Source organism: Beta vulgaris, chromosome 4 (assembly GCF_026745355.1).
Source record: "Beta vulgaris subsp. vulgaris cultivar EL10 chromosome 4, EL10.2, whole genome shotgun sequence".
Lineage (NCBI taxonomy): Eukaryota > Viridiplantae > Streptophyta > Magnoliopsida > Caryophyllales > Amaranthaceae > Beta > Beta vulgaris.
Genome location: NC_079205.1, coordinates 44,191,060 through 44,335,238, shown reverse-complemented (window position 1 = coordinate 44,335,238; position 144,179 = coordinate 44,191,060). Strand labels below are relative to the sequence as shown.

Below are 144,179 nucleotides of genomic sequence, written 5' to 3'. Positions count from 1 at the left end.
CAAGCAATGCAAGGACATTTGGTTCATTATACAAAGGACCAACTCAGTTATTTTAAAAGATAAGCTTACAAGGTAATCACTACATTTCTACTTCACATTTTCTTAACAAACACTGCAATTATCAACCCTAACACTACAATAAACACTCTCATTTTCTTAATCTTTCTTTTCAGTTCTTGCACTTCATCCTCAAGCTGCATCCTCTTCCTCATATATGCCACCATTTCGTTGCTCAATTCAATATGGTGAGGACTGTCTATCCATTCAAAGAAATCACACCCATGTCTTGTTCTAAAATTCCCACAAATATAAAACCTCATGAATGAATTTCTGAGTGTTTTTGACACCCTTTTTTTGGCAACCTTAGCACAGTAGCATAATACTTGACTGTGATTCATCTTCTACACTGCAGGACTGCCAATACTAATTAAGAGATGCTGCAATGGAGTTCCTAAACTGAATTGTCGTTTTTTTTTTTGGGTTATAGATTATACAGTGTTTTTGGGAAGAATTGACATGGTGTTTTTGCTTTTTTTGGATGAAGAAAACTGGTCCATTTGTTCCATGTTCCATGGAACCCAAGTATTTATGCATTGAATGAAGTAACGTTTACTTTTTTGGATTTTACTGAATATTTAATGCTTTTGTTTTTTTTTTAATTATTATACCTCCGGCGTGGTTAAAGTCTGGTTAAGTCACCGGATTTCCTAACCCAGGTCCCAAATGGTGCATAAAAAAAGGATAGGTCCCAAAGGGTGAAAAAATGCAAACTTGGGGTCCTTATTGTTTGCTTAACTCGATTTTCTAGCACAATTGCTTTCACTTTGTTTTGCTATATTCACGTAGGTCGGACCATCTAAGACGATTACATGTTAAAGAGTAAGCAAAGGAAGCAATGAAAATAGAGCCTAAGTTGAAAAATAGTGTGTTCACACCATTCCTCATGTTCCACACACAAAGAAACACATAACATAATACAATCTCGTAAGGAGAACATCAAATGCACATATCTTCCAAACTAGTAATGAAATGCATGTAATTCAAGTTTCAAGTGAAAGCTCATTTTGATACATATTCAACGATTGGTCATAATCTTGATATGGATCTAAAACGAAGGAGATATGTGCCTTTTAAGTTGAGCTAAACATCCTAAAGGCAGTAAGCTAGGTGCGCCTGCAACTATCATTTTTCCGGAACTTTTGCAAGGCTTCGAGTCGTTCTCAAAAACAATACTTAAGACTTCTTTTTTTAGATGTTTTTATTCTAGTTTTATTCGATAACTATTAGGGTTATACTAATTAAGAGAGAGAAAAAAAACATTGAAAACTCTTAGACCTTAGATTTCTAGATTGAATATTATTGTTGATTTCTACATCTTCGAGGTACCTTTGATTAATTTCATTATAAAATTTCAGTTTTTATCCATTCTTCTATTTGTTATTCTTTCTTCTTCCATGATTATAAATCTTACAACTTATAGATTATAATTATTTATTGTTATTCTACTAATCAACCTTTATTCATGTTTTGCGCTAGTTTACTATGGAATTTTAGATTTTTATGCCTAGATTCCATGATCAGTGAGCAGTCTTTTATCTAGAGTTTGGGTGAAAGTATGAATTAGGGCTTAACTTGATTGTTAAAGTAACTGTGGTTACCTAATAATAATTATACATTGATCTTGATATTTTGAGGCCTCAGGATAGATATTGACCATATCTTTGCTCTGTATTTTGGTTACAACCATTATTAGTCGAATGTTGAACTCGGTTCTCATCCTGATGAAGCAACTTAATTTCTAGGTCAAGATATTTGATGGCAAAATTAAGGAAATTCTTCTATTAGGGGTTTTCCATGCTTATTTGATATCTTAATTAATTAACCAAAGACCATTCGATCGAGAGAGGATTTAATTAATTGATTAAGTGTTTAATCATGAGGGCAATTCGAGATATGACTTGAGTATTTTAGAGGAAAGCTAAATAACCTTGCATAATTGTCGCTTTTTAATCTGTAATTGCATTAATAATCATTCTTCCGGTTTGATCCATACTAGTAGCATTGACCCTAATGTTTTCCTTATTCATACTTTCACTTACATTTCATTTGCTAGTTTTATTTGATCTTACTTAGCTCATACTTTACAAAACCCCTAATTACCCTTCAATTAGATAATTTAAACTTGTTAGACTTTGATTAAATCGTGTTTTCCTGTGGATCGACCCTTGACTTGCCTTTACTAGATTCTTAGCGATTGTTTGTTAGGAGTATAAATATAGTTTGAAAAACGATATTTAATTTGGTGCCTTAACGACACACTAAAAACCACTCATAAAATTCTCGACGCCTTTGGTAGGGGTGCCATGTACAAATCTATGGCCTCCTTAAAGCGCCAAATTCTGATGCCTTTTTTTTCGACCATACATATCTTGGATACTTTTGATACGAGGAAAGAAAAGTTAGTTGGAAAATTTCATATTTATTTAGCAAAATTTCTTGACATGAAAAAGGGTATAGAATTTTATAGTATTGTGCAAAGATTCGTCCAATCCTATTTCCTCTCAAGGTTCTATCAGGGCCAAACTTAATCCCCTCCTCCCATCCTAAAAATTGCTTATGCCATTGATTAAACCTTGGTTTAACCTATAGAAGGTACAACACATAGCATTGAGTATCCAAGATTCTGACCAATCGTTGAAAATCTCTCATCCAATGGTCTGCTCCGCCTCCTTCCACTCAAAAAATGAATGTGGACGTGTCTCATAACCCTGTATTATCCCGTTCTGCAATTGGAGGTGTTTTTCGAAATGCAAGAGGTGAATTTTTATGTATGTTCTCATGCCCAATTCCGCCGATGGAAATAAACTTAGCCGAAGTTCTTGCAATCCATAGTGCCATCCATATTTCTCTCGAATGTGATAAATTTTGTAACCAACCCATTGTGATAGAATCCGAGTCTTGCAATGTTGTCAATTGGTGCTCTAGTTCAAGTGGAGGGCCTTGGAATCTCAATTTCATTATGAATTTCATCAGGTTTGCTCCCAGAAGAGGCCTCTCAATCTCAATCTCAATCTCTCATCAAAAAATAATCTTAAACATTGTAGCAGACGCTTTTGCGAAGCATGGTTTCTTTCGCACTTTTGATTTTGTGGCTTGGATTTAATTTGATGTTTGATGGATGATGTAATGACTGTTAGTTTGCTTAATCTCCCACACTAACTCGTGTCTATGGTGTGTGGTTCCATTATTAAGTTGTGCTCCTCGAATGGAGTTTGATGAAAAATAAAAAGATAAAAAAAAACACATAGCATTGAGTTAAAGTTCACTTGTCTTGGTTACACGTAAATAGAAAAAGGAGAAAGGGATAATTTTCAGTTGGTTATAATGAATATGATTATATAATCGAATAATTTAGAATAATTATGGAGCTACATCTTTAAATATCAAAATCATTCCAAATCATAAGACCTTAACAGTGTGTTTGGTTTATTTTTAGTAAAGGAAAGGAGAGAAGAGAAAGGAAGGGAAGAGAAAAGAAAAGAATGGAAGAGAAAGGAAAAAAACCTTTAACTTCCCATGTTTGGTATAAATTTTTTATTTCTTCCCAAATTCCCCCACTTTTGGGAGGAAAGGAAAGTGAAATTTTATTAAAGAGTCTTTCCTTCCAATTCCTCCCATTTCCTTTCACTTATTTTTTTTTAATGAACCAAACATTGAAAAGTAACAAATTTCCTTCCGCTTCCTTTCTTTTCCTTCCAAATTCTTTCTACCAAATAAGTTGTAAGAGAAAGAAGGTATTTGTGCTTTTCAATAAACTTCTCCTAGTTATAATAGGTCATTATGCTTGACTTCTTGACAATTGCTAAAGGAAAGCAGAGTACTATTCACATAGTATATCATGAGAGAGCCTAAACATAATGTCGAACCAACTAACAAATGACAAGAAGTTAGCTGCCATAGAATAGGAGTTAAATTTTGGCCTATCCAAATGTGCCAATGTTATTAAAAAAAAAGTGCTAATGTTAGGTACACATACACAGTAATTAATCACTAGTCCCTAATGCGACTTATTTTTTTTTTTGGGGGGGGGGGGGGGGGGGATGCTGCTATCACTTTTGAAGTGCCACATCTATCGTCATATGCAATGAGGGCCAGCAGTTCATCTGTTCAATGTTCATGTATGTGATTTGTCTAATCTGCGGACAATCGCTAAAGGTAATTAATATGATTTGCAACAAATTATAATTATATATGTGATTACAATCTTCATGTATGTGATTTGTCTAATCTTCGGACAATGAGGGCCAACAGTTCATCTGTTCATGTATGTGATTTGTCTTCTTTTCATGGATAGTTGTAACTTGTAATAGCCAACACCGTAATTTATTTGTAAAAAATTATTTAGATCTTGTCCACACTAATTTTAGTCTAGTACTAATATAGGGTCACTATGTTAAAAATAATAGATATAAAAGACAGGGGCTGATTTACTATAGGCTCAAACTGAACCCAATAATTTTTGGAAAAAATACCCATTTTTTTTCAAAAAAAATAAAAATATTTTATATATTAGATATACACAATTTGCGTGCAAAGTGAAACAAGAATGAAGCGGGTGTCAGAGTGATTTTGTCTCTCCATAAACTTCTATGTGGTGTTCGTGGGTTTGAGGTTTGAGTCCTAGTAAAAGCAAAACACCCCTTTTTTTTCCTTCTATTTTCTTTTATCCATAGCCAATTCCAAATACAAAACTGAAGCCTAAATGCCCAATTACTCTCCAAAATCGATATTTTTTCTCCAAAACCCTAACTCCCTATTCCCTAAGCAACGAAGAACACCTACTTCACTACCAACTGACTGCCGGAATCCGGATCTTCACCGTCTCACCACCGCGGCTGTGCAGCACGATTGAACTAACAAGTGTCGACAACCTCACAGCGACCGTGCGACACAACAATTAGTAACTGCTTTCTTGTCTTCTTCAATTCTAAATATGAATTTCAGAATTAATTTATTAGATTAGAATATGTATTGAATATTCATGATAATTAGACATTAGAATTTCTGAATATGTATTGTTTAAATTTGTTTAGGATTTCTTTTAATAGTTTGTAGTAATTGTAATTCTTCTTTAATTTTGTTAATTATTTAAATGTTGAATGAATGAATGTGAATTGTGCCAATTGTGGAGTGAATTGTGGTATGTGGAGTTGCTTGTTTAAAATATGCATTGAAATGACTGAATTGGTGATCGAATGAATGAATGTAGTCTTGTGGATTGTGGAATTGTTACTTGTTAGTTACTTTGGTTGAACTTTGAAGGATCATGAAGTTGAAATTTCTTGCTTGAATTGTGTAGATTATGAAAGGTTTAGAATTCTTTGGAAAGATCGTGAGGGAAACAAGTCACAAAAATCATCCACTTGCTCTTCCCCTAGTTCAAGAGAACATCTAAACCCAATACAAGAAGGTGAAATTCGTGATAATGAGCCCCCAACATCTAAGTAAATGGATGTATTTTTTTACCGGCTCCGAACCCATAGGATTGGAATCGTAGATACGCCACTGATAAAAGAGAAGTTTCAAACATAAAAAACCATAGTTTTTTTTAACACCAAACATGAAAATTAATATGGCTAAAACTAATAAATTTGCAATAATTTTTAAACCAATAAGTTATAATAATAGGTCCAATATTAACTAGGTCCAAATCCAGTTTCAAAAAAAAAAAAAAAAAAAAAAACAATTGATTCCCTATATGACTACAGTCTACATCATATAATCCAAATAGAATCCGATACCAAAAATTCTATTTGCCACATCTACTCATAAGCACTTGCTTTTTACATCAATTTCTACCATTTGCTAGACTTTTGCCTTTCTTTCTCTCACTCAATCAAGGTAAGGAAAAGAAATTAAAGTTAATTTGAACTCTATCTAGTATGATTTCCTACTATATGCTTATTTTGATTAATAATCTTAACAACGTCTTAGGAAAACACTTGGGCCCTCTTCACATGGATTCACGTGTCAGTGTTCATTTAATTATCCCCTATTTTGCATTACCTAATCAAAGCCTCAAAGGCAAGTCTTAGCATCCTAATATTGATTTATGTTGGGGTAGATATCATTCATGGCCCACAAAATTTTCACGAAATGCTAATATATCATGCCCTATGCTTACGACTAAACAACAAATAAAAATAAGCTTTTACTTTCGTGCAATAGTATATTAATAATCCTTGTTTGTCATTATTGAAAGGCTTGTTGAAAAGGAATCCGTAAAACTTGCATTAAGAAAATGTGGACCACAAGCTTAAAAGCAAAATATACAATAATTCTCACTATTAAGTAAAGTACAAAAGTTGGTTCCTAATTTAATTAATTAATATTACTGACATTATTAGTGGTGGGGGAATCATTTCACCAGCCATAGAAATTTTGAGGTGCATGTTCGCTTTCAAAGTCATCCTTCAATAGTTGAATTGATGTGAAGCCTTTTCCCAATTGGCTTTGTGTATGTTGGTCCGTGGAATACACGTTGTCTGAAGTAGTAGAGTTAGTGTTAATAAACTTATCAATAATCTTAGTTATATTTATATTACTATTATGTACGGATCTTAAGTTAGAAAGCTTACAATATATTGTATTTTTTTACCTGGAAGATAAACTTTGAGATTCGAGTACGTTTTCTTTACTTTATAACACAAAGTTTTAAAATAAAGAATTTAAATACAATAAACTTTAATAAGTTCATATTTTAATAATTTATAAAAAAGACATTCAAATAAGTTAGATAAATTCTTTTAAATTCAGGAAAATTTTATTGAGCAAAATTTTGGTGAATAGAAGTCCTAATTTTAATTTGGGTATTGTAGACTTGATCATTGAACTGGTCAGAATTTATAGTCAAGAGAAATTAAAGTTAATTAGTCCTTTTTTATAATTCTTCTTTAATTTATTTGATGTAATCTATAAAAGATGTCCAAAATTTCAATCTGTTCATCATTGGGTGACATGAAGTCAAATTTTAATGTTAATTAAGAGACTTAGAGTTCCATTATGGAAAAATGAAAAGAAAAGATTATGGGTGAAAGCAAGCTGTGAAGACAAGAACGTGATAAATGAGAGCGGAAGTTGGCTAAGAGAAATCAAAACTTGTTATCATGCTTTAGCAACCTTAAAACATCATAACACCATCAAGATTTAATCTCATATTAGATCATATGGAGAGTATCTTAGATAAATTTCAAATTTTTATCTCTCAATGGCTTAAAAAAAATTTAATCGACTATTAAATATTAAATAAAAAAATACTAAAAAGCACTTTTTAGGCACCTTTATATTTTGATCATATTAATATATAACAATAGTTACTAACTACGTACTAGCCCCTTAAAATTAACTAGTCAATTATCACATACAATTAACTTATAAAATTAAAGCTCATTATTTTAATTCATTTATGACTTAAATATAAAATTAATCACCATTAATTAATCAATTTGAAATATTGGAATGTACTAAAAAAAATTAGGGTTCATATCAATTTTCGTTTAACAAAAACAAAAAAAAAAATTGATACAAATTCTTGAGTCTAAGACACAAAATCTGAAATATTATGATTTGAGGTTTTAATTTTGAGTATAACATATATACATAAAATCTAATTTTTATGTTTTCAATCCAATAATATCATAATATTAATCATGCAAATAAACTCATATATAAATCACTCCTTTAATCGAATTAAAATAATAAAAAAAAATCAAACAAAAGATCATATTAATCTATGTAATAGGCCAACTTAGCATTGTAGGACTTTAGATGCTTAGTGCGAAAAAAGAGTATCATATACCCAAACATCTAATCCAAGAAAAATTTGCATAAACTAACATGAATCAAATAATATAACATATTATATACCTTTGATGCGTGAATCCTCAAAGGTACTGACTTCCAAGTGAGATCTTATGAGAACGTCAAGCGTCGTTCCTCTAGTATTGGTCCACGAACAATGGTTAAATTACCACATATGCTAGTACAGAAAGAGGAAATTTTTCACTCCTTATTTTGTATGGTGTTAGAGCAAAAAAGAGGAAGAAGAGGAGTCTAAGTGTTCATCGTAAATCATAATTTTTAGCAAAAAGATGATGATCAAATTCATTTGTAACCTCTACATCAATTTAGAGTTGTTACAGTGTTGGTTTCATGAGGCTTAATGCCATTCATTAAGAGGCTTAATTAAAGCCACCCATTATAAATCATTTAACAACAAGAGTTACAATTCTCCTCCTACCATCCACATGACACTAGTGGAAAAAAGTGCATCTATCACAAAGTAACTGATGCAGTATGGCCCAAACCGCATCAATTAAAAATATCAGATGCGATTGTGGCCCAAAATCGCATCTGATTTTCGACCGGCCTCATTCCCTCAGTTTGGCCCAACAAAAAACGCGCCTAAACCCTTATAATTTAATTCGAACCCTAATCCCCCCTCCCCTCCCAAATCGCACCTCTCATTTCCTCTCACCAACCCCAACCCTCATTTCCTCTCATCCACCCTGCCGTTTCTCTCATATCCTCAACCTTCTCTTCTCTCTTCTCTCACCTCCTCAGATCCTCAACCCTAATTTCCCTCTAACCCACCATTTCTCTCTCTTCTCTCACCCCTCTACCCCTGATTCTCCTCTAATTTCGTCACTGTTCGTCCCAAATTTCTTGATTGCGAAGAAGGAATTTATTGTTTGCGAAGATTGAAGCGAAGAAGCGAAAATGAAGATGCGAAGAGGAAACCCCAAGTCCGTTAGTCGTTCGTCGCCTGATAGGCTGTCGTACACCCGTCAAAAATAATTCTTGCAAAACCTTCTAACAATGTAGTAGGGTAAGTAGGATCGAATCCACAGAGAGATGGTTGTTTTAATCTAACTTTAATATATGGAGAAACTAAACAAGATCAGAAATATGTGAATTAAGGTTCTAAATTAATAAATAAAGAAAATCAAACTAAAAAGGATCTAGGGAAATGGTTCACCATGTTTATACTTATAAACTATTAAAACATTATCACAGTTCAATTAACCATATATCTAGAGCACAGGTTAATCCTTGGTCAGGCACTAACGCTCTCAAATCAACATATGCTAGTACGGTCGCTCAACATAATCAGATTTGCTAATTGTAGGTAGCCTCTAAAGAGTACTATCTCTCGATCGTATGACTCAATATTAGCAATATTTAATCAGACAATGATTCAGATTGCAAGATAACAATAAAACACTAATCAATTAGAGAAATCAATAACTAATCAAACCACAAATAAATTTCAATCAAATCATAGTATATAAACATGGATTCCCAAAACCCTAGATATAAAAACTACTCTATCATGAAATAAACAATGAAATCTAAAACTATAAAAGAAAACATAATCAAAGAAATCAATGAAAGAAACTAAAAGAAATCATGAATTAATGAAGGATAAAAATTAGGGTTTAGAACTAAAACTAGAGAGAGAAAAGAGGAGAGAAAACTAAAACCTAAAGATGAAAAATAACGTGAGAAGGGAGAGGAGAGAGATAGAATGAAAACTAATCTAAATAATATCTTTTAACCTAATATGACTAGGAAAGTCATTTACAAGATAAGGAAAGTCTTAATTAAATCATTAATGGGCGGATTACTCATCCGCGCGTACGCGTGGCAGATTCCAGCAGAAACAATGCAATCTTCCGAAAGACATAACTCCTTGACTAAAAGTCTCCTCGGGGCGTGCCACCTATCGTTGGAAAGCTCTTCAAGTCTAGTTTCCAAATCTGCTGGAATTACTCAATTACAAGAAGCACATCAAAAGTTATGATCAGAAGAGTAGACATGACTCCTTTTTCACATTTCTTCTAATGATTTTCCGCTTCGTTTTTTGCTCAAATTCGTACTATGACATATCCATACGGTCCTTATTCATTGTAGCTTATTTCCAAGTGCTCCTAATCCTCAAGCTTAGCTAATCATACTCCAAATACGTTATCAATGCCTGAAATTCACCAAAAACAAGAAAATATACCGAATAGGAGTAGAAAATCATAACTTAAGAATATAATGCAATAATGAACCTAAAATGAAACTAAATGCTCTAAAATGCAACCTAAATGCACCTAAAAACTATATATAAATATGACTTATCATCGCCATCTTCTAGGTTATTCAAATTTTAGGGTTCAATATTTTGTTTTGTTTATAATTAGTTTCAAATTTCAGCCGCTTGTCTTTTGTAATTAGTTTTTTGTAATTTTTTTTTGAAATATTAGGGTGTAATTTGTGTGTTTTTTATAATTAGTTTCCGATTTATTTTCGATTGGTTGTCATATGTAATAGATTTGTTGTAATATATTATATCTCAATTTTTTTTGTTTTCCATTGTTGTTTCGTTGTGGTTGATATTTCGTTGAGTTTGATACGTTGTTGTTGTTGTTGCTGATATTTCGTTGGTCTTTATTGGGATTTTTTTTTTAAAAAAAATTTCGCATAATTTTTGGTGCTGTCCTGTTCAAAACCGTATCAGATCTGACAAATCTAACGCGGTTTTGAACTGCATCAGATTACTCCTCATAGCTGCTGCGAGCCCACCTGATGCGGTCCAAAATCGCATCAGTAAGCCCGATTTTGACCGCATATGTGGGCTTTTTTCCACTAGTGTGACCATCAAACCTTTTTCAAAATGAATTTGGATAATTATCTAGCCTTTGTTACAATATACGACCTTATAGAACCCAATCAATATTAGTAGTCGAACCAATCTCATTAATCCAACAAACCATAATTTAGCTTCTAGCAAAACGTTACGGTCACCAAATTTATTGAATATATTATCTCTATAAACTTGTCCAAATATACTTAGATTCTTGCACTTGATCGAAGATAAAAATCCTTCATAAGGTAATATGATTGTTTGAGGGGATGTTTTATCTAAAGTAATTAGACTTATTTGAAATTATCTTAAGTAATCTAAATTTGAATTTATTAACTGGAATAATACAAACTTTTGCCCTTTCTCATAATAATACATACTTTTGTTTATTTTTTAATAATACAAACTTTAGGCCAAAATTCCTCAGATAGGTCATGACCGATTATGAACTTGTTGGTTCAAGTAAACTAGTGACGTGACACTTATCGTTGGAGGGGACCTTGTAACATTAACTTTTGGCTTTCTTTTTTTCGTTATTTTCCCCGTCTTCTTCTTTCTTTCTTCTGGTTTCTTTTTCCTCCATTTTTTTTCTTCTTCCTCCCTCAAATTCTTCCAATGGTTTTCTAAATTTCTTCCTCAAAAAATTAAAATCCCAATTGCAATTTTAGAACCTGAAGCACAAATGGCTACGAGAAGACAAACATCAGTGGGTTCTTCCTCTTATTCAAGGGGAAATTCGAATGGTTCCACGAAATGTTCTTGTGGAAGAGATCCTGTTGTTCGCACTGTGAAGCATGACGCAAATGTTGGACAAAAGTTTTATGGCTGCCCTTTATGCTGTGAGCTTATAATTTTGTTTTAATTGATTTTTTTTACAAATATTGGGAAATGTAGGGTTTTTTTACGACTAATTGACTGTTGTTGTATTGTAGGATACTAAGTGTGATTTTTAAGTGGTTTAATGAGCAAGGGGGTGAAGTTGATGATCTTAGATTTCAGATATTTGAAAAGGAGAATACCTTAGCTGAGATGGATTACCAGAACAATTAAATGACTGAAAAAATCAAAAAATTGCAGGTTAAAAAGGACAACTTGGAAGAAGATGTGCAAGAGATGAAATTTGAGCTTTCACAATTGCATATTGAGGTGCTGAATATGTCACGCAATGAGAAGAACTTGACCTTAGCTTTGTTTGTTTCATGGCTTGTTTTTGCCATTTTCTTGTATTACTTAAGTTACTTTAAGGTTTTTATGGGTGGTTGTAACAAATATGATGCTTTGTTGTTATAATACGAAAAAAATTGTTGCAACCCTTCAAGTTGTTGTCATGTTATTTTGCATTTGGTGAAATGAAAAATAAATATTTGGATATGATGACATGATCTAATGCTTAACAATACATTAACTGGAGTAAAAAACATCATGAAATTTCACATATAACAACTGTTTAAACAAGATCCTAAGGAGAGTCAAATGCTCATCCAAACGACAGTAAAAATTGGGTCACATGTCATAAACTTAGGAACTAATTAATAACCTTAATGTACCAAAAAAACCACAACCCTAATTACTCTATCTAAAATCAGTTCCTAACTAAAAAATCACATACCTAATCTACTGAGTTACTTGATGAAGAGTGGAGCATTCGCTGGACTATGAGCCTTGAAAGTGTTGGTGAGTAAGCATACTTGGAGCATCAGATCTTGGTGGCTCCACAAAATGGTCAAAAAGTAAGGTACAAGTTGAACAAATGTTGAAACAAAAAAAGTCACAATGACTTACATTGAAAATGGATGAACCATCATCCCCAATCAACACACCACACCAACTAGGACCCTCCCCCTCCCCCTCCCCATTTCCCCTTCCGCTACCTCTTCTTCCACTTCCCCTGGAGCCAACTCCACCTCTGACCATTCTTCCTCCTCTGCCCAGCTGAGAGGGTTGTGCAGTTGCATTGTGATTGAGTTGATGATGATGCAATAGGTCGAGCTCTGGCTTGTGGTGGTTGGCCATCCTTCTTAGGTCTCCCCTAGGTTTTTTTCGTGCAGGCTCAGACACAGTTATGGTGTCCCTGTTTGGGCACCTTCTTTTATTATGGCCCTTCACCTTGCATAAGCTGCAATTCATCTCAGATCCAGTTCTCTTCAAGGTCCTAAGCTTCTTAGGGTCTTCCTCAGGGTCCCTCCTCTTATTCTTTCTAGGTCTACATGGACCTATTTTGATAGGAAGGGGTTGTACTTCACATGGCACCCTTGGCCAATGTCTTTCCCCTTCTAATGGTAGAATGGAACCTGCACATTTAACAATAAAACACTTAGAGCTTATAGACAGTGGGAAAAAAATATAAAAGTAGAAATTCAAGTAGAAATGATTTACTTGCATATATTGCTAAGTATATATCCTTCCTGTAACAAGGATCAACAAAATCTTCACCTTCCTTATGCTGAAAATATATGCATGCAATGGCTTGACAGCAAGGGAAAACCTTCATCTCCCACTTCCTACACGTGCATGTCCTTGCATTAAGATCCATAACCAACTGGTCCAAATAGTAGATGACATTGAATAAGTTGTCTATGGATGGAAGCACATCACACTTTGCAGCATTTTCTTTCTCTTTCTCCAACATAGCTTATATTCTTGGACACAATGCAGATGTCACCTTCCTCATTTCCTGCCTTTTGAGCACACGTCTCTGCATCAGAGCTGCTCTGATGTCTTCCATCAAGTATAAAAGGTGCTTTGTCCTTGCATTAATAATGTAGGCATTGAAGGTCTCTCCCATGTTGTTGGTAATGGCATCAGTCCTCATCTTATAGTCCAAGAATGCCCTGCAGAATAAATTGGGGTTGTATGCTTTGGAAGCATTTGTGGCATCTTCACTTATTACCCCCAATTCTTGAAGAGCCTCATTATAATCAGCTTGATTGTCAGCTTTTGCCATTTTCTGAAATTGCAATTTGACCTCATCACCCTTGAAAGACTTGTGCCATAGGGCAAATATATGCCAGGCACAATGTCTGTGTTTTGCTTTGGGTAGAATAATAGACACAACATTGAGTATAACCTACAGTTGATTACAAAAGCTAGTTAATGTTCATAACACAACAACCACACAATTAAAATTAACAAAATGAAAAAAAAAACAAGTAAAAGGGAGTGGTTTAGGATACCTGATGTTCATCAAAAATGATGGAAACTCCTTCACCATCTCCAAGTTGTAGGTAAGCTTCAATGTACTAAAAAATACCACTACTATAACTCATTATTGTCACTCTTTACAACAGCCCATGCTATGGGATACATCTTCCTATTCCCATCTCTCCCCACAACTAATAAGAGTTGTTCACCCAAGAAAGTTTTAAGGAAACATGCATCAACACATATACCTTTCTACATCCCTCCATAAACCTTTTTTGTAGCACTTCAAAGCATGTAAATAACGTCTGAAAAATAGGTGCACCCCTTTACCAGCTGTTGTAACCAACTCCATAGATTTACCATGACTAGATGTTTTAAGAACCTCCAAGTATGGCATAACCTTCCTATAATGATATGTCATGCTCTCATGTAATAACTTATGTGCAGCATAATTTGCTTTGTATGCGAAACCCCTTGTGACCATAATTTTATAAGCCCTCATAGTTTCAAGTATTTCCTTATCTGGCCAGTTGAGCCTGGCTTTAAAAACATCCAGCAACTGCTTAATAACCCAACTACTCTTAAGTTGTATGTTCTTTTTCATGTTTCAATGGCAGGTTTGTTGTGCTATAACTCTCCTAACAACGAGTGTAGCTCTCATTCACTAGTAGAATAATTGCTTATTGTTGCGGTGATATTGCTGAGGTTTTACCCATACGCAGCAATATTTCACGTCTAAAGAAAAGAGTAAACATAAAATAACCATATTGCTGCAATTTCGGCCGATAACCGCAGCAATATTGTTTCAATAGAAATTTTTTGAATATTTGACCAAACATATTGCTGCAGTTTCTGGCAAAAACCGCAGCAATATATTGAAATAAAATTTAAAAAATATTATTTGAACCTATTGTTGCGGTTCCTAAAAAACCGCATCAATAGGGTTTTAAAATTAATATTAAAAGGAAAGATTTTGCTTATGTTATGGTATGAGAGATCTAAGTCTTTAAAATGTTGAAACAAGTCAGCTCATTTTATCTACTAATAGTGGCCAAATTGGCGTATTACCAAATCATGCCCCGATTGCCCAGCTAGGGTTTCACGCATCTTCTCTCTCTTCCTCTCATTAGTTTCACTCATTTTCTCTCTCTCCTCTTTCAGACTCTCTCTCTCTCACCCTCTCTCCTCTTTGAAACTCCCGACCCCTCCAGTCGACACACTCTCTCTCTCGTAGACCCCTCCCATTGACCCCCCCCCTCTCTCTCTCTCACCGGTCAACATATTTCTTTCGCCTCACTAAGACACCACGGCGCACCAGATCTTTTGCACCTCTCCACCAACACCCGTCATCTTTCTCTCTGACCCTCGACCCCTCTCTCTCTCCCTCACCGGTCAACCTCTTTCTTTTGTCCTCACCGGGACACCATGTCGCACCGTTCGTCGTTCGCAGATGGCTTCAATCAACCATGGCCAAACCACCGTGACATTAACTGCTCGAATTTTGCGTTTTCTTTTTTTTTTTTTCCTTTTTTTCCTTTTCTTTTTTTAGATCTAGATTTTTTGCTTTAGGATTTTTTTGATTTTCAGTTTCTTAACTTTTTAATATATTATTAGGTTTTAATATATTTTTTCAAAATAATTATTTCTTTTCACAGTCCGATGACCGTTCGTTAGATAGCAGGCTGCTGCATCGTCGTTTTCATTTGAGGATGAGAATTTGAGTCAGTTTTTGTTTTGATGAAGGGTTAAGATTTGAGAATTTCAGTGTGTGGGTATTAGATTCAGTCCATAACAGTGGGCAATTTTTCGATTGATCGATTGGAATTAGTTACTTTTCATTCGATTTTTGTACTAGTTGTTATTTTGGTTATTGTTGTTATAATATTTTCAGATTTAGTATTTTGTGGTATTATCATACTTCCTCCGTTTCTTTTTACTTGCAACAGTTTGACTTTTACACTATTCACCAACTCTACTTAGTTTATGTTTGGTGATTTATAGTTAAGGAAAAACATATTCATGTGGGATCTTGTTAGATTCGTGTGAATGTATATTTTCCGAATATATACTTTATATAATTTTTATTTATCGGCAATTAAACTTATTGATGGTTAAAATTATGCATTGGCAAGCGTGAAAGTCAAACTGTTGCAAGTAAAAAGAAACAGAGGAAGTATTATAGTTGTAGTATAAATTTTTTCTTATATTTTTTTTTTTGGAGTTACATTATTGTTCTTATGTTGGGTGATTTTTAAGATAATTGTTATAATTTCTTTTCAGATCTGCTGTTTTTTTTGGTACTATAATTTTTATTTTATTTATAATCTGCCTTAAATATATTGTAATAATATATACTTCAATCTGTTTTGTTTTGTATTTTTTTATCTTTTTGAATTTTGTATTATAATTTTTGTCATTAGTTTAAATCAGTAGTGTTTTATTTTCTTTCCGCCTTTTTGTCTTTCAAATTTGATGGCAAAATCCAACAAAAAAAAAATTACTTGTACTAGTACCTATTGCTGCGGTTTTTGCTAGGAACCGCAACAATAGGTATAATATATTGCTGCGGTTTTGGCCAGGAACCGCAGCAATATGCTTTATAAATCTGTTATGAAATAAATATATTGTTGCGGTTTTACCTAGAAACCGCAGCAATATGTTCAAATATTGCTGCGGTTTAAAATTGCAGCAATATATTAATTACATATTGTTGCCCCCTTAATTGATGCGCAACCAAAACCACAGCAATAGACCACTTAATGACCGCAACAATAAGCATTTATTCTACTAGTACTTGTGTCCCAAGCTGCAATGCTGCATACAAGTACAAAGGGCATCCATTTATGCACTTAATCCCAATTTGTTGCTGTTTGTTGTTGTTGTTGTGACTAATCTTCACCTTCCTGCCCTGTAATATAGCCTACTTTGCTACAACTTCTTTGAATGCCTCCCTTGCACTAGTGGAAAAAACCCCACCTGATGCGGTCAAAACTGGCCTTTCTGATGCAGTTTTGGTCCGCATCAGGTGGGTTTGCAACAGCTTACAAACATTTTCTGATGTGGTCCAAAATCGCATCAGAAAATGATTTACTGATGCGATTTTACCATAAAACTGCATCAGTTAATCATATTGACTGATGCGATTTTAAGATAAAACCGCGTCACTAAATTTACATACCGATGCGGTTTTACATAAGAACCGCATCAGTATGTGGAAAATAGTGGTAAAAAAAAGTTGCAGACCCGCAGCGGCAGGTCTGCAGCTTTAACATTCCGCTCAATTGAGACTCAACTCAATTGGCGCAATATTATTACCAACATATTACCAAACATATATAAATAAGAATCTGGGCACAACATTTATTTTATTACCAAACATATAAATAAGAATATTATATATATACAGAAAATTACGAACTAAATTCCAAAATAACGACAATAATTATCCAGTCACTAAGAACTATACCGAAATAAACGACAAAAATTAAGAACTATACCAAAATAAACGACAAAAATTCGATCTAAAAACTTATTTTACGAAAATTGCAATATACAAATTATACGAAACGAAACGAAAATTAGATTTAAAATTTCAATATATACGAAAAAATCAAACTTAGAAAATGGAGGAAAATTAAGAGTTCGAACAAAAAAAATTTCGAAAATGGAAGCCTAAAAAAACGAAATAAAAACCTAAATCCAAAACCAGATCTAAAAACAAAATCTCAAAATAAACGAAAAAAAAACACCTAATCGATTTCTTGTGTACATATCTTCAATTCTTCGTTCTTCGTTTCGCTCTTCATTTCGTTCTTCATTTTCGATCTTCCATTTTCGCTCTCTTTTTCGATCTTTTTCGATGTTCTTTTTAATTCGACGAGAAAGAGAGAGGTGAGTGAGAATTTGGGGAGTTAGGGTTTAAGGAGAGTCAGAGGGGTAGAGAGGAGGAGTTAGGGTTTGAGGAGAGAGAGGGGCCGCGTGTGAGGAGAGAGGAGGGAGTTAGGTTTTGTAAGGAGAGAGAAGGGAGTTAGGAGAGAGAGAGGCCGCGTGTGAGGAGAGAGGAAGGAGTTAGGTTTTGTGAGGAGAGATGAGGGAGTTAGGAGAGAGGGGGGCCGCGTGTGAGGAGAGAGGGTTATAAACAACATGATGCTTATACAAATATATTAAAAGGCGTGCATAAACAAGAAAATGTGCCACATGGCGCTCCCCCTAGGGAGTTTTACTTCATGTAATCCATGTACAATAAAAAAATTTAGAAATTGCATAGTATAGGATTTGATCCCGATACCTCATGTACATATACTAAAGTCTTAACCACTAGACTAAAGTTGTATTTAGTGTTATTATCATAAAGTATTATATTAATAAATGAAATTTTTTCTTGCCCGGGGCATAGCCCGGGCCTAATAATGCTTTCATCCATTATTCTTAAAAAACCGTGTTGGGCTGAGTATGGGATTTTACAGTTTGGGTTGTTTATGTTTCATGCGCCGCGGTTTTTTGTGCTGGCCAAATTGAAAAAAAATCTTACAAATTTGATGCAGTCCACCAAACCGCATCAGATTTTAAAAAAACCGCATCGATTTTTTAATCTGATGCGGTTTTTTGAGGACCGCATCAGATTTTTTTTGGCCAAATATCCTTCCCATTTTTTGGTTTATTTTCGGATGCGATTTTACAAAAAAAAGCATCTGATACTAAGTGACATATAAGGTTTTTTCCACTAGTGTTGTAGGGAACCTTTACCCAACACACCACTTAAACTTAACAATTACACCCACCCTTTTCCTTTATCTAACAGGCAAATAACCCTCCTCTTCACTCTTAGGGCGTGTGTTTGAAAGGGTCAAATAATTGCTCAAGGCTCCATTCCATTGACTATATCCTACCATACGCTTGCACATCTTCTCACTCTCCACTGCCACGGGACTACGTTATATGTAAAGAATCATGAGGGATTTATATGGGCTGTAATGAATGCTGAAGGTATGGGTGTGAGAAGTTCTAGAAAAGTGGTGCTCATAAGGAAAAGTGAAGCTTTTTTTTTCAAACACCTTTAACAATAATTACCAAACCTGGAACATCCACACTTTAATTTCACTTTATTTTCTTTTTGTTGTATAATATGAGCACTATAAGAGGGGGGGGGGTGTATTATAGTGAGAGAATAAGCTATACTTTTTGCGGAATTAAAAGTAAACATGGGAACAAACAATGGGAACACGAGAGATTTTCGAGGAAAAACTTCCTAGGCCTAGTAGGAAGAAACAACCTCGACCACAAGGGATTTTAAACAACTTTCCACTATAATAGGCCAAAACAACTCTGATTACAACTATTACTTTCTCTCGATTCTCAACTTAAGTCACTCAACTCAAGTTCCCAACGACAGTTCCCACAACTGACGTTTCTCTCAAACTTCACTCGAAGTTCCTTTCTCTTTCTCTTTCTCTTTCTGCTTCACTCAAAGCTTTCTACACTTACAAGAGTTCACTCAAACCCTTTTTTCAAAAATACACTTTGTAAAAAATGGAAGAGTAATAAACTCGATTAATGTAAGTATGAATTCTCTTAAGGAAAGGCACTGACACTTTAGATAACTTAAGACAAATTAACTAAGTCAGACACATTTTCTCAAATGAATTAGGCGCCTATTTATAGACATTAAGACAAGACATGTATCTCCACTAATTAACCATTATCACATGTCTCCATGATTTAATTAATTAATTAAATTAAATTAATTATTCCATGTCATGTAAAGCATCCACTAATCCACTACTTCACTTCATAAGAGAACATAATACATTACGTGGTTTTCAAAACTTGGAGAATAATTAACTTATTTAATTTAATTAAATACTTGGAGGATAATTAACTATAGCCACTAAATCCACTAACTACATAAACGTGTAGCAGTAATTTAGGCGTGTCAATCAATTTTAGGAAATAAATAAATAAAATACTTTAGCTAGTTTTTAGGAAAAATATCTTTTTCAAATATCTTTTATAAAAGGAAAAATTTTATATTTTAAAAATCCGAAACATTTAAAAACCGGAAATATATATTTTCGAAAACAAATCTTTTAAATAAAATATAAAAGATAAAAATAAAATATAAAAGATAAGATTTGAAAATCAGTTAATTTAAAATCAGAAAATCTTTTAAAATCTTTTCCTAACAAACTTAAACTAATTCCTAAAATATGGATCTTAGTCAAAATATCCCTAAAAACTCTAACAACTATATTGGGCACAATTTAACTTAGGCGCACATATTAGTCTCTTAGAGTTCCTAAATTAGTTTTAAGTCTGTTCCCTATACTTGATTTCCTATAGTGCCAGGTCTGTTCCTTTCATGGGAACAGAACCAAGTTCCTTTGAGAATTCACCACGAACTTAATAAAGCTTTACTCAACCTTAACAGAAGATTAATACCCTAATGTATTCTAATCTTCATTCCATGCTTGATTCTTCATCTTCGAACATCTTTACTTCGATCTTGATTAATTCTCCGTTTAATCTTCAATCAAGTATTCTCTTAGCTCGAGCATGAATTACCTTGCAACAACATAAATAAAATATACTATGTCTTTTGTGGTTAGGTCATCTTCAAAACTCAAGGGTCAACAATTTCCCCCTTTTTGAAGATGCAACAAAAGGCATATACTAAAAATAATACACATAAGTCATATAAAATAATTTTAACAAAGTATGTAACCAAGTTAAATTAAGTATTATAGACTCGTTATTTTATTTTGTAAAGAAGACATATGAGAACATAATCCATGACAAAAAAAATTTACTCTGATTTGCCTTATCTTTCCCCCTTTGGCATCTTCAAAAACATAGTCCACGATTTCAAAAAGATGAATATTATTACTAAACACATCACACCACCAAACTTGTAAGAAATAATTGGTTAGTATAAGCAAATAAAGCATTCAACTCTCAAAAACCGCAATCCAAGAATATTAGCCATTCATTTAGACGCACACATGCAAAAAGATCAAACTTAGAATTAGCAAATAAAAGTTCCATTGTAGCATGATTAAAGGAGAAGATAGAAAAGACAAAATTAAAAAGTTCATGTTCCCACACAAAACAAACTAAACTAGAAAAGTTTATGGTTTAGGAGAGGGAGGTTGCTCACTTCTTCCACCACATCATGAAGCTTTGCCATCACTTCTTGATGATTTTCGGCCAATGTCATTCCCTTGAGCACAATTCTTCCAACTTCAACAACTAGAGTTCATTGCTTGAATGGAGGAAGAAAGTTCACCAAGCCGAGCCATATCTTGTTGTCCATCCAAGGCTTTGTCAACTTTGTGCATAACCCCTTTTACAACCATCATTAAATCCTTAGCTTCCGTAGCAAACTCCATCATTGCTTCCGAATGACCCATAACCAAGAGAAACAAAAATCCAACTTCTAGCATGAGCTAGAGTATATGTAGAACCAATGGTAGGATTTTGAGAAGAGAGGGAGCTTTGAGAAGGATTGGGTGCGGTGTTTGTTCCTTAGGTTTGGGAACAGCAGGTTGTTCCTCTAGAATGGGAACAACATGTTTCCTTAGCTTTAGGAACAGAACAGGAGGGTTTTGAGGTAGAGGGAGGGATAGTCATTTTGTGGTGCTAGGTAGAGGTGAGGCAGATTTTTGTGGAGATGGAGGAAAAGGAGGATTGGTTTCCATGGAACAGGAGTCGGTTCCCTAGAAGGAGGTAGGTTAGATTCATAATCTTCCCTATCAATCACCTACTTCATCTTCCTCAAAACTTTCTCGCATCAAGCAAAGGAAAATTAAGCACTTTCATTTTTGAACCTTTGACTAGCTCTAGTGCTTTTGCAATCGGTTTCACCACCTTCTTCCCTTTCTTCTTAGCTTCCTTTTTCTTTTTCATTTTCTTTTCTTTTCTTTTTCCTTTTCTTTTTCTTCTCTTCAATTCTTTTTTCTTCTTCTTCTTCCACTTCATCATACCATCATCATCCTCATCATCATCAAGTTAGCACCTCCCTTATAACTTCTCCATTCACAACACAAACATTCAAGTTATTCAAGGCACGCACATTCAACATATTTCCCGTGGATACACCAATGGATGAGTTCCCGAAATTTTCACATTAATTACTAAGTAGAATTTCGGTTACTAACTCCATAGCCAACAACAAACCATTTTAATCAATGACTCAATGTGTTGAATCATTAAGAGGAAAGTTTATGTGTTGAGAGGCTAAACAATGAATAAAAATAATCCAACATGCTAACTTGAGCACGTTTGGAAAGACGAGGCAATAAAGCTTTCTTAGGATGTGAAAAAATTTTGTGTAAGGGAAAGAAGATTATGATCAAGAAATGTTTTTCCCTTTTGACCACCATACTTAACAATCAATTGATCAAAAGAAATCGCGAAAATGGATAGGACCACGTTGTTTCTTGAAATAAACATCGTGTCCTCTCACGGGAACACCAAGCAATTTACCCAAATTTTAGCATTAAAATCAATTTGAGTTCCTTTACCAAGTGGAACAATTTCCTTCTTCATCCATGGAAAAGTTTTCACAAAATTCATCCATATTTAGGAATCAAACTATTTCCATAACATTTCACAAAAGATTTCCCAACCTTGAAACTTAATCATATTAAGCAATTGACGAAATTTACTCTTTTCACCAAGAAACATCAATAAAAAGTCCATGACATACCTAGATGCCGTGGAATTTTTTCGAGCAACTCTTGTGTTCCTCTCTCGGAACATCTGATTCCCCCTCACTTGTTGCATGATGTTCTTCAACCTCCATTTCAACGTTTCTCATTTTCTTCCTTTTCCTTAGAATTCTGATGAAGAATTGGGAGTATCCATGGGGTGGTGATTCAATTTAATAGAGAAGGAGAGGGTTTTTCGGCTTTGTGGGAGGAGAGAGAGTGAGAAGTGTTTTTGGGTCATATTTTGTGGAGTATTTTCGGTTTTATGAGAAGGAAAAAAAATTAATTTGTTTTGTTTAAGGAAAGAAAAATATAAACCGGTATATACACGTTTTTGAAGAAAAAAATCTTCTATATAAAAAATATCTTCAACTAACTTGAGAGATATAGAGAAAAATCAGATTTTTAGGAATAAAAATTTGAACAGAATATTTTTGGATTTTTTGAATTTTGAAAGAAAAAAATCTAAACTTAATACGCTGGGAACAGCGTTTGGGAACAATGAATGGAAACAAAGAAATTTTGCTACTTTGGAACACCATTAATTCTTTTAATCCTTTGTCATCACTTAAGGCATAGAATTGTCTATGAACAATAAGGGGAATATTATTGGACATTGGTGAGCAGTTTTCAGACATTTTTACTTATACATATGAAATAATCATATAAGAATTGTGATGTATTTAAGCAAATAAAAACATCGAAAATGCACATCCAAACATAATGCCAAAGAATTAACACAAAGGGGAATATTGTAGCAATCATTTCAATTTAATTAAGCCAAGTTCAAGTCTCAATTTCTCAAACCTATCCCTATTTAAGGGTTTGTCAAATGTCTGCAATTTGACGTTCAGTCTCACAGAATTCCATTTTAATAAGACCCTTTTCAACATTATCTTTCAGAAAGTGATGCCTAATATGGATGTGTTTGACTCTTGAATGATGCAGGGATCTTTAGAAATACTAATAGCACTAGTATTATCACAATAGATGGGAACACATTCAAAGTAATTCCATAGTCACGTAGTTGTTGTTTTATCCATAGCATTTGGGAACAACATGCTGCTGCTGCAACATATTCAGCCTCGCTGTAGATAAAGCAACTGTGTTTTGCTTCTTGGTGCTCCAAGAAACTAAACTATGACTAAGGAACTGAACCATACCTGATGTACTCTTCTATTGACCAGATCTCCTACATAGTCAGCATCCGCAAATCTCTTTAATTCAAAGGTATCACTTCTCGAATAGAATAGGCTTAAATCATCTGTTCCCTTGAGGTATCTTAGGATTCTCTTCACAGCTATGAGGTGAGATTCCTTTGGATTGGCTTGAAACCTTGCACATAACCTACACTGAAAGCAATATCAGGACGACTTGCAGTTAGATATAGTAATGAGCCAATCATACCTCGATACTTGGTTTGATCCACACTTGTTCCTATAGAATCTTCATCCAATCTGGTTGAATTCCCATAGGTGTATGATTACTTTGGATGCTTCCAAACCATACTTTTTCAATAGTTCCTTTATGTACTTTTTTGATGGATGTAGATTCCTTCTTCTGTTTGCTTGATTTGCAACCCCAAGAAGAAGTTGAGCTCACCCATCATACTCATTTCAAATTCTTTACTCATGAGATTAGCAAAGTCCTTGCACAAAGATTCATTAGTGGCACCAAATATAATATCATCAACATATATTTGAACAACTAATAAATGTTTTCCTTTTGATTTTAAAAACAAGGTTCGATCCAATTTTCCTCTTTTAAACTCATTTTCAAGAAGGAACTTAGAAAGTCTTTCATACCATGCTCTTGGAGCTTGCTTTAACCCATAAAGAGCTTTGTCAAGCTTAAAGACATGATTAGGAAATTCTTTATTTTCAAAACCTGGAGGTTGTTCTACAAATACCTCCTCATTAAGATAACCATTTAGAAAAGCACATTTTACATCCATTTGATACAATTTAAAACCCATGAAGGCAGCAAAAGCTATGAAGATTCTAATTGCTTCCAATCTTGCAACTGGAGCAAAAGTTTCTTCATAATCAATGCCTTCCTGTTGATTGTATCCTTTCACAACTAACCTGGCCTTGTTTCTTATTATGGTTCCGAACTCATCTAATTTGTTTCGAAACACCCACTTTAAACCAATAACCTTGTTATGTTTAGTTTAGGTTCGAGGTGCCAAACTTTGTTCCTTTCAAATTGATGAAGTTCATCCTGCATATCTATGATCCAATCAGCATCAGTGAGAGCTTCTTCATGATTCCTAGGTTCCAACATAGAAAGAAAAGCATGAAAAGCACAAAAGTTTTTCAATTGAGATCTCGTTTGAGTTCCCTTATTTATGTCACTGATTATTAGTTCCACAGGATGGGAACGATGAGTTTTCCAAGGCTTTGGTTGGAAATCCTGGATGGAAACTTGGTTTCCTTGATCATCTTCATTTCCCTGTACTTGGGAACCAGGTTCAACAAAGTGGATTCATTCACTGTGTTCATCACTTAGTTTCTTCTTCTCTCATTGGGAACAGGAACAGGATGTTGTTCCCTTGGCTTTGTTCCCATGACTTCGTCTTCCAAAGTCTCATCAATAAGACTTAGATCTTTTGCAATCCTATTTCGAAGTCATCTTCAACCTGTGTGCTTGCATCAAATTTATCTGTTTCATCAAAAATAACATGCACACTTTCTTCTACACACATAGACCTTTTATTATAACTCTATAAGCCTTGCTACTAGAAGAATATCCTAAGAATACATTTACTTCTAGCATCAAATTTTCCAATATTTTGTTTCCCATTATTATGAACAAAACATTTACATCCAAATGTTCTGAAATATGTAATATTGGGCTTTTTACCAAAATACAGCTCATAGGTTTTATTTAATAAAGGTCTTACCATGGCTCGATTTATAATATGACAAGCAGTATTCACAGCTTCTGCCCAAAAGTTTTTAGGAAGTCCACTAGCTATCAACATAGTCCTAGCCATCTCTTCTAGTGTTCTATTCTTCCTTTCAACAACACCATTTTGTTGAGGTGTTCTAGGGGCTGAGAAATTGTGATCTAATCCATTGTCTCTCTAAAGTCATCGAACTTAAATTTTCAAATCTTTCCATGGTCGGATCTAAGGTGAAGTAATTTTGACCACTCAAATTTTGTACTTTCTTTGCAAAGACAAGGAACTCATCATAAGTCTCGTCCTTGCTAGAAAGAAAAATAACCCAAGTAAATCTAGAGAAGTCATCTACAATTACAACACATATTTCTTCCATCCTCTACTTTGTATCCTCATAGGTCCACATAAATCCATATGTATTAACTCTAAAGGTCTTGTGGTACTTACCACATTCTTGGACTTGAAAGAGGACCTAACATGCTTACCTTTTGCGCATGCATCACACACATGATCTAAATGAAACTTAGTAGAGGGTAAACCTAAAACTAGTTCTTTAGAACGCAGTTTGTCAAGCAAGAAAAAGCTAGCATGACCTAGACGCTTGTGCCATAAAATGAATCATCATCAATAACACTAAGGCATGTGAATTGTTTTTGGGAACAAGGTTGAGATCCACAACATATGTGTTCCCTTTCCTTGTTCCTTCCAAAATGATATCCTTTGTGCTATTGTTGACAATAAACATTTTTCACTATTAAACTTCACACAGTTCCCTTTCACAGAATTGGGAAATACTTAACAAGTTATGCTTTAATCCATCAACTAGAAAACATATTCTATGGAATGTGACGATGACTTACCAACTTTGCCCATGGCAACTATGTTACCTTTCTTGTTGTCACCAAAAGTCACACTTCCACCATTATAGGCTGAGAGTGAGAGAAATCTTGATTTATCTCCAGTCATATGCTTAGAACAACCACTGTCTAGGTACCATGTGTTGTTCCCCTCACTCCAACCTGCAAGAAAACTAATTGTTAGAGTTAGGAACCCAATCTTTCTTGGGTTCCTTTCCTTCAGGAACAATAGATTTCTTTTTCCAAATTACTTACTTGTTTCCAAGTTCTCATTATGCGACCAAGTCTTTTAGGACAAGAGTTCCTAAAATGACCAGTGTTCCCACAAAACATACAAACTTTATCACTTGGTAAATCAACTCTCTTTTTAGGTTTTTCAAATTTCTTTTTGTGATTAAAACCAAGACCTTCAGTTCGTTTTGTTTGAGGGTTCTTAATCCAGTTTGGAATAGGTAGCATTTTCTTTTCATTTCTCATTTGATTTCCCTTCTACAAGTTCTTATTTTCAATTTCCAAAAATGAAACATGATTTTTCAATTCGTTTATTTCAGATTTGAAACTTTGCAAGGGAACTGACTTAATGTCAAATGAACTTACTTCAGGAACAAACTCTTTTAGTTGTGATAACTCAAGACTTAACAAGTAGTTCTCATTTTTAAGATTTTCGAAATCCTCTTTTAATTTAAGATTTTTGTCAAACAATCGAAAAATCTTTTCTCAATATCAATTCGAACACTTTTAAGCCAAGAGGTATGTTCCTTTGCTAACTTAAAGCATGTTGACATTGTTTTAGTTTAATGGTTCATCTTTGCAATCATTTACAGCGTCAACAATAAACTCAAATAATTTTTCTTTACTTAAAGAATTAAGACGAGTTTTGATGGTGTCTAGACTTGCCTCAAGAGATTCAATCTCTTCATCAGATTCGGAATTGTCAAGAGCCATAAGACAGAAGTTTGCAGTCTCCTCATTTGGTTGAGGATCATCTTCTTCTCGAGTCAGAGTCTCCCCATGCAGCAACCATAGCTTTCTTCATGTCAGATCGAGTATAGGAGTTTTTGTATTCTTGTTCCTATCTCTGCTTTGTTCCCTTCCTTTGCCTTTTTCTTGTTCCCATTGGGGACAATCCTTGATGAAGTGCTCAGAACTGCCACACTTATGACAAACAAGTTTGTTAGAATATTTCTTATTCTTACCTTTGTAATCTCCATTCTTCATGTTCCTAAACATTCTTTTGAATTTTCGGACCATGAGAGCGATTCTTCTTCATCGTTTCTGAGTCTTCACTTTCATCAGCTTTTAAGGCAATCGATTTTGCTTGGACATGTCTCCATTCTCATTGTCCAATTGCAACTCATGAGTCATAGGGAACCAGCAAGTTGTTCCAAATTGAACTTAGTAAAGTCCTTAGTTTCCTGTAAGGCAGTTACCTTAGCCTCCGATCCCTAGGAAGGCTCCTTAGGACCTTTCGTACCTGTTCCTCAGATGTAATCACTTTACCAAGAGATGTTAGCTCATTAATAATTTAGTAAAGCGTGTAAACATGTCTTGGATAGACTCTTTTGATTTCATTTGAAAAAGTTCATATTGGTTCATCAAAAGATCTATTTTTGATCTCTTAACTTCACTCGTACCTTCATGAGTGACTTCAAGAAGATCCCAAATTTGTTTTGCGGTTTTCATCCCATGACACGATTGTGTTCATGAGGTCCAAGACCACAATGAAGCAGTTTTATAGCAAGAGCATTAATTTCCATCTTTTCGAAATCAGCTTTATCAAAATCAGATATAGATTTAGGAATTACCTCATTCTTGTCATTAGTGGTAGTGACTTCAAAATCACCTACCTCTATGACTCTCCATACCTGGTAATTGTCGGCTTTGATAAAGATCTCCATTCTGTTCTTCCAGTAAGTGTAAAACTTACCATTGAACATTGGTGGCCTCTGCGTAGAGTACCCTTCTTCCAGTTTCTCTCTAGTATTCATATTTTTCAAGATCTTGAACTCAACAGGGTTTCCTGAATATTAGAGTTCCCCTCTGATACCAATTGTTGTATAATATGAGCACTATAAGAGGGGGGGTGAATTATAGTGAGAGAATAAGCTATACTTTTTGCGGAATTAAAAGTAAACTTGGGAACAAACAATGGGAACACGAGAGATTTTACGAGGAAAAACTTCCTAGGCCTAGTAGGAAGAAACAACCTCGACCACAAGGGATTTTAAACAACTTTCCACTATAATAGGCCAAAACAACTCTGATTACAACCTATTACTTTTCTCTCGATTCTCAACTTAAGTCACTCAACTCAAGTTCCCAACGACAGTTCCCACAACTGACGTTTTCTCTCAAACTTCACTCGAAGTTCCTTTCTCTTTCTCTTTCTTTCTCTTGCTACTCAAAGCTTTCTACACTTACAAGAGTTCACTCAAACCCTTTTCTCAAAAATACACTTTGTAAAAAATGGAAGAGTAATAAACTCGATTAATGTAAGTATGAATTCTCTTAAGGAAAAGGCACTGACACTTTAGATAACTTAAGACAAATTAACTAAGTCAGACACATTTTCTCAAATGAATTAGGCGCCTATTTATAGACAATTAAGACAAGACATGATTTCTCCACTAATTAACCATTATCACATGTCTCCATGATTTTAATTAATTAATTAAATTAAATTAATTTTCCATGTCATGTAAAGCATCCACTAATCCATACTTCACTTCATAGAGAAGCATAAAACATTACGTGGTTTTCAAAACTTGGAGAATAATTAAACTTATTTAATTAATTAAATACTTGGAGGATAATTAACTTAAGCCACTAAATCCACTAACTACATAACGTGTAGCAGTATTTAGGCGTGAATCAGATTTTAGGAAATAAATAAATAAATACTTTAGCTAGTTTTTAGGAAAAATATCTTTTTCAAATATCTTTTATAAAACCGGAAAACAGTTTATATTTAAAAATCCGAAACATTTTAAAAACCGGAAAAATATTATTTTCGAAAACAAATCTTTTAAATAAAATATAAAAGATAAAAATAAATTTAAAAAGATAAGATTTGAAAATCAGTTAATTTAAAATCAGAAAATCTTTTTAAAATCTTTTCCTAACAAACTTAAACTAATTCCTAAAATATGGATCTTAGTCAAAATATCCCTAAAAACTCTAACAATATATTGGGCACAATTTAACTTAGGCGCACAATATTAGAGTCTCTTATGAGTTCCTAAATCATTTTAAGTCTTGTTCCCTAATCTTGTTCCTATAGTGCCAGGTCTGTTCCTTTCATGGGAACAGAACCAAGTTCCTTTGAGAATTCACCACGAACTTAATTAAGCTTTTACTCAAGAAGATTAATAAATACCCTATTGCATTCTAATCTTCATTCCATGCTTGATTCTTCATCTCTCGAACATGTTTACTTCGATCTTGATTAATTCTCCGTTTTAATCTTCAATCAAGTATTCTCTTAGCTCGAGCATGAATTACCTTGCAACAACATAAATAAAATATACTATGTCTTTTGTGGTTAGGTCATCTTCAAAACTAAAGGGTCAACACTTTTTCTCATTAGCTAATTCATAACTCCTCAACTATAAACTCCAATTTCCTTTCATTGTGCACTAAAGACATAAATCACAATCTTTTTCTTTGTTTTCTTTTGTTTTCTTTTTTTTTTTTTTTAGTAATGGATTTAACAAATCACTTACAAGAGGAAATCAATAGGAGTTTCAAAGAAAGTAACTATGAGGAGGTGAACTCAACACAATCAAACACCACCAAATATCTCTAATGTCACACTTAACTTTATCAACATAGCTTCATAATCCCCTAGGTAGGACAAGGTAAAGGACCAAAGATGTTGTTAGTCAAAAGTAATAGGCTAGGCTCCAAGGGGTGACAAAAAGGGAGTAATTAATGTAGGTGGTATTTGGCCATGTAGCTCAGAAACAACAATTGCCTCAATCATATTCAATGCATAAACAAGTTAATGCGTTCTCGAGGAGTATCAATGCAAGTTATAGAGAATAATAGCCAAGGAAGAGCATCACACACGAAACGAGATACTAAAAAGATGTTAGTCCATTAGGCTCAAATAACCTCACTAGGTAGATTTTTGGCTACCAATTATAGTCAAGTCTCCCTTGGGAGGATCAAACCGTCTTACCACAAACCATTCAAATCACAACAAGCAAGGAGAGATAAAAAATGGTTTAGAGTTATTCAAATCATGCTTAGACTTCATATAAAAGAGGAATATAGAACCATATTGAGCATACTATGCAGTTACCATGAGAGAGTAGTTTAAAATGCAACCTAAAGTGAGAAACAAAAAATCTATAATGCCAAAATCCTAGAATGCCTATTATGTACAAGTGTTGAAAAGTGACCCTCCTCCAAACTAGCATGTCACAATGTTCGTATTGTGACAAACGTAAAGAGTAGACACAAAGAGAAGGGCAGCGTGCTCACAAATCCTCACTAAGGAGGGGAGAGCGAAGGGTTCGATAACCTTGGTGACTGCATCCAATTATTGAAGTTTTCCAAGATTGTAAATATGGATGCCAAGTTCTTCTTTATAATGCACTACTCTGCCTTAATCTCAGCAACTGAATGTTGGATTTTACAAGTGATCTCTCAATCGACGTAGAAGAAGGAGTCTTAGATATAACCGGGGTATCCTCATTGAGAACATCAACTCTATCAACAATTTCTCCCATAGACGGAGAAGCCATGGAGCTCTTGAGTGTGTACTCCATCTTCTCGTCACCTATTTTAAAGGTGATTTCTCTCTTTTTCATATCAATCATGGCTTCAGCAGTGGCCAAAAAGGGTCTCCTAAGAATAATGGGAACGTGTGCATCTTCTTTCATTTTCATAACAACAAAATCACATGGAATGAAAAATTTTCCGACTCTAAGAGGAACATCTTGATGAAGGATGCCAAGAGGGAACTTGATTGCTCTATCTGCTAGTTCTAAGGAGATGCATGGGGGTTTCAGCTCACCCATATTAAGCTTCTTGCAGATTGACAAGGGCATGAGACTGACACTTGCCCCAAGTTCACAAAAGACATTCTTGATTTCAATATCACCAAGCTTAACGGGAACAGAATAATTGTCTGGATCTCCTAGCTTCTTTGAAAGCTTGTTCTGCAAAATAGCACTACATTTAGCTGTTAGTGAAATAGTGACATTCTCTTCAATTTTTCTATTGTTGCAAAGCATGTCTTTCAAAAACTTAGCATAAGAAGGCATCTCTGAGATAACATCCAAGAAAGGGATGTTAATGTGCACCTTCTTCAAAATATCAAGTAACTTCCCATACTTCTTCTCTAGCTTTGCTTGTGCCAATCTTTGAGGGAATGGAACGGGTGGCTTGTATGGTGCAATAGGTATGACAACAGGTTCCTTTTTCTTAGTCTCCTTAGCTTCCTCTTCCAACACTTTTTCGCCTTGATCTTCTTCACCCGGATTTTTGGACTTTTCTGCCCTCTTCCTTTGGTCATTCACCTTCCTATAGGGATCTTGCAATTCTTTACCACTTCTCAATAAGATAGCATGGATATACCCCTTTAGGTTTGGTTCGGTTTGCCTTGAAGGTTTTGAGAGGTGACTGATTTATTGAGCAAGTTGGGTCATCTAATTCTCCATCATTTTATTATGAGCATGAATTTGTTGAAGGAAGTTGCTGAAGATGTCATTCTGCTTCAATATTCAATTTGCTTTGCCTGAGAAGAAGCTAAATCTCTATGATGGTTTCAAGGTTGGATGTTAAGGATGAGGAGGAGGAGTTGAATGGTGGCCTACGTTGGAAACCCGGTGGTTGGGAGTAGTTTGTGGGTGGAGGTTGAGGTTGGTTATTTTTGTAAGAGAAATTTGGATGATTCTTCCAACCTGGGTTATATGTGTTTGAGTATGGGTGTTTTATGGTCTTGTGTTTGTGTTTAGGAGGGCATTAGCTTCCTCAGTTATCGCTCCCATGGTGTTGTATTGGAACTCATTCAATGAGTGACCTTGCACTTCACAAATCTCACAAACATGTGTTATTGATCCGCTACTCAATTGGTTAACCTTAGCTGTCAAAACCTGCACAGTTCGATACAGTAGCAATAACATCAACCTCATACTTACCTCCCGTTTTAGGGGCTCCATGAGACACACTCCAATCATTCAAATAATTGTTGGAGGCCATATCATTCCAACAATGTCTTCGCAGCTTCTGGATTTTTGGCCATGAAAATACCGCCAGATGCGGCATCAATAGAAATTCGAACATCGTACTTCAGACCATTGTAGAATGTATGAATCAATAACCACTTAGGAATGCCATGGTGTGGAAATTATCTTTGCAAAGCCTTGTATCTCTGCCATGCCTCATACATAGACTCCAACAAGAATTACTGGTAGAGAAAAGCCTTTTTCAGTTCTGGCCATGTGGTGATCTTCCTCACTTCTTTGTCTTTCAACCATTCTTTTGCTTCGTCCCTAAGAGAAAAAGAAAAAGCACAATATCGAATCAAATCATCATAAACATTTGTTAATTTCAAAGTATATTACACTTCTCTAGGAAGTTAGTCAAATGATCAGTAGGGCTTTCTTTAGGTGTTCCCGAATAAGAGTCCTATGAGTTGAACTTAATGAACTGTGGCTTAAGCTCGAAATGTGTAACAGTTGTAGTTGGTCTAGTAATTCTTGTTGTTGTTTTCTTCTTTGACCTCCTAATCTCGTTGTTGTAGCTTCGATCTCACGGTCAACAGTAATTAGATCTTGTGTACCTTTCTACGAGTGCGCATGCAACAAAAAGGACTTAAAGAAAAGAGGTCAAATTAACAATGACAAATGGTACCAAACACAAGGTATCTTAACTCAATTTAACTAAACACGTGACAAACAACGGTGAAAAAAATGTTGAACTAATAATAAAGCTAAAGTATGATAGTAGTAAGAACACACGAGGTAAAATCAATGAAGGCACCTAGAATTAAGTATCCCTACTAGCACGAATAATACATGAATAATTCTCATCCCAATAAACATAATCAATTATCCAAAAGGAGTAATGCACTCTATAAATACCAAAAACCTCTCCCGAGCACCTATGGCTGCTCTAAACAAGCAATCAAACCTATTCTCATGGAATCATGCAAGAAAGAGACATTAAATATAGCATCACAAATAAGTTCCTAGTAATAATCCTATCTACTTATTCTCATAGAGATATTCATTCTCTTGATTAAATCAACAAATCCATCTAGATTCAATTCCCATTGAAAATAAGACATAAGGAATCAATTCAAAATCACCTATCCCTGGTATGATAATGAAAGTAAGCACAATTCAATCAAGCAAGGACCATTAATCACATCTAGTTGGGATTATGGGAGGGATTCATGCATTAATCATTGCTAGGGTTCAACTTAACCCTAGATTATAAAACTACTCACTCATGATTGAAATAACAAAGCAATTGATAAATAAATTAAATGACATAATAATAATAATAATGATAATAATAATAATAATAATAATAATAATAATAATAATAATAATAATAATAATAATAATAACAATAATAATAGGAAATTAGAAAAACTTAGTCTTTACTTGAATGGATCAAACTTGTAGAATTCAAGGTTCAATAATGGAGTTTGCTCTCAAAAAGCTCTCTAAAAAGTAATACTCTATTTTCTAATAATCAAAAACAGCTCTAAAGTATGTTTAATAAAATCTAATATCGCTTATATGGATTAGAATAGGAAATAATTAAGTCGCAAAAATAAGGCGGGTAGCAGTTTGCACGGGCAAGCAGAATCTGGCTTGGGTGTGCATCATAGAGCACGGCCAAGCGGAATCCTGCTTGGGCGTGCACGCGAGACAGAAGATTTTTGGTGATTTCGTTTACAATACCGCACGGGCAAGCGGAATCTCGCTTGGGCGTGCGCCTTGGTGCATGGACAAGCGAAATCCTGCTTGGGCGTGCACCTTGTTGCATGGACAAGCAGAATTTTGCTTGGTCCCGCGAAGAGAGTATTCTTCATTATCATCATTCCTTCATCCCCAAAGCACTTAAACTCATTTTCTCGCATCTATAAACCGCCAAGTAGACCTTCTATGAACCATATTAGCTTCTCTTAGTCACAATCGGCCTTAAGAACCTGAAGATCCCATAGAAAAAGTATCTCGAAATAACACAGTGTTTCAAAAGAATGCTCAAATTATACAATTAGATCTAAGATGCAAACTTCATGAAAGTGATACTTAATACCTACCTATATGCAATTAAAAACGGACTTATCACAAATTTCGAAAATTTACTCTACTTACCTTAGGATTGGAAGTAACACTCTCCTTTGGCAGAATCTATTACTAAATCAAGTTTTAGTAGGTGTTTATTTGGAATAGCAAAAGCCCAATATTTTAATTTAAGGGACCTAAGTAAATTATTATGTCGATTTAATTACTAGTGAACATTTAAATAATTAAATCACAAGCATAATAAACTTAAAAAGCATTTAAAAGCAATATTTAAATGCATAAAATAATATGTGATCCTAGTATGGCCCATAAAACTAAAGACTACTCTTTAAGGCCTCCATTGTTGAATCACATGGATCTCCATCCTTGTGCTTCATGGAATAAGATTGAATCACCATTCTTCTTACTACTACTTGAATAAATATTTTGGAACTATAAACTAAAATATTACAAAAATACCAAGGATGCGTAAATCGTATATAGATTACAAAAATACATTAACGATACACAGATCGTATTTTCTATCCAAGTTTGAGCCACACTAGTCACCGCATCCATTCATAATATCATATATATAAAATATGCATTTTAATCAACCATTAAAAAATTTATCATGCTTTGGAAACATTAAAACATCATACACTAGTAGAATAAATGTTTATTGTTGCGGTCGTAAAGTGGCTTATTGCGGCGGTTTTGGCTGCGCATCAATTAAGGGGGCAGCAATAGGTAATAAATATATTGCTGCGGTTTAAACCGCAGCAATAGGCCAAGATATTGCTGCGGTTCCTAGCCAAAACCGCAGCAATAGATTTATTTTTTATTAAAAAAACACAACTTATTGCTGAGGTTTTTGCCCAAAACCGCAGCAATAGGCCTCGATACAGGCAAAAAAAAAATCATTTTTTGCATTTTGCAATTAAATTTAAAATATTAAAATCTATTACAAAAATATGCAATGACAAGGAATCATAATTAGTAGGTTATTGTCACATATGAGGTTATTCTAGCTCATAATCAAGGAGTTCTACTGCTTGTCTTAAAAACTATTTCAACTACCATTACAAACATGTAACTTGCTTGTCCTATAGTAATCTATAAATGAAGCTAGTTGCATCCGAAACTGACATCCAAAACAAATCAACTCATAAGAACCAAAACTATTTTTTATATTAAAACTCACCCATCATCAACATTCCATTGCATATTATAACAAATGCTTATTGCAGCAGGTGTGAAATTATATTAACATATCACCTATAGTCTGTAAAATCTATAACAAAAAAAAATAAAAAACTGATCTAAAAAAATATATTACAAAAAATCAAAAAAAAAATCTAAAACACAATTTACAAGCTGATTAAGAATAAAAAAAAAAGACAAAGAAGGAAACTAAACAAAAGGAAACGAATAAAAGGGAAAGAAAAACAAAAACGAAAAAAAAAGGAAAAAAAGGAAAAAAAAAAAAGGAAAAGAAAAGGTCTGCTTTTTCGTGAAAAGTCGGAGAACTACAAGCGGTGAACGACGAGAAGATGGAGAACGACGAACCGACAACGACGAACGAACGGTGAAAAACCTGTCGGTCTGTAGAGTGAGGAACGAACCGAGAACCGTGAACGGCGAGGCGAACAAACGAACGAACGAACGGCGAACGAACGGGAGGAAGCGAACGAAACTTGGATCGATATGGTTCATTTTTGAGTTCTGGGTGCCGTGCCATCGTCTCTTTCTCCTTTTTCCGGGTAAAAGGAGAGAGGTTAGCGTGAGAGTTAAGGGTGAGAGAAGAGAGACAAACGAACGGCGAAAGGAGAGAAGTTAGGGTGAGAGAGGAGAGAGATTTGAGTGAGAGAGGAAAGAGGCGTGAGATGTGAGTGAGAGAGGAGAGGCGGTTTTTGTCTAAATCCTAAATCTTTAAATTGTTGAGAAACAGTGGAATGAACAATTCCACTGTTTACATGTGTGAAGTCCTCTGTTCACATATGTGTGAAGTCCATTTTTCCTGCTTGCACTTAATGCATGTCAGGTAATTTTCTCCCGTGTTGAAAACTTTACAATTGTGCACAGTAGAAAACTTTGCTTATAAATACATCGGTGTAAGAAATCAGTTTTACACATCAATGCAATACAATACTCTCTGATATATTTGCATAACTTCTCTCTCTATTTCTCACAACACGTTATCAGCACGAGTGTTCTACCGGAAATTTTTTTTAAGGTATCTTTAAAATTTTTACATCCATTTTGTTTTTAAGTTTAAATTTTTTTCTCCAAGCCCAACCCTTTTACTACCCGAACATGGACCAACAAAAGTAACGGGATTAACATTGTTTTACACAATGTCTCTGTCTCGGGTATTTATTTTTGGATAGAGCGAAACAATGTGCCATTCACTACCAACCCAGCGAGGGGAACTGTAATACAGCCCCGACCCAGTAACCGTAACAACGGTACAAATACTCATACCAGAGAAAACCCACAAACCCCTGTTCCCAACACCAATAATAACCCTCCTATACAACCAGCTGAAAATCAACCTCCGCCCAGTAATAAAAGAGATAGAGATGAACAGGAAGAAACTAGTAGTAAACGTCACCATACTACTAACGCAGAAAACAAATAATTTTAACGCCACCTTCATGGAGGGCAAGGACATTTTATTTACGTTATTTTATTTTATCTGCTCTTAAACCGCCTATATGGACAGGTTAATTTTTTTTTATTGCCACCTATATGGACGGCCTAGTGAAGTGATAGCATTATTATGTCTTATATGTGCAATAATGTCGTATGTATGCAGGGAACAAGCATTCAGAACATTATTATATATTATTGTCTCTAATCTTCTACTTTTTTTTGCATTTATAGTTACATATATTATATTACCAATTTACTAGCATGCTCTAATATATATTTGTCAATATTAGAATTTTATTGCGTTGTATATTTTTTAACTGTATATGAACTGCACAGTTAGGGATAACCCTCTATAAAAGCGGATTACCATCCCCATTTTCACCACATATCCCTTATCTTCTTCCGATTTTTTTCTCTAAACCCACAAATTTTTTTCCTTCTTCCTCAACCTTCCGGCCACCATGTTTAACGCCGACGACAACCGTCCTCCACCCTCATCTTCCTCTTTTGAAGAGGATTTTAGGAAAATAAAACTCTACTTATTTCTTATAGCCGGTTTCTTTTTCCTCCTCATGGCATTAATGATATATCTCCTAATACATAAATAGGAGACAAAAAAAAAATTTCCCCCGGAAGAATGGCGAAAAATGCACATGAATATCAATTTTTTTTTCTTTAAGTGCATTTTAGGAAGTTTTTTTTTGTTTATTCACTTGTTGTATTTTGTTTCTATTTTTGGTATTTTCTTGTTTTTTTTGCTTAGCTTCATTATTGTTGTACGCTATTTTTAGTTTTTTTGTTTGTATTATTTATCTATAATAATAATGATATAAATCAGGGGGAGATAATATATATATGTGATTTATCATCATTACTAATTTCAAATATTTACCTATTTGTAGTCAAAAGAATGGGAGATCTAGTGAAAAGACAATTTAACATACTAGATCTATCTGGGCAAAAGTTTTTAGAATGGACGGTGGACGCCCAAATGAATTTAAAGGCCCAAGGACTGGAACATACAATTAAAGATGTGACAACCCAACAAGGGGATGCAACTACAACAGCCGCATCAGTTAAAATTGCGACTGTACAAGAAAAGGCAAAAGCCTTAGTCCTCCTAAGACATCATTTACATGAAAGTTTAAAAAGTGAATATCTACTTGTGGATGATCCAAAAGAACTATGGGATAGCCTAAATGAAAGATATGGGCATCACAAAAATGTGCTTCTCCCAAAGGCACATTATGACTGGACCAATCTGAGGTTCCAGGATTTTAAAACGGTCAGTGATTACAATTCAACATTGTTTAGAATTGTATCATTGTTAAGATATTGTGATCATCCCATCACAGAAGAGCAAATGATAAACAAAACGCTCTCCACTTTCCACGCCTCTAATATCATATTGGCAGAACAATACAGGTTCAGAGCTTTCAAAAAGTACTCTGAGCTAATCTCAGTACTACTTGTGGCTGAACAAAATAATGATCTTTTGCTGAAAAATCATAATCTTAGACCTACGGGGTCTTCAGCCACTCATGAGATAAATGCAATAGAAAGCTCTAATCCACCAGAAGCAAATGCTATACATAGTGGTGGACGCGGTAATTACAACGGTCGTGGGAGAGGACGTGGTAATTACCGTGGCCGAGGGCGTGGACGTGGAAGAGGCCGATTTTCCCCAAGAAATAATAATTTTAAACATTCTGATAAAAATTGGGGACAATCATCTGGAAATCAGAGGCAGACGTCCTATAAAGGAAATGATACTTGCCATAGATGTGGCATGACTGGCACTGGGGCCGCACATGTCGTACTGCCAAACATTTGGTAGATCTATATCAAGCTTCAATAAAAAACAAAGGAAAAAATGCTGAAGCAAACTTTGTTAATGAAGCCACTACATCCATGCCCAGCCTTGATGTTTCAGATTTTTTTATGGATGATGCTGAATTGAAAATAAGTTTGTTTAGATCACAATCGATTAATGTGCTTAGTTTATTTCAACTGCTTCAATATCCACTTTCATGTATTTGTTCCTTATTATTAATAAAAATACGTATTTTTCTTATACTAATCATCGTATTTATTATTTATGAAGATATGAATTCATCAGAAGTTGGAACTAAAGAACAATGTCTCCTGGACAGTGGGACAACACACACCATATTCAAAAATAAAGAGTATTTTTCAAAATTACAATATTCCAAGCAAATGCTAGTACAATTTCTAGGACAGCCAAGCTAATTGAAGGCTCTGGAAAAGCTTGCATTATATTTCCAAATGGGACAAAATTGATAATTAATGACGCATTATATTCGAGTAAATCTCGAAGGAACCTCATAAGTTTCAAAGATGTACGTCAGAATGGTTACCATTTGGAAACAATGACAGTGAACAAAGAGGAATTCATATGCCTAACGGCAGAGAAAAACGGCAAGAAATACATCTATGAAAAATTGCCAGCAATTTCCTCGGGACTATATCGCATAGATATACGTCCGATTGAAATTAATATGATATCTAACCAGAAGTTAGATAATAGAAAATCATTTACTCTATGGCATGACCGATTAGGCCATCCTGGCACAGGAATGATGCATAGAATCATTGAAAACTCAAATGGACACTCTATAAAGAATGTCAAAATTCCTCGGTCAAATGAATTAACATGCTCTGCATGCTCACTTGGCAAATTGATAATCAGACCATCTATAAATAAGATTGCCACTGAATCTCCAATGTTTTTAGAAAGAATTCAAGGAGATATTTGTGGGCCTATTCATCCTGCATGTGGACCATTTCGTTATTTCATGGTATTAATTGATGCCTCTACTCGATGGTCACATGTGAGCCTTCTGTCAAGCAGAAATGTTGCATTTGCAAAACTTTTGGCTCAAATAATTCGATTAAGAACTCAATTCCCAGATCATACAATAAAGAAAATAAGATTAGACAATGCTGGGGAATTTACATCCCAAACATTTAATGACTATTGCATGTCTATTGGGATTATTGTTGAGCACCCTGTACCTCATGTACATACACAAAATGGTCTTGCTGAATCATTAATCAAAAGACTACAATTAATTGCAAGACCATTAATAATGAGGTCAAAATTGCCATCTACTACTTGGGGTCATGCTATATTACATGCGGCAACATTGATAAGATTAAGGCCGACAGCCTATCACAAATTCTCACCATTACAATTAGTATCTGGTCGAGAACCGAATATCTCACATTTGAGAATTTTTGGGTGCGCTGTACATGTACCTATTGCTCCGCCCCAACGTACTAAAATGGGTCCACAAAGAAGGATGGGAATATATGTTGGATTTGAATCTCCATCAATTATCAAATATTTAGAGCCAACAACTGGTGATCTATTTACGGCTCGATTTGCCGACTGTCATTTTAATGAGTCGGTATTCCCATCCTTAGGGGGAGAGAAAGTGGACCCACAAAATATAAAATCGGAAATTACATGGAACGCATCGCAAATGTCGTTTCTGGACCCGAGAACAAATTCATGTGAACAAGAAGTCAAGAAAATTGTTCATCTGCAAAGTATTGCAAACCAATTGCCAGATGCATTCACAGATTCTAAGAAAGTGACAAAGTCACATGTACCTGCTGCGAATGCTCCGGAACGGATTGAAATTCCTAATGACAATAAGGCAATTGAAAATGAGTCAATAGCACGTCGAAAACGTGGCAGACCACCCGGTTCTAAAGATTTAAAACAAAGAAAATGAAAAGGCAAGGGGAGACAACGAACGAAATTAATATAAATCTCCCAACAGAGCATGATGAAAACAAAAATGAAGAGAAACGTGTTCCAGAAGAAAAGGAACATGAAAGCAGACAACAATGAAACTTCAATTAATTATGTTTCTACAAAGAGACAATGGAATCGAAAAGATGTTGTCTTGAATGAAATTTTTGCTTACTCGATAGCGGTTGAAATGACATACGATGAAAATGATGTAGAGCCAAATACAGTTGATGAATGTCGCCGTAGAAAAGATTGGCCAAAATGGAAAGAGGCAATTCAAGCAGAATTGAGATCACTTGAAAAACGTGAAGTATTCGGTCAAATAACCCAAATACCAAAAGGTGTAAAACCAGTTGGGTACAAATGGGTATTCGTGAGAAAACGAAATGAGAAAAATGAGGTTACTAGATATAAGGCAAGATTAGTAGCCCAAGGCTTTCGCAAATGCCAGGGATTGATTATGATGAGACATATTCTCCAGTAGTCGATGCAACTACACTAAGATTTCTGGTAAGTTTATCAGTTTCGAAAGGATTGCAAATGAGATTGATGGATGTAGTGACCGCATATTTGTATGGCTCACTTGACACAGATATTTATATGAAAGTTCCTGAAGGACTAAAACTACCAGAAAATTGCATGCCCAAAGAGATGTTCTCAATAAAATTGAGAAAATCACTCTATGGGTTAAAACAATCTGGAAGAATGTGGTATAATCGTCTTAGTGAATACCTATTGAAAGAAGGATTCAAAAATAATCAAATCAGTCCCTGTGTTTTCATTAAGCGATCTAAATCAGGATTCGCGATCATTGCTGTATATGTCGATGATTTGAACATTATCGGAACTCCTAGAGAACTTGAAGCGACTGCAAAATACTTGATGAAAGAATTTGAGATGAAAGATCTCGGGAAGACAAAATTTTGCCTTGGCCTGCAAATGGAACATCTAAGAAATGGGATTTTTGTCCATCAATCAAACTATACAGAAAAAATCCTGAAACGTTTTTTCATGGACAAAGCCCACCCAATAAGTTCTCCAATGGTAGTGCGTTCCCTGAATGAGAAAGATGATCCATTCAGACCACGAGAAGAGAACGAGGAGATTCTTGGTCCTGAAGTACCATATCTAAGTGCAATTGGTGCTTTAATGTACTTGGCTAACAATACTCGACCTGACATAGCTTTTTCAGTAAACTTGTTAGCTAGATACAGCAATGCACCAACCAAGAGACATTGGAATGGAGTCAGACACTTATTACGTTATCTTCGAGGAACACAAGATCTCGGATTATTCTATCATCAGACCAATGCGTCACTCATTGGATATGCAGATGCTGGCTACCTTCAGACCCAAAAGGCTAAGTCTCAATCCGGATATTATTCACTTATGGAGGTACTGCAATATCTTGGAAATCACAAGCAGACTTTGACGGCCACATCATCAAATCATGCAGAATTAATTGCTCTTTATGAAGCTGGAAGGGAATGTGTATGGCTAAGGTCAATGATCAAGAATATCCAAGAAGAATGCGGGATGGAAACAATAACAACAAATCCAACTATCATCTACGAAGACAATACTGCATGCATCACCCAAGTAAGCGAAGGGTACATCAAAGGAGACAGAACTAAACATTTATCACCAAAGCTCTTCTTCACTCATGACCTCCAAAAGGAAGGGACGATCAACATTCGACAAATCCAATCATGTGAGAATCTTGCAGATTTATTCACCAAATCCCTTCCGGCGAAGAAATTTGAAGAATTAGTCCGAAAAATTGGAATGCGTCATCTTCATGATATATGCTAGATTCAGGGGGAGTATTATATGCGCTGCACTCTTTTTCCCTTCGATCAGGTTTTTATCCCACTGGGTTTTTCCTGACAAGGTTTTTAATGAGGCAGTTGATTTTAAGCATATAAGGATACATAATAGTTGACTCTTTCCCTAGTTATGGATTTTTCCCACAGGATTTTTCCTAACAAAGATTCTTAATGAGACAACGTCTATTATGACTTATAAGTGGACATTCAAGGGGGAGTGTTAGAAACAGTGGAATGAACAATTCCACTGTTTACATGTGTGAAGTCCACTGTCACATATGTGTGAAGTCCATTTTTCCTGCGTGCACTTAATGCATGTCAGGTAATTTTCTCCCGTGTTGAAAACTTTACAATTGTGCACATTATAAAACTTTGCTTATAAATACATCGGTGTAAGAAATCAGTTTTACACATCAATGCAATACAATACTCTCTGATATATTTGCATAACTTCTCTCTCTATTTCTCACAACATAAATATATTTTTTAAGGATCTATTGCTGCAATTTTCGACAAAACCGCAGCAATATATTAAAATAATATTATTTTAATATAATGCTGAGGTTCTTGCTAGAAACCGCAGCAATAAGTCTCGTAAAAAAATTCAAAAACTTTCCGCTAAAACTATATTGCTGCGGTTTTCGGCTGAAACCGCAGCAATATAGTTATTTATATTTTTCCTTTTTCTTTTTACGTGATATATTGTTGCGTATGGGTAAAACCGCAGTAATAAGTAATTATTCTACTAGTGGTAACATCATATATCATCAAGATTTAATCTCATATTGGATCATATGGAGAGTACCTTAGATAAATTTTAAAATGTTATCTCTCAATGGCTTTAAAAAAATTAATCTAACAAATTTAATCGACTATTAAATTTAAGAAAAAAAATACTGAAAAGCACTTTTTAGGCACCGTTTATATTTTAATCATAATAATATAAAACAATAGTTACTAACTACTTATTAACCCCTTAAAATTAACTAATTAATTATCACATACAATTAAGTACTAAAATTAAAGCTCATTAGTTTAATTCAACGGTTATTTCACCAAATACCCCCGACAAATCGCGAAATTCACAATATACCCTCAATGTTTCAACAATTCACCATATACCCCTGAATTTTTATTTTTGTGCACCAAATACCCTTTTTTAAACTGCCGTTAACTCACCGTTAACTTTATTTACCATTTTGCCACAATTAACTCCTAACCCTAAAATCTAAACCTAATCCCTAACCCTAATCTAAATATTAACCCTAAACCTTAACCCTAAGCCCAGCCCAGCCCCCTCCCCTTCCCCCTCCCCCTCCACCATCCCCCACCCCTCCCTCTGCCGCAACCCCCTCCCCCCCCCCCCCCGCCGCAACCCCAACCCCTCCCCCCTCCGTCGCCACTCCCAACCCCTCCCCTCCCTCGTCGCCACTCCCAACCCCTCCCCCTCCCTCCGTCGCCACTCCTAACTCCCTCCGATTTTGTGGCGCAATTTTTCCAATCACCAGAAACTTGAGGCGCGATTTTCCAATCACCAGAAACTTGAGGCGCGATTTTTTTCAGGGGGGGTGTCGCGATTTTGTGGGTGTGGTGAGGAGGGGAACTGTAGGGGTGGCGAAAGGGGAGGGGTATGGGTTTGATGTTCGAAGAAAAGGGAGGCCGGCACGCAGCCCCCCTTTCTCCCAATCTCTCTCATGTTCTTCCGATTTTGTGGCGGGATTTTTCCAATCACCAGAAACTTGAGGCGCGATTTTTTTTTGGGGGGGGGGGTGCGCGATTTTGTGGGGTGGTGAGGAGGGGGGACTGTAGGGGGGCGAAAGGGGAGGGTCTGGGTTTATGTTCGAAGAAAAGGGAGGCCGGCACGCAGCGTCGGTGGGGTGGTGGAGACCGGCAAAAGCAGCAGCGGCGGGGGGTAGGGGGAGGCCGGCACGCACATCGGCGATGGGGGAGGGGGAGGGGTGGGGGTGGGGGTAGGGGTAGTGGCTGGGGTGGGTGGAGGGGAGGGGTGGGGTGGGGTGGGGGCTGCCAAGGGGTAAGCTTAGGGTAAGGGGAAGGGTTTAGGGTTAGGATTAGGGTTAGGTTAAATTAGGATTAGGGCTTAATGATGGTAAATAGTAAATAAATCTAACAGTGGGTTAACGGCAGTTAAAAAAAGGGTATTTGGTGCGCAAAAATGAATCGTCAAGGGTATATGGTGAATTGTTGAAACATTGAGGGTATACTGTGAATTTCTTGATTTGTTAGGGGTATTTGGTGAAAAAACCGTTAATTCAATTATGACTTAAATATAAAATTAATCACCATTAGTTAAACAATTTGCAATATTGTAATATATACTCAAAACAAATCAATTTGGGTTCATATCAATTTTCAAAAAAAAATGATACGAATTCCTAAATCTAACACACAAAATCTGACATTTTATGATTTGAGGTTTTAATTTTGAGTATGATATATATACATAAAAATCCAATTTTTATGTTTCCAATCAATTAATATCATAATATTAATCATGCAAATAAACTCATATATAAATCCTTCCCTTAATTGAATTAAAATAATAAAAAAAAATCAAACAAAAGATCATATTAATCTATGCAATATGCTAACTTACCACTGTAGGACTTTAGATACTTAGTGCGGAAAAAGAGTATCATATATCCAAACATCTAATCCAAAAACAAATTCCATAAACTAACATGAATCAAATAATATATAACATTATATACATTTGATGCGTGAATCCTCAAAAGGTACTAACTTCCAAGTGAGATCTTATGAGAACATCAAGCGTCGTTCCTCTAGTGTTGGTCCATGAACAACGGTTAGATCACCACGTATGCTAGTACGGAAAGACGAAACTTTTCACTCCTTACTTTGTATGGTGTCAGGCCAAAAGAAAGGAAGAAGAGGAGTCTAAGTATTCACCATAAATCATAATTTTTAGCAAAAAGATGATGATTAAATTCGTTTGTAACCTTTATATCAATATAGAGTTGTTATAATGATGGTTTCTTAAGGCTTAATTAGCCACATAATATCAATCATTAAGAGACTTAATTAGGCATTACCCATTATAAATTATTTAGCAACAAGTGTTACAACTCTTCTCCTACTAGCATCCACATGACCATCAAACCATTTCCAAAATGGATTTGGATAATTATCTAGCCTTTGTTACAATCTGCGAGCTCATAGGACCCAATCAATATTAGTAGTTGGACCAATATCATTAATCCAACAAACCATAATTTAGCTTCTAGCAAAACAATACGGTACCTAATATTATTGAATATATTATCTCTATAAACTTGTCCAAATATACTTAGATTCTTACACTTGATCGAAGACAAAAATCCTTCATAAGGTAATATGATTGTTTGAGGGGATGTTTTATCTAAAGTAATTTGACTTATTTTGAATTATCTTAAGTAATCTAAATTTGGATTTTTTAACTGGCATAATACAAAATTTTGCTCGTTTTCTCGCAATAATACGAACTTTTGATTATTTTTTAATAATATAAACTTTAGGCCAAAATTCCTCTGATAGGTCATGACCTGTTATAAACTTGTTGGTGCGGGTAAACTGGTGACGTGGCACTTACCGTTGGAGGGGACCTTATAACATTAATTTTTGGCTCTTTTTCCGTTATTTTCCCCTTCTTCTTTCTTTCTTTTGATTTCTTCTTACTCTATTTTTTTTCTTCTTCCTCCCTCAAATAATTCCAATGGTTTTCTAAATTTCATCCTCAAAAAACATAATCCCAATTGCAATTTTAGAACCTGGAGCACAAATGGCTACGGAAGACAAATGTAAGTGGGTTCTTCCTCTTATTCAAGGGGAAATTCGAATGGTTCCACGAAATGTTCTTGTGGAAGAGAACTTGTTGTTCATACTGTGAAGCGTGGTGAAAATGTTGGACAAAAGTTTTATGGCTGCCCTTTATGCTTGTGAGCATTTAATTTTGTTTTAATTGAATTTTTTTACAAAATTGGGAAATCTAGGGGGTTTTTTACGGCTATTTGACTGTTGGTCTATTGTAGGATACTAAGCGTGATTTTCTAAGTGGTTTAATGAGCAAGGGAGTGAAGTTGATGATCTTAGATTTCAGATATCCGAGAATGAGACTACCTGAAATCAAAAAATGGTAGCTTATAAAGGACAACTTGGAAGAAGATGTGCAAGAGATGAAATTTGAGCTTTCACAACTGCGTATTGAGGTGCTGAAAATGGCACGCAATGAGAAGAACTTGACCTTTTTTTTTTGTTTCATGGCTTGTTTTTGCCATTTTCTTGTATTACTTAAAATACTTTAAAGTTGTTATTGGTGGTTGTAACAAATCTGATGATTTGTTGTTATAATACAAAAAAATTTGTTACAACCCTTCAAGCTGTTGTTATAATGATGTATTGATGTAGTGTGATGAAGAAAACAATTGGACAAAGACTTGCAATAGCAAAAGCTCGTGTTTTGGATATTAGTCAAGGTAATATGAGTAATTTGCTTGTCCATATATAGAAACCATCATTTTTTGCTACATACTTATACACATCTAAAATGAATGTCTTTGGATGCATGTTTTGGTGAAATTCAAAGTGTCCGCAACAAGATGATGGACTTGCATGTGTATATTACGTAATGAGGTTCATATTCGATATTGTCAACCATTGCACTAACATCGATTATCTTCAAAAGGTATGTAACTTATTAGTATATATACTATGTTAGTTTAGATTAGATTGATGGGTAGTAGTTAATTGCTTTAGAAACCCAAGTAGCAAATATATGCAAAAAAGGTCATTTAAGGCCTATTTTGGCCTTTTCACGTCCAGTTATTAGATTTTGAAGCATTTAACCCCAAATTATTTTTGAACGTGATAATATAAGGTATAATATAACTAGTTTGTAGATTTTTAGGCTTGCATTTGTTGTTGGTCGAATTTCGGGAACGTCAACATGATTTTAGGCCTATTTTCGCCGATTCGCGTCCAATTTGTATTTCTCGAGTCATTTAACCCCAAATTCTTTTTGAACATGATAATATGAGGTATAATATAACTATTTTGTATATTTTTAGGCTTGCATTAGTAGTTGGTGGAATTTCGGGAATGTAAATGTGATTTTCGGCCTATTTTGTCCTTTTCGCGTCCAAGTATTAGATTTTGAGTCATTTAACTCCAATTTTTTATGAATATGACTATGTAATGTATAATATAACTAGTGTGTAGAATTTAACCTTCAATTTATTGTTGGTTGAATTTCGGAAAGGTATATGTAATTTTTAGAACTTTAGACTATGGTAAATGATTGAATTCTTATAGTATGTATTTTGTTCCTTGGTTGTTTTGCAAGGTGTATATGAATAGAAGTTTGAATGGCTTCATCATAAAGGAATTAAATAAAGTTCGGGAAAAGTTGGCGACTTACTTTGTGACGATTGCTTATGAACATTTTGGGAGGATTTTTTTGTGATATTATTTTTCCTAATATATGTACACTTTATCAATTCTATGTACACTTTATACATTATCTCAATATATTTTAAAGTTATTTCAATTTTTTTATTGCATTTCGGTTATATTTTTCCACTAGTGAGAAAAACCCAAAGTAAGTGGGTGTGGGAGGTGGGCAGAGGGTGTGCGAGGTGGTCTGTGGGTGCGCAGGTGGGTGGGCATATGGGTGGGAAGGGGTGGGGCTGGGTGTGGGAGGTGGTTTGTGGGTGGGCAGGTGGGTGGGCAGGGGTGGGGTGAGGTGTGGAAGGTGGTCTGTAGGTGGGCATAGGGTGTGGGAAGTGGGTAGAGGGTGTGGGAGGTGGTCTGTGGGTGGGCAGGGGTGGGGTGGGGTGTGAGAGGTGGTCTTTGGGTGGGCAGGGGTAGGGTGGGGTGTGAGAGGTGGTCTTTAGGTGGGCAGGGGTGTGGGGAGGTGGGCAGGTGGGTGGGCACGTGGGCAGGTGCGTGGGGAGGTGGGCGAGTGGGTGGGTAGGGATGTGGGGAGGTGGGGAGGTGGGCAGGGATGTGAGCTGGGGGTGCTGGGGGCAGTAGGGTGTGGCCTGTGGGTATTTTTTTTAAAAAAAAAATAAAAATAAAAAAGGTTGCGGTTTTAGGCATCAATCGCAGCCCTTCTATATTTGAAGGGTTGTGGTTTATAAAAAAACGCGGTCCTTTAGATTATGAAGGGCTGCATTTTTAATTAAACTGCAACCCTTCAAGTACTGAAGGGTTGCGGTTTGTTTAAAAATCGCAGCCCATCCTTTTGGCTGAAGGGCTGCTACAGCAAGGGCTGCTGGTAAAAAACGCAGCCCTTGAATATTTTTTCACCAGTGGTAGATAATATAATAAGGAGCGGCCCAAGAACTAAGCTAATCTAGCTGAGACTAAGGATATCATTGATGTTGTGAATTTTGAGATCATCTTGAGACAACACTGAGTGGATAGTTAATAATGGTGCATCCCCATTTGTGTTAACAACAGCCTGTTTATGTTGCTTGAAAAATCTGATGAAGGCAAACAAGTCTACATGAGGAACTCTAGCAGCTCCGAGGTGCTTGATAAAGAGAAAATTCTTCTCAAATTTACTTCTGGAAAACTTTTACATATATTTTGTATGTCCCCTTATTACTATGTAGAAATTTCAAATTAGTGCTTTGTTGAACAAAATGGGGTTAAGGATGTGTATGAAGCTACATAAATTAGTGTTAACTCACAATGGCGGATATGTTAAGAAGGGAATGGGTGTATATATGATTTTAATATTACTATTGGTTGTGTTAATAATAATACAGGATCTTCTGCTTATATTGTTAAGTCCATTGATCTTTGGCATAATCATTTAAGACATATTAGTGCTAGTCCGTTAAAGTTTTTTGATATTTTTATTGGTAAAGATAGCTGATTTCATATTTCAAAAGAGAAATTTTCATCAAAGATAAAAAGGAATATTTAAACGAATGAAAACAACTCAGCTCTGCATTGCGTCAAGAGCATTAGGATGCTTTGGCGCAACACAGAGCAGTTACAAAACGAAGGAATGCAATGTAGCTTGCGCTGACGCACGAACCATGTGTTGGACGCATGGCTCGTGTGTTGAGCGCTCGCTCCATGCGCCAGACGCGTGGAAATTCTTATTTACTGCGCGTTGTTTTCGACTTTCTCTCTCCTATAGATAATTTTGCTTGAACGTTAATCATAAGCTTTTATACGACTTTCCACTGTTGCATACATTTACATACAAACTAGATTCAAACACATTCAAATTACATTGATTTACATTCAAACTCCGTTAAAGCTTCACGATTGCTCCTCATACCAATCGTTACATAAGACACAGGCGACAAAGGTATAATTCCTAAGGGTCAATTCCAATTTCATTCTTGTTATACTAACAATCTTTTTGTCATGATGTAGATCGTTAAAGGAATTAAAGATTTCTTGTACTTTCTTCTTGGAACTCCATCCCTTTTTATATTTCTTTTATTATTCTATACATTATTATTCATATGCATGCTAATATGCTTTAAGGCTTTCATCTGCGCACATGCTTATTTTTGTTAATCAAAGACCTAATTAAATTCAAATATTTTGGAAAATTAAAATAAGTTCTTTTTAATTTGATTGCATAATAACATGCCACCAAATATTAGTCTTGTGTGCGTTTATTGAACCAAAATAGATAAATTTTTACATTGCTTAAACATATTACATGGGTTGTTTGATTGTATAACACTCGAACATGAATCTATAAAGTAGAGGGCATCAATGGGCGAATTTGATTCCTGGTCATATTCATACCTTCACCCCCGAACTCAATCTTTGGTTTATTGATTAATTATGAGGTCAAAATGGAAAAATATACATTTGATAAGCCCCTAAGTTGTCCTTGTGGTTTCCCAAAATTCAATTAGGTTTATGAGTCTTCCTTTAAAAACGTGTTGGCGACTTTTTCATTTCAAAACAAAAACTCTACAATGAGGTAGCCAAATATGCCCTTATATATTGTGTAGGTAATAAAAACACGCTTATGATTAAGCTTTTGATTTCTCCTCTTCAATCCGGACGAATTAGGACGAGTGTACATTTCATCATTAGGTGTTAAAAGGGGAGACAAATTTATGTGTCTACAAACCGCGATGGGGAATATGTAACAGGCTGTATTACTAATGAAATTTAAACATCCTATAAGCCCACTATAATGTGATAGTATATAGGTGATGAATGTTATACTTATGTGATTTTCCTAGTAATCTGGGGTGGGGGAGCAATTATTTTAGCTAACTATGTGCTTAATATAGTGTCCCATAGAAAGCTACACAAAAGACACCATTGTTTTTGATTTATGGAGAGGCTTTGAGCCTAACTTGAGTTACTTGATAGCGTTGGGATTAGGGATGGCAACGGGTCGGATCTGGACCGAGTCGGAATTTAGATCGATGAAATGTGATGTCACAGCCATATACCCTTTATTTTGGTTAGAAGCAGTCCACATGTCAGTTGTAATAGCCACTCTACCCTCACTATTCTCCAACAAAACTTTAAGCGAACACCTCTCATTGTTGTACATTTTCAACACATAGCTCTTCAATGTGTTTCTTGAAATCATCTTGAAATTGTCATTCAAGCTCTTCACAAAGCTCCTAAAACCCATGTGATCAACAATAGACAACGGGTATTCATGGATTACCACCATTCTAACCAACTCCCTCCTCGAAACTTCTTGATCAAATATCACTTTCTTTTTCTTTTCCTTAATCGCCAAAGAAGTAGATCCATCTGATTCCTCTTTGATCTTCAACTGTGTTTGACCCACTGCAAGGTTGAAATGTCTTGCTCAACATGTCTTCTTGGCATGTTTGAGGAGGTGTGAAGTCCCACTACTTCCACTATAAGAGAGTGTTTTTTTACAATTCTTACACTTCGCCTTTTTCACACCATTAACCATAATCAACTCAAAAAAATTTCATGCCCCAGAAGTTAGTTTCTTATTTGACTTAAGATCACAAATTGCCTCATTTTCTTTGTCACCCTCAACAAAGCCTTCGGAATCCCCTTCTTCCCCATCCAAATCAAGCACCTCAAATGGTTGTTCGTTAGGGTGACTAGAACTGGCATCACTATCTTTAGGAGTAACTCGATCCATATTCTAAAATCTGAATATATTATTTGACAATAAATTCAATTCAATTTTTCAATTTAATTTTCATTTCAATTTAAACAATACTAATTACACTAACATACTAACTATACTAACATGTTTTAGTATACTAAGTACTTACATACTAACTAAACTTCAAAATCAAATTATTTGACTTAACTATACTAACATACAAATGAAATTCGAAATTCAATGGCAAAGAGAACATTCACTATACTTTAATTCTTCAAATTCAACCATAAAAGAAATCAAATTCACTCAAATTCAACTCTAACAAACCAAAAACAGCATCTTAAACACCATAATGCAACCACAACAAACAATAACTTTCAACAACAAAGTCGATTCAATAAAAAACCGAAACCCTAAACATATCATACCAAATCAAAACCCTAGAAAATCATCAATATCAAGAAAGATGTCAAGAAAATAGATAACAAGAAAAAATATAATAAAAAAAAATCAAATTCGAAAAGTATAACAAAGCCTTCGAGAAAGAGAGAGAAAGACCTGAGAAATTGGAGCTTGGAACTGGTGGAGAAACGCTGGAGAAATGCGCAGGAACTGGCCGCCGGAAATCGTGGATCGAGAATGCGCAGAAACCGGTGGCCGGAGCAACGAGTCCAGGATCCTGAACAGTGGAGAAACGCTAAGGTCTGGCTCTGGCCGGAGCAGGAAGGAGTTAGGAACTTAGGGTTTACGGTTTAGGCAGGAGACGCACTAAGAGGAAATAAATTTTATTGACAAGAGGCCCAGCCCAACGTGGAGATTTTTAAAAAAAATGGATCTGCGGATCTAGGTCCGGGTCTATTGTACCGATCCGGACCCGGATCCGTGATCTGACAAGTGAACCCGAATCCGACCCGGATCCAACGTGTCCATAATTTTAGGATCCAGACCCGAAAAACGGATCCGGGTCCATGAATTCGGGCCGGGTCCAGGATCCACTGCCATCTCTAGTTGGGATCTTTGGCTAAGGTGGGATATCCTTCCTTAGGTTCGAGAAAATTTAATGTTGTGTTTGTTGGTTATGCTGAAATAGTACTGATGCTTAACGATTCATTTGCTTATATATATATATATATATATATGTATATATATATATATGTATATATATATATATGTATATATATATATATGTATATATATATATATGTATATATATATATATGTATATATATATATATGTATATATATATATATGTATATATATACATATATATACATATATATATATATATATACATATATATACATATATATATATATATATGTATATATGTATGTATATATATGTATATATGTATGTATATATATGTATATATGTATGTATATATATATATATATGTATGTATATATATATGTATATATATATATATATACATATATATATAATATATATATATATTATATATATATATATATCTATATATATTATATATACATACATATATATATATACATACATATATACATATATATACATATATATATATACATACATATAATTATATATACATATATATATATATATACATATATATATATACATATAATATATATATATATATATATATATATATATATATACATATATATATATATATATATACATATATATATATATATCATATATATATATACAATATATATATATATATATATATATATATATATATATATATATATATATATATATATATATATATATATATATATATATATATATATATATATATATATATATATATATAGCATGTATTGTCCATGAAAAAGAATTTTAAATTCAATGAAGGTCTTGTGGTTGAGTCTGTCTCTTATTGAGGTTGGTGAGTGATATCAAACTAGGAGAAGTAAAAGATAAAGAAAGGAAACTAATTTTGGTCCATAATTTGTAACTGTTTTTTTCATCACAATTTGTTGACGGGTTGGATGATAACATGATATGTCTTTATGTGATGGATGAAGATCCTAAAACATATGGCAGGACATGAGTTTAGTTTATTCAAAGTTTTCATGAAGAAGTTGTGAACTAAGAACTTGAGTTTGTCATGACTAATCATACATGAGAATTGATAAACTTACCTATATGCAGCAGGTTTGTTGGTTGTAAGTTGATTTTCAAAGAAAAAGGATAATTTTGAACTATTCGGTGGCGAACAGACAAAAGAAAAAATAATTGGGTCCTTATGTAAATTGTTTGTTGCACAATAATATGCAACCATTGTACAACCACATTAACCTCGACGGATAACCACACTTACCTTTGTACACAACCAAAATGCCCTTGCTGTGCAACCAATCTCAGCTTACTGCAAAACCACACTCACCTTCGTGCACAACCAAAATGTTTTTGCTACACAACTAATATGAGCTTGTTACATAACCATAATGACATAGCAGCACAACCACAGTCACCGTCGTGCACCACCAAAATGTCTTTGTTGCACAACCAATCTGAACTTATTGCATAACCATAGTAACCTTGATGCAAAATCGAACTGACCTTACTACACAACCATATGGACCTTGATGTACATCCACATATAAATTGTTCAGAATCTTACATAGAGAATGCATAATACTCAACGAATATTCACCCATCAAATGATGCACATCCATTTATATGCGAATATTGCACAACCACATTAACGTTGATGCAAAACCATACTAACCTTCATGCACAACTAAATGTTAAAAGTTTTAAAAAAAGATGTTGTAATATGTCCAAACAATTCACTGAATAGCTGGACTCATTTCCAAAAGGAAATTGAAATTGAGGGTTATGTTGAGAGGTTTAATACAAGGCTAGTAAGAGGATTTACTCCAACATTTTGGTGTTGACTACTTTTATAATACCTACTCAAATGTGACTAAGATTGGCATTATTTGTAGGTTATTTCCATTGGAATATGCTCATAATTTGATTGTACATCAAATGGATGTTAAACTGCGTATTAAAACCGCGACTTAAATAGGGAGATCTATATGGATCAACCTTTAGGAGTGGTCAAAGTGGGCACCAAAGTAGTGATATGAGAGATTTCATAAAACTATTTTAAGTTTCAATTTTATTGTGAATGCATATGAGGCATGTGTGTACTCTAAAATAATAGGCTCTGATTTGTTGCTTATTTTCCTTGCTTTATGTTGATGATATGTTGTTGTTTTACATGTTTGAATGTAATAGATGATACTAAGAAGAATTTATCTTCTCGGTTTGGGATGAATAATGTTTTGGATGAGTTTGATGTCATTTTGGGTGTCAAAGTCACTAGAACAGCTAAAGGTTATACCTTATCCCAATCTCATATGTGGAAAAAATGTTGAGGAAATTAAATTGTTTTGATGAGATGCCAAATTATACCCCATATGATTCTAACATTCAATCTTTACAAATGAATAGTGTTTCTTAGGATGAATATTCTAAGAAAATTTAGAGTCTAATATTTTTGATGAATTGTACTTGACTAGGTGTTGCTTATGCTATTAGTAGACTTAGTTGGTATACCCATGACCCAAGTGGAGACCAATTGAGTGCACTTAGGTGCTTATTGAGATACCTTAGAGTAACTATAAATGATAGATTAAATTTGTGGGTTTTGTTCCCTTTTTCGAGGGTTATTGTAATGCTAATTAGATTACATATACTGATGAGATTAGCTCTACTAATGGATATATATTCACATGTGTGGTAGTGTCATTTTTTGGAAGCCTTCTAAGTAGACTTGCATTGCTAGGTCGACTATGGAATATGAGTTAGCTTTAGACCTTGCTAGCTAAGAAGCAGATTGGTTGAGGAGTTTACTAGCTGATATCCTTTGTAGGGAAGGTATGCTCAACCTGTATTTCTACTTTATGACTCACAAGATGCTATTTGTGTTGCCAAGAGCAATGTATATAATGGCAAAAAAGACATATTTGAGTGAGACATGGATCGGGTGAGGCAGTTTATTATGAAAGATATACTCTGTTCACAGTATGTGAGAACTCAAAAGAATTTAGCAAATTCTTTAACTAAAAGGCTAAGTAGAAACTTAATACTTGAGTCGTCGAAAGGAATGGGGTTGAGACCTATGTGAGATTTTTATGGCATTCATGCTGCTATTATTTGAGGTTGAGTTGAATACTCTTAATAAGTCCATACGTCAAATTTGGGTGGTTCTTTGAGACGAACTTGATAGATTCACCTTTAATTAGTTTTATGAGGTTGATCATTTTTATCTTTTCATGTATTCATATCCCAGGCTTTGTATAGTCCTTTTGTGACGGATTTGATGGTTACACCAGTTGTTAATTGTAACAAGAGGTTGAACTTATTATCTGTTCATATATATATGTCACTTTCTTTGTGTGATCTTTGTTGTATGTACTTGATGAAAACACTTGCGTAAGTGGAAGGGTTGGCCTCCATGTATGTAATTGAATTGTCTTTCTAGATCACTTATTAGCATCCCAAGGTTGTTTTTTTTTTTGGCAACAAGTACACACAACAAACATCAAAAGTTGAACACTACCCATTACTTAGACCATTAGCCTTTTCATGGGCGACATAAATATAGACCTTGAGACAACTAGGACTTGCACCACGACAATTATTATTACAAGACCATGGACGACTTGGTGTAATCCCCTGTAAAATTTATGAATTAAATAAATTATTTTAGTATATATATATATTTATATTTAAATATAATTTAGTTTAAAATAATTTATTTATTTAAAAGGTTGACTATTTTGAAAGTCAAAGGAATTATTTTAAAGATTTAAGAAAGTTAAAATATTTTGTTAAGGCGTGCTTTGAAAAATATTTGAAATACTAATTGGATTTGAAAAAGAATTTTAAATGGGTTTGAGGAATCCAAATACTAACTGGACTAGGAAAAGGAACTTCTAGTAATGTTAGGAGTTTATTCATCAATCCTTTTCATTATCCTATCCTACTTAGGATCCAGTTACCTTTTCCTAAGCCCAAAAAGAAAGCTCGCCTATAAATATCATTAAACCCAAATATTTTACCCACAAAAAAAATATTCTCTCTCCTCTCCCTTCCACGTGATTTTTTCTCTCTTTTCTTGTGTTGGTTTGATTTCTTTTCTTCTTCCTTAAGTTTTGATTAAATATTATGTTTTTATGTTTTGTTTTAGTACTAATTATGATTAAAAACTTTAACTGAATCTTTTTTTTTTTATTAGGAAATTAAGTCAGCCCAAGGCTACTAGCCTGTAGGAAACACCAATACATTGGCTGGTAACGCATGCATAGCATGCTAAGGAAATACCCCAACATAATGCTGGGGGTAAGGATCGAACCCTTGACCTCAGGGGCCAAGGGGGAGCGCTCTACCCACTTGAGCTAACTCCTATCCTTACTTTAACTGAATCTATGATTATACAAATTATGTATTGAAAGAATAAAATTCAGATTTGATTATTATGTTTAATTAAATTGGATTTTTAATTATCAAAGCATGGATTTTTAGGGTGTTAAAGATTGGAAAATCATAGTAGTATGATATAAATTATGAAATTGATTAAACTTATGAATTTTAGCATGTTTAAGTATGTTTAAAGGGAGTTTTAATAAATTATAAGTTGTTTGAATTTTAAAAAGGTTGTTACTAATGGAGTTTTATGGATTTTAATGACTAGTATAGTAGTACTATGCTTGGGAATCTAAGTAATTGAAGTTTTAATGATGAAAATAACTTTTAAATATTTTAAAGGGGATTTAAAGTATTTTAAAGTTGTTGGGATATATTTGGAATATTGATTATGAATTCTATTGGTTGTTTTAGATGGAGATTTCTCTGTAGGCGACTTCTAAAGTTGTGTAGGCGACTTCTAAAGTTGTTAAAAGTAGCCTATCGATTTGTCTACACAAGGGACATACATACCTAGGTGTTGTTTGATGTAGTATCATGATTTTAGGAGGGAAAGTTATGTAGTATCATGTATAAGAACTATGTGAGTTCATATATGATTGCTATTATACTTGTTTTATGTCTGCGTGCGAACATATTAAATATGAGATTTAATTATGTGATTAATATCATGTTTGTATGGAATATTGATGCAAGCATTTTGGTTGGGAACTTTATTTATTAATTCACATGGGGGAATTAATATATTTATTAAGTTGGATCATGATTGAATCATGTGTTCCCTTATATTATTATTTTCACTACTCTATGAGGATTGTGGGCCTTATTTGGTAAGTTGATAATTTCTACCTTTGAAAGATAAGTTGGTTGTTGGCTAGGTTCAACAAATAAGAAGATTTGAAATAAAGAAGGAATTAATATTGGGTTGTAAGTTGTATGATCAATTATTTAATCCTAAGATAAAAAGGAATAAAGTTGTGAATGTTTGATTATATATTATCTATATTGCTTGTGTGTCATAACAAGTAATAATTGGTAAATCATGTAAAGTGAAACTTGAATAGTAATAAACTTTAGACTGACGCAAGTTGGACAATTAGGAATTGGGGTTCACGGTGGCCGTGCTATGCCTTTTTGGGAATTGGATTGATCATTATTCCTATTTTTATTAAAAGGTTCCTCGATATTGTAGGTCTTTATAGAATACTGAGTCGCGCCCGTATTTCGTCTTCTAAAGTGAAGGCTGGTTCTAGATGAGACAACTCGATCCAATTACTATTTCATTAAAGTAATAAAAAGATTGTTAAAGTTTAGTCCAGTAAAAGTTATCTGCAGATTGTAAGATTGTTTTGTTGTTACTTGTCGCTGCTTATTATTTATTAGGATCATGTTAGAAATGTTTATTTATTATAATGTAGTACTCAGCTTTGCTAACTACATGTTTTGTTTGTGTGAGTAGATCATGGTTTTGCCTTATTGATCCTGTGATAATCCATTCTTGGTGAGCAGATTCTTTAGTGCATTGACATCTACAGGTATGCAGATGTTGCATCTTGGGAATTCGGGAATGGAGAGCTTGTGTAACAGATTAATCTATTTATTGTTTTATAGTAGATACATTTACATTTAAGTTTGGTTTGAAGTAAAGTTAACAATGTTGTTTGGTTTTAAAGTTACTTTGATTATTTATTATATTTCAATTCTTAAGTTTAGTTATATGTTTTCCGCTGCAAAATTCTGAATAAGCCGATACGTTATTACGTGGGCGATAATGCTTTGATGATTCTCTAAGTTTTATATTGAAAAGGTATTTTGAAAAAGAGAGAATTATTGCGGTATTACACTTGGACATTTAATATTATATGAACTATAAACATGAGTAGCACACTTTTTCACTGGGTGATAGACTTTCAGTGAAGGGGGATGTGTACACTTCCTTTTTTTCTAACTTCACACCTGCAATCACAATCAATGTGAAGAGATATGGAACCTTCTTGTTGGCAGGCGCCTTCCTTCTCTTACTATTCTTCGATTGAATCTGGGATGATTCATGTGTCGTTGCATCAAACCTCCTCCTCCTTGTCTTAATCTCGGGCTTGGCTGGAAAATAGAAGAGGGGATCCGTTGTTGTGTGAGAAGGATGACTAAAATCCTCTTTCGAGGCACTACTAGCCGCTTCACAAATTGGTTGACTTTTTTCGGTAGCCAAACAAGAATTGACTCCAGATAACATCTCCAGTATATCTGCATTGTCCTGAACCTCTTCTTTTAAGCTTGAATGATCACTCGATTGAGTTGAGCAAACCTTTTCTTGAATACGATTCCCACTCTTGCTGTTTAATTTCCCCTCCATCATCACATTAGCCATTTTTACTTCCATGAAGGAACCCGACCTTGCATTGTGCAATCTGAGGGTCCTTCCTTTAGACATTAAATGGTAATCCTTTTTTGAGATTGCTAAGAAAGAGCTCTGCCTCCTTCGGCTATGAAACAGATATTCGGGCTATGCAAAATTAACATTTCAGTCTTGAGACAAATTCTAGATTCGTCCGTCAAACAACTCATTGAAGATGATTCTAAAGAAGCTACTTTCTCTCCATTTGTATGGAGACTTGCCTCCTCATCGTGGAGGCCACTAGATAGCTCAGAGATGGTATACGATATTTCCTCTCTCTTGCTTATTCTCGACCATGTCGAGCTTTGCATTTCCAACATTATTGCCACAATTAGGATCTTCCTTTACTAAGAAATTAGGCCCACCATTCTCCTTTAATGAGGTACACGTATAGCTTTTTGTGGGTTCCATTCTATGAGAGGGTAATCCAATTCCTAACATTATCCTTCTCAACATCCTAACTTGCTAAATGAGGCTCTAACATTATCCTTCTCAACATCCAAGTAAGAAAGAAAGAGACCACTAAAACCATACTTTTCTAAGTCTCTCTCAATGTCCCCTTGTCTAAATAGAAGATTTTCTTCTACTTTGAAGACCTTAATATATTCCAAAACTTCACCAAGATTTTGAAGATTTGAAATATAAACATACAATTCTTCATCCTCTTTTTTCCAAATTACCCCCTTCAATTAGCAGAGTTCCAATTTCTCATTTTTAATTACTCACGCTTATCTACAGATAACTAGAGATGGCAATATCTAGTGGATCATCTGACCATCTGCTCCACCCGGTTTATTAAGTGGGTGAAAAACCCGTTTAAACGAATGATAGCCGGGTGATGGATAATCGAGTGATGGATGTGGGTCGGGTCCGGGTGATATTTTTTCAACCATCACCCGACCCATCATCCGTTTGTCACCCGATCCGTCACCCGTTTAAAGTAAAAAATATATAATTTTTTAAATTTTTGGCTTTTTCATTTTTGCAGCTTTATTAATCTATAGCCCAAAAGTTACAAGATGATAATATAAGTATATAAATGTTAATTATGTGGATTAGGGTTAGTTTGGGAGACGATTTTACATACTAAGTAGAATTATATAAATGGATTAGTGGTTCTTGTTAGTAATTTTTCTTTCTTCTCATAATACTATTTGATTTCACCCGTTAATAACCCGGTCCATCCGTTTAACCCGGTTACAAATGGATGGATGAATTCGGGTGGAGATGGATCGGGTGATGGATGAATCGGGTGATGGATGGATCGGGTGGATGCGGGTGATGGATGGATCGGGTGATGGATGCGGGTGACGCTCCACTCACCCTGAACCCGATTCATTTACGTCTCAAAAGATAACATAGTTAATTAATAGAAGACAACCACAACACTTAAATTCAGAGCTTAAATGCATGAACTCAAGGAAATCAAGAGCACTGGACACGACAAACAACAAGACTAAGAAACTAGAGCATAATTGGGTTCTAGATGAGAAAGAACCTGATAAAAGCGACGCCGCGCCGAGATCACAATTGGGAGAAAAAAACAAAAAAAAATGACACCGAAAAGATTTCACAAGGACCAACTGATCACTTATTAGAGTAGATCGATGACTCGCCTGCGACTGGAGCCGCTAACAAGTCGGTCCAGTTACCAGCGAGCTTGGATGAGAGTGGGGCGAAGCTTGGGTTTCACTTTGGTTTTCTACAGAATTCTTTTGAAGGTTATCAATTTTTTTTTTAGAGAGAAAATTGTTAAGAGAATTTATCTTCTAACATCCCAAGGTTTGTGGGGCTATGTATATGCATCTTTGCATATTAGAATGAAGAATGTTACTATTGCAGAACAAACTCAAGCTTTAAGATGTGGTGTGTGTTATCAAGCTCCTTCTCTTGTTTAGAAGTTCTAGTCCTTCACTCTCTAGATGGTTGAGCACCTCATTCCATTATGTATTAGTTTGATCCTCATTTACTGCTGAGAATTCTATTATGAAATCCTCATTTACTGCTGAGAATTCTATTATGTATTTCATTCATTGTATATTAGTAGAGTATTGTTGGCTACGTGATGCAAAGCGGATCGTCTGACAAGTAAAGGAGCAACTATGTTTATCTACCACTGATTGCATAGACAGTTAAAAAATAGCCCTTTATTTGAAGAAAAGATAACTAATGATCTTCAGACATTTGTTGTGTTCGGACTTTTTCCTTAATTTTGTCTTTTAACATATTTATATAGATGATAAGACATGTCACCTTTTTGACATAAAGGAATCCCTCTTAGGAGAAGTAACCCATTTAGTTAAAATGTGATCTTGTTTAAGAGTAACTCCGACTTAAATTGTGATTCCTAAAATGTTAAAAAATTTTCCTTGAATAATGTAAAAGTAAGTTTTTATTCCCAAAATATGACCCAAAAAAAATTCCTTACGTACCGTCCACGTAGGACGGCACGTGAGAAATTATTTTGAGCGCTAATAAGAATGGACAACTATTAGTAAACAGGAAGCATTAACAAAAATAAAAATAAAAAGACACCAGGACCAGCGAAAAGAAATTTAACTTGAGTCACTAACTCGACAATTATCAGAAGATATCACTCTTAAATATTGGTGTTTCACAGCCATTTCCAGCATTGTAAATCTGTAACCATCAATCACTTCTCTACCATTGAATCAGAAAAACAGCTTAACTCAGGTACGATAACAGATATTGAGAGGAATGTGAACTTCAATCCAAATTCAGACAAGAAGTTTAGCCATCGACAATGCTTCTTGTGCACGAAATGGAGACACAAGTTAAGGAGGGGGCAAGAAAGCACCTCGAAGAGTATAAGATCTCTCACCGCTTGTTCTTGTTCCGTAGCCTGTAACAGATGGTGGTGAGGATAATAAATTCTGAAGAAGTGGTATTGGCCGCTAATAAGAATGGACAACTATTAGTAAAGAATTACTTCATAAATCTACCTATAAATTCATGACTCTTACCACCACTTATTATCACATAAAAAATGGGCCATCAGGTAACTTTCCTTAGGTTCACCTCCAACGGAGGCCGGAGGGTCATGCAAGTTGACCAAAGAGTTCGCATCAATAATTATCATCGGAGAAATACATTTTTTAAAAAAAAAAAGAAATTAACGATAGAACATGGGGCGAACATATATTTTAAGTTACTTAAATTTCTTTTTTGCTTGGGGTGTTAAGTTGAGAGGAGCAGCTCTCTTTTTGGCAAAAGCATTAGTTCTACTGTCTAAATTTTCATCGTCATCCTCGTCATCAATATCTATTTCATTCTTCGCAGACAGAATGGAATCGTCATCAGCAGCAGATTTCTTTCTCCCTGCACCAAACTTCTTATGCAATCTTCTTTCAACAGGATCATTAAAAGGTCCAACATGAGATTTACGTGGAACTTTTGCTCCAAGACCAAGCCTACACACATAAAAATCCTCTTATAAGATTTTCCAAACTGCTGACAAGTTGTCGCTAGAGCTATGCTCCTGTACTTTCTCTTCAATAGGCAACAATCTAAGGAATGACAAATTAATACAGAGGAAGATAAACTAACCTAGAAGGCCTGCCTTCCACTTCCACGTCCTCTACCTCCTCCAGATCTCCAGGCATATTTTTAACCCACTGCTGAGCCTACATATAAGCAACAAAGTGACAATATTAAGCAAAATGAAGCTTCTCTTTATTTAATTTCACACAAAAGATTAGAAGAAACCATCAAAAACCTACCAACTTAAGACCCTTATTAAGTGTCATCAGTTTAGGCAGCGATGGTGGTGGCTCCTCCTTCGTACTCATCTGCTGTAACAGAACCCAATTTCTTTAAATCATGTTGACGACAACAAAGTTTACATGTCAAATGATTCAACCAAATGCATGATTCCAAATAACCAGATGCAAGAAATCATGAAAGAACACCACAGTCACCAAGCTATCCACGGTACGCATTGATGATCTTGTTTTACGCACAGAATTCAATATAAACCATATCTTGAAGGTATTCATTTCAAATCAGAATTTTTTAATGAAATATCATATCCTTAATGCCTTAATAATCTTGAATTTTAACTTCCTAAACCCCCACCAGCCCAACTATCTTCGGGTCACACTCTACTTCTCTCAACCCCACACACACACACACAAACACACATCCTAGACCCTTCTCAACTTCCCATGAACCGCGGTGTATGCTTGTCTAGACCTTCGTTCGATATTTTAGAGCAACTTTAACCTAGATGCGCAATGTGGCACAGCTAAATGACATAGTCCAATGATATGCAAGGATCAATAACAGTGGCACGCTCCTCTGCTCTGCCATCACCTCCCAACCATAGCAACCTGCACGAATGGTGTAAAGACTGCCCCTCTGTCTCCGACACGATCTAGAATTTCACCCGTGTGGGTTTGGAATCGATGAAAAGTTAAACAACGAAACCAAATTAAATTAATTTAACAATAAAATACATCAATTCAAGTTTGGAATTACAAACGATAACGAATTACAAAACATAATGATTAATAATTAAATAAAACAAATTAAACTTCAATAATCATTACCCGATTAATCTCATGGCAATTCAATAATTTCAACTTATCTAAGAATTCCAATAATCCAATTTGCAATTAGTCCAAATTAAGAGATAAATTGGAAAATAGAAACAAAAAAATTACCTACACTCTTCAAGAGTTGCAATCTCACAATAGAGAAGAGGGAGAAGGCTACCGGGTGCGGGTGCGTCGGTGCCGGTGTCGTAAGCAGCGGTCGGCACAACACTAGTGGTCACCGGTCGGCAGGATGGAGTAATTTGAATTTTGAAACGCTACATTTAAGGTTTAAGGTTTGCTGTGAAAAGAGACGAGACAAAAAGGACAGGAATAGAAAGGAACTTAAATGTTTGCTATGGAACAATCTTGTTAATATTTGTAGAACAATTTTGTCGGAGAAACAAACATCTAGGTCAATTAACAAAAAAAAAATGCTATAATGGTACCAACTGTTAAACCTTATCAACACTTTGAGGGAGACTTCGAGAGTGCACTCACACTAAATAATTTTTTTATTTTAAATTTTAGTTTCTTTTTTTAAAGTTAAAAGAGGAAACTAAACCATTTTTTGTTATGAATCTTAAAATTAATACTATATTAAGAAAAAATTAAAGTATTTATACTTAGCTTTTGGAATATGTGTAACATTATTCACGTAAGTTCAAGAAAAGTACAAAGAAAAGACAAAAAAAAAAGAACATTAATTCAAGTTTCTTCTCCATGGGTAGCAGGGTGATTGCTTAGGTGTTACGTAACCTTTGCCGGCTCCCATGCATCGCCGTAAGAAACAACAATATCCTCAACCAGTTGAATTGTTGATTAGTAGTAAAGTTAAAGAACAACTAGGTGGTAATAATAACCTAACAAAGGATTGACTCGAGCAATGAACAGTAGCTCGAACCCCCCAAACTAGTGTCGGCCATGTTTAACCCTTGGTGCAAGTGAGGAATGAAGCATTCAGAGCTAAAAATCAAGCTTCACGAAGAAATGCCGGATGGGACTGCAAGGACTGCAGAAGAGGGTTACACCTTCTATGTCTATGGAAACTCCGGACCAAGTTGGAGTTCTGATTACTGAGAAAGTAGGAGGACTCCCTGATGCAGGTGTGTCTCAACAAGGTGCAGGGGCAGCAAGGAGACTGGACATGACACCAAGAGTTTAGTGGTCCTGTGTGCTGCTGATGAACCAATGACAGCCAAAGGAGCTTCGCTCATATATACTATAGTACTATGAAAGAAGGCAAACCTGTTGCCCAACTAGATAAAGCTGAAGTTCAAAATTATCTAAGGTATGATATTCAGTTGTTATAATGTATGTGCTGGGTCAAACTCCTTCAATTGGGGCTTTGATTAGATACATCAAGAAAGACTGGAACAATGTCTCTAAGCCTCGGGTCTTTTTACATAAAAAGGGATATTTCATTGTTAAATTTGCTAATGTAGAATGTAGAAATAAAATATAATTTTCAAGACCTCATATTGATAGTAGACTTGTGGTGCTTAAAGTTTGGACCAGTGTAATATAATTAGCTTTTTCAGTACGCGGTTCACCCAAAATGGAGCAAAAGTAGGCAAAAACCAATCATAATTCGCTTTTTTCGGATCGTAATTTGCAGGAAAAATAGGAAATTATGTTACATTGGCCTGGTCACCTGATATTAAATTTCAGGAGATTCTGAGAATAATTCCACTATGGGTTAGATTACCTAATTTGCCTCTTAACTGCTGGGGGCAGATTTTCTGAGTAGAATTGGGAGTATATTAGGTGTGCCTTTATATGCAGATGAGTGTACAACTCACCAATGAGAGTTTCATTTGCCAAAATGGTTATTGAGGTGGATGTAACTAAAAATCTCCCATAAGCGGTGTCCATTGAGGATTCATCGGGAAGGATCATTGGTCAAAAGGTTCAGTTTGAGTGGACTCCTGTCTCCTCCTTATCGTCAGAAATGCCAATCCATAGGGCATGATTGCTCTAAGAAGAAAGGAGGTTCTGGTAGTTCAACTACTTGTCACTAATGAGACATCTTTTGTTGCTGTGTCATTTGCTCCGAGTGTTATAATTAATGGTCGAGCAAACATATACTTAGCAAATGCTAACGTTCCCTAAGTTAACACAATAAAACAATCTTGCTAACCATATAGCAATTAACTATTACTTATCCCCTAATGATTCATGTTAGTGGAGCAACCATAATTCACACTATACTAACAAGTTGTACTAAACTATGTTGAAAAGTTATAATTAACTCTTTTCCAAAATCAAGAAACCAAGAAATTAACATTATCTTTAACTCAAAGGCTACTCCAGGCGACACCAACAATAGAACAACACTTTTATACGACCAAGCAGACCAACCCAACTACTGTAATCGAAACATGTTAAACTAACTTCATTATTAACTTAATTCCTTTGCCATCATCATCCTTATTCAACAATTGACATCCAAAATATCATCACAACAACAGCCACAATACCAATTAGAATCCAGATTGTAAACTCATTCTTTGCAAAATAATGCAGAATGAATTCAATCAATAGCATAAAATTTACAACAGAACTTCCAGTTTATAATTAACTCAAATTGATTAGTAAAGGAAGGATGAAGGCAAGCCTGAGTTTAGTACCTTGAACAACCACCACAAGTGGCGGAAGCAAGGTGAGGAGAGACGGGAACAAAACGTCGGCCTGGAGGCGAGACGGTGGCAGCACCACCACAGCCACGCAGCAGCTTCAAGGCAAGAGTATAGAGCGACAACGCATCTCCGGCAAGCAGAAACACAACACGAACAACAGCAACACCGCACCAAGATGTGTAGAGAGAGAGGGAAGAGGGAAGAGGTCTGAGAGTGAAAGGGGATTTCAGCCTTTCAGGGACAGAGAGAATGGTTTTTGAGATGGGAAGACTCGAGAGAGAGAACGAGGGTTTAGGTGGGTCTGAGAATAGGAGAAAGCCTTGGTAACCAACTGTTTGAGTCTAAAAGAGACTCAAACACCCAAAAAAAATACAATGGTACCATTATAACCTGGCATTAGTATCAAATTGTTATCAGGACTGGTACCAAGCAAATCTTACTTTGGTATTAATATTTTCGGACAATGGTACCATTATAACCTAGCATTGGTACCAAGCAAACCCTTGCCACACGCCGTGAAATTTCCAACACATAAAATGACCAAATTGCCCCCGTTTGAGTTCCCTAAGAGACTCAAACGGTTGGACGCCTAGCCAAGCTCCTGAGAATAGTTTCCAAAATAACCCACAAAGGGAAAAGGTTTGTTAAAAAACTAATATGAACCCGGACACTTGGTGCACACTAACTTAGTGTACACCATATCGATCTCACGTGAGTTTTAATGATTACAACTTTCCATTTTTGTCGTGTTCGGTGTTGCATGTTATAGTGTATTTTAAAATGATATAGTGTATTTTAAAATGATATATAGTGTATTTTAAAATCATAATGTTTTGCTGAGTTTTTTGACATGATAATGTTGCATGTTGTAGTGTATATTGACATGATATAGTGTATTTTCAAATGATATAGTGTATTTTGACATGATGGTGTTTTGTTGTGTTTTTTGACATGATAGTGTTGCATGATATAGTGTGTTTTGACGTAATATAGTGTATTTTGAAATGTTATAGTGTAGTTTATTTGTATATTACACAAAATTATCATAATCGATCATTATAGTGTTTGAGATGATAGTGTATTTTGACATGATATAATATATTTTAAAATGATATAGTGTATGTTTGTTCTGAACAACTGTTTTTGTTAAAATTTTAGGGCGAGAGAATCTTATTGAAGAGAGAGAAAATCGCGCGGATTTTTGAAAGTGGGAGTGACTAGTTTGTAGTGGGGCACGTGTCTAGGCCTGGTCCACACTATTTTTGATGTAAACTGGGTCCACACAAGACGGATTGAGATTCGGGTTTCCTATTTCGGCAAATACCACTCAATGAATTTTGGATCCTTGAACCCAAAATACATTTCCCCTAAAAAATACCCAAAATATATTTACTATAATAAATAAATAAATTATAAACACGACGATTCAAAAATTATCTGCTCTAGTGTTGTAGCACATCACACATTGATCGCTTTAGGCCAATAAATTGCTGAATAAATAAGGGTGTAATATATGGTTGCATAATTTATTAATTTTTACATTCGCATTTAAATATGGGTTGTTGAGGCAAAATTCTTTGGTTATATTGTCTTTGTTTCATAATATATAGTGTTCAACTTAACAAGCACTAAAACGTAGAGAAAAAGAAGGTCGATCGAGAGTGAATCGTTTTTAACATTATACTGTGTAGTGATTAGCAGTGCTAATTAATTTGAAACAGCTTTATGAGTAACTCGAACTCGACTCAGTCAAAACTCGGCTCGAGCTGGCCCAACTCGATGTCAACTCGACTTGAATCCTCAATGAGCACAAGTTGAACATAACCTTGCTCGACTCGATAAGCTCACGAGCAGTTCGATAATTTCATATATATTTTTGCTAGAAATTTATTTAATTTAATATAGTTAAAATATCCATATTAGCTAAATATTACAAGTAGAAATATAAAGTCCTTCCATACCTTTAATGTCGAACATATGAAACAAATAAGTCTTTTTTTCAATCCAATTAAAATAAAATTAGGTGACTCATTAATTATGAAGCAGCGAATTGGAAAAATAAAAGAAAAAAAAAAGGAGAGATGAAAGAAGCAATAAAATCGTGGGAAAGGTGACAAGTAGGGAAGCATCTTCCCACATCGATTGATTATCATGCGATGGGAGCTATCAAGGTCTATATTACATTATTACTCTTACGCAAGCAATTTATTCAAGTCTCCTCTTAAGTCGGATATACTACTATTGTATATGGACCTTACTAAGGTATGAACTTAAATGATGACATTGGTTTTAATCTTTGAACTGAATTCGTCATTAGCTCGCTTGGGTTTGAATACTTGAGCCTCACGAGCTCGAGAGGAGCTTAAAGATTTGGGGTTGAGCCGAGCTTAAAGATTTCGAGGTTGAGTCGAGCTTTGTCAAAATAACTTACTATTAATGTCTTAATGAGCATTATTTGCACTGAGCTCGAGTTTTTCGAGCAAATCGAGCTCGAGTCAAGCTATAACAAATCTTAAATTGCACAATTTCAGCAGGTTTGGCGACTTTAACGTGCAACAAACACGAGTCGAGCAGGATTGAATTTTTTTTTGGAGTCGAGCAGAGCAGGTCGTTGCTCGTGATCGACTCGCTTGATTAACATGCCTGTGGTGATAGTTAGGGGTGTGCACCGGTCCAGGACCGGACTGAAATCTGAACCGGCTGGACCGATGGATCGAAATCCGTGATTTTCTTGGACTGGGACCGGACTGGACCAAAATTTTTCTATCCCAGTCCGATCCTGGACCTCTTGGACATCTTTTTTATTTTATTTAAATATACATTAAAAATTAATAATTTTAATAAAAATAACCCTAAAAGAATAAATAGTAGGTTTTAAGTTCATAACTTTCTACCTTTTAATTTTTCTTTTAACATATGAATTTTTTTTTACTAAAATAATAGAAATTCCGGTTCAACTCGGTCTGGACCGGATCGAAATCCTGATATTTAACGGACCAGAAGCCATGCAGGAATCTCTCTGGTCCGACCTAAATTTCGGCCTGATCCAAATTCCGGTTTGGACCAATTTGTACACATCCCCTAGTGATAGTAGGAGATGAGGGTAAAATTGAAAGTTTTACCTTAATAAATACATAATGCATAAACATCTGCAAGTTTTTATATTTGCTTGACGACGGTCCATTTCTATGTGGAGAAATGCTCTGTTTTTAGTAGTTCTATTAAGCTTGGCTCAAAGAAGTCGGGAAATAGATGTATTTTTTCTATGGCTATGTTTGGTAAATGGCTTTTTCATTAGTTTTTGGCTTTTGGCTGTTCGGGTTTGTTCTCTTCGGCATAAAACAACTGAACTGAACTGAACTTATTGGAGCTGAACTGAACTTATTGGAGCTGAACTGAATTGAATTGAATTAAATTGAATTAAATTGAATGTAATAAATATATAAATAATATTTTAAACAATAATAATATGAATATTAAATAATATTATAATGATAAGTAATAATAATGAATTATAATAATCGTATTTTGGATATTTTTAAATGATAGTTATAAATAAATAATATTAATAATCATAAATTATTAATAATAATAATAATTAATGATAATAATGATAATTAATAATTATTATTTTATATTATTTGTATTAATATATTAATACTTGATGATGATATATAATAATAATATAATATCTAAGAAGTAAATTAATATTACTATTTTAATAATTAGATTTAATAATATAAAAATATTTAGTAATAAAAATAATGATTGGGTTGGACCGCGAAAATTACATCATAAACCGTCTTGACGCGATTTATTGGTTTTTGGGCTAAAAAAGTTGGTTTATTTGTGCTTTGACCTAAACCATGTTCCTCCTAATAATAATAGTAATAATAATGAGTAAAGCTATAATAAACAAAAAAATATATAGAAACAACAATAATAATAATAATAATACTTAATAGTAATAATATATATTTAAATAATAATAATAATAATAATAATAATAATAAGAGTAATTAGTAAAATAAATTATACCAACATAATAATAATATTTAACAAAATGGTTATAAAAGAATGGAGCTGAACTGAACTGAAATGAACTGATTGGAGCTGAACTGAATTGAAAATAAGTTGGGGAGAACAGACCCTTCAATCTGGTCAAACAACCAAAAAGAAATGTTTGATAATTGGCTTTTTGGTTGACTGCAAAGCTGACTTTTAAGCCAAAATGAACCTATCGGGAATAGCTTTTTGGATAGACTTTTGGCTTGTTGGCTCACAAACTCTCCAATAAACGGGCAACATCCACAACTAAATTTACCACACTTTTGCAAACCGCTGGCTTGAATAACCAACTTAAAAAGTCAATATATGCCGTCAATATTTCCAACCAGTCAAACCAGCCAACTTCACAAAACAACCGTATCTCAAAAAAAAAAAAACATAAAGAAAAAGGTGAGCAGCCCGTTCACGTTTTTTCTGGGCACAACTTCACAAAACACCGCCGATCGAAGGTCGTTTGTGGTCGGATTTAGCTGAAATTTTGTCAGTTTATCCGAGACATCTTGGGCCATATTCTAGACAGTGCGATTTTCATCTAGTGCTCTGGTTTGTGAATTGTGAGACATCGCTGCTGTATTGATCTCTGTTTTCTGGTGATATTTCTCAATCTTTCGCTTCCGTAAGTTGTTATTATGGCGTCTTTTGTTGGGTAATTTGGGTAACCCATTTGAGACTTGAAATTCTGTTTGTGTAACTTTCTTTTATCATAAATAGAGCAATTGGGTGGACTCCTGATTGTACCGTCGTTTTTACTCTTCATATCGAAGGGGTTTTCTGAGTATAAATTTATGTGTCACTGCTTGATTGTTTATAATGTTGAATTTCTTATCTTTTTGTGGTTATTGGGTGATATTGTTGGATAATTCTGTGTTTGGGTGATAGATTATGTTTTTGGTGATTTTGGTGTGAGTGTGACTTTGAACAGTAGAAGTATGAACTTGCTAGGGTGTTTGTTCTTATCACTTCGAAGATACTTGTTGTAGTAGTATCGGCTCTATGTTATGTAATCGGACGTGTAAGATTCTGGTTATGACATCTTATGCTGTCTGATTATGCTGCATTTTCATCCATATATTTGCTATTCCCTTTCTCTACTCAACTCATTTGTCATCATGAACTGAAAGACGTCTATCATCAAATTTCAATTCAATTCACAGATTAAACATCTCCTGCTATGCTCAATTGCGGAGGAGCGAGTGCCGACTCCAAAAATCAATGGAAGCATATGGGGCAAGACGAGAAAAAAATGGCAGTTCAGGAAGAGATGAAGAGGATGCATCAATTGCCTGCCAATAGTACTTATGTCACTCATCGTCTCCGTGTTCTTAATAAAATTTTGCAGCTCATGTCTATCCAGGTATGTGTAGGTGTATAAACGTCTTCTTTGACATTAGTCATTGATGTTTTTCATTAGTATGAGAATGGCTTGTACATCTTCTTTATAGAGAGAAAAGAGAGAAAAAGAGGAGAGGATTTATTTTATGTTGCAACAAGCCTATAGTATAGGTAATTGCTAGTTGGCAGGGGCCTACCTAATTAGATTGAAACTAATATGATCATCTTTCCTCTTAGGCCTTGTTTGGTTGTATATAGGAAGTCATACTTCCTAGGAAGTTATTTTTTCCATGTATTTGAAATTTCCTAGGAAGTGTAAAATTGTGTTTGGTTGATAATGGGAAGTAGAACTTCCTATGGGAAGCTCTACTTACCTAGGGGACCTAGGTAAGTAACTTCCTCCATTTTGGAGGAAGTAGAACTTCCTAGGAAGTGCAAATTCCCATGGTTTTGCTAACCAAACAACTTCATATACTTCTACTTCCTAGGAATTTGCACTTTTCATGATTTGTTTTGTCAACCAAACAAGGCCTTAGTATGGCTTCTGTCTACCTTTCATGATTATTATTAGTGAAACATACTCTGATAATCTGAAGGATTTCTAGAGGTCTGTACGACAGTACGAGAACTCCTCTAGATTTGATGATTGGATACTTATATCATACTTCTTAAGCTATAGAGGAGGTTCATTTTGGCTTTGGTAATGTATGCTTCATAGTTTAATTGTCTAAAGGTGTTTGGAAACCTACCACTATTTTGCTTAGAAATAGATGTGCTCGTGGCATTAGCTGTACCAATATACAAGGATGGTAGTTCTTCAGTGTCCTTTATAGTAAAGATTGGTGATCTTGAGCAAAATGGTCTTTTTAGAGGAAAGCTACTGGTGCAAAATTTCCAGATGGCCTTGATGGATGGTGAAATCATGGAGATCTAGAGATTTTTTTACTGTAAATTGTGAAAAGAGAGGGAGCTAGAGGAGCTAGGTTGGTAGGCTGAGTCAATAGCAGTTGTATTTTACGTTTGTTGTAATGCTTAGCTTTTGTTGCTTGGTCTATGACTGATAAAAACATTCATTTCTACTCGAGGCATGAGAATGATGTTGAAAATGGCTCCATGACATTTTTCCCAACTTCTTCGGTATTATACAATAGCAATAACATGCTGTGATTCTCTTTTTCTTTATACATCATGTTACATCCTATGCTTATATTCCCTCAGGCTTGTGAGAAACTTTAAAGATTATGATACCTAACATAGTTGCTAATTGGTTTTTCTTTCAGAGATCTATATCAGAAGACGAGGAGTTGGAGTTGCTTTTCTCTGGGTTGTCCATTTAAGCAGAAGGTAATGGGCTAATGGTTGTATCTACTGCTATGAATATGAATGATGTAATATGGTTCTGAAATGACAAATGTTGTAGTGGTACAATGCGTTCCTCGAGAAGTGCTTACCCCCTAATCAATCCTAGTGGCGCGTGACATTTCAAATCTGTTGCTGTCGTGTATTAATTAGCCTCTTGCTTGAATGTTTGAGCCTTTGATTTCATGCTTTTACCTTGCATTAGTTGTGTGCAAAGGTTCTGAATCTTATTGCAGCACCTGTCTTCTAGTTTCTGGTGTAGATAATTTCCCCGAGTAAAATCAACAATATCAGAGAGCAGATCATGAACTATCAGATTGTTACATTAGCTCATCCCCATCCGTATGAGCTGTAAAACTACTATATATCCATATGAGTATGATGATCAACCTGTCATATAAGGACAGATGATCACTGTTAGTCCGTTACCATCGATTCTACTTCCTCCTTTTCATAATACTCGCTACACTTTTCATTGTGGGAAGTTTCACATTACTTGATACACTTTCTTTTTAGGCAATAAACTCTCTCTATCTCTCTCCTCTCACATGGGTCCTTTTTCTTTTTACTTTTTATCTCTTTCTTCTCCAAAAATTGCCTAGGAATCTGTTAATTGAGAAGTGTAGCGAGGAATATGAAAGGGAAGAAGTATATTTATTTCATCTTTAAATGATAGTTGTGCACTAGAGCCTTGTGACAATCGAGTAAAATCACTTCATAGTTGACTTTCATTTGGGTCCGTTTAAGTGGAAGTCATTTTGAAAATTTTGAAAAATTTCAGGAACCTAATGATAAGTGATTGCAAGTCGAAACGAGCTTGATTATGCACATATTTGCCTCGACTCAATTACTTTACTTTGTGGTAAAGTTTGGCTCGAGCTTGAAGCTTGTCATAGTCACATTCTTAACATAAAGTAATAGGAGAAATACAAACTATTAATGATGTATAAAATAATACTTTCTCCACTTCAAAAATATTGTAACATTTGTCTTTGTTAGTAGTTCTTTAATCAATGCAACACTTCTATATATGAAAATAAGATATACCTATACATGGAAGCATCAACACTGAACAACTTTTCTCTCCTATTCAAATGTAAATATAAACACAATATTCGACTTCCAAATCTCCTCTATCTCTGTGCCAAAAGCAAGTATTGCAATAATTTTAGAATGAAAGAAGTATGTTTGGAGGAACAATAGTCTTAAAAATTTTGCAAAAACAATACTAATAGAACATTAGGAATATAAAGTTCATGTCCATCAAATGTTCACAAGCTTATTTTCATGTTGTCAATGTTCCTTTTTTGTTTCTCTTAAAGAAATTACATATTTTTCCCGTTTCAAAATAAATAAAACACTTCTTTCAAAAAGCTATTACATAAAAAAGAAAAGTGTTTCATTTATTTTGTAAAGGATGAAGTATTATCTATATTATGTATTAAAACGGAAACCTCTAATATAAGCTCCGCTCCAAAAAACTCCTAATAAAGTTGGTTTTTCTCGCAAAGTCCCATATTTTTGTTTTATTTCGTTTACTATATTCCATTTTATTTTCCATATCTTGATCCATATTTAGACCTGGCAATCGGACCAATCGGATCGGATTCGGACCAGATCAATTCAGATCGGACCATTTTCAAATCAAGTTATATATATTCGGACGGAGTTCGGACCGGACCAGACCATTTCGGATCGGACCAGAATTCGGATTATGTTTCGGGTCATCATCGGATTGAGATGTTTTTCGGATCAGATAGTTGTGCATTGGATGGTGGATTGGCTCACCTTTATTATGTATGGAGTTGTTACTCCTCTGGTCTCATGGTTTCTTTGACTATGAGCTTTTGTTATGTATATATGGAACTGCCACTCTTTGTGCTTTCTAAAGGTATACATAACTAATTTGCATAGTCAGAACTTGTGCTAAAGAGTACTTGTGATAATCGTTTTTTTTTTAAAACGGGTCAATTTCGGGTACTTCGAATCAAAACCTAATGGAAGCCAATAATTTCTTATTGCTTTGAGATCGAGTTACATTTGAATCGGATTGATTTCGAATCGGACAAGATCATATCGGATCATTCGGGTTTCGGATGAGTTTCGGATCAAGATTATTTCGGATCGGATTCGGACCGGATCGGACCATTTCAGATTCGGATCGTCTGGTTCGAACCCAAATTGTACCACAAATCGGTTATTCGGATCTGGACCAACTTTACCAGATCTATCCATATTCAAAATCCTCTCAGTACAATTGTATGTTGGATAAAATCGAAATTCCTCCGGTAGTAGTATTAAAAAGGCGACACGCCCACAGACGAAAGTAGATAAGTCTAAAGATGGGATTATGGGAAGAGTGTATTAAGAATTAGTAAAAAATAGCAAGTTGGGGCAGATTCCACGTGAGTTTGTGAGCCCCCACGTCTCCTATCACTTTTTCACCCATAATCAATCAATGAGAAATTTATTCATTAAAATGCCCCCAGAATCTTCTATTAACTTATATACCATCAACTCTCAAAGTCTAAAGTCTCATCTCATCATCAAACCTGGGGCCGCAAACAATTCTTCCTTGTTATTCATATTCATATAAGACCCTTGCTTCATCTTAATAATTAATCCTCACAACTCAATAACACACTTTACAAAAATACACGCAATACATAGTAGTGTCACATTTATTCAAATATCATTTACGAATTACGATGATGCTTGTTTCAGTCGTCGCAGAGATGTTAGAGGAGTATACGATGGTGCTAACTCGAGTATTGGAACACCTCTTTAATGAAGTGCCGTTACCACGTCGGATACGATTTCTAATCCTTAGACATTTACCTTTTGCATCTCTCCCTCTCAATCCCTCTCTCCTTCCTCCACCACCTCATCATGCTTCCGCTCCTTCTCTTCACTAATTCAATTACCGCGAGCAAACATAAAACATATTAATGACATGACGAGGATTGGATGGCTCCGGTTTTTTATATTATACCCTCTGTTTTCATTTACTGACGATCTTTCTTTTTTTTTCGCCGAATTTTGTACAGTTTGCGGAGTTGGGAATTGTAATTTATCGAGTTTTCATGTAATGTAATGCAACTTTATTTGAGATTCATATAAATGGTTAATAATTTATGTGATGATGACCAAGTAATATGTGTCTTTTGTACAGTTTGAACTTTGCAGAGTTGTAATTTATCCAGGTTTCATGTCATCATGTGATTCAATGCAACTTTTCCTTTGGTGGAGTGGAATGTTCTTAACTTCGAGAATCATCTCAATTCTCATTAGCTGCTTTTGACTATTATTTTCTTTCATACTTGCAACCATTATTTTGTCAAACGCAATTTTCTCCATTATTTTCCTTAAGTATTAATGAAATTAAAAGTAACAATCTTTACATTTTGATTGTTGATAGTGCATAAATCTATTGCAAATTAGTACTATAAAATCAATGAAGTATTATACTATGTGTCTTAATTTGAGTTAAAGTTTATGAAGTATCTAACTTGAACTACTAGAAGTTACGGCTCACCTAGGTTTTTTTTTTTTTTTTTGAGGGGATACGGCTGACCTAGTTAGTTAGCTATTTAGAGGTCTTTTATTTTTTTTTAAAGAGACTTAGGGCTTGTTCTCCCCAGTTTATTTTCAGTTCAGTTCAGTTCAGATCAGTTCAGCTCTAATAAGTTCAGTTCAGTTTAGTTCAGTTCAGCTTCAATAAGTTCAATTCAGTTCAGTTCAACTGTTTTATGCCGAAGAGAACAAGCCCTTAGAGGAATAGAGGTACAAAGGTTAATTTGCCTCTTGCAATATGGGATTCCTATATTTATCCCATTTACAAGAAACCTTAGCTTCATCTTATCTTAAAAGTACTTCTTTTTGATATACAAGGTTTTAATTTTAAATTTGCTAATAAAGAATTTTGACTACTTATATCTTTATTAACAAACATATAAAATTGTAAATAAACTAATAAAATTGAGGTAGAATTAAGAAAACATATCCTAAACTAAACATAATACTAAGAAATACTACCTCCGTTCTTTTTCTAATACAACAATAGTGTTCTGACGCTTGTCAATTCATAACTTTAACTATTAATATCTTTAATTACATTTTAGTAAAAATTATACAAATTTGATATTTTGGAACGATAAATCGAGACGAATCTAACAAGATTTCATATGACTATATTTTTTCATTATGTAAAAATCACAAGAGATAGTGAAAAGGTGGTGAATGAATAGTGTAAAAATCTCATTGTTGCAATAGGAAAGAACGGAGGAAGTATGATCTCTAACTAAACACTTCTAGATATGTCTAGTTAAAACTTTTAAATAGATAGATTCAAGAAATACTCCTAAATCTATCCTAACAGAGTTGCTACTTGCAATTATACACGTGGATGAGTTGTAAAAGCTCATACTCGCACACTCTGTTTTCTTTTAAATCTACTCACTTCAATCTGGGAAAGAATTAAGGAGGAAGTCTAGAAGTATGAGAGAGAAATTGAAAGGCGGAGAAAGAAACTTCAAAGTAAGAGGGAAACTAAACAGTGTGTTAAAGTATGAGACATATTACCAAGAATAAAAAAGGTAACAACGTGTAGATTAAAAAAAAATAACCAAAAAGACAAGTGTGCAGATTAAAAAGTAATTGAATATTTATAATTTCCTCATGTATTAATTACAAAGGATGGTCAAAGTGAGATACTCCCTTCGGTCTTTATTAGTTTACCCCTATTCCTTTTTGAATGTCCCTTATTAGTTTACCCCTTTTTTTGTTTCTATTTTTGGAATTGGATCACTATTTTTTCATCACGTACATTCAAATTTAATATAAAATTATAGTTTCTCTTTCTTTCTATGACCCACAACATTATTTCTTCTAAAACTCTATGCAAAAGAAAGGGGTAAACTAATAAAGACTGGAGGGAGTATATATGAATACTTTTAAAGTACAAACTATGTATATTAAAAAAATTAGGAAAAGTTTACAAGAGGGGGGCCAACTATTACCCATTTTCATTTATAAGTCCCAATTATAGATTATTACCTGCAGATTTCAAGTTTACTATATTGTGATTTTTATAGATCCTGAGTTACTTATAATCGGTTTAGAAAGTTAGATTTTTAAATGTTTACCATCTTCGAACACTTCTAACAAGTGACATAGACCTATATATTGGGACTAGACCTGGCATGGGCCGGGTCCGCGGGCTTGGGGAAATGGGGGCCGTGCCGGGTCGGTCTTGAAATTTCCAAATTTTGTCCATGGCCCAGGCCCGCGGGCCGGGTTCGTGCCTACTGCGGCTGGCCCGTATTTTATGTTGTTTTTTTGTATTTTTGACAGTTTTAGGCTAAAAAACAAAGGAAAAGAGCGTTTGGCCCGCGGGCGGACCCATGCGGGCTCGTGCCGGTGCGGGCCTGAAATAAAACTTCTTGACCGCGACCGGCCCGCTGCCCACGTAGCGGACGATGGGCCGGCCCGCGTGTTGGCCCGTCCCATGCCCACCTCTAATTGGGACCAACATTTAAAAATCTTACCTTTTACATCGGTTATAAGTAAATCAGAAGCTATAAAAACCACAAGGTGGTAAACTTGGGATCTATAGGAAATAATCCATAGTTGGGACTTATAAAAAAAAGAAGGGTAATAGTTAGATCCTCGTAAATTTTTCCAAAAAATTATGATAAATTAATTAAAAAGGAATTTATATGTGAAACAATAGTATAAGTGAAACTTTGTTGGTTCCATGTCAATATGTTTTTTTTTTGTTTTTGAAATACTAATTGTCTTAGTATTTAGTTAAGCATTTGTTTCGAAGAGGGTGACAAGTCAAATAAAACAAATGTTTTTTTTAATGAGAATAAAACGAATGCTTGATAGTTCTATTTAATAAAAATATTGGGATCTTCTTTGATAAGTTAATACTAAAACAATTTAAATTGATAACAATCTCCTCTCTCCCTCGTATCTTTCGTAAAAGTATACCATGTCGATCACTACCAGTCTACCAGTCCATTGTTTGGCATCACTGCCACGTAACTTTATAACAGTACCCTGAATTTAACACCATCACCACGCAAATTATAGTCCTTATGATTAAGACATTAATTCAGCCAACAGCCAACTATAGGACTAAGTCTTCCATTGATCTCCTGCTCACTCACTATCTCATTGTGGTCCAATGTTAATTTGGTTTCAGTCATAAGAGCATCAACTGGAGCAAAAATCTCAAGAGATTGCTGAAGCAAGATTGGAAATTTGAGGGGAAAGTAACAGAGATATTTTTCTTTTTTTCAGTACTAGTGCCTTGTGAGTTGTGATGTGAACGTCGCACGTTAATGTTTTGTGGCTATGGACTTACAGTTAATAAAATGTTTCTTAAAGCTTACAGTTTTTTAGAACTAGCTTTTTATGCACGCGATGCGTGCGATGATATTTTTAATACCCCTTCTAAACTACATCGCTAAAACTCTCATAAGCACTGGTCTCATAATAGATGAATTTCCTTCCTTGTTGAACACCAAGTTTGCTAGTGAAATTAGAGTTGCATTCACTTCACACTTATCTAATCAGGCTTACTTGTTCAAAGAAAATTTTGATGCACCCCTCCCCATCTAATAAGCAATGCGTGGAACAACATTTAGCCAACCACCCACCTAATACCATGATTCATGCGTGGCTTTCTCTCTCTCCACACTCTTCCATTTTTCTCCCTTCTGGTCTTCATCTTCAAGAGACATTTACTCCAATTTTCACCTTTCATCTTCAACATTAAGTTTCAATTCCCAAATCAACTTTTACCCATGTACACCAAATTTAAACTTTCATTACTTATCTCTCCTAAAATTCCCATAAAATCAAAAAGATGAAAAAAAAACCTAATCTCCTTTTCTAAATATTAACACTAAATACTCCGTATACATATTTCAACTGTGTTTAATTTGCGAACAACATCAAAGAAATACATGCAACAATAGATTTTCAAATCAACATCAAAGAACAACATAAAAAATCAGGCACTTCAAGTCTTAAGCAGCAGTAGATCTAATTGGGTCGATTTTCTAACAAAGAAAGGTAATTTCTTAAATCATATATTTTAGTAATTTCTCCATGATCCCAAAATTGTAACCGGAAAGTATAAACTAATTTCAGTTTTTTTTTTCCTTGTCTAACTTCTAAATTATGTTTTCACACATTGAAATTTAAAATTGTCATCATTTTAATTTTGTCCTTTTCTAAATTTTAACACATTGAGCTTCAATTATATTTGTAACGAAATTTAAAATTTTTCATACACAATTTGATATTGGAATTTTTTTCAGAAAAATAAAAATCGTTACTTTTCGCAAATTAATGTAGTTTTTTTTAAATGGATTTTTGCAAAAGTTGTTCGCAAAAATTTTGATATTGTTTTGTTTTTCAAAATTTATTTTTGAACATGGATTTTTTGCAAAAAATTTAATATTGGCATTTTTTTAGAAAAAACTAAATTTTTTTTATATGAAAATGAATTAAATTTAAGTTTGATTGTATAAAAGTCCTTTTGAACTCATTACTGTCATCTCCATTTTTTAACTACATAACAGTCGACTAAGTTGCTATTATTTCAACTAATGTGAAATAATTTTGAAGGTTAAAAGAATTATGTACCTTTTTGGAAGTTCGCAAATTGCCGATGGATGAATGTGTGATATCGCCATCAAAATCTTATGTTTTTCTCAGATTTGTGTTTATAGGTAACTTTTGTAAGTATGTAATTGTGAATGGTTCTTGAGAATAGTGATTTGTAAGTAAATTTTTGTAAATGTCTTTGTATGTATTGACGTTCTAGGTTATTAGTTTTAGTTTGTATGTTAATTTTATGTTTTAATAAAGTTTCCTGATTATTTGAGTGATTTGCGTGATTTTCTCAATTGTATGAGTGATTTGTAAAGTTACTTCTTTTAAGTGATTTGTGAGTGAGTGTTGTAAATTAATTTTCGGTAGCTTTCTTTTAGTGCTGATTTGAATTGACATTCCTTTTGTAAATTAGAAAGGGAAGGGGGGTAAAATAGGTGTTTCAAAAGAGGACACCATTGCTCCCCCTTCCCTTATATAATAGAGATATGAAATATGCCAGGATTCAATTTAACAGATGTTTATAGTTTAAGGATATCAACTCAACAAAATTTAATTCCACATATATGTTAAAGTTTTGTTATAATACTCAATTGAATTGAACTTAACTCCATGAAGTTAACTAAATCAAGCTGAATGATGATTGTTAGAAACTGAGAAACGTAATGGCAAATAAACACTGATTTCTAGGTTGTGCCGTGGTAGGAGACCACCGACTTGAAAACAGTTACGGCCAGACAATGGTGGTAATCGATCTGGCCGGAAAGCTCCCCAAGGTTAACAGAACAGCCTAACACTGCCACCACTAGCAGTATAGACTTGGATAGCACGAACCCAGGAAAGAGAGCGAAGAGAAGGAGGAGAAGATAATGATTTTTTTGTGTGTGTCTTGAACTGATCAGGAAGCACTGAATTTATAGGAGAAAATCAGGCCAAAAAACGAAAGACAGTAAATAGGGAGGATATTATGGGATTGCCATTAATCCTGTAACGGTCAAACCGTTACAAATCTTCATCAGTCACAGGGTCCAAAAAGTTAGTTATGTTAAGATAATTCCCCAAAGCCCAAAGCCCATGGCCCATGGCCCTGGCCAGGTATGGGCGGGCGGCGCGCGTGATAGCAAGCCCAAACCAAACATGACATCCAACCACAAAAGCATCTTAAGTACCAACTCAATAATAGGAAGGAGGGAGGGAATATAAAAACAAGGAAGTATTTCCTCCCACAAGCAATGTGGGACATTATAATAAAAGAAGTTAAGGCTTTTCAAGCCTTAATCCCGACAATCCCCCACAAAGGCTCTAAAAAGCAAAAGAAATTCCTGGATAAGGAAAGGAAAGTACTTAAGCATCAATATCTTTCGATTCGAATTGATGCATAGTGAAATGAGGCAACAACTTATTATCTAGTGAGTGAATTTCTCTTGAACTCACTAGAGTTCCGTTGAGACCCCCACAACACATACCTACCTTAAGATCGTGTAGTCTCCGTGATACATCACAAGTGCTTTATAGCCATGCGCATTCCTTGGGACTAATAGTACTCTAAAAAGACATCCCAGTCTTTCATAGAAGGCGGCTTAACCTCCACACTTACGTAGGTAGTCCATCAAGTGTTTCTCAATAACACGACCCCGAAGGATATGGAACTATTAAGAGCAAAAGCGCAACCTCTCAATGTAAAGCCATCAAGTGCGTCTCAGTAGCACCACCAAAAAGGCTATGGATTAAAAAGCACTACCATGTGTCATAGGGATGAGAGATGTAGTGCAAGTTAAGATTTTACGGCTTCGTTTGACCTCAAACGGGTATCCACCTTAAAATCTCAACTAATGGGCTTTAGCCCCATCCCCCTCAACGACTCTAGGACAACTCTTGTAGATAACCCCTTAGTAAAAGGGTCTGCAAGATTTCTTTCGGACCTCACATAGTCCAAAGAAATTACCCCATTTTTCAGGAGTTGTTTGACGACTTCATGTCTGATCCGTATGTGTCTCTTCTTACTATTGTAGACACTGTTCTTAGCAACACCAATGGCTATTGAGAATCACAATGAAGAGAGACAGGTGACCCTTCTCCCCCATAAGGGAACATCAGACAACAGATTTCTCAACCATTCAGCTTCTTGCCCTGCCAACTCGAGGGCAATGAACTCAGACTCCATGGTGGAACGTGCTATACAAGTCTGCTTTGAAGACTTCCACGATATAGCTCCACCACTAAGGGTAAACACATTGCCACTAGTTGAACTGATCTCATCATTACCAGATACCCAATTTGCATCACAAAATCCTTCAACAACAGCAGGAAATTTAGAGTAATGTAGATAAAAATCAACAGTTCCTTTTAGGTATATGAGAAGACGATGAAGAGCACTCTAGTATTCATTACTAGGGTTATTGGTATATCTACTAAGTCTATTCACTGCATAAGCTATGTCAGGTCGAGTACAGTTCATGAGGTACATCAAACTACCTATGATTTTCGCATATTCACTTTGAGAGACACTTTCACCTAAGTTCTTGGTCAAATGAATACTAGAATCATAGGAGAACTCACGGAACAACATCAAAGGAATTAAACTTTTTAAGCACCTTTTCCACATAATGAGACTGACTAAGGGAAATGCGACCGGAGATTTCTTAAGTCTTACTCCTAAAATCACATCAGCTTCTCCCAAATCTTTCATCTCAAACTTTGATGACAAGAAAAATTTAGTATCATTAACCACCTTTAAGTTGTTACCAAAAATCAGCATGTCATCCATATAAAGACATATAAGAACACAATATGATTCTATCAATTTGGAATACACACAGGAAGAGTAGAGTTGTTGACAATGAAGCCATTTGACACAACAGTACTATCAAATTTTTCATACCATTGTTTTGGTGCTTGTTTGAGACCATATAAGGACTTCCTTAACTTACACACTTTATCTTCTTGACCTTGTACCACGAAACCCTCAGGTTGAGACATGTAAATCTCCTCCTCTAAGTCACCATTTAGGAAAGCAGTCTTAATACCCATCTGATGTATAACTAAGTCATGAATAGCAACAAGAGCTAGTAGGGTCCTAATGGTCTTAGTCACAAGAGATAAGTGTTAAATTAATCTAGTCTTTCCTCTGAGTGAAGCCCCTAATGACAAGCCTAGCTTTAAACCTCTCAATAGTCCCATCAGGTCTCAATTTATTTTTAAAGATCCATTTACTATCTATGGTCTTTGATCCCTTAGGTAAGTCAGTTAACTCCCAAGTAGAGTTAGACACTATAGAATCTAACTCACTCTTGATGGCCTCTTTCCAAAAACTAGCATCCACAAATCTCATTGCCTCTTCAAAGGTATTTGGATCCTCTTCTATCATGAAAATAAAAACTAGTTCATCACTCAACAAGTCAACACAAGAACTTTTAGACAGAAAAGCAGTAACAAAATCAGAACCAAAGTCTTTTGCTACTCTAGGTCTTTTACATCTCCTAGGCTCTTCTACAACAGAAGAACTACTAGCATGCATGTCAACTGAAGTACTACTCAAAGTCAAATCAGCAAGAATATCACTAGTAGGTAGAACAACATCATTCGTAGAACAAGCTGATAAATCAACAGCAGGAGAAGAACAAGAAGGCACAGATGCAATATCACCCTTTTTCAAAGGAAAAACATGTTCAAAAAACTCAGCATCTCTGTATATCACTCAAAGTCATGAATCTATAAGCAACATGAGCATAGCCAATAAACACAGCATCAAAAGTCTTGGATCCAATGTTTGACTTCTTATAGTCAGGCAACCCAACTTTAGCTAGACACCCCCACACTCTAAGGAAACTCAAGTTCGGAGGATAACCCTTCCATATTTCATAAGGGGTCTTATCTAACTTTTTGTGAGGTACTCGGTTAAGAACATGACAAGCTGAAAGAACTGCTTCCCCCTACATTTCATCAGGCAACCCAGAAGTTACAAGCATAACATTCATCATATTTTTCAAGGACCTATTTTTCCGTTCAGCTATACCATTTTGTTGAGGTACATAAGGAGCACTAAGTTCATGAAAGATACCCAATTTCTCACAATGGTCATTCAAAGTGAAGTTCTCATACTCTCTACCCTTATTAGACTTAACCCTCTTGATTTTCCTATCAAGTTGGTTTTCTACCTCGGCCTTATACTTTATAAAAGCTTCCCCTGCCTCATTTTTGGCTTTAAGAAGGTATAACTTAGTGAACCTCGAGTAATCATCAACAAAGGAAATATACCAAAATTTTCCTTCTCTACTTCTAGTGTTATGAAAATCAGCTAAGTCTGTATGAACCAATTCTAGAAGTTGTGTGGTCCTTTGAGTCACGGTTTTGCAAGGTTTCTTAGTAAATTTTGCTTCAACACAAACTGGACACTTAGAAAACTCTGTTGAGAACAGATTGGGAATTAAATCTAAGCTCCTTATTCTCTTAATAGAAGTAACATTCACATGCCCTAATCTACCATGCCATAAATTTAAAGACTCATCAATATAAGCTGAACCACAAGCAGTTTTGCTAATAGCAGGAACAACACAGAAGAAACAACATTCAAAATAAATAAACCCCACTTAAATACCCTTTCCCCAAAATCTTTGTCATATGATCTATGCTTAGAGCTAAACAAAAATATGTGAAAATTTCGTTATATAGTCATAAAGGTGTTATAAAATAAAGTCAGCTTAAGTTGAATGATCACCATTGTTATAAAATAAAGTCAGCTTAAGTTGAATGATCACCATTATTGTATTATAAACGAAAGTTCAGATTATGTTAAATTCTCAAAGTGCACCACATATATGAAAAGTGATGTTCTTTTTTCCTCTTAATAATATTGAAGAACTTCATATATTACAAGACGAATAAAATCCAAATCAAAAGAAACAATGGTCCTATTTGATAAAGAGAGGTTTGAGACAGTTTTTTTATCAGGAAAAGAAAACTAGGAGATGTTTACACAAGAGATACCACCTAAAGCACCCATGCATAAGGATGGTTACAACAAGCTTCAAGTATAAAAATATATAGAAGAAATTAGCGCACAAAGAAATACGAGTAGATGCTCTGTCGCGGCAACACACTATCTCCCCGTGACCAACTAAAGACAATTTCTTAAAATCTTTCACAGAGGGAAAGACAAACACCAACGAAAATGAATAAGCTCCCAAATCTTCTCAAGACAACCGTAATTACTTGAGACCACAACAATCTAACCACTAATCTAACAAACTAAAAAACAAGAACTAACTAAAAACATAAAATATAAACTAGAAAAGAAAAATAAATCCAAAAAAATAAGGACTACATAAAAGCTATCATTCGGCAGAGCCGTCGCAAACATCACCAACCATCGCGAACATGACCCACCGGGAATGAACACCAGCGATGCGAACACCCATGACCCACCGCGAACGACCACCAGCGATGCGAACACGATCTACCGTGAACACGAACATCAGCGAAGCGAAACCCCTCGACCCACTGCGATGCGCCAAGAAGGGGAACATTCGAAAATTTACCTACCGTAAAGGATAGGCTAGAGGAGTAGAAGACAAGATAAGCAATGGAAGTGGATAGAACAAGAAGGATGAGAAGAGGGAGGAGGCTAGGGATTCAATTTCAGAAGAAATTAAATTGGGGCTAGGGTTTCAATTTTAGAAGAAATTGAATTGCGGCTAGAGTTTCGAGAGAGAAGGGGAAGCCCCTCTCTCTAGAAAATGTTTTTCGAAATTTTCATCAAATACATATAGGTTAGGGGTAAAATTAGAGATCTGAGCTCATATTAAAGGATTTGATATGGGTGTTTGGTAAAAAGAAGTTTGAAATATGGGTGTTTGATAAAAAGAGGTTTGAAATAGCTTTTTGGATCCGAAAAGCTATTTTTGAAAAAAATTGGGGGAGGAGCTTTTTTTTCATAATTTTGTTTTCATTTATTCCATAACCACCAATTGCCAATTGTTGGTTACATTCTGCTACATGCAGCGGATAATGCCTCTATTAAGGACTGACTACTAAGAAGATGAAATACATAAAGTCAACCATATTAATTCAAACTACACAAAGGTCGACTGAATTAGCGTGGTGGCATGAAGAAAGGGGATGAATCTACATCCAGGCTATGAAATCATCGCTTCGCTGAAGTCCTTGCTTGGCCATAATGTCTGCCACAATATTTGATTCACGTCTTTTATGGATAATGTGAATGCCCTTGTCACTTGATAAAGCATTGCAGATGAAATTGATGATGAAGGTGAGGTTTCATGGTCCTTTAGAGGCACCTGTACACCAGTTCACTACATTCTTGGAATCAGATTCCACTATCAAATTATTATTCCACAAGTGAGGATGAGCAAGGAATAACTTTAAGGCTCGATGGATTGCTAAAACCTCCGTGTGATTGATTTTCACACATGGAATGAGGCTGGAAAACACACAAATGAAATGTCCAAACTGATCTCTTAGCACTCCTCCAATGGCAGATTTGAGGAGTAGTGGATTCAGAGATGCATCGACGTTCCACTTCAAATATCCATTGGATGGGGAGGAGCTTTTTTTTATATTAGCAGTTTAATGATCGATTGGAGAAATTACATTTATGTCCTAAAGATTTATAAAATTGCTATCCTTACCAAGGTCGTAAACCTATCACGAGTTCTTATTTTTCTTTATCTGAATTTTCTTATTCTTGTAATTTTTTATTAATCTTGCATCCGTCTTGACTTTCAATCTTTGATTTTTTTTTGCTCATATCTTTGCTTATTTTATCCTTCAATGGTGAATATACCCAAATAATCAGGAGAAAAAAGAAACCAAGTGAATATTATTATATCTTATAAACTCTATTTGGGTTATTCTCTGTTATGCTTTTTTTGTTTTATTTTTTATTTAAAAAATAAATTTGGATTTAGATGGAACCAAAGAAAAACAGTGACAATATTGATTTTGCTAATAGAGCAAAATAAATAAAAAAAGTTTTTTCTAGAGAGAGAGGCTCTGCCTTCTCTCTCGAAAAAACCCCTTAGCTCCCCAAAAGAAAACCCTAACCCCCAAATCAATTTCTTTAGAATTTGAAACCCTAGCCTCCTCTTTCTTCTCTTCCTCCTAGATCTAGTCATTGTTATGGCTTAGCTTTGTCTACTAGACCAATTATTCTTGTCCTTAGTCGGACTCTTGGTTCTCTAGCCTCTTAATTTGCTTTCGCCATTTCTAAAATCAGTCAATTTGGGAATGGTTGTTCGCGGTGTGGGTTCAGTTCGTTCGTGGTGGTTCGTGAGTTTTCACGTCGCCTATCTCCGTGGTTGGCGACGATTCAAGGTATGGTGGTCACTTTGTGAAGGTTTTGGAGCTATCTCAACTTTTGTGGTGTTTGTCTCGCCCCGCGTGACGCGTTTAACTATTGGACCAGGGGTGAAGGTGTTAGCCGCGGCGGAGCTTCCACAAGTGTTCCTTTGTGCTCCTTTCTCTTCTTCTCGTTTACCTTGCTGTTTGTACGTTGTACCTTGTAACCATCCTTCGGGATGTTTTAGGGGGTATCTCTTGTTGTAGGCACCTCCTAGCTTTCTCTCCTCATAAAAAAAAAATAAAGAACTTGGAGGCAGGTGAACAATCTTACTTGGACTAATTGTTATAGGGAAGCCCAAATTTTGATATGTAAATTCGGGATGGAGAAAACTGATGCTATGGTGGAATCTAGAAACATAAGAGAGATGCCATTAATGAATAATAAAGCGCACACACATATTGGATTATATAGATGTGGTTTAAATTGTTATATATTAGTATGTTATATTTTCAATACATATTCACTAAAAATATTTATTTTATAAACAATAAAAGGTATAATAATAAATTATGCTCATGCCTTTATTAATATATATGCAAATTATCAACTCATAAATTTGAATAGTTTAAAAATCTAAAATAATGATTAATATTGAATTATATAGATGTGGTTCAAATTAATATCTATGATTAGTATGCATGCGTCTTATTCCCCATATATATTCACCAAACAGATTTATTTTGTAAACAACAAGAAGTACAAGAGTGGAAATTATGTCCATGTCCTTGTTAATCATTTTACACAATGAAGTAACAATTATCTATCAACTACTTACCAAACACCTTTACACAAACATTTAATTATGGTACCCGATTTTTTACTGTCTTAATTATTAACGGTCAATCCCACATAAGTCCTTTATTATGCTATGATTTTTTGTAGAAAACTTGAAGTAGCCAGCCTTTTAATTTATATGAATAGGGAGAGATGTATTTAATAAATTATTTTAAAATCAAATTTAAGAAAAAATCATTTAAAATATTAATGACTTCACAATTCATATATACTACTATAAGGCCTTTTAGAAAACTAGTCTTTTGTAGCATGAAATAGGGGTCGTGTTTAGGTTAAGAGGGCCGAACGTATGAAACTCGTCTCCTCTTATGTTCTAAAAAATTGGATCTTATTGATGTATTACTTTCTATTTTTAAGTAATCATAATTATTTAAAAAAAAGTTAACATGCAATTTACACACCATACACATTCAATTAATTTTATTAAAGAGGACCAATTAATTTCATTAAATTTGCATTATGTACTAATGATTGCACGACTGAAATTCACTCATGAATAATTCGATAAGTGTCTGATCCTAAATGACAAATTCTACTAGGTATGGAAAAAGAATAGATCAAAATATAATTAAACCGAACTATTTGGGTTGAGGTATCACACCAATTAGTGATACTGATTAGCTTTTTGATAAGGACTTAAAATAAAAGATTTATTTGAATTGAGGTAATAACTCTAATTAGTGATATCATTTTTCCTTTTGAATTAGGTCTTATAATAAGAAATTTGCCTCCCAATTAAGGACTTTTGGATCGATATGATTTGTAAAATTTTCTTTTTTTATTTTTATAAAAGAGTGCATCTTAAGTGTAACATGTCACAACATAACTTATTGTGTGTAACATGCATAATGACATAAATATTAGCATGAATGTCATAAATTATACAAGTAATGATATAAATCTAATATTATTTTATCATTTATTTCATGTGATTTGAGTATTTTTTTTTTTAACAAAAGAATCGGTAATTTGTACGTTGTTACACCATAAATTACGTTGTTACACCATAAATTATGGTGGAACAGTTACATCCAAGAATTCATGTTAAGGAAATTATTAATAATTTTCATTCAAGACTATTAATTCATTTGGAATAGAATAATCAATTTGAAGCAGGGTTTAGAGGTTATGTATTTGGCTTAGTGGAATTTGACCTTATAAAATGAGACACTTATATATTGCCCAAAATCTAATAGGATATACATAATTACTCATCTAATTATGTCAAATTGTATAATGGATCCATTTTATGATTATGGAGAACATATAATTTTATAAATTCATAAGTTGGATCCCATACAATCTAACTTAGCTACATTTGCAATTTTCTCTTCTAGTTGTGATCAGGATGGAGCCAGGATTCTTAATCAGGATTAGCATAAAAAGCTACTCCCTCCGTCCTATAATATAGTGCTTACTTCATTTTTGGTGGATCAAACTTTAAAAATTTTGACCGAATATTCTCATTTGTATATATAAAAAAACATATTCATGTGTGATCTTGTTAGATTTGACTCAATGTGTAGTTTCATAATATCAACTTTTTATTAATACAGAATTGAAGATATTAAAGGACAAAGTTACGTCTTGGAGACCGTGTAAAAAAGAAAGAAGCACTATATTATGGGACGGAGAGAGTACCAAATAGCGGTTATGATACTGAAACATAATTCACGTTAAACACTTATAACCTTTTTTTTAAAAAAATATGGCATGATTGGTATAGGAAAATATTTCCCGTGACTATTTAATTTTTTCAATTGTACTTGAAAGTTTGGGCTATTGGAAATGGGTTATTTGGTGCTAATTTGTCTCTATTCATACCAATTATATAATGTTTTATATTAATTCATGGATGGTGTTTAATTGGTATAAAAAGTAGTGCAATTTGTACTACTGATGGTACGAAAATGTGCTATTATGTTACTAACTTTAACAACATATCAACTTTTCATTATATTGTTAGTAGTACAGTTAAACTGATAACATCATAACTATCATAAATCATTTATTAATAAGGGCTAACTTTTGTTAACTAATGTCATTAGCCGAGGAAAAAACTACCATGCCCCTATCTAAACAAGTCCCTCCATGACTTTCCTTATTTTTTTATAGTAGTAATGAGAATTTATGCTACTTGGAATTTACAAGTGTATTTGATACTTTGAGGAAGATGGAAAATATAAGGGGATAAAAAGGAGAAAAGGGGAGAAAAGGCAAAAAGGAGGGGGAAAAAAAAGAACTAGTGATGGAAAATTATGCTAGGCGAGAATCGAACTTGGGGAGATGGAAAATCATAAATGAAAATGGAGATCAACCATGAACCAACCACTGCGAACGCTTACTATACCAATATACATTGCTGGTTTATTTTATACTAGTCTTACATGCACGCAATGCGTGCGATAATGTTTGACAACAAATGAAGTAGAAAATAAATTAATTGGGTAGAAAAACTATTTTAATATTTTGTTTTCTCAAAAAACTAATGTTCAGTTTAAATATCCTATTTCCCCCCTCTTTTCATTCAAATAAAATAGTTAGTTATCCTCTATTTTTTTTCCCTTTTATTTATTTTTTCTATTTTTTGGTGTCCCCCATGTGTTGCCTTATATAATAGAGATATTCTATTTTTCTTCCATTTTTTTCCCAGCCAAGTTTTTTAATTTTTTTTTACTACCAAATAGATCCGCCCCTGATTGTGATAGGTCATATTAGTTATATATTATGGTATATTAAGTGTATCATATACTTGCAATATTTTAATATTGGTTGCGCATTTTGTTTACATAAGTGACTTGTGTGAGAATATTTATTAAAATCATGAATAAGTATCTAATGAGTGTTATAACAACTATTATTTGTTCATATCCAATTTTATTTTATATTCTCAAAATTCATGTATATGTTTGCTCTATGAACAACTATAATGGCAAACTACAACCACTTGTAGCTTTGTGTGCCACATCGGATTTTCAAACTACAACATTCCCAAGCTACTACTTCTCCCAATGGAAAACTACAACCAATATGAAATGAAAAGTAAAAGCTTAAAGTGAAAAGTGGAAGTGGAGCCTACAAAGAGTGAACAAAACAAGTAGTTTTGTGGAGCTACTTGGCTTCCCAAAGCAACAAGTTTCCTTTCATTCCAACAACATAGCTAGTAGCTCCAACTCTTTAATATTTGCAAGCTAGGACTTATTTATTGTCCGCTGGAGCTGCTCTTAGTTAGGAGGAGAGGAAAGAGAAGTATAGACTTGATCTAACTTTGTCCACCATTGTACATGGAGTAAATTTTGCTGTATATGCATCAAAGTTGGTTAGAGACTAGAGTCACAACAAAATATATAGCCTCTCTAACCTGAGATGAAAACTAAATCTCCAAAAGAAGCTCTACTATGTCAAGCACCACCTAGACGCCCCCCAGAGACTTTAGTAGAAAAGAGCGTGCTACCCCTGAAGAGGGAGGTTATGTGTCTCCATCAGTGTTACCTAGTTCGCTATCTAATTCGCTTTTTGAATTCGCCAATTCGCCCAAAATGAGCCAAAAATGAACCAAAACCGACCATAATTCGCTTTTCTCAACTCGCGATTCGCGGGGGAATTAGGGAATTAGGTAACACTGGTCTCCATTGAAGTGGTGTTCAAGGGAACTCTAGAGAAATACCTGACTTCATTCATTATTTGCTCATACTAAATTCTACTCAGCTGCAAATTATAAGCCCCGAAAATTCGTTACAAACACACTCAAATATTAGATCATGATATTTCTTCAATTAAGGAAGACAGACTAAATAGAACTGAATTGTAGACAAACCTGCAATTTTTAATGGGGGAGAAGCAGTTACATGCAATTTTTCCGCCTTGTCAATTTCTTGTCTCTTTCGTACATTTGTTCTCATGGCCGTGCAGCAATCCACCCATACTTGTATCAGTGGTTTGCAAATCAAAACTATAAGGTGCATCGTATTCTTCCCTGCTATGCATCAGCTAAACAGAAACACAATCATAAAATGTTCTACTCTACTGTGTCTTACTTCTTGATTCCGTTACTTGTAGCTAACTGTTCTGATTTCTGACTACAGATACAACTAAATTGTGAAAATGGAGGTTTCACGACGGACTATTCTGGTAGTAGCACTGCATTGCATACTTTTTAATGTACAAAACATCGTGTTTTAACTTTGTATATTAAATTATGAAAAAAGTAGCTATTCTTCAGTTTTCTTTTAATCTGAACACTTAATTTTTTATACTATTACGTACTCTACTTTAACTCTGTTAGGATAATAGTTCAACTTTACTATTTTTATTATTTTATACCATCAGTTATGTAGGAAACTTGCTAGACGAATCAAGGAAAAGAGAACATATAATTAAAGTTCAAAAAGAAAGCCTGATGAAAGCAGTATATTTACATCACAACTTCACAATCTATACATAACTCCATCATTGTTGTTACAGATCAAACGTATATACTCCATAAAGATAAAGAAATTCAAGTATATCTTTATGAATAAAAACCCAATTAATTAGCCAAAATAAATGAGAAGTAAAGAAAAAAAGAAAGCCATAACTTTACATATGATTTCAGAGATAAGCTAAATCAGCCATAACATAAATCCGTATGGTCGGCAATATCTTGCTAGGCCAAGTTTTAATCTAGAGTACTGGTTCTTCCTTGTCACCTTCATGACTTACCTGATGGGTATTATCTTCAATGGTCTCTTCTGAAGTGGTCACAGTGGAAGAATTTTTGAGCTGCTCCAACTGCAGAAGACAGAACAGTATTCTCCATCAGTAGCTAATTTCTGCTATATGCTGATGGCCTTTAGTTGGGTTGTAAGTATAAATTGAAGGAAACCTAATAAACTACTTCATGTAATCTTTTTTTTTAAGGTCAAACTGTACAAATTGTTGCACTATTCACATACCCCACTTTGATCATTTTTTTTCACTTAATAGTTTAAAACAAATGTTATTACATAAAAAGGGCTATTCAAGTAATATTGATTTATGTTTTCATAATGTCAAGCGTTTGCAATTTTTACTGCTAAAAGATAGTTAAAGATACTTAAAAGATCAAAGTTCTATGTGAAGGAAAACATGAAAGTCAATATGGAACAATTATTTACAGAGTATAAGAAAGCACTATCACATAGGTTTTGTTCGATTCATACAGTGTATTTTTTAATGTATATAGTTTTTACAATTTTCTGTAGTACATAATTTAAGATATTGACAGTCAAAAGTATGGTTTCAAGAGTACAATTGTGAAATAGCAAATGGTAGAAGTAAAAGAAAAAAGAAGTATGTTAGAGACAATACTTTCAAGAATCTATAGTAATGCATGTTATGCATCTCCACCCCACCCACCTACCTTGAAAAAGAAAAGAAAAGAAGAAAAAGTATCTTCATTATCATCTAATGCTTCCCTCCATGATAATTAGTCTCCAGACTAGGATGAACTAATAATTATAATGAGAGGGCAAAAAAGCATGGCATCGTATACGAGCAGATTGAAAAATTCATTTATCTCTAGAGGTTGACATCAAGATTATGCTACTAGATGGGTGAGCCAAATTAGATGAATTGCCATGTAAGCCATAAAAAGTCATATACTTGCTTTCCAGCAGAGTCAGCATTTATAAGGCTGAGAACTGGAGAAGAGAAGGAACCAGAGCAAACTATGACAGATTGACAGATCTAGAACTAGCAAGACTTGCATGCATTCTGCCGGTGGAGCTGATATAATTACAATAACTAAAGAAAGAGTGAGGTTATTTGGCTAAATTGTAGCAAACTCAAGTTGTACTCTGTGTAGGCCCTGAACCTTTCTTACCTCATATTTAGCTAGCTAAAAATTCAGCAAATTAGAGATTTTCTTACAGAAAGGGCAATACCTGCTTACAAGTCTCTTGATGAGTGGCAAGAAGATCATTGTATTTTGCCTGTAGGTCAGACATCTCAGCTTTAAGCTTCTCATATTCAGCAACAGTAGGGCCCCCCAATTTTTGTTGTACGAATCTGAGAAATCAAATTTATGAGGCATTAGGGTTCATGCTTGTACGTAAAAATATGCTCATACATATGTTATAGACTTATAGTAGAGACTTGGGATGAGAACTCAGTTTCAATCTCATCTACAAGAAATTATATCACTTCATAGTTGTCATAAAAAATCAAACAGGTGACCAATGACATACATACGTATAGCTCCCAAGAGAGCTCATATAGTTGGCACCTAGGTGTCTTTCCCACACAACTCAGATTTTGAACCCAATCTGAGCATCTAATACGTATCTTGCCATTCACCCCTAATAGCACTAGAGAGAAGCAAATTGAGGATGAGGATATTTGTAATTATGGACTATCACAAGCGATATACTTTTGGTTCAAACAGCAGACTCCATCCTTTCGGATAGAGACTTCAATACTGTGAATGTTGCATTCACCCATGAGTCTATTACAACAAAAGCAAGTGACAAAATAATGATAAGAAAAGAAAAATTAGAATTGATCTAAAGTGAAGTGAAATTGTGATCAACAGCTTATGGAGCTTTTTAGCATTAACAGATAGACCAATGCTTCATATGAAGTTGGCCAGAATGTAGAATAAAGATTCCTGACACAACACCTGATGATAGCATGGTCTATGGATAGAAATTTATTTCAGTATCACAACAGCTTCAACCTTCTATAGTTCTATCTTAATCCATCAGCAGATCGCAGATTGAGTTGGAGGCAAGTTCCTGTTGTCACAGAGTTATGCAGATAATAATTACACCCCCCCCCCCCCCCCCCCATCCCCCAAACCGAAGCCCACAAACCAGCCCAAAAAATCAAAAGACTGATATGGCCAGTTTTTCCTCCAACAGAAAATTCATCATCTTCCACTCAGGTAAATGTATTTTTGGTCTTAGTTTATGTAACCTGATAAGGAGTAAAGCACATTTATGTGGGATTTTCAACATTCTTCTTTCCTATTCAAAAGAATAGTTGCCAAAAGGCATCAAGGTGCCAAACTGATAGCACCATGTTATCAGAAGAGAACCAATCACTACCTTGCTTATAGGATGTTTAGTTTGGAAAGGACCACATTGTATACCATTATTCTACCATAAAAACTTATGGTGGAAGTCAAAAGTTCGAAGTGAATGTAGATCCCACAGGAAAGGGCAAGGAGTACAATATATAATGATCCCTGAAGTCGACAATAATCAACAAGCAAACCAAGACAAAGAAATTGGAGATGCTTACTCGACAGCGGAGCTAGGCTTGCTATTTTGCTCATACAATGCAACAAGAACTACAAAAATGGTAAGAGGAGAAGTTTAGCATGATAAACTTTTATGCATGAAAATCAATAGCTTAGCCAATTTGGATGGATCTTGTGTGTTTTCGTCCAAGTGTACATATGTATTATGTATATAAATTGTATATATACATAATGTATGTTCGTCTTTTGAGTGAATATAGGTAAATCATAGATGCATAGGTAGCAATAAGAACCTTTGGTTAGAGCATCAACAACACCGCTTGATTCTAAGTACTTCCTAAAGGCTTCCCTTTTTGCTTCTTTTTCCTGCAAAGAGCATGTATGGTTGGAATCAGTTGGATAATACAATGTTCGACTAAGTAATCTATCTTTATTTTTAGGGTATTCACTAAGTAATTTCATCTATTTTTTTAGTTTGACAAGAACAGAGCCATATATGTTATCATAAGGATGACTACAAACCATACAAAATGTTCCTCAAACTATATCAACAAAATTTTAGAAAATGTAGAGAAAATTTAATAATCCTAGGATTCAAGGTACAACTAAGGCAAAATATATAATCTAGAAGGTGGATTTAGGGACTTTATGTTCTAAAGTAAATGAGATATCTAGAACTTTGCCTTTGTTGTACCTACTTTTACGTGCACTGTGACTTTGGTGTATAATAGACTTTCATGTAAATAAATCATTTGCTGCAAATTCTATTAGTTTCCACAGCAGTAAACATTTAACATCATCACAAATGTGCAAGATTGCAGGAAGAAAAGGCAGAGAAAACTGATATTGGGTTTATCATTTTAGCTTGCTCCCATGAAAGAGGAGTGTTACATCTTTGACACGTTTAAGTAAAGTTTCATCCCAGGACCAGTTGATAGTGAGACAACTCCCTAGGCTCATGACACAATTTTTATAACTCCTGTTCTCCAATACAAGGAAGACTCACATGTGCACAGTCTAAACACTTCTCGTCACAGAAAAAATCCTCAGATTTTTGAGAGAATAACAAAATTAGGCTTGGGTTGTACCCACAGAATAAAAACTCAGCCGTTCCAGTACGTAACGCTTATTTTATAACCTATTTTGAATATGCCATTATGTAACGCCGCAATGAAAATCATGACATTATTACCTCGATGTTCGTTATGTAACACTGACTCGCCGTGTTAGAACTTTTCTTTACAATATGCCCGTTGCTTTTCAGGATTGGCCAAAAAAGAGAAAGGGAAAACATATATAGCAACTAGAAAAAACAACGTGCATACAAGATAGAAGGGAGAAGAAAGTGAGTTGGCCTTTGAAGTTGGATAATGTATATGAGTTAGCGTTTATTTATATGAATAATAGGATAAATAACTCATGTTTTAAGTAATTATGCATTCACCATATAGTATACATAATCCAAGCATATGATAAGTTTGGTCATATTAAGTTGAAGGTATACTTGTTAAACTTCGAATGCGAAATTCAGGTTAAAATCTTTTATGTACTTTTAAAAAAAATCATGCATTTAACCGAGTTCCATTCCATTCATCCATTAAAAGCCACTTCCGCATCATCGCAACCGATTACGCAAACGAGACAACAATTGTGCCCAAGAAGGAAGATGGGAGTCAAACCATTTAAAAGTCCAAGTAAAATTCCATCCTCAAACTATTGGCAATGGAAAGTGTAACTCCTAATACTTACAAAGTTTTCATCTTCTTCCCTCTTTCCTATGTAGGATGACTCACATGTACTTATGCATATATGGAACAATAAAATAAACTAAATTTTATCCATTTCTCAAGGCTTTTCTCAACCCACTTTTTCTTTTAGATGTTTGTGAAGGATATAGAGATCATGGAAAGAATTTACAAGCAGCTTTAGAGGGTACAAAACTAGTTACATTGACGGATGTATGATAGCAGATGTTCTTAGGATGATTTCGCAAGTTATGAGTTTGAAAGTGGAAGCTGGAAACCATTAATAAAAACAAGGGCGAAATTAATGTAAGAGATCAGAACTTAGCAACTAAGATCATCACACTAGAAGTATTAAACTTCAACAATTTACTATTGTGCCAAGTGCTAACTGCCATCAGTAAGGATGAATATAATGAGGGCGGGGTGGTTCCTGGAAAGAAGGCATACAGATCAATCTGATTGGCAAGGCAATAAGCATTCACTTTCACATTTTTATTTTAGAATTGAGCTCCATCTACCGTATAGCCACATAAGCACATTTGAGCAATGCCATTATGGCGGCTTTCACGCCAAAACTTAGCATACATTTCCACCTATTTATGCAGAGCAAACCTCAACCCAACCATTAACAAGTGAAAGGTTTCCCCAACATATTATCCTTCAAGCTATGCAGGATTCGCCGAAGGTTATGCGGATCCCTTACCACAATTGCCACCTACGGATTCCTAGTCAAAAATCTTTTATAAAAGTAGCGTGCAAGGAAGCATGATCAAGTCCAAAATAAGATTAAGCTCTAAGCAGAATTCCCTCTCACTCCACTAATTATCTCCATTCTTCCATACATAAAACGATCTACATATACTAAACATACAAATCTGGCTTAAATTTTCTACTTTGATGGGTATCAGCCATCTTATATACTCCTCTCCGATGGATCACCCAATATTATCATTAGCTCACAAAATGCAATAGTATTTATTTTCTCAATTTTGGGAAATTTCAGTGTTGAATTTACAATTATAGGGTTAGATTTGAAAGAGCATCCATAACAAGAAACCAGGTAAATCTTTGTCTTAACAAAAACGCATAATTCAGTACTTGCTAATCATTAAAATCTTTACACCACCAATCAGCTTTTCATAATTCTAGACGATAGTCATAGAAGAATATGAAATAAAATGCAGACAATATCAAGCAACATAATTAGAAAATCACAGTTACTGACAAATTAGTTGGTTAATTTGCAAAGTTAACCAATAAGAAATTAACAATATTGGATTTGCATATGAACCCAACATCAAATAATGAAAAATGAAGGTGCATTATCTGTAGCAGTGAGAAAGCTTACCATCATTCTAAAGTTCAGCGATGTAATATTCTCCTCCTCGTTTTCTTATTTTGCTTCCTGTTTTCTTTTTCTGGTGGAGTAGTTGCGGAGTTGAAGTGAATGGAGACTTGTGAGTTGTGAGTTGTGAGTTGTGAGTTGTGAGTTGAGAGTAGGGCTGACAATGATGCGAATCGAGCTCGAGTTTGACTAAACTCGACTCGAACTTGAAAACGCATACTCAAACTCGACTCGACTCGAAAACTCGCGAGTTTCAAATTTTCAAGCTCGAACTCGAACTTGAAACCTAAACTCGAACTTGAACCCGAGCTCGAACTCGTTTCAAGCTCGAACTCGAACTCGTTTCAAGCTCGAACTCGAACTCGTTTCAAGCTCGAACTTGAACTCGAACTCGTTTCAAGCTTTTTGGTCATTTGATATAGTTCTATTTTTTATAGAAGAAATTCTTTACTTTGCTATTTGGTCATTTTATATAATTTTTTTTCATTTTTTTTAAAAAGAAAAGTACAAGTATTTTTATAGAAAAAAATAAAGTCAAAATTTCTTTAAAAAAATTAAAAGTATATATATATATATATATATATATATATATATATATAATATATATATATATATATATATATATATATATATAAAATTTCATCGAGTATCTCACGAGTTTCTCGAGTCGAGTATTGAGTTGCTCGACTCGACTCGTTAACCTGCCGAGTCGAGTTCGAGCTCGAGTCGAGCTCACTCGAGTCGAGCTTTGACCGAGTTTTGACCGAGCCGAGTTCGAGTAGCTCACGAGATGTCTCAACTCATTGCCAGCCCTAGTTGAGAGTTAGAGAGTTGAGATGAGACCAAATGGAGAAATAATGGCAAAAGAATTAATACTTAAATAATTGAAATTTACAAGATAAATGGGACATTCTCACTAATAACCTCGAACTTTTCGAGTTTGTTATGGGTGGTATTAAGTGTTTTATATTCCCACCGTTAATCTTTAATTATTGTATTATTCTCAAATGTAATTTTATAGAGTAAAAAAAAACCTTTACTTTAGTTATAACTGATCTCTTGGCAAACAAACCAAGGTGTTTTTGGTCATTTTTTGTTAATATTAACCTCAATACCAAAATTACATTCAATTCCTTAGCCGACCAATTTTTAGATATGTAAACCAATTTAGACTTAAAATTTGATCCTTAAGGGTAAATAAGCCCCAAAAGTTTACCTGAGCAATATTTGTGGCATGCAAACCTAGGCAATTTTCAAGCACGTGAAGCGAGACATTTATTCAAATGAAAAGTTAACGAAACTAACAATTTTTTACTCTATGAGGTCATATTTGGGAATAAAACAATAATTGAGTGTTATTAGTGGGAATAAAAAAACTAAGAGTCACCAATGGAAAACTCGAAAAGTTCGAGGTCACCATTGAGAATCCCCTATTAAAAAGTGGTATAAAAAATCAACTATGACATGTTGGTATAAAAAAATTAGGTTTTTTTTGCCAAATTCAGGTCGTGTGGGGGTGATGAAAGCATTAACAGGGCGATCATGTACCAAAAAGAACGATTTTTATATTAACGATTTACATCAGGAAAGAAATAGTTAGTAACTTCAATATAAAAATAATAGATTTATTCAAGGAACCTCATGATTTTACCGTGATTGGGTCTGCGAGATTGACAATTTTCGGGACGAGCGACCGTGAAGTCTAAAGGAAAATATGCGTGTCTGAATGCATGCATGTGTTTGTACTTTGTAGAGAGAATTCGCAAGTGTTGAAGTCGTTGTGTTAAAGTGTGTAAATCGTATGAAAATTATATGAAAGAAAACCGTCCTTTCAATTCGGAAAATCACGCCTATATATAAGAAAACATATATTGTGTGTCAGGCGCAGGGTACGCCAAACGCAGGCCATGTATGACGCACAATCACACGTGTTAAATGCACATTGGTGCGTCTGACCCATAATACCCAATCAGCTTCGTACGTGGTACGCGCTTTAAAAAAGATAGAAAAGAAAAATATGCATCACGCAGAGGAGTGTGCCAGGCGGACGACTCTGTGTGACGTATGATACCACGTGTCAGGTGCAGATTGGTGCACCTGGCACAGGTGGACATTGGTGCGTCTAGCGCACGATGGTGCACGAGGTGCACCGTCTTGCTTTTTGACATGTTTTGATAACTATTTTAGAAAACGCTTCTTAATGATTTTCTTTTATCTTTTGACTCCGGAAATCTGATTTTAATTATGAAAATATCTTTGAAAATATTTATTTATTAAAATAAAATAATTAATTATCATTAATAATTAATTACCAGGAATAATTTTTTGGGCTTTTAAATAAGAATTTAACATTTTTCGAAATAGTTTTGGGATGGCTTTTCGATCTGACTGCTCTGTCCTTGGGTCAGACCAATTAATATCGCAGTTACATGTTTCATATATAATCGGATCCTTAAATGGGGAGACACGATTATGTGTCTACAAAATCTCCAAATTAGATTAAGTTTCAGGAAACCGAAAGCCAAAGTATACGATGTCGGGACAGAGAACGATTCTAAACTCTCTACAGTTTAGAACTGATGTATATATGTCGATCTATACTAAACAAAGTTAGTATGCAGGACAATAACCACAATGTAGCACCCTGACAACTCTCTATTTTTCATATTAAACTTATAGAATTATCAAAGTATTATTGCCCGTGTGATGACGTATCGGCTTATTCAGAATTTTGCCGCGGAAATAAATTAAGAACTTTGAAAACTTAGTAACTTAGTCAACCATAAGTTAACTCCAAAACAAAGCCAAAAGTCAACCAACTCAAAAGTCAAATATTCAAACCATAACTACAATCAAATATAAAAGTATTAAAACAAAACTCAAGGTTCCACGAAACCCGAACCCACCGATGCATCATCTTAAGACCTGGAATGGTCGATGCTTTATTGATGCTAAGAGACTGCTCACCAATTGCGTCATCACAGGATCAATAAGGCACAACCATGATCGACATACACAAAAGCATGCACGTAATCAGCAAACCTAAGTACTACATAATAAATAAAATATAAAACTTAACATGATACTAATAAGCATTAGAGCAGAGATAAATTTAAATAATAATATAGTAACATGATAGGTTGACTATATTGAACTTGACTCAACAACCAATAGGTTAACTAAAATTAGATTGAATAGAAAATAAAAAGAGTTGTACAAACTAAACTAGTCTTCAACTTAGAAGACGAAGTACGGGCGCGACTCTGTACTCCCACGATCAATGATATTGAGGTACTAATTAAATGAAATAGAACATAGTGATCAATCCGATTCCAAGAAAAGTCATGGGCTACCACCATGTACTCAAACTCATACTAGTCGAACACTTTAGACGTGCACAAGTTCAAAGCTTATTGCTATTAACTTTCTTGATATTGAGGTACTAATTAAATGAAATATTATTTTCATTGATTAGGTGGTATGATAATGATTAGTAAATATTTTTGAAAAAAGGTAAAATAGAAGAAGGTGTAGGATTGATTTTGACAAAATATAAGACAGGGAAGATTCGACTTCGATAGCAGGGAGAACATAGACATGCATGACGAATCTAACTCTATCATTACCAATTTTCTAGATGCACTTTTTTTTAGGAGATACTCGACCTTGCTTGAAAGACTGATTTGTTTGTATACATGAATTAGGTGAGACCCTAAAATGACCATGCTTTTACGGGAATGCAGACGGAAAGAACATAGGATTAACCACCACAACGACTAAATCGATGAAAAACATGCGACACATAGAATGTGTGCCACGCAGACCATGCTTTTACGGGAATGCAGACGGAAAGAACATAGGATTAACCACCACAACGACTAAATCGATGAAAAACATGCGACACATAGAATGTGTGCCACGCAGCATTGCTGTGCGCAACGCACAGTCATGCGTATGGCGTGGGAGTGTCGCGCCAGGCGCAACTTAATGTGCTTGGCGTACTACTCCCCTGATATGTTTTTTGGGGGATTTAATCGAGGTTTTGGCCAATTAACGATCTCTATTTTATTTTTTAGACGCAATTTTAGGAATGACGCATAGCAATGACAATTTACAAGATAATAACAGACAAGATTTCAATCACAAGCAAATGTCATGTAACATGCATGGATGCAAAAGTTCCAACCTAATAGTTCAATTTTAAGTTTGAAACTATGGTCATGTTTAGGTTAAGTATGAAAAGGATTCATGACTAAGAGATTAAATCCCACACTTACTACCTCTGCTTAAAGAGGTGGGGACGTGTAAGACGCACTCTAGTTCTCAAGTCAAGAACAAGAGAACAATGTCATGGTTGGGTACATTTGTTTATGACTGTTTATGCTAAAATTTATCACTTACGACGAAATTAAAGTTTGGGACGATTTAACCAGATTACGTCTAAGACAATGCAACAAACGAATGCAATGGGGATCAAAGGGGATGAACACACTAAAATGGTGACGCGAAAAACCCCAATAAAGATGGGTAAAAACTGCGGGTGGATGGAGATCCACCAATCTACTATGGTTCACTGTCTTTCTTAGTGAGTGACTGGCGTTACAAAAGTACTTTTCTCTCATATGTTCTTCCGATAATGTTACGTAAAAAATGACTAATGATCCTCTACCCTCTTTTGTATGCCTTTTTCCTTCCTTGGCTTTTTCTCAACAAATTCACTAATTATTACATTAAGTTCGGTCCTTCAATCATGGGAGATCTTCCTCATTCACGCTCCAACGTCATGATCCCTGCTCCTCAACGGCTGAATTTACGCCTCATTACACTCCTTCCTTATTTAGCTAAACCGTTACCACTTAATGCTCTGCTCCAGTCTCGCGTTCTTCGCTGCGTCTTTAAGTCATAGTTACTTCGTCATCATGTCAGATGGCATCATGTCATCGAGTCATCATGTCATCGCGTCAATGTCATCCTGTCAAAAAATTCAGGCATAAAAATGACTAAGATCTAACATTATCGCTCAGGAAGATTTTTGGAAGGACAAAGCGCAAACCTCTTGGGGGCGGCCTTACACATAGAACATGCACTAACGAGGAAAGGGAGATTGCCCTTATGGTGGCTTAAACAATACCATGCATATGCAAAACTGTAATATCATTCTAAAACATAAAAAGATTATGAATTGTATTTTTTGAGTTTCATCCACTTATTTAAAATAATTAATTTTTTGAATCCTCGCCTAGTGGAGTCGCCAAATTGTAGGAATGTTTTATTTCGCCTACGCGGGATGAGCACATATTTCACTATCTCATTGTAAAGGTTTTGTATCAAAAACGCTTTGAAGTCGCCAACAAGTCTTTAAAGGAAGACTCATAAACCTATTTGGATATTAGGAAATTTCAGGGACAGATAAGAGGCTTATCCGACGTAGATTTTTCATGACTCCATGGATGGTCAATGAACCACATATTAAGTTCAGGGGTGAGGGTACGAACATGGTCAAGAACCATGTTTCTCATTGCTGACCTCTACTTAATATCAATTTATGTCAATTTTTATGCAATAATATAACCATAAAATATTTTCATGCGCCCGAAAAAATAGTTTAGTCTATGTTAATTCAGGAAACACATAAATACTATTTTTTAGTGATACGTGATTAAGCAATCAAATTATTGGGAACCTAGCAGGTTGCTCAAATTATCTGATTAATATTAGAAAAGTTCTTTAGGTCTTTGATTAGCAAAAATAACATGTGGGGGTGATGAAAGCATTAACTTGACAGTCATGTATGCATATGAATAAATAAACAAGGAAAGAAAGGGTTAGAATGTACAAAAAAGAATGATTTTTATATTAAAAATCTACATCAAGAAAGAAATAATATAGTTAGTAACTTCAATACAAAATAATAGATTTATTCATGAACCCTCAAGATTATACTGTGTATTAGGTCTGCGAGATTGACAACCTTCGATACGAGCAATCGTGAAGCATGAAGGAAATATGTGTGTCTGAATGTATGTATGTATTTGTAGAGAAGTTTTGTACAGAGAATTCGTAGGTGTAGTAGTAAGTGTCGAAGTCGATGTGCTAAAGTGTGTAAATCGTATGGAAATTATATGAAATAAAATTGTCCTTTTAATTCGGAAATTACGCCTATTTATAAGAAAATAGAAAATGCACGTCACGCGTAGGGTCCCACCAGGTGCAGGCCCCGTGTGACGCACAATCACACGTATCAAACACACATTGTGCGTTTGACGCATCATGCCTAATAAGCTTCATGCACGTGGTACGCGCTTTAAAAAAGATAGAAAAGAAACTACGAGTCACGCAGAGGAGGGCGCCAGGCGCACGACTCTTTGTGACACATAATGCCACATGTCAGGTGCAAATGGGTGCACCTGACACAGGTGGACATTGGTGTGCCTAGCGCATGATGGTGCGCGCCAGGTGCACCACCTTGTTTTTTGACACGTATTGACAGCTCTTTTAGAAAACACACTAAAATGATTTTCTTTCATCTTTTGACTCCGAAATCCTATTTTAATTATGAAAGTGTCTTTGAAAATATTTATTTAATAAAATAAAATAATGAATAATGATGAATAATTAATTATAAGGCTTTCTCAAAGGACTGAGCTCAAAATGCAATTAATTGTCAGGAATAATTAATTAGGCTTAAAATGAGACTTTAACATTTTTCGAAATAGTTTTGTGATGGCTATATCCGAACTTCTCTTCTAATAGACCGCAGCAAAATACCTTATTCAATAAGTATTTCTATAAATGCGGAAGCTCAAGCGAACCATTACTTGGATCCCCCTTAAGCCTAATTTTAAGAGAATGAACATTTTACAACATGAACTATAAAAATTTACTTACAATATAATCATCTTAAAATTCATAATAAAAATATTAAAAATCCAAAATACACCATGGTATTTCAAATATTGTCCACCATGTTAACACATAACAAACATTACAATTCTTCAGAAAAGCATCTGGCATGAATACACAAGTCAACAAAGCTGAGTACTGAGTAAGGAAGTAGAATTTTAGGAAAATATTATGGTGGCTGAATCTAGTTTTTCTTTTACAATTAATTTATTTCGAAAAATCCTTCCCAAGAGAATAATAATATGCAACACATGCATCAAGTACCAACATCCTTGTGGCATTCTTCCTACAATTACAGTTCTCTCTATTAATTCAATATTGATATCAATCATTATCATTTAATCCTTATGGGGAAAGTGAACACGATTAAAGAGGGGTCACCACGACCGACTGTCTATAAACTATGGGGGTAGTCACCCTCCATTCACCATATATTTGCAAGACTTTCAGGATATGCCCCTAGCAGCAACGAGACACTACACTCGTTTGCAATTTTTAACTTAATAACAACAGCTACTAGACACCATACACGCCTGCAATTGTTGTTCATTACCGTTCACGACTACTTCTCCTTCTTTTAGGTGATCACATAAGCATATTGATAATTTCAATTCCTCTAAATCATTATCTAGAATAATTCGTAAGAAATGGACTTAGCTTCTTGAGGAAAGATTTATATAAGTGTAACTTCCAGAACGTTAATCACAATAGTATTTATTAGGAAACGATTTTGAAATAAATAATAATTATTATTATTATATGGATTCCTTATACAACATAAAGATTAAAATATTTGTGTTCATAAATGTAAGTCCTTCGATTATTATTCTTAGAGTTGTTAACATTGGGTGAGCAAACTATTATCATTTGATATTAGAAACTATGGCTTGGTAAGTAAAGATTTTAGAACATATGGTACGTTGTAGTTAAACTTGGTGAGAGGTTTATAAAATAAATACTACTTGAACATATCTTTCATTATAAAATTATTTTGAAAACTTATAATAAACAAATCAATCAAGTTCAATAAAGTTGTAGGAAGTAATTAAATAATTCATTGATAAAAGGAACTTATTACTCTTTTACCCAAATCATCCTTTAATATTTTAATTATTCAAAATGATAATTTTATCCTTAAAATGTTGTAACATTTCTTGAAAAATCTCGAATGTACCACAACTTCAATTATAACGGAAATTGTCCCGCAAAAATTGCGATTTTCCAGCAGAACATAAAATGAACATAACTTCCTCATACGAAATTCTGATTGGATGATTCTTATACATATCATGAGTATAATTTTAATACTAACAACTTTCATGAAAGAGCATTTTGGCCAAATATTTCCCAAAAAATGTCGGAAAACATATTTTAATAAACTGGTCCAAATTCTTACGAGAAGGTAGAAGTTTATGTTTCAATTTTTAATCTAGTTCACATGCACTTGACTTCTTCCATCAAGAATAACTTATCAATATTTTGACAGCAAAATCTGGCCCTTGATTCATTTATTAAGAAAACTTTTAAGAAAAATATACAAGAAAAATGTACAACCATTTACTAAGAAAAATATTATTTTTCAACTAGCAACTCATAACTCCATAATCAAATCAACAAGAACATATAATCATCCCCAAAAAAACATGCAAGAAAAACAAATCCATATAATCTCTATTATATAAGGGAATGGGGGAGCTATGGTGTCCCCCAATGAAGAGACTTTACGCCCCCTTTCCTTTCTAAATTACAAATTCACTTACAAATCAAGGGGGGTTTCAAACAAAAGTACTGGAAATAAAATTATAAAAATCACTCACAAGTCAACTAATTTCATAGAATTGCATAATTTACATTATACAAATCGCCCAAATGAGGAAACTTTACAAAAACTAAAAATTTCACTTACAAACTGCAACCAATACACTGCAACATCAATATACACTCACAAAAATATTCACGAAAATTTGACTTAAAAACAAAGTTCCTCTTCAAAATCTATGAGTGAGTGTACTTAATTCAAAAATAAATAAAAAATATAATATTAGAAATCATAAATAAATTCAATAAACTTTCTATTATGTTCACAAAATTAACTCTGAAAAGTAAAAAAAAAAAAAGACTGGTGACAAACTTACGTGACAAAGACTAAACTAATCAATTTTGCAACTAAAAACAATTATACTTCGTACGTCTCAAATTTTGACTCTTACTTATGTCGAAGAAAATCGAGTTTTTGTCTCGAAAAAATCCAAGCACACATCGCGTGCAAAAGATGCCAGTACTTATATATTTGAAGATACAACTTTTTTTTTTCCTAAAACCCACATGCATGCACATATATACAATAAAACTTTTACTCAAATCTCATTTCAAACCATAAAGAGAGTTAGTGACTTGTATATCTTAATCCCCTTTGCTCAACTCTTAGGGGGCGTTTGGTTCACCAAGGGGAAAGGAAAAGGGTTTAAGAAAGGGAAAAAGGGTGAATGGAAAGCCAAACCCTTAGATTTAGTAGGTTGTTTGGTTTAAAATGTCTAAGGGAAACCACCACCACCCCAAATTTTTACCACCACATATTTTCCCTCAACCACCCCCACCACAATTCGTCTTTTAATATCAACCACCTTTGCCACCGCCCTCTTCTCCGCTTCGCCGCCGTCGTCCCCCTCCCCTCTTCCGCGGCTGCCCTCCCATCCTCTCTACCTTCATTGACGTTGTCCTGAGCCCAGATGTGGTGGTCTGTTGGTGGCAGAGAAAGAGAGAAAAACTTCCGCCGGCGAACGAAGATCTGCACGCTGCTGCCACTCCTTTCGTCTTTGAACGCCGGCGGTTAATTTTCTCTCTCTCCTTACTTTCTCGTGTAGATCTAGTCTCGTGGGTGGTTTTTTTTGGTGGCGGTGGGTGGTTTTTTCGGTGGTGATGGGTGTGGGTGAGTTTTCATGGTTGATGGTATGGGTTTCGAGGGGGTGGTGAACAGATTCCGGCGGGTGGATTGGGGTGGTGCTTGCAGTCATGGTGGAGGGGTGACGGTGGTTGGGGTTGGGGTGTTGGCGGGTGGGTTGGGTCGATGCTGGTGGTCTTGGTGAAGGGAGTGACGGTGGTTGGCGGTTAGGTTGGGGTGGTGTTGGCAGTTAGGCTGGGGTGGTGTTGGTGGTCAACAAAGTGGTCAATGTTGTTTCAAGGTAAGGGTAAGTGAAACCTTGGGGTAGGGTGGGGAAAGGATGTAGAGGAGTTTGGGGGTAAGGGAAGGGTAAAGGGAATCATTGAATTGACAAATCAACTCACTTGATTCCCTTACCCTTTCCTAAGACCCTCTAACCAAACGCCCCCTTATTTCTTCCTCCAAAATGCAGTTTTCGTCCTTCTTATAATCCCAAAGTGTTCATATGAGTTAATTCATCTTAACTCAAGATATTAAAAACAAAACTTCCTCTTCCAAAGGAAAATTCAGCTTACTTTCACCTTTTTAGACTAGAGTTTAGGGGTATTTTTCCACTCATTCTTTAAAATTTTATTTGGTAATACCTAGTATACACATCAAGGAAAACAAAAGTGAGTTTACATGTAAGATTGGGTAGAAAAATAAGTGAGAAATTGAAGAGAGAAGGGAGGGTTCAATCTTAATTCTTCCTCTTTTTTTCTATATTTGCTACTTTTACTTTCCTATCCTCCTAACAGCTATAAAATTTATACCTCTTGAATTTATCCACTTGCATATTTTAAGTGAAAATTATCCCTCTTTTGTTTTTATTTTTTCCAAAAGGATATAAACTTGGCTCTCGTTTGTCCCACCAACCTCATATACTATTTTATAATCACCCTTTATAACTTCCTGAATACGTTTTTTACTATATTCCTAAAAACGATCTCATCTCACCAATTACCTAAATAATATTTTCTCCTGTAACTTCTCGACTAAAATAATAGAAATACATGTATACCAATCAAACAACTCCAAATATAGAAAAACAAATCTTAAACCATAAACAAATCCAAATATACCAATCTTTACTATCTACATGGTAATATAGAAAAAATATTAAAAGTAGAATGTTTGTTTTGTTGCGGTGGCTATTATAGCTCTAACCAAGGATCAGACCAATTAAGACCGCGATATGTTTAATCATCAAATTCTTAAATAGGGAGGCACGATTTTGTGTCTACACCTTCCCACCAGCTTCTGGGCGACGCAAATTCCTATTAGTGGTCATCGATTATTTAACCAAGTGGGTCGAAGCTGAGCCACTGGCCTCCATCACTAACAAGTAAGTACATTAATTAATTTGGAGAAACTTGATCACATGATTTGGAGTTCCTCGAGCTCTTGTATCAAACAACGACAACCAGTTTAACAGTAGTTTGACAAGGGAGTTCTCTGCCGTCAATCAACCATAGAATGGGCAGGCAGAGGCAACCAACAATGGCTTATAAAGGGTCTAAAGACTTTGCTCGACGGAGCCAAGGGATCTTGGATCGACGACTTATCCGACATTTTATGGTCTACTAAACAATAGTTAAGGAGGCAATTCAAACACCATTCAACTTAGTATAAGAGAACGAGACTGTGTTACTTGTCGAAGTATATCCCTCACCAAGGATCACCTTCTACGAACATGATCAAAATGATGAAGAGAAACGAGTTAACCTCGATCTACTTCCTGAGACTCGAGGCAACTCCATCCTCAAAGTCATCTCCTACAAACTCAAAATGACCAGACTCTTCAATAGAAGGGTGAAGCATCGACCCTTGAGGTCAACGACTGGGTATTGCATCAGCTCGAAGCCATGTGAAGGGAATGCCGACTCGGCAAGCTTCAACCCAACTGGGATGCGCCTTACAAGGTCAATAAGGTTGTTTGACTAGACACCTACGACCTAGTAGATCAAGAGGGTTGAGAGCTACTACGACCTTAGAATGCTAACAACTTGGGCAAGTTTTATGTTTTAAACACTATCATCGAAATTAGGGCAATAAACTATGTATGTTTTAGACTACTTATAAGATTGGCAGATTGTAAGTTGACTACCAACAATTTTCCAAAATAGAAACATACATTTCACATCTCTACCGAGTTAAATAGTTAGTTGAAACGAAGTAGTAAATTTCGAAGACATAAATAAAATGTCGAAAAAGAGGCCTCGAAAGTTCAAATTTCATTTCATTAATCAAAGGAAATACAAGTACAACTTATCAGAGCCACAAGCCTACAAATAAGAATCCCTCGAAGGAACCCCATCAACCTTGGTAGCAGACTCCCAAGATACAAAACCAAACATATTGAACCTTGGAAGATGCCAATTCCTGTGCCAATATTGCACGTGTTGAACCTGAAGTTTAATCCCCTCAGATGGACCTTCCATCATAGGTGTTAAGGTTTGGGATTCCTTAACCCTCAAAATTGCCGGTAGCGGAGACCTGGTCATCCTCCTTCGAGGCAACAACCTTATCCTCACCTCGAGGTGTGGCCACCTCCACCTTGGAGAGGGCTGCTACACCTTCCTCCACCACCGACCAAGCAAGGTCAGGGGCCACCTTCTCAATAATGTCATGAGCCTTCTTGAGGGCCTCTACATGGCCAACCTTAGAGACATCGAGGGAAGCATCCTCGAGGAAGATCATGTCGTTCTTTGACACCTTCAAGTTCTTGATGATGAGGTTTCTACATATAGTAGCCTTTGAGATGGCCTTATGAGCCCTCTTGTCGGCCTTCTCAGGTCGAACTTTCGCCTCCTTGCCCTCCTTCAAGGCTTAGCGGTGCCTCTTGCTGGCCGAGTCCCGTTGCTTGGTGAGGATCTTGATGGTATCCTCGAACTCGGCCGACTTTTGATCGAAGGACAACTGATCCTTCTTAATGGTGCCCTTAGCCTCAGAAAGCTTCAGCTTCGTGACGATAACCCAACTTCTTCAATGCATCGTCAATCAAGGTTCATTTCAAGACGATGATGGGCCATCGCAATGACCCGAATAGAAAGCTGTAAAGTAAGACAAGTCGATAAAAAAGGAGAAGGTACCGAGTTAAAAGTAAGAAGAATAAAGAAAAAGCACTATACCTTGACAAAGGCTGCCTTAAGGGCCTCGAGCTCCATACCTCCTAAGGCCAGACAGACCTTTTCATCGAATAGTGTCATCAATGAGCAAGACACCTTGTCGAACCTCTCCGACAAGTTCGCCCTCGATAGGGAAGTGAAGGGAGTAGGAGGGGACAAAGAAGAAGACTCTTTGACCTTTTCCCTATTTAGAGGGGTTTGAGTATATCCCATCTAGGGAGGATGAGGATATGCAATCTCCCCCTCGAGTTTCACCTCCAGCTTGACTTCCTCCTGCTGAACAGCAGCAATGGAAAGGATATTGGCAGGGGCCTTGGGGGCCAAAGAGAGCGAAATGCTCCTCTTCGAGGTATCCCCCTTGGCCGAAGTAGCCGCCGAGGGGTCCAGCATCCCCGAGGCGGCAAGGACGTCATTCGAGCTAGTCATGGTCAGCTATCGATGTTAGCCGCTCGTAGTGCTTCAAGTGTTATCAATCTCTGAGACGTGTTCACTCGATTTCGTAGAGAAAGGCGAAGGATCTCTCGAATAAACAAGAAAGGAATTGGAAAGTGATAATGAAATAAAATAAATTCTTTCGTACTTTTAATAAAACGGGAGGCAGCAATTCATGGTCACACCAACCCCCTCATGGGTCCCGACTAGAAGGTCGGCCCATTCGGAAAGGTGTCTCAGACTAAGAAATAGCAAAGGTCGCGTGTAGGTCACGAGACCCAATTCATCGGGAGTCATCCAATTAATCAAGGTTTCTCCTACACTTTGAAGACAATGAAGGCAAAAACAAAGCAATAACATCGAGAAAAGAATATCGAGCAACAATTTTATCGAGCAACAATTATATCGAGCAATAATAATATCAAGAGATAACAACGCTGGTGAAATAAAAGTTACTTTCATTCATCATAAAGAGATTGTTACATCCTAAAGCAAAAGCCAAGCGACTATACAAATATTATAAATGCAAGGACCAGTTTATTCAGAGTCACTCAGTGAGCAAGAGGTCTCCTCCTTGCTTGAAGACCCAAACCTAGTACCAAAGCCCTGATCATCAACGTCCACTTCTTGATCCTCCTCTCCATCATGCTAGTATTTGAGCTTATCATCACCTTAAGGTTCCACGAGATGACCACCAGCTACATTTTCCTGGAGAGAGCATCATTGTCAGAAGAAGTATATGATGTCGGCTCAACCTCGACCATGGTCGCGTACTCAGCCTCGATTGCAACCTAGTCAAACGAAGGATGTATCTTCATAAGGGCCTCTCACACCTTTTGGAGAGTCTCCCTCGTAGCTACATCAGCTGCCTGGAGCCCCATGTCAGTCGCCAAATCTATCCCAGCCTCAGGCTCTTGCCATTTAGCGATGATCTGATCCTTGGTCGAAGATGCCTAGGCCTTGACCTCCTAATATTGCCTTTTGACTAAATCTCTCTAACTCTGGGCATAGGAAACTTTCTGTTCCCACGAGGCCTCCTTCTTGGCAAAAGCCTTCTCCTGGTCAGCAATATCCCAGCGCAGATCCTCGAGTCCCATCTGGCCCTTCAGCACCAGCTCATTCTAAGCCACCACCTCCTCCTGATGTCTAAGAAAGTCAGCAGTATGGCGGTGACTCATGAATGTCATCATGATCGAACACTACATAAGAGATAAGAATGATAAGTTGAATCACTACTTAAACCAAAAGATACTAAAGAAAAAGAACTTACATCAATCCAGCATGTAACGCCTCGACCTCCTCGTGCTCGTCGAGTTCACTACACGCCTTAATATCAGGCTTGCTAAGAAATCGTCTCAACATCTTATTGACCCGGCCAACCTTATCCATACTAGATAACTCTATGAAGGGATTAGCAGGAGACTCAAATTCAACCACTCTCGATCTCTTCCTGATCAAAGTCTCACCAGGGGTATTCTGAACTCGAGGCTCCCCGATGAGGCCACCCTTATTCCAAACAGAACCCTTCACCCTTGAATTATCCTCGTTCTTGGCTCTTGAGAGGCCATAACAACACCAGCAACAACACCACGAGGGTGCCTATTCTTGATCGGATCCTACACAGAGTATCCAAGTTAATAACTCACAAACCTGAAACGATGGTAAAAGGGGGGTAGGTCACCGAACCTTGGGGGCCGGAGGAACCCTCACCTCTTTATCATGAGGTAAACCCTTTGGTTTACCATCAGGTGCCACTGCATGATCTCTGGGTCGAGCGTTAATTGCACAAATCGAGAGAAGAGTAAATATCAATTTTGAAAAATAATAAATAAACAAATATCCTAGAGGTTAACACCCTACCCCTGGGGTAAGCTGAACTCAAGCCAACCACCGAAAGGAATTACTTGAAACTAAGAACGTTGCTATTCTTAAGCTATTACGAAGGAGACGTCATGCGATCCTCATCTATTATTTGAGTGATCGTATGCCATTAGATAGCGATGACAGCCTTCATTTTGGAATTGACCTATTCATAGCCATATTTGGCCCTTCGACTTGGGGAATTAGTTGAAAATTTCAAGGTTCCCTTCGATATACAAACATAAACTCGAACCTTAATGTCTGCTAATTTAAAGGCATCGCTTCGACTATCCTATATTTAAGACGAGCTTAGAAGCTAAACTAACAACTTTCCTAGTACCATTTAGGATCCATCACGTCCAACCTCACCAAGTTTCGCCACAAACTTAAGGAAGGTGTAACCTCCATCATATCACAAATAGCAAAGAGACCCACCATCGTACCCACCATCGTGCCTACATTGTTAGTGTAACACTCTAAGGATCCTGCTAGGAAATATTGTCTTCTGTGTCATAGCCCGCAAGATTTTTCTTTGTTGTAGAATCGAAGTCCTACCCAAAAAGCCTCTGATAAGTTGAGGTGTCACCTCTATATAAATAAGGCTTTGTTCTACTCAACTTCTGATGTGGGATAGCCAATATCTTAGGCATATTCTCCCCTCCTTTTGCGTCCTCGTAGGCACTACAGGACATCGGAATGGTTCCTAGCTTTGATGCCATCTGTAACACTCTAAGGAGCCCAATATTAAATGTTGTCCTCTATGAACCCTAGCTCGTAAGGTTTTTCTTTGGTGCAGAATCAAAATCCTACCCAAAAGGCCTCTACTAGGTTAAGACTTTAGTTTAGGAATGGTTCCTCAACTTTCGATGTGTGATAACCAAGATCTTAGGAACATTGACCTCGAGAATTAAATATCACTTGGTCTAGTGGTTATGACTTTAGTTTATGAACTTGAGGTCACTTGATCAAAGCCTATACTACACAATTTCTAATTTTAGGGTGCCTAATATCTTGGCTATCTCACATCATCAGTTGAGGAGAATGAAGCCTTCTTTATATAGAGGTGGACACCTCAACCTAGTAGAGGCCATTTGGTTAGGGCTTAGGTTGTGCACCAAAGCAAAACCTTGCGGGTTAGGGCGAATAAAGGACAATATCTACTCATGGGCTCCGTAGAGTGTTATAGATGGTATCAGAGCAACCCTACGACCGTGTGTTGATCGTGTGCATAGTTAATCCAAGGTTAATCGCCTAGCGGGGGAGGATTATGAGGCTATATCACCGATTGCGATCGAATATGTGATTAGTTTCCAAGCTGAGGCTACCAACAAGTTGTTGTGGACGAATATGTGGAGTCCTTAGGCGCAACGAGGGTGTTGCAGTTCTCAAGTGGGGGTGTATGTAATACTCCTTATGATTACATTGAAGGGATTTAGCAGGCTATTTGTTCCATCAAGATGCATCTTTCTTTTAGGGAGCTCATTTCCTTAGTTACTCCATAGTTAAGCATGCTAGGTTGGGAGTAGTCCAGGGATGGGTAACCTCCAAGTAAATTTCTTGGTGTGCGCATGAGTAAGGACAAAATGCGCCGGAAGAACATATGTTGGTTATTAAGGACAGCTGTTATCCCTAGATGCGCATTGGTGACAATATACTCGGCCCCGGATGGGTCGGGTGTTCCAGTTAGGCATCAGTTGGCAGAGAGCAAGGTCGTAGGCCTTGAGTACCGAGACGATGAATGAGTGAATAAGGATTCGAAGGCCCAGCTCAAAATATGCCTTGTACACAACTATACATCCCATTGGTGGTTTACAAATTGACTCATTCTATTGACGAATGTACAACATGTAGGGGTTCTGTACCCAGTACTCGACACCAAGATCGTGAAGGTCGATGTCGAGGAGGTTCCTAAAAGGCCCTCGAACAAAGAAATGGGCAATCCCCTCCCCCCGTTGACCATGATCGTTGGCGTCGACCTCCAAACTTTTGTTGTCGCTTCTGTCAACTGTTACTACGTACTCGGTCAGAAGATGATCCAAAAAACTCATGACAACTCGAGGATGAGCCACTATGACATCATGAGAAGGCTTATTTATTGTTTCGACCCCTCCACGGATATCACTGATTTTCCCGAACTCGAACACAGGATGGCGTCGAAAAATCCTCGGAGAATCAGGCCTATCGTAAGCTACGGACACCCCATTTATTACAACCTCATCGAACAACGGCTCAAGAGAAGGAGGAGGGGTGCTAACTTAGACATAGGACTCCCATTATTTATGAAGGGATAACTAGGCCCTGACTGGTCCATTTATTGATAAGACTAAGAATTTAAAGGACAATAGAAGTCGTACCTTTGTCAATATAGCCTCTAAGTTCCTGGATTATGGCAGCAAAAGACTCTTGTTGAGTTTGTATAGCCTCGTCGAGAAATAGGTCTCCTCTGTAAAGAAAATGATAAAGGGTGTAACACCATGAAATTTCCTCCGAATTGTTTTCGCGCTTATTTGTCCCTTAGTTGATCTCTATTCACTAAAAGTCTAGTATTTTATTCTAAAAAGAGTTATATCGTATAAAGTATTTTTTTTTCTTTCTTGGTAAAATTATATTTGCTTAGTATATGTTATTGTTATGTTTATTTGGGGAAAATATTTTTTTAATGGTAGTTAAAATACGCATTAGTATACGTTTTATAATTTATCAACGTTGTCGCGAGTCTGTACCATCTATACTAATATATTAAAAGGCGTGCGTAAACCAGAAACGGTGCCACGTGGCGCTCTCCCTAGGGAGTTTTAGTTCATGTAATCCATGTACAATAAAAAAAAATTAGAAATTGCATAGTATAGGTTTTGATCCCGTGATCTCAAGTTCATGTACTAAAGTTTTAACCACTAGACCAAGTTGTATTTAGTGATATCATATCAAAGTACAATATTAATAAATGAAAATTTTCTTACCCGAGGCATAGCCCGTGCCTAATAACTAGTTTGTATAACGAAAAGGTGGAATGACTATGTATGGTGGTCGAAACTTTTGGTGTGGAAGGGGTCCATTTTCAGATTTCATTTCTTCTACCAGCCATTGAGATTTATTATAACATCCTGATGGGTTTTAAAATATACCGCAAGTGCACGGTGTCTGTTTGGCAGAAACTGGCAAATACGGGTCGATCCACAGGGAGAGGAGTTCTACAGATTTATGTTCAATTATCTAACTACTTCCAGAGAGGAAAAATAATTGAGGAATTAATAACTAAGCTAGAGTAAACTAGAACGCAGAAAAAGAGAATTTATCAAATAATTAAAAACCTAGGGCAATCGATCGGTCCACCATGCTTATACCAGTTTAATCAATATAATATAGTTCAACAATACTTGGATTGAGGTTCGAATAAATGAAGTATTTCGCTAATCCTTGGTCAGGCATTAACAACTACTAGATTAACATATGCCAGTACGGTCGCTCAAAATAATCAAATCTACCTATTGTAACAAGCCTCTAATGAATATGATCTTTGATTCTAATTCTTATTAGCTAAACATAACTCATGATATTGCGCAATTACATGAATTAAACAAGTATAACAAATCAATAGGAATTATTCTAATTCAATCCAATTATTGAAGAACATCAAACCACAATCAAAAAGGTATAAACATGGCTTCCCTCTCTAAACCCTAGAAATAGACTACTCACTCATGATGATATTGAAAACGATAAACATAATCAAAGTAAAAGAATTCATGAAATTAAACTAAGTAGAGAAGAATACCAAATGATTGAAGAACGATGGAAAAGGAAATCGACGATCTATATAATCTTCCAATGTAAAAGTTCAACAAAAGTAGAGAGAATAAACTAAGTGTTTGGCCCTAAAAAACGTAGAAAATCAGATAGGTTTAACGAAAATACTAAAAACCTATTTATACTAAATACAAAACCGGCTAAAAAAGCCCGAAAAATCGCGTCCTGAGAGTCCGCCCGGTCGGGCGACGGTGATCACAAACTTACGACGAAGGAAAAATTCCGCTCGGTCAACCGGGCGAGCTCGCCCGGTCGGGCGCGCAAGCGTTTTTCTTCGTCTGATCGCCCGATTGGCCGGGCGAAATAAAGGATGAAAAATCCTAAGTGTTGTAGTTCGCCCGGTCGACCGGGCGAATCCACCCGGTCGGGCGCGTAAGCAGTTCAAGCTTCCATTTCTGCAGCAGCTAAGTCCGAAGATTCGCCCGGTCGAGCCACACCGCCCGGTCGACCGGGCGGAATCTTTTCCTTAACTTTTTCTTCGTGGAATCCAACCGAAATGCTTGCGTGGTTTTCCGGATGCTCCTTGGACCATGTGTGAGTGCTAGACTTCCGTGTCGCGACTCAGATAAATGCACAAAGTGCCTAATCTGCAACAAAACCTGCAAAATACGACAAGAGCTCCAAACACATCAAATCCACAAGAAAAGAGCTCAAAAGAGCCCAAATCGACTATCAAAACTAAGGGGATTAGAGCAAATAATCGATGAATAATGAACACATCAAAATCCCCCAAGCTAACCTTTTGCTTGTCCCTAAGCAAAATCATGACATGAATAAGAATATGATTGCCTCACCCCTTCAAATATGAAAACAGAGATCAAAATTTTTTTATAAGGCTCACAAATCATTCAAGCAGGCACAATTCAAGTTCAACTGTTCAGATCACTCTAGTTACCAATCACCCAAATAACCAATCCAATGCAGCTGCCTTATATGACGTACAAATCTTGAAAAGGTACTCACTGGGGTGTCACTCCTCTCGACATTTTGTGGCAGGCAAAAGATGTGCCCGATCGCTCACCATCCCAACCATAATGACCCTTCCCACTCACACTCTCATGTGTTTAGAAAGGTGATAATGTCACTCAACCTAATCATGTCGACTCAAGTAGCGAACGTACTCTTTAACTTTGACAAACTGACCACATCAATCCGATAGACAATATAAGCGCAAGCTCAAGAGGACTTTTTCGGGGTTGTAATGGGTTAGGTATGGGTATGGATTATGTATGGAAAATGTGGTGGAGAAAACCAAGAATAGGGGAGCACAAGTTATTAGAAGTATCCACCTGGATATAGCCGATAATAGTTTCCCAATTCTATAAATCACCAAATTTGCAATGAACTCATTCTAGGAACAGCGTGATTGAAATTTTTTTTTCTTTGCAAGCACTTGGAAAAGAAAGAATTTTTAATTTTCTTGTTCGTTTCTTCTTTTTCAATCTTTCTTTTTCTTTCTTTGCATTTTTTTCAATCCCATAATCACATGTATTTCATTTTGCTCATTCTTTTCTTTTTCTCAATTTTTGTACCTTAAGACAATCGTTTCCATCCAAAGTAACTCATAAAAACTATCTCGGATGCTAACTCAACCATATGTCCCCCAAGCTAGGCTTGGGTTAGTATCAAAACAGAGGTCATGGGCATGTAATGAGGTTAAGTAACATGAAACAGTCATTAGACTCAGCAGGGTAAGGAGGATAAAAGTATATCATGAAAATCACTTTAAGGCTCAAAAAGCAGACAAAAGAACGCCTCTATCACAGCAATTGCCACAAGTCATCAGATCTCAATGCGTACGATGTCAAAGTCAAGATCAGTCAGCTAATGAGGAACTAACACACAAGAAAAACAGAATGGATATAGAAATGAATCCATTGGCAAAAATGAATCCTCACAGTCTAACCAGATCAAGTATGCAGTCAAGATAAGCGCTTTATTATCAAAACTCATTGAGGGTCATGGCCTTTAGAGTTCACATTCCGCATCACAATCACAAGTACCCAACTATCCAGATAAAGAGCCCAAATACATTTTCAAAGAATATCATGGGGCACAGGGAAGCGATCATATCAATCCAGTCAATTCGTATTTTTGGTATTTTTTTCAGCAATATATGTTTTTTTTTTTGTTTTTAAAGCAATGAAACTAAACTATAACAAACACACTAACTAAACTGACTACACTAAAAAGCAATAAAAAGAGAGGGTGTACTTACAGCAAATCTCCCCCAAGCTGAACTCGGCAATGACCTCATTGCAGCAAGAGGGAAGAAGAGAGGACTCATGTCTCATCGTCAGACATATCAGCAGTAAAACCGCCTCCAGAAGTACCTGCAGCACCAAAAACAGCATTGCCAAAGGCATCCTCCCCCATGTGGTCAGTGGGGTCAGGTACGTGTGGCGTATACCAAGACGGATGGGTATGGTCGTGGGCGATAAGCCCCTGGTGGTAGTAGTCATGTAGATGGGGTAGAGGGCATGGTGCATGTCGGACTCCACGGTGGTCAACCGTGTGTCCAAGGAGGTCAGGTGGGTCTGAATGGTGGCCTGACCCAACTCAAGAACGGCCCATCTGTGAGGTAAGGGACTGCTGTCCCTGCTCGATGCGAGTAAGGGCGGCCATCATAGGGTCCTACAGGAGCGGAGGAAAGGCTTCACGCCGACTGCCTATGGTAGGTCCTCAAAGGGTCGTCGAGCAATGGGTCCGACCCCGCAAAGGAAGTAGGTACGAACCTACACCAGGCTCAAGGCGGGTCTGGGCGGTCAGGAAGAAGGATGGACTCCTTCTTGGCAATGTACCACCTAAACTTGTTGCGGCCGACTGGGCAGTGATCCACTTGGCATTGATCATGTAATCGATGTAATCTCTGCAGGGCCAACTACTGCATTGTTAACGTCAGGCACAAAACCAAAGTGAACAGCAATAGCAGTTATAAGTCCACCTACAACAATAGGTTGTCCCTGACACTACCATCCTCAAATTGGGCAGGCAAGCTAGTGGCGGTCCGTTTGAGCTGGGAGACAAACAAATATAGCAGACATAAAGCATAAGTCAATGCTCGGGAAACAAATAGCTCCCCATCAGAAAAATCTCCTGTTTTTGACAGGAGTGGGACTCAGCTCGCCCAAAAAGTGTGCATCCCAGAAATCGCTGCAAGTAGCGAAGACTGGGAAGGTGCAAATGATCGGCAGACATATGTTGGGTGTTGACCTCATCTTCACCCGTAAAGGCCGTCCAAAGTGTGTTTATGCGAAGTTCTGGGGGGTGACGATGTTCCCCAGTTAGGGGTAGGCCAAAGATAGCAGCTAGTTGGCTCAATGTTAATTCCCTATCCTCATTCATGAGGCGAAAATGAAGCACCTGATTTTTATTCCCTACTTCTAGGGAACTCAGAAATTCGAGGGTTAGGTGCCTATAGGTCCAGAAAAACATGCCAAACACAGTACCCAAACCCAATTTCTCAAATAAAGTCTTTGTATCATTAAATATTCCCAATGTATGTAGAGATTGCGAATCAACAAATCTAGTAGGAACAATATTTCTATGTTTCAATTTCTGAAATTTTTCTTTTTGTTCTAGAGATTTGAAGATTACCTCGGGGAAGTTGGAATCCGGTGGGATGCGAGTGCTTGATTCCCCTCGTGAATTTTGCCGCCTCTTGCTTGGCCTTGACATGCTTGAATTTGATAGGAAGGTGAATGGAAGTGAGAGAGAGAAAAGATGGAGATTTTCTGAATTTTTCTTTTGTTTTTGTGAGAAAGATGAAGAAAAGTGAAGAAAATTTGAAGGAAGGGATGAGATTGGTGAGAGAGAGAGGTAGGAGAAGGTATGGAGATGAGGGTAGTAAGGAGAGAGAAAACAAGGGTTTGGAGAAGATGAAGTTTTTGAGAGAAGGAAAAAGAAAGAATGAAAAGGAGGGTGAATTCGACGGTCAAGAAAAGGCTGTCGGGGTACCCGCCCGGTCGGGCCGACCTACCCGGTCGACCGGGCGAAAAGTTTTTTTCGCAGAGTTAGGTGATTTTGGCAAAGCTGGGCGTTTTCGAAAGAAGAATTTCCACCCGGTCGACCGGGCGAAATCCGCCCGGTCGGGCGATTTCCAGAATTTTCATTTTTGTTTCGCCCGGTTGACCGGGCAATATACCCCCAAAAGACGCTTGCGCGCCCGGTCGGGCGGCTTCGCCCGGTCGACCGGGCGAAAAGTACTTTACTTTTTTTCTCGCGTTTTTCCGTTCACTCTGGTAAAAACTGCTTGCGCGCCCGGTCGGGCGAACTCGCCCGGTCGACCGGGCGATTTCAATTTTTCGCGTTTTTCCGTCAAAATTTTCCCAAGTCCGTAAATTTTGCCTCCTGCACACACTAGACTCGTCCAAATATCAGTACACTCTCCCTCACCACACTAAGAAAGTAAACTAAAAAAAATCAAAAGAAAACAAAAATCGAAACTGACAAAGAAGAAAAGAAAAGACGGGTTGCCTCCCGCAAAGCGCTGGTTTAGATGGTCCCGCACGACCTTAGTACCTCTTCTCAAAATCAGGGAGTGTCTAGGTACATGACCTCTACTTGGCCGATGAAGGTCCCTCATGGTACAGTTTCAGACGCTGCCCATTCACTTTGAACTTCGTTCCAGCTGCATTGGCCACTTCAATAGCTCCATGTGTTTTCACGTCAGTGACGACAAAAGGTCCAGACCATTTTGACTTAAGCTTTCCAGGAAAAAGCCTCAGTCTAGAGTTGTATAATAGGACTTTGTCACCAACATGAAACTCCCGCTTTACAATCATCTTGTCATGAAATCGTTTGGTTTGCTCCTTGTAGAGTTTGTGGTTTTCATATGCTTCCAGTCGAAGCTCATCTAACTCATTCAGTTGAAGAAGTCTTGCTTCCCCTGCAGCCTCCAAATCCAAATTAATTTCTTTAACTGCCCAAGCTGAGAGATACTCCATTTCAACTGGTAAATGACAAGCTTTGCCATAGACTAATCGATATGGGGTGGTTCCTAGAGGTGTCTTAAAAGCAGTTCTCAGAGCCCACAGAGTATCATCCAATTTTTGTGACCAATCCTTCCTTGACCTGTTGACTACCTTCTCCAAAATGCGCTTGATCTGACGATTGGAGACTTCAACTTGACCACTAGTCTGAGGATGATAGGCTAAACCAACTTTGTGAGTGACTCCATATCTCTTCAGTAAAGCTTTGAAAGTGCGCTGGTGAAAGTGAGATCCCCCATCACTGATCAAGACTCTGGGACTCCGAATCGAGGGAAAATGACCTTCTTGAAGAGCTTCATGACTACCTTAGAATCATTGGTAATGGAAGCCACAGCTTCAACCCACTTAGTCACATAGTCCACAGCAACCAAGATATACCTGTTCCCACAAGAAGAAGGGAAAGGTCCCATGAAATCAATACCCCATACATCAAAGGGTTCAATCTCCAAAATACCCATCTGGGGCATCTCCTGCCTCTTTGAAATATTACCCGTTCGTTGACATTCATCACAAGAGAGACAAAAAACACGAGCATCTTTAAAAATGGTAGGCCAATAAAAACCACTCTGGAGAACTCATAAGCGGTGGCTTGTGAGCCCAGATGTCCACTGCAAGGCATACTATGACAATGTTGGAGAATGCCAACTATCTCCCAATCAGCTATACATCGTCGGAACAAGCCATCTGAACACTTCTTGTATAGAGGGGGTCATCCCAAAAATAATGCTTGGCATCGTGATAGAACTTCTTGCGCTGTTGGTATGTCAAATCAGGAGGATGAGAACCACTAACACAATAATTAGCAAAATCAGCATACCATGGAGATTGAGTAGACACAGCGAAAAGATGGTCATCTGGAAAAGCATCATCTATGGGACCGTCAGCACTTGACTCAAACCTCAACCGGGAGAGATGATCTGCAACTACATTCTCAGCACCCTTCTTGTCACGGATCTCCAGATCAAACTCTTGTAGTAACAATATCCATCGTATAAGTCGTGGTTTGGCCTCCTTCTTGGCCAAGAGATACTTTAGCGCAGCATGGTCAGTATGAACAATCACTTTCGAACCTATGAGGTAGGTCCGAAACTTGTCAAGAGCATACACAATGGCTAACAACTCTTTCTCTGTAGTAGCATAATTGACCTGGGCCTCATCTAAGGTCTTGCTGGCATAGTAGATGGCATGGAGGACTTGTTTTTCCGTTGACCAAGCACAGCACCAACCGCATAATCGCTAGCATCACACATGATCTCGAAAGGAAGACTCCAGTCTGGAGGTTGTATGATAGGGGCAGTGATCAATGCTTCCTTAATCCTGTCAAAAGACTCCACACACGCATCAGTAAAATCAAAGGTGGCATCCTTGAGCAACAATTGAGTAAGGGGTTTCGCAATTTTTGAAAAGTCTTTTATAAATCTGCGATAGAAACCCGCGTGACCCAGAAAACTCCTCACTCCCTTGACATTCACAGGAGGAGGAAGTTTCTCAATCACCTCAATTTTTGCTCTGTCCACCTGGATGCCACGCTCAGATATGAGATGTCCAAGTACCACTCCATCATTCACCATAAAGTGGCACTTTTCCCAATTAAGAACCAGATTAACCTCAGAACAACGTTTCAGAATTTGAGAGAGATTATGCAAACACACATCAAAGTCAGAACCATAAACACTAAAATCATCCATAAATACCTCCATGATATTTTAATGAAATCAGAAAAAATGGCCATCATACATCTCTGAAATGTGGCAGGGGCGTTGCACAAACCAAATGGCATTCTGCGATATGCAAAAGTGCCATAGGGGCAAGTGAACGTCGTCTTCTCCTGATCAGCTGGGTGAATGGGAATCTGAAAGAAACCTGAATATCCATCCAAATAACAGAAAAAGTTATGTTTTGCTAATCTTTCTAACATCTGATCAATAAAAGGGAGAGGGAAATGATCTTTCAGAGTGGCAATGTTTTAATCTGCGATAGTCAATACACATCCGCCAACCTGTAACAGTACGAGTAGGAATTAGTTCATCCTTATCATTCTTAACAACAGTAGTCCCCCCCTTTTTAGGAACAACTTGAACCGGGCTCACCCACTTAGAATCTGAGATGGGGTAGATGATGCCCGCGTCAAGTAGTTTCATAATTTCCTTTTTCACCACCTCTTGCATATTAGGATTCAAACGTCTTTGAGGTTGTATGCAAGGGCGGTGATTTTCTTCCAAATTAATTCTATGCATGCAGAAATCAGGACTAATGCCCTTTAGATCATCAATACTATACCCAATAGCCTTCTTGTGCATGCGAAGCACTGTAAGAAGTTGTGAAAGCTGGCTATCTGTGAGTTTAGTACTGACAATCACAGGACATTCCTCAGCATCATCAAGAAATGCATATTTGAGATGAGAAGGTAAAGGTTTAAGTTCTAACTTCTTTACCTGTGGTTCGGAAGTAGAGCAAATAGTCTCCATTACCTTACAATCTGCTACCGTATCAATGTCAAGATCATCAGTGAGATCAAGACTTGTCTCCAATAATTCATCAGACAGAAATTGTGAAAAACTAACTCCAGAGATCTCATCGAGTATGTCAATCCTGCAACATGTGTGCTCAAGCATAGGGACTTAATAGCATTGGTTAACTTAAAAGTAATAGTATCATCACCAACACTCAAAGTTAGAGAGCCAGATTTTACATCAATAACAGCACCAGCAGTACATAAAAAGGTCTACCCAAAATAATGGGAATTTGACTATCTTCTTCCATATCAAGTACTACAAAGTCCACAGGAATATAAAATTTTCCAACTCTAACAGGGACATCCTCTAAAATACCCAAAGGATACTTCACAGATCGATCAGCCATCTGTAAAGTAATCTGTGTGCACTTTAAAGCACCCAAGTTCAGTTTATTACAGACAGATAAAGGCATAACAGAACACTAGCACCTAGATACACAAAGCCTTATCTATAAACAGAGCACCCACATGACAAGGGATGGAAAAACTACCAGGATCTTTTAATTTGGGTGGTTTTATTTTGCAGAACAGCACTGCATTCTTCAGTTAAAGCAACCCTATCTATCCCACCAAAATCTTTCTTTTTAGTTATCATATCTTTCAGAAACTTGGCATACACAGGTACTTGAGAAATTAAATCAGTGAAAGGAACTGTTACCTCAAGTTTTTGACCATAGACATAAATTTACCAAGTTGTTGATCGACCTTTGATTTTTGCATCCTATGGGGGAAAGGTAGTGGTGGAGTAGGAGAATCAGTAACCTTCTCCTTGCGTTTCTCTGGTTCATCCACTTTCCCGCGCTCAACTTCAGTTCTGGAGCTATCCTCACCTTCATTGTCATCCACAGCATCATTCTGAACTGGAGGTATTGAATCATCAGTAGGCATAGGTGGGGCATCATATTGTGTACCGCTTCGAAGAGTGACAGCATTAGCGGTTTCTTTAGGAATTGGTTCCCCGGCAGATGACCTGGTTGCCTTTGTGCATTGTTTTCCAGCCACCTGAGCAAGTTGAGTCTCCAAATGCTTGGTGGTGTTCTTCAGCTCCTTGATGCTCTCCTCATGATTTTTCTGCATAGAAACCATCATTTTCATTAGATCAGACATAGTAGGCTCTTGAGAGCTGTTATTATGAGGAGCTTGCTGCTGATAGCCTTGGGTGAAGGCCTATTGAAACCAGGAGGGGGTTCTGAGGAGCCCCTTGATAATATGGTGGTCTAGCAGCATGTTGTGGTGGGTTTTGATGTGGTGGTTGGTAGGAAGATTGTGGTGGAGGTTGAGGATTTTGGACATTGTTGCTCTTATAGGAGAAATTGGGGTGATCTCTCCAACCTGGGTTGTAAGTGTTAGAATAGGGGTTGTGTGGTCTCTGCTGAAAAGCATTGGCATGCTCCATCTGATTCGGATCAGGTTGACTGTAGGAACAATCATGACCAAAGTGGCCTTGAATACCACACACTTCACAAAAGGAGGAAGTAATAGGAGCCATGGAGGACATCGCATTAATACTCATGGGAGGAGTAGTGGACTGCGAAGATTTCAATGAGTCCATCTTCATGCTCAACTGTGCTACTTGTGAGGACAACAAAGCATATGCATCAGCATCCAACTTCTTCTTGTAGTAGTCCTGGAGGAGCTATGATCATTCGCTGCTAAGTTGGCCAGAAAATCGTATCCTTCATCTACCCCTTATCTAGGAAGACACCCCCTGCAGATGAATCAATCGTGCTCTTGATATGAGGTTGTAGACCATTGTAGAATGCTTGGGTGATGAACCACTTATCCAGATTGTGGTGTGGGCATTCTCTCTGCAGATCCTTAAATCTATTCCATGCTTCCTTCAATGTTTCATCAGGTTCTTGTTGGAAGGTGGCAAGCTTGTGTCTTATTTCTGCAGTTTTGGTGGGAGGGTAGTACTCTTTCAGGAATGCTTCAGATATAGCACTCCACTCAGTTTCATTAACATCATTCAGCCACTTCTGTGCCTTGTCCTTTAGTGAAAATTCAAAGACCATAACCTTCAACTGATCAGGAGTGACCCCTTGGTGCTTAACGGTACGACAAAGCTGTTGAAACCGTTGTAAATGATTTGCAGGGTCTTCAGATGGATGGCCACCAAATTGATTCTGCTGGATCATGTTGATGAGGCCAGGCTTGATTTCGAAGTTGACTGCTTGATATCAGGCATAGTAGGGCCTGTGGGAACATTGCCAGGAGAAGGTACCCCATAAGATTTCAGCGACTTAGGAGGCATAATTGGTTCAGTTGGTTCTTCCGTGGCGTTTTTTCTGATTAGCAGACTGCTTTTTCTTCTTTTGTGTCTTCTTGAGCTGCCGGATGGTTTTCTCAAGATCAGGATCAGTCTGAACTGGAGAACCTGTTCTTTTAGACCTGGGCATAAAAGAAACAAAGAAAAATGTGCAGTGAGATGGCCTCAATTGGAACTTGAAGTTCCAATGAGACAGCAGAAATAGTCAAATAATTAATCAGAAAGCTATAGAAACTAGCCGTCTCCCCGGCAACGGCGCCAAAAACTTGATGGTTTTAAAATATACCGCAAGTGCATGGTGTCTGTTTGCAGAAACTGGCAAATACGGGTCGATCCACAGGGAGAGGAGTTCTACAGATTTATGTTCAATTATCTAACTACTTCCAGAAGAAAATAATTGAGAATTAATAACTAAACTAGATAAACTAGAACGCAGAAAAATGAAATTTATCAAATAATTAAAAACCTAGGGCAATCGATCGGTCCACCATGCTTATACCAGTTTAATCAATATAATATAGTTCAACAACACTTGGATTGAGGTTCGAATAAATGAAGTATTTCGCTAATCCTTGGTCAGGCATTAACAACTCCTAGATTAACATATGCCAGTACGGTCGCTCAACATAATCAAATCTACCTATTGTAACAAGCCTCTAATGAATATGATCTTTCGATTCTAATTCTTATTAGCTAAACATAACTCATGATATTGCGCAATTACATGAATTAAACAAGTATAACAAATCAATAGGAATTATTCTAATTCAATCCAATTATTGAAGAACATCAAACCACAATCAAAAGGTATAAACATGGCTTCCCTCTCTAAACCCTAGAAATAGACTACTCACTCATGATGATATTGAAAACGATAAACATAATCAAAGTAAAAGAATTCATGAAATTAAACTAAGTAGAGAAGAATACCAAATGATTGAAGAACGATGGAAAAGGAAATCGACGATCTATATAATCTTCCAATGTAAAAGTTCAACAAAAGTAGAGAGAATAAACTAAGTGTTTGGCCCTAAAAAACGTAGAAAATCAGATAGGTTTAACGAAAATACTAAAAACTTATTTATACTAAATACAAAACCGGCTAAAAAAACCCGAAAAATCGCTTCCTGAGAGTCCGCCCGGTCGACCGGGCGAAATCCGCCCGGTCGGGCGACGGTGATCACAAACTTACGACGAAGGAAAAATTCCGCCCGGTCGGGCGCGCAAGCGTTTTTCTTCGTCTGATCTCCCGGTTGGCCGGGCGAAATAAAGGATGAAAAATCCTAAGTGTTGTAGTTCGCCCGGTCGACCGGGCGAATCCGCCCGGTCGGGCGCGTAAGCAGTTCAAGCTTCCATTTCTGCAGCAGCTAAGTCCGAAGATTCGCCTAGTCGGGCCACACCGCCCGGTCGACCGGGCGGAATCTTTTCCTTAGCTTTTTCTTCGTGGAATCCAACCGAAATGCTTGCGTGGTTTTCCGGATGCTCCTTGGACCATGTGTGAGTGCTAGACTTCCGTGTCGCGACTCAGATAAATGCACAAAGTGCCTAATCTGCAACAAAACCTGCAAAATACGACAAGAGCTCCAAACACATCAAATCCACAAGAAAAGAGCTCAAAAGAGCCCAAATCGACTATCAAAACTAAGGGGATTAGAGCAAATAATCGATGAATAATGAACACATCACATCCCATTTTATTTCTCCATAACTACCCCCATCAGTAACTTTTGTAACCCCCTTTTATTTCCTTCTTTTTAACCACCTTTGAGGGGCATTTGGATAGATTGTTTTCTACCCAAAGTAACTAGTTGTTGCTGTTGTATTTTGAGAAGAGGAGTGCTGATACTCTTCTATCTGTTCATCATAAAAAATCATCTATCTTATTTTTCTCTATACTCCACACAAAAAAATACATACCTTTTCCGACTAAAACTGATACTAAGTTGTTGTTGGTGGCTAGAAGGTGATCACTTGGAAAATGAACCCACGCACGAGGATCAGACATAGACGACTTTTCTTCACTCCTGCAGTTCGCCCAGGCAACTAACCGCGATCCTAGTACGATTAGATTCCGTTTAGTAGGTTGTTTTCATGAGCCAATAGAGACTTTGCTTTGGGTGGGATGTTATATGTTATTGTCATTTCTTTTTTATACAGTAAATGATTTTGTGATTGTACAAGTGTGGAAAATAATTGTGTTAACCCATTGTAGGTTAACCTGACATTCAATATATATAGTGTTGACATTACAGACCTATGACTAGTAAAGTACCATTCTACCCTTTACATTATAATATTATCCCTTTACAATATAATATTATCCAATACAACCCCTCAATCTTTACGAGGTGAAACAACGGATAGATTGGTACGATGCTTAGTAAATAAGTCAGTAGATAGGCCTTTAGTAAAAATGTCTGCAACCTGAGACTGAGTAGGAACATGTCGAACAATAAGACCTCCCTTGGCAACCATTTCTCGAACAAAGTGATAGTCAACATCGATATGTTTGCTACGATCATGATGAACTGGATTAGCAGTGAGATAAGTAGCAAAGACATTGTCGCAATAGACAATCACAGGGCGACGGAGAAAATGGTCAATGTCAGCAAGAAGTTGCATGAGCCAAATAGTTTCTGCAGCTGTGTAGGCAACGACCCTGTATTCAGCTTCAGTGGAGGATTTGGAGACAGTAGGTTGCTTTTTAGAACGCCAGGAAATTGAATTCTTCCCAAGAAAAACAGCATAACCAGTAGTAGAGCGTCTTGTGTCAGGACATCGTGCCCAATCTGCATCAGAGTAGGCAATAACAACAGTAGGAGAGCTGCTGCTATATAAATAAAGTCCATAATCCAGAGTGCCCTGCAGATATCTGAAAATTCTTTTCACATCATGAAGTTGAGTAGTACGAGGAGCATGCATAAACTGAGACACCATATTAACAGCATAAGCAATATCAGGATGAGTCATAGTTAAGTACTGCAATGCACCAACCATACTACGATAATCTGTGGGATCAGTAAGAAGTTATCCATCAAGTAGAGACAATGTTACTCTAGAGACAACAGGAGTGGTAACTGGTTTAACAGTATGAAGATGGAATTTACGTAGTAAATCAGAGACATACTTATGTTGAGACAAAAATAAACCAGAGGGATTACGCACAACCTGCACACCTAAGAAGTAATGAAGATCCCCTAAATCCTTTATAGCAAACTGAGAAGAAAGAACAGAAATGAATTTGGCAACAAGAGGAGGACTACTACCAGTAAGGACAATGTCATCAACATATAAGAGAAGAATAATGAGATGACCATGATATTTCAGAGTAAACATAAAAGTGTCACAACTGCTGCACTTGAAACCAATAGATAAAAGAAAGTTGCTAAACCGAGAAAACCAAGCTCTAGGAGCTTGTTTCAAACCATAAATGGACTTACAAAGACGACAAATATGAGTAGGTTTAGATGGATGAACAAAACCCGGAGGTTGACGCATATAAACCTCTTCATTGAGAAAACCATGAAGAAACGCATTTTTGACATCTAACTGACGAATAGACCATTTAAGAGAAACAGTAATAGTAAGAACCAAGCGAACAGTAGAAGGTTTAACAACAGGACTAAAGGTTTCAAAGTAATCAATACCTGCCTGCTGATGATTGCCAAAAACAACAAGTCTGGCTTTGAACCGCTCCACAGAACCATCAGAATGATATTTAATCCTGTAAACCCACTTACAACCAAGCAAATTCTTATCATAGTTGCGAGGTACCAACTCCCATGTGTCATTTTTAATCAAAGCATTATATTCATCTAACATAGCTTGACGCCAACGTGAGTCTTTAGACGCTTGTTTAAAATTAGTTGGTTCAGACTCGGTGAGAGCAGTTTTTAAATTCATGAATATTTTAGGCTTAGACACACCACTCTTTAGTCGTGTAACCATTGGATGATGATTAGCGACGGAAGACGAGGGAGGAGGGGTGATGGAGGGAGACACAAAAGTAGGCGACATAGGAGACGCGGGACCGAGGGCAGGGGAGGCTGCGGGGCTCGCTAGGCGTTGGGCAGCAGCGGGCGAGACAGACGCAGGGGATGCATCGGGAGACGACACTGAAGCGTGCGTGTCCGGGGCTTCGGGGAATGAAGAGCCAGCGCTCAGTGCTGGCGACGCTGCACACGTCGTTGAGGACCGAGCAGCAGGAGACGACGCGTCGTGCGTGTCGGATGCCGCAGATCGAGCAGACGCAAGAGGAGTGGAATGGGCAGGGGTCGAACCAGACGATGCAGATGAGCCATGAGAAACATTGGTTAAAGGTCAGTCAAAAGTCAGGACCAAAGGTGAAGTGTAAGGCACACTAGACTCAGAGCCAACCAAAGCACGATATGGAAATTTGTGTTCATGAAAGAGAACATGACGACTGGTGTAGATTTTCTGGGAAGTAGGATCAAAACAACGATACCCTTTATATTCCAATGCATATCCAATAAAAACACAAGTTTTAGATTTAGATTGCAGTTTGTGATTTTTAGAGTCCAGAACACAAGTTTTAGATTTAGATTGCAGTTTGTGATTTTTAGAGTCCAGATTCAAGGGAAAGCATTCACATCCAAATGTTTTCAAAAATTGATAGGAAGGAGGACGATGAAATAATTTTTCAAAAGAAGAAACACCCCTTAAAACCGAGCTTGGTAATCTATTGATAGTGTAAGTGGCAGTATATGATGCATCAACCCAAAATTCAGCAGGAAAGTCAGAATGAATAATCATGGTACGAGCCATTTCAATGATATGACGATGTTTGCGTTCTGCAACACCGTTTACTGGTTCCCTGAAGCAGAACTTCCCCCGTTATCTGGTCCTTAACATAAACAGAATTTTTATCAAAACTCACAACACAATCATTTTCATGACACAACTTGTTAACTGATAATAAATTATGTTTAAATTAGGGACATGACAGACAGATGATAAACGGAGGGGACGACTTGCAGTTTTTAAAGTTAAATTTCCAGTACTTTTAATTGGAGTAAGGTACCATTACCAACTACAACAGAACTTGACCCAGTATAAGGAGTTTTAATAGAAAACGTACCATCATGAGGAGTCATGTGAGATGCAGCTCCCGAATCCGGATACCAGACTGAGTCATTAGCTTCCCCACCAACAGACAATGCAGCTAAAGCTCGAGTGGCACTTTCTAAGGAGGAGCGAACAAAGCTGGAATTCAAACGCTGGGGACAATAAGCAGCTTGGTGACCTGGAAACCAACACAAACCACATGTATCGGAAGTAGGGGTAGAGGTAACATTGTTACTATTTGATGAATTACTCCCTGCAGACGACAAATTATTAGTAATATAATCTAGGCAAGGCATAATATAGGATGACAAGTTAGAAAATTTACTTATACCATTTGATCGTCCCCGATTACCATTGTTGTTGTTGTTTACTTCAGATCCACGATTATTATTATTTCCTCCATTCCCACCATTATTACCCCGAGCATTGTTGCCCCCACGATTATTATTACCACCTCTGTTTCTGTTATTCCTGCCCCGTTTTCTCCCTCCAGAATTATTCTGGGAGGAGGAACTTGAACCAGTACCAGTAGATTTAACGGCAAGTAAGGCAGGATGGGATGAGGAATCAGATGCATCCTTAGAATTTATCAATCTTTGTTCATGCAGTAACAACTTTGGACGCAAATCATCAAAACTAATTGGGAATGGATAATGCAGGAGGGTAGTAACTATATGATCGTACTCAGAATCACGATCTAAACCAAAAAGGGTATACTGCACTAAATCCTGGTTCGACACAGGACATTGAATTGCAGCAAGGGAATCAGCAATCACCTTAATTTCCCGTAAATAACCATCCATTGTTTGGGAAGCAGTCTTTTTAAGACGAGTTAATCGTCCTTTTAATTCCATTAATCTAGCCATACTAGCATGCATAAACCTAGTCTGTAATCTAGTCCAAATTTCAACAGAGGTAGACAAATCATGCACATCCACAAACACATCCCTAGATAAAGTGGCAAAAATCCACGATTTTATTTGCTGAACCACACACAAATATTCATAGAACTGGGTATTAGGAATAGAAACACCATGTTCATCAATAATAGTGGGAGAAGGAATAGAATTAGTGCCTTCAACCATACCAAGCAATTGATGGGAGATAAGTAAACATGTAATCTGCGTTTTCCACAACAAATAATCCTCAGAAGAAGAGAGTGTAATAGTTACCAGATTACTAAGGTTAGGGGCAGAGATCTGCCGGAGAGCAAATAAAGATTGCTGAACTGGCTGTGAATGAGAGAATAACGAGTAGGGAGAACTCGTTGGCATTGAAAAACCAGGTGGGGCGCGCATAGGTGTGCGCGAGGATGTCGACGGAGAGGACATGTGAAGAAGCTCCGATGAGAGCTCGTGAGACGGCGGTGGAGGAGAGCCACCTGCGGCATAATAGGCCGGCGAGGTCGAGACAGCGACGGTGGTGAACGGCTGAGACGACGGGCGCTGATGCCGGGGCTGTGGAAACAGCGAACCTAAAGGCTGCGATGCAGCGAAGGAGGCGACTGCACTGGACGTCGTGGAGAACGACGCGAGATGGGACTGCGGGGCAGCGCCGGCGGCGGATACAAGGGCGGACCGGAGGTCGACGCCGGCGAGGTAGTCACGGTGGTTGAAGGTGCAGCGGAGGAAGAGAGGCCAAGATCCATGACGTGAAGAAGAAAGTAAAAGAAAACGTGACTTTGAAAAATTTAGGATTTTGTTTGTTTTTTTTTTTCTTCTTTTCTTTAGGAAAACCTAAGTTGTGATACCATGTACAAGTGTGGGAAATAATTGTGTTAACCCATTGTAGGTTAACTGACATTCAATATATGTAGTGTTGACATTACAGACCTATGACTAGTAAAGTACCATTCTACCCTTTACATTATAATATTATCCCTTTACAATATAATATTATCCAATAGTGATTATTGTGATTTTGTAGTTTGATAAATAAGATGATGTATAACCATATGATTTAAGTTATAGGTTTTGTTCATGTAGAGTTCATGTTCCCTTTGCGTGTATGGTTTGTATGTTCAACTTTGTTATCTTTGTAATTTGAGAATTGGCGGCAATTATTATTATTACAAAATTTTAGCATGAAGTATAACTTGTAAGGCAAACACATGATTTTCATGGCTGGTTTTGGTATTAACAAATAGTTTTTAGACCTTGGCTTGCCCCATATAATTATAATATTCATTTATTAACATTTTACTTTATACATGTAACACCAAACATTACTTGGTTTGGAGTTTAAGACTTTATTATATAACCTTGAGGTCTTGGGATCAAATCTTGTAAGATGCATTTTTTATTCCTTTTTATTATTATTGTATGCGTGTTTACATAAAGTAAACAATCTAAGGGATAGAGTCAAGTAATGTAGTTCCTTGCTTGGGAACGCCTTTTATTCTTTTAATATATTATAGTATAGATAGATTATTGTTTAAATAAGGTGTTGGTAGGACAAACTAAGTCAAGGTGTAGGGAACTCAACTACTTCTGGGCAGTCATTCTACTTCATTTGGATCGCTAGTTTTGAGATGATGTTGTATCCTCGCTCCCCTAGCTATGTGTGTATTACATGACAGTGTAGTAGAGTTGTTAGAAGCATGATTTGTTTTTTTCATTTTTTTTGTCTTCTAGCATGTTACACTTGGTGATGAAAAGGAATGGATGTGAATCAAGTACTGCTATGAGTTCTACATTCTACTTATATTTTTTTTTTCTTTTTCTTCTAGTTATTATTAAACTAAAAACATAGTTCACCTTATGATTTTTTTTGTGGGTGTCTTGCTGTCACGGTTACCTTAGAGTTGTTAGTTCTAAGATTCTGACTCAGATTTTACATTATTATCTTTAGCTAAGATATGGTTTAGTTTTATGTCATTGCATTTAGCACTTTTGATAAGTTAATATTATGATCATGTTTTCAAGAGGTGTCGTATATAAGTATATAACACAAGTGGTTTCATTATTTTATGATGGGTTAGCTTGTTCGTATCAAGTTGGAAGTACAATAGTATTGTAGTTTTATAAATTTATATCTAAGTTGTCGATGTTACAGTACTCGAGGGAGAATAATACTGTCTTTAGTACCGTTTCGCCAAGAGTTATGTACCGAGGGTATTATAACTAACATTGTAATCAACCTTGTACCCAAACTCAGACAACGAGAGTGTAGTAGTTGGAATTGTTTTTAACATACTGTGTTTTGGTGTATAAGTATGTTTTCATGAAGGATTATTATTTTTAGTTGGGAGAAATGATTTTATTAGTATTACTATTACTATTAATTTGGAAAGAATAATGAGCTTATTATTTATATTTGAGGATTATTTGATGAATAAATTATAGTATTTATTTGTAGACCTATTTTATTGAGATTATATCCGGTGGGATAGATGTAGTCCCCGGTGAAGAACATGCCAACCACCTAGGTTGCGATTTAGAGGTATTACTTGGGTTAATTGTTGTCGTTTAAGAGGTTGGGAAGTATTGAGAAAGGTATTATCTTGCATCGGGAGTTTAGCCACTCTTAGACACATGCAGTATGGAACGTAAGCCCCATAGACTATCTGGAGATTTCGATCTGACAAACCTTCGAAAGTGGGTTGCGATCCACTAGCGTTCGCTCTTTCTCAAAAGCTATTTATATTATTTTGTTCTATTATTTTGGAGTCTTATGTTATTGATCTTGTATGCTTATATTAAGTTTACTATTGATAATTTACTTTATTTAAGCATGTTAAATTGTTAGCGGTTGCTTGGTTGTTATTTGTTCAGTTTGACATTTTACGTTGATTGAGACTTATTTATTAATGCTTGATAACTCCTATGTGGATCCCAATCGAGCTGGGAGAGCTTTTAGTTACTCGTCAATGATTGTGGATGTTTGTTGATATATTTTTCAGGTTAATATGTTGTCGTCTGGTTTATATCATGGGTTATAAGAGACACCGATGAGCTTAGTTAGGAGGATTACTTGTTTCTTTGCTTTGTTTTATTACTGGGATTTTGAGATCATGTTATCTCGTTATAGATACTTTTGGATTAATGTTCTTTGGGATTTATTTTAATGTTGTTTTAGTTTTTATTTGAACTTTAGAGTGACACTGTCCGTCTTGACGATATTTTCCGCTATCGTCTACTATTTCGTAAATCTTCTGTTATGTTTATTCATTGCTTGTGAAAGGACGAAGTGTCACAAAGGGAAAGGAGCAAATGACTTGGTCCTACCCCTATTTATCGACGATTCGTACTCCCCATTCAACGACAACCCCTCGCGGGCTTAATGTCTTCACCAAGACCTAGGGCTCACTTTCCCCTTGGCACTCTCCTATTGGCCCAATAGCGGAGCCTAATGTCTGAACCACCCCAAGGTAACCACTTCACTCAGTGACGACTCCAATAAGCTAATATTGGGTCCCCCCTAAGAAGACAGTTGACTGAATTCCAGCTCAACACCTAAAAGCTCTGCATTTAGGCACTTTTCCCTGATCGAGCTTAGGATACTTCAAGCACCCGCTCAACCTCACAAGCCCTCGAAGTTGATACGCGTCAAGAATTTCGGTAAACCTTAGAATCTATGATCATCAACACCCCTTGAGATACCGAGGGCTCATCGGCTCCCACATACCTCGAGGTGATGTTTTTGACTGAGCGTTGAAAGCCCTATATTCAGGCAATTCGTCCCGATCGACCAGGACATCTCCTCCCTCGAGGTTCATGGGGCTCATTAGCCCCCAGACTCCTCGGATAGGGTATATCCTCCCTTGAGGTACATAGGGGTTCATTAGCCCCTGAACCTCAAGTAGGGTTTATGCCCCCTCCGCCTTCGAGTTACATGGGGCTCATTAGCCCCTGACACCTCGAACAGAGTTTAAGCCCCCCTTCGAGTTACATGGGATTAGCCCCTAGCGCCTCGAACAGGGTACATCCGGCTAATTGTCCCTTAATTAGACACCTCGAGTAGGGTCTACACTCCCCTCGAGGTGCATGAGGATTATTAGCCCCTGGATACCTCGAGTAGGATATATACACCCCTCGAGATACATGGGGCGCATTAGCCCCTGGACGCCTCGAGTAGGGTCTAGGCCCCCATCGAGTCACATGGGCTCATTAACCCATAGACACTTTGAGAAGGGCTTATCCCCCCCCCCCCTCTCTCGAGTTATATGAGGCTCATTAGTCCCTAGACAACTCAAGCAGGGATTATGTTCCCCTCGAGATACATGATACTCATTAGTTCTTAAACACCTCGAGCAGGAATCCGACCCCTTGTGAAGACTTGGCATAGCTATTCCGCACAACATACGAATCTGGAGGTATCCTCCTTCATACCTTCTGCATGGGGATAATGTTTGGACCCAATATATCTTTGGGCTCATACAACCAAGGTAAAATTACGATATTACCCCTGCTAAATTGCTACATCTAGAAGGCTGGTCCATCTTGGCACTCAGGTTTCATCATTCTTGTTTTGCAGGTATTACGACATTCTTCGGACATTTGGCATCCTCTCGAATTTCATAACACACGCCCTTGACTAGCTCCCCAATTTTATAAGTTTTCACCCGAAACACACACGTATTTTGTTCCGGCTATTAATTGAAGTTGAAGAATGACATTAGAGAATTGTAGATCTCCGTCAATTGTTGGTAATGGATGGATGCATAAACCCCATTCTCCAAAAACAAAGAATTCCAATAATTGAAGAACATGCATGTCTATGGCGTCCAATATCTACATCACATGAAATGGATGAATGGTTGATTATGGGAAAGAAGTTTATCTGGTTATGCATGTGAAGTATATTGTTGAAGACACATCACTTCAATTCGACTTTGAAGGTCAAGTTTCAAATCGGAAGCTTGTAAATATGAGGGAAATATATTTAATAGCATAAAATATTTGAAATTTAGTGTTGCATGTAAGGCCAATAATCATAACCTTCATAAGTTCATATTATAAATTCTTCACTGTTGAATGTGGCCATGAAATAATTTTTTTTCTTTTTTATACAATTTCAAATTCACAAATTAGAGGAGAAAGAATAATTGAGATGGCATTCACGTTTATTATCATCTCCCAACAAAAAAATTGTCATTTTTCTTTTTTATGCAATTTCAAATTTATAAATTATAAGAGTACTAATCGGTGACTATAGAAGAAGTGGAGAACTAATCGATGAATTTCAAGTTTTAATAGCATGCAAGTAGAACCAATCGATGACTAATTTATCTGATATTTTTTTCCGGATAAGTTCTTTTTATAGATTATTAGTTAAGTCATTTGTAATTTGTGGCTTCCAATTCTTTCATTTCAAAAGTTAAATCGACAACTGCATTTTGTTTTACCGATTTGTTTGTGTTTTGAATCCTTACATATAGTTAATTAGGATGTGTGTTTATTGTATACATTTATAAAATAGAAATTGCTATCTTGGAAAGCCATGTGTGAGGTTCTTTTTTAATTAAGTAACTGGTTTATAGTCCGGCGATGCCCGGGGTTATGTATATTTGTAGTTTAGTTTATCATCCTTTTTATAATAAATTTTCTCATCATTTTATGCTATCTAATAATAAATTAATATAAGATATTGTTATCCTAAAAGCATAAAATATGCCTACTATCATTGTTTATGCATCGATGTCAACTTTTGTTCCAAACTTAACTGAAAGGAGAAATTAAACATTTTTTAAAATCTCCTTAGCCCAACGAACATTTTAACAATTAATTAATAATTTATATATCAGCTCTAAAAAATATTACTTTCTCCATTTTTTTTTACATGTTACACTTTTAAAATCACGAACTCTTAGGCAATGTTTGGAGAGGAGAGGAGAGAAGAGAGATAGAGAGAAGTTAGTACCCAAAATGAAAGTGTAACATCTAATTTAAAACTTGTTAAAATAGAAAGTGTAACATGTAAAAAAGACGGAGGAAGTAGATAGAATTCAATCTATTCGCATCAGCTTCACAGCACTTGTTTTTGAAGTTTACCCCGTGCAAACGGTTGAAAAGATGATTGTTTTTGTATCTTCACACTTCATATATGTCTGCTTATATTGAGCAATTTCATCAATCATCTATTATAAGTGCTTTTTATCTTATATTTTGAGGCCACTTGCCTACGAAAGCCTGTAATAGGTATTATTTTTATGTGAAAGTATTGGGTCAGACCGTCTGACCCAATATTCTCGTCAAACGGGTTGAGCCCAGTACTATAATATACAGCAACGACGGTGGTCGAAGAATTCTCCACCATTCCCACATAAAACCCACCACCACCACCACCACAACCACCGCCATCACCGCCACCGGAAACACCGGAAACAGAAGCTTCTCACTTTAGTTGATTGAAGTCGTTTCTCTTTGCCAGGATGTGGTTTCATAGGCCCGTAAAAGCTGACAATTGGTTATTATTTGTGGTAAGCCCGGTTCAATACACTCTTCTGCAGTCTAAACTTTGCTTTGGTTACCATATTATATTAATGCACCTACTAATATAGATGGAGAGTCCATCCGCCCATTCTGGACGTGGCTTAGTTGCAGGTCGTATGTACGATAACAATAAGTGCAGCTGAAGATTTTGTTGTCATTATTAATACAACATCTCTTCTGCAATTTAGGGGTAGTGTCTCACAATTTTGTTAAACTGGCAGAAGAGGAAGGAAGAAGAAGGAGAAAGTGAGAGAAAGCAGAGGTTAGTGTTTTGTTTTCTTTCAGTTAGACTTTGTTTTCTTTCAGTTGGACTTTGTTTTCTTTCAGTTGGACTTTGTTTTCTTTCAGTTGGACTTTGTTTTTCTTTCAGTTGGACTTTGTTTTTTTTCAGTTGGACTTTGTTTTTTTTTTTCAGTTGGACTACCTGAAAAAAAAATGAAGACTACCTGAAAAAGAATGAAGACTACCTGGAAAAAATGAAGACTACCTGAAAAAGAATAAAGACCAACTGAAACCCAAAGTAAGTCTAACTGAAGTACAAAAACCAACTGAAAAAAAAAGAAGACTAACTGAAAACAAAATGAAGACTACCTGAAAAAAAAATGAAGACTACCTGAAAAAAAATTAAGACTACCTGAAAAAAATTAAGACTAACTGAAAAAAAATTGAAACCACCTGAAAGTCGTCCGACCAAAAATTATGGTCGGACGAGTCCGACACAATATGTTCTCTATTTTTATATCATTAAATAAATAGTCGAGTACTAATATTTAAGTTATCTATTAGAGTAACAATTTGTAAGAAAAACAAATAAAGCATTGACACATAAATAGGAATGAGTTTAAAGTAGCTACTTAATTCATTAAAATCTAAATATGATCAGAATATGTTAAACCATGAAATCAATAAAATTGATAAAGTTCCTAAGTTCTAGCACGCACACACATAGCATAGTCATAAATTTTAATGATATTCTTACACTTATATCCCCTTAATTGTAGTTTTTTTATAATTTCTTGCCATGTCATTGTTTTGGGAAACAAATAAGTGTTTGAATATGAATTCATGAAGCTTTAGATATAGGCATACATCAACAATGTTAAGATTTATGATAGACCTTCAAATAATGTGTGATAATCAAATCATAGAGGAATTTAAAAGTCTAATATGTTCAAGAAGAAGTACAATACTTGAAAGAGGTTTGTGTGTGACACTCTTTGACTCCATAATACCTGGGATACAAAAAATCCTGACAAAAAATCGGTTGCAAAAATTAAACCCGACACTTTATATATAATTTGGAAAATCGAAACCAACAGATCGATTAAAGTCAAAATAAGCAAAGATCGATCATGTAGTAATTGTACCATAACTCCAAAAGTAATCATCTACATAAGTTATTAAAGAAGAAAATAGGATCAACATCAGTTACAAAGGATGGTAATATAGACGATGGAATGGAAGAGGCTTCAGTTACCGAAAATGAATAAATGCAATGTCATAGTAAAACTAGTGGTTAAGTTTGGATAGAGGCGGAAAATCAGCTACATAAGTTAGTAGAGAAGGAAATTAAAACGATGGTATCAATGGAGGAAATTAAAACTTTTGTGAGTTATCATATTGTAGGATGTATGTTATTATATATTTAAATGCTTTTCTTAAATGTATGTTTTTTTTTATCCCCATAAAAAATCAAAAAGATATTATATTTTAGTTGGTTAGTGTGTTTGAATTTTAAATGAGAGGTTGCCTGTACGAGTCTTCACACATACATTTTTATTGTTGATTTTTCATGAATAATATAATGATTGTTGGGGTTGTTTTCTTTGTTTGTTGAGTTATCAACATGGTCTTTGACACAAAAACCATATAAGGTGGTTTGCAATAGTGTTTTAGCATGATGGACATTTGAACAATAGGTTTATGGCAAATAGCTAATATAATTTATTAAACACCATAATTATAGTAAAAAAAAACTACTACTTTGATCTTTGCTAGTTGCATACTTTCGAGAACGATTTTCAAGCAAAAGTAATATTCTCTTATCGCGTGTTTTTATTTTGTTCATTATTCATATTTTAATGGTTTCTTATCAAAGAAAAATATGGATTTCTACTCTGAACATGTATATAAGACTATTTGAAACAATATTTATATCAAATTTAGCAAAAGTTGGAACAAGTTAACAAAGTTGAATATATAAGACTATTGAAAATGTATATAAGACTATTTGGAAACGGTAAGCTTATTTGAAATACACTGAACGATATAATATGAATAAAAAAAGAAGGGAAATTTTCTCAGGTACCTCTGAGGTTAGGCGTAATTTCCAAATTACTTCCCACATTTGGGGAATTCCTCAGATACCCTGAGATTTGTGTGTGGGCTTAAGGTACCCTTACTATGGACCCTAACGCCGTTAGGTATTCCCTCTCTCTCTCTCCCCAAATTTCTCTCTCCTCCCATTTCCCCACCCACTGCCAAACCCCCCTTCCCCTCCCCCACTCCGACGCCAGCGACCATACCCCATCTCTTCCCCATTCCAGATTCCCTCACCCTCGACGTTGGCACCGGCCAGAATAGCAGCCTAGGGTGGCTTTGAGGGCGGGTTTAAGGGTTTGGAGGCGGCGTATCTGGGTGTGCCGGGAAGGGGAGGGGGTCGATTCACAATGGGAGACAAGGAAGGGGGGCCATTTCTGATAGGGGGAAGGGGGAAGGGGGGAGAGAGTGGTGTTGGAGTGGGGTGGAATGGGGTGGGGAATTGAGAATGGGGAAAGGGAGGGGTAGGGTGGGGTGTCGAGGGTAGGGGGAAAGGAGAGGGTGGGGTTGCCGGGGGTGTTGATGTTCTGGCTAGCGAGGGAGAGGGTAGGGTCGTCGGCGCCAGAGTGGGGGGTGGTCGTCGGCTGGGGTAGGGGTGTTGGCAGTGGGGGGGAGGGGGGGGAGAAAAAAAAACCTAACGACGTTAAGGTTTTGTACAAAGTAAGGGTATCTTGAGCCCAAATACAAACCTCGGGGATATCTAAGAAATTCCCCAAATATAGGTGGTAATTTGAAAATTAC

General features: G+C 36.1%; 3 protein-coding genes, 1 long non-coding RNA gene, 1 other non-coding gene and 1 pseudogene across 12 annotated transcripts; 3 read left to right on the top strand and 3 right to left on the bottom strand.

Moving 5' to 3' along the window:
• Window positions 1–62,695: 62,695 nt before the first annotated feature.
• On the bottom strand, window positions 62,696–67,236 carry LOC104907543 (hypothetical protein). Of its 7 annotated transcripts, none has more exons than XM_010696482.4 (5): window positions 66,919–67,236; window positions 64,418–64,566; window positions 63,476–63,547; window positions 63,303–63,379; window positions 62,696–63,166 (listed from the first exon to the last, which is right to left on the bottom strand). In XM_010696482.4, the coding sequence occupies exons 3-5, from the start codon at window positions 63,542–63,544 to the stop codon at window positions 62,905–62,907; spliced, it is 408 nt and encodes a 135-aa protein (XP_010694784.2). In that variant the 5' UTR covers window positions 63,545–63,547; window positions 64,418–64,566; window positions 66,919–67,236; the 3' UTR covers window positions 62,696–62,904. The 7 variants fall into 7 exon arrangements, with proteins under 7 accessions (XP_010694784.2, XP_048499144.1, XP_048499145.1 ...); XM_048643187.2 differs by having other exon boundaries at window positions 64,422–64,566; XM_048643188.2 differs by having other exon boundaries at window positions 63,476–63,544; window positions 64,422–64,566.
• A 4,118-nt stretch (window positions 67,237–71,354) lies between these two features.
• LOC104907545 (hypothetical protein) lies at window positions 71,355–73,816 on the top strand. Of its 2 annotated transcripts, none has more exons than XM_010696485.4 (3): window positions 71,355–71,585; window positions 72,150–72,349; window positions 73,608–73,816. In XM_010696485.4, exons 2-3 carry the CDS (start codon window positions 72,167–72,169, stop codon window positions 73,662–73,664), a joined length of 240 nt encoding a protein of 79 aa, XP_010694787.1. In that variant the 5' UTR covers window positions 71,355–71,585; window positions 72,150–72,166; the 3' UTR covers window positions 73,665–73,816. The 2 variants fall into 2 exon arrangements, with proteins under 2 accessions (XP_010694787.1, XP_010694786.1); XM_010696484.4 differs by having other exon boundaries at window positions 71,355–71,611.
• Window positions 73,817–79,486: 5,670 nt separating this feature from the next.
• LOC130591273 (uncharacterized) lies at window positions 79,487–81,586 on the top strand. Its single transcript, XR_008969075.1, has 2 exons — window positions 79,487–80,769; window positions 81,328–81,586. It is a non-coding gene; the product is annotated as an uncharacterized LOC130591273 (long non-coding RNA).
• A 12,235-nt stretch (window positions 81,587–93,821) lies between these two features.
• Window positions 93,822–99,920, bottom strand: LOC104907547 (uncharacterized). Its single transcript, XM_048643185.2, has 5 exons — window positions 99,780–99,920; window positions 96,980–97,052; window positions 96,728–96,776; window positions 95,371–95,494; window positions 93,822–94,237 (listed from the first exon to the last, which is right to left on the bottom strand). The coding sequence occupies exons 1-5, from the start codon at window positions 99,783–99,785 to the stop codon at window positions 94,130–94,132; spliced, it is 360 nt and encodes a 119-aa protein (XP_048499142.1). The 5' UTR covers window positions 99,786–99,920; the 3' UTR covers window positions 93,822–94,129.
• A 22,950-nt stretch (window positions 99,921–122,870) lies between these two features.
• On the bottom strand, window positions 122,871–134,984 carry LOC130591158 (uncharacterized; annotated as a pseudogene).
• On the top strand, window positions 128,118–128,224 carry LOC125497175 (small nucleolar RNA R71). The gene has a single exon (XR_007273811.1). It is a non-coding gene; the product is annotated as a small nucleolar RNA R71 (small nucleolar RNA).
• Window positions 134,985–144,179: the final 9,195 nt, after the last annotated feature.

What these genes read in the sequence shown, in the direction of transcription:
- LOC104907543 (XM_010696482.4), bottom strand. Translation starts at nt 63,544, where the DNA reads ATGAGTACGAAGGAGGAGCCACCACCATCGCTGCCTAAACTGATGACA. An exon ending in TTAATAAGGGTCTTAAGTTG is followed by an intron (nt 63,380 to 63,475) that starts GTAGGTTTTTGA and finishes GCTTATATGTAG; the next exon opens with GCTCAGCAGTGGGTTAAAAA. An exon ending in GTGGAAGGCAGGCCTTCTAG is followed by an intron (nt 63,167 to 63,302) that starts GTTAGTTTATCT and finishes TTATGTGTGTAG; the next exon opens with GCTTGGTCTTGGAGCAAAAG.
- LOC104907545 (XM_010696485.4), top strand. Translation starts at nt 72,167, where the DNA reads ATGCTCAATTGCGGAGGAGCGAGTGCCGACTCCAAAAATCAATGGAAG. An exon ending in TGCAGCTCATGTCTATCCAG is followed by an intron (nt 72,350 to 73,607) that starts GTATGTGTAGGT and finishes TTTTTCTTTCAG; the next exon opens with AGATCTATATCAGAAGACGA.
- LOC104907547 (XM_048643185.2), bottom strand. An exon ending in TGTTGATGCTCTAACCAAAG is followed by an intron (nt 96,777 to 96,979) that starts GTTCTTATTGCT and finishes CCATTTTTGTAG; the next exon opens with TTCTTGTTGCATTGTATGAG. An exon ending in ATCAAGAGACTTGTAAGCAG is followed by an intron (nt 94,238 to 95,370) that starts GTATTGCCCTTT and finishes TGTCTTCTGCAG; the next exon opens with TTGGAGCAGCTCAAAAATTC.